General features: G+C 39.5%; 1 protein-coding gene across 2 annotated transcripts; it reads right to left on the reverse strand.

Annotated features, from left to right (window-relative positions):
* Positions 1-5016: 5016 nt before the first annotated feature.
* Positions 5017-75232, reverse strand: SLC44A1 (solute carrier family 44 member 1; the record flags this gene model as incomplete). Of its 2 annotated transcripts, XM_084225249.1 has the most annotated exons (16): positions 75039-75232; positions 59102-59191; positions 56883-57025; positions 49559-49695; positions 35852-35945; positions 30881-31050; positions 29002-29091; positions 26749-26876; positions 25525-25711; positions 23345-23510; positions 18950-19106; positions 18433-18516; positions 17471-17608; positions 15532-15768; positions 13864-13944; positions 5017-11658 (listed from the first exon to the last, which is right to left on the reverse strand). In XM_084225249.1, exons 1-16 carry the CDS (start codon positions 75063-75065, stop codon positions 11635-11637), a joined length of 1953 nt encoding a protein of 650 aa, XP_084081375.1. In that variant the 5' UTR covers positions 75066-75232. The 2 variants fall into 2 exon arrangements, with proteins under 2 accessions (XP_084081375.1, XP_084081374.1); XM_084225248.1 differs by lacking the exon at positions 5017-11658 and having other exon boundaries at positions 13654-13944.
* Positions 75233-144179: the final 68947 nt, after the last annotated feature.

Genomic DNA, 144179 nt, shown 5'->3' on the forward strand with positions numbered 1-144179 from the left:
ACAATGGCTGGCTGATGGGCTCTGCAGCCAGGATACTTTTAATTCCCCCTGGATTTCATTATTGTGACTGCAAAGGAAGGAACAGCATAGCAGATGAAGCTGTCGCTGTTTAGGTTTATAATAATGCCTGTGCCTTGTACTGAGCTGTGCCCTCAGGCTGAAGGAGTTGGCAGGATTCATCTGGAAGAGTGAAAACAAACATTTTGTATTTGTCTAGGTTTTGTGATACAAAAAAATTTTAGCCCTTTGACTCAGGAGCAGCTGCTCTTTCTTTTCCAAAGAGCAGACTACTTCAGTGTGAATTTTTAATAGTTTCCACCTGCACAAGCACATCATAGGCATATCTGGACTTATGTGACAAACTCAGTAACCCATGCCTGATGTGTTACTACTATCACACCAAGGTGCTCTGTGTCCTAGCCTGCAGCACCGCATCATTTCTTACCAGACCTTCTTAACGTTTTTGATACCAGAACAGGCAGCAAGGACAGTTTTTCCCCCTTGCAAAAAGTAAGACACTCAAGGTATGGTCTCTCTAAAAGCTTCTACTGCTGCAAATCCAATGACGCACAGAGAGCAAGGGCTCATTTGTTTTCATATGACTTTTCAAAACACCCACAAGTAATTGCTTAATTCTAGCCAAAGCAACAATTTTTAAAAATTTTTTTTTAAAAAATTTCCAGTAGCTGTTCATTACAGCAGTTGTAATTGGTAAAGGCAAGCACAAATACCCTGCAAAGAAACACTCCACTGCCCTCCCTCCAGTAAGCATGGCACAGATAACGCTCTTGGATCCCCTCTGAGCTTTCCAGCAGCCCACTTCTGAAAAGGGTCTCTGAGTTCTGGCACCTCATTTGCTACTAATTGCCCCTTCCACATTTGCTTTTTCCATTGCCTTTCCCCTACTCACTGCTTTTCTAGCCCGATCCCTCCAGAAAGGTTAGCTGGAAAACATCTGCAGGGTCACAGTGAGGGTGGTACAAGGTACAAACACAAGGCTGCTCCACAGCAGCCTGGACAACAAGCGAGGTTTTGCCATTGCTGGGATTTACCCCAACTGATGTCATGACTCTGGCTTGGCGAATCATCAATCCATTCCCTCCTTCCTCCCACTTCCTTCACTATGTCATGGCTGCAGCCCTTCTGGAGCCCAACCCCAGCTTCTGGCCACATATACAAATGTTTAGCTTATTTCAAACAAGAGTTTGTTTTCCCCCATGGCTCAAAACCTCAATGTGTGCTTTTTACTTGACTTGTTATGTGCTACTCTTAAAGTCCAGATGGTGATTATGGAAAGGTGGGGGGCCCTGGCCCATGAACACAATGAAGTGAACAGGAATTCAGGCTTGTGTATAGCTCTCCTACACTCTTTATTCAAGCCTTGATTCCTTATTATTTCTTTAAGAAGCTTAATAGCTTTTCAAGCTGTTCACCTTCAGGGAAATTCAGACCTGCAATGCTTATCCTGGCTTTTTTGGGGAGGAAATTACATTTTTATAAAGCTGTCAAGCTTCATCTTCATCATAAACAGCATGAACCTCACATGCTCTTCTGGCAGGCTGGTCTCCTGCTGCAATGAAATACAGACCATTCTGAGGTTTTCTTGTCCTTGTGTTGTCCCATAATGCACAGATACAACACCACAGCTTTCAAAACCTAGCCATAATGGTCCTTGCCTGGAGGCAGTAGGGCTTCTGTGCCCATAAGAAGGAAGAACTCTGCAGACCTCCTACCCAACCTTTCAGAACAGGCAACAAACCCATGCTTTGAAATCCCTTTACTTCATTCAGCAATGTTCAATATTAGGTACTAAAGTTAGGTTTGTTTGTTCGTTGTTACTAGGGACAGTGCAATTTTAAGAGATTTGAAAGATAGCCAGCATGCCTTCCAACAAGTGAAGTACCAATACCCACTGAAAGACTGGAGGGGATTTTCTAGCGGAGGATTAAGATTTCAGATATTTTAACTATCAGAAGAGCAAGAGTCTTAGGTGCTCATGTCTGTATCATTTCTCTTGCATAGGATGCATATTCCACCCAATTCATTGCCTCTTGCAGCTGCAGAGGCATTTTTAGACACCAGTTTCACACTTGCCCCTATTTCATTCATCCATCCTCTTGCAGTATCTGAGTACTGACTGATCTTTAATGTACTTGGCCTTCATTGCATCCCCATCTTTGAGGAAAGGGAGGCACAGAGACAGAAAGTGAGATGTCCTAGGTGACAGAGAAGGAGGTCTTTGGTGGATAAGCAGTGCATTGGCCCCAGGCTGGTGTCCAAATCTTTGAGCCAAACCTCTCCTACCTAAGCAAAGATGCGGGGACATGGAAGGTCCTGCAATCAGGAGAAGTGGTCAGACCACTGTGCCCCATCTGGCATTGCCAATGCCTAGCAAATATTTTTTGTCCAAGGTTTGTATTCAGGACTTAATATTTAAAACTATAATACAAGAAAGAGCTATCAGAAAAGCAATTAAAAACAGGAGACATCACTATTTCTGTGACAGTGGCAGACTTTTGTTTTTCCTAGGGCACCGGGTTCAGGTCTGTAATTTCTTCTTCAGAAGACTGCAGTGTGAAATACCTGCTCACCCACTGGTCTCCCACTTGATTATTGTCAGCTGAAGCAGTGAGATACAGCAATTCAATAGCCTCTCTCATTGGCTTTATTTGTAGCTTTGACTGCTCTGGTAAGGGTCTCAGAAAATCTACTCTGGTGCTGGATTTTCTTCCACTTTATTTTTAGCATATTTAAGGTAAACAAGAATAAGCACTAGATTAAGATGATGGCAGTAGCTGTGAGAAAACCAGCCTTTTTAGGTTTTCTGTGTGTGGGAGTGTAAGCTCCATCCATTTCACACATTCATAATTTAACAGGAATAAGAATTCTAAATAATCACTCCCTGGGCACTAGCTAATCTTCATTAAACATCTAAAACTGGGTCAGTGGCCACAGTGGAGGGAAGGAGCCATGCCAGACTCCAGCAGCACAGGCTCTGAGCTCCCTGGCTTGGAGAAGGAGCCCATTTGCTGCACACTAAATGCTGCATCCTCTACACATGGCGGAGAGCTCCTTCAGCAGCTAAGGACATGTGCTGTGTTGCCAGCAAGGAGACTACTCCTTCATCTCCAGTGGGATAGCAGAGCTTTTCATGGAGCAGGGATCTGAGAAGGGATCTGCCTGTGGTGTTCTACAATTGCCAGTGCCAGGGGCTGAGTCCCAAGGGTAAGTGGTCAGAGATACATAACCACCGCATGAAGAATGTCTTGCCACTGTGAACTGCTGTGTGGTAGAAGGAAAAATCCTGCTTCTGCAGCTCCAGTCCTGTCTCCAGGTCCCTACTAGCAGCAGGAGAGCAGAGTTTTCTTCCACAATCCACCACAGTAACCTGAAATTTTCCTTCCAGGTCCCATGTCCCATTCTGTTCTCCCTGCATATGCTTCTCTCCCTAGCCCACCTTTAGGTGGGAAGCTCACCTTTAGTTGCTGGGTTTTTTTTTTTTCTCCTGGAAGTCATGAAACTTGTTTCAAAGCATTGATTTCTGCAGACAGCACTTTAATCCCTCACTGCTAGAGAGGGTAAATAAAGCTAAAGAGCTCCTGTTCTGCAGCTCTGACACAGGCAAAATACAGTGAAAACCAGACAGGGTTTATACAACCTGTATGTTTCGTGTCTCCTGCCCCTAACACCTATACTGATGAAGGACATCTCTGGAGCCTCTTTTGCTCTGTGCAGCTAAACCCATCTAGCCATGCAGCTTCACTGTTAATAAGCCATGAAATAGACACTCTGAGCCAAGGGCACATACCTTCAGTGGAACTGCAGAACACTGACATGCAGCAGAACACTCTGGGTCCACCTCTGCCTGTGTGCAGAGGTCCTGCCTAATGGGCTGTTTGGTTCTTTTCCTCCCGAGGGACGGATGCTGTTGACTGATTAGCTACAACAGCATCAGTCTCCGTTTCAGAAGCAGCAGTAGTTTTCAGATAAAGTAAACCATCTCAGGCAAATACAGTGCTGAAGTGATTTGCAGTAAAGAACAATAGAAGCAGAAGACATGGTTCAGCTTGGCTTACTAGTGCTTTAGTATTAAAAAAAAAAAAAAGTCAGCAAGAAGCAGAAATATGCAGCACTATGGGACAGAGAGGAGAGGAGAAGAAATCTTTGTGACTGTATGTGCCTCTGTTATTGCATCTACTCACCGTCCACCTTTAGACATCCAAACTGTTGGAATAGCTGTGGAGAGTTGGGAGTGTGTACCTGTCCTTGAAGAACAAGATAATGATGCCACAAGAGGTGCTGCGCTAGGATATGCAGCTTGCATGGCTCATAATGCATAGCAAGATCTCCTTCATGCCTCCCTCCCACAGCTGTCCTGGTAAGGCAAAACATCTTATGAGCTAGTATGCTCCAGATAGCCTTATGAACCCTGAGAGTCCTGCTTCCTGGGTATGAGCAAGGACTCTTCTGCATGTGTGAACAGAGTCTCCCCTTTCACAGTGAAGAACTTTCCAACTGCTTCTGTATATGACTGACCTTCAGCACACCCTGCAGCCTATCAGACAGGCTGAGGAATGTGGTGATGGGTGTAACTGTTAGCCTAAAGGAGCAGTTTCCAAGACTCAGGAGAGAAGCTGAGCTGCAGATGTTGAGAGGATCAGTGAGAAGAAAGACTGCAAAAATATCCTGCCTTTCCTCTACCAAACCCCATTAACACACTCATCTCAGAAAACATTACTATCAGAATGCTTTTCTTAGCACCAGGACAGTATGTCCAGTGTTACTGCAGCTACTCAGCTAAAGAGCAGGCACAGAACAAAGTAAAACTTCAGCAAAAATTTGACTTGCTTCTCAGGAACATGAGATTGTATTGTATTGAGTAAGAGCAGGGCTTACACACACCACATGGAAGATATAGAAATTTCTTTCTTACTTAAAAGGAAAACTTTATTTTGATACATTAAAAAATCTATACATTTCTTAGACTAAAATACAGTTTTGCATCAGTATCCTGGCACAATGTCAGTTTACACAGAAAAATCTAAGATTAGATCAGCACTGTTAATTTCTTTTCTCTTCCTGCATTCACAGCTTGCAGTGTAAAATAATTTAAGCTCTCAATACAACAATGAACAGTGTCGCATTTACTTTTCCCATTCTCAAAGGAGGTGGCATTCCACTGGAAAAGGAGCACTTGTTAGTTGATCTTGATTCAATGTAATCACTAAGCCAGTCCAGGGGTTTGATTGCCCTGTTAGAAGTGTGAGTAAAGGAGGATGAAAAATTCATTTCCAGATGAAGCTTTGATGGACTATGACAATGCAAGTACTCTCAAGCCTTTAAAATCTGTTCAGAAGATTTTTCTTTTTCCTTAGAGTAGTTTCTGTAATCAGCAATACAATTCATTACATAGAAATAATTATTTTCTATAGGTATAGTATTCCACCTTCATTTTGCTCTGAAGAGCTTCAGAGTAAAATTAAAGTGGTACACAGGAGATGTTGCTGCGAGATGTCTGAATTGGAATGTGAATTTTCTTAACTACTGTGAAGATCCTGTGGAATATTTTTTATCTGCTCTCCATGGCTCCACCTAACTTCTGGCAGCTGCTTTCTGTCCTACATTAGAAATAAAACCACCTTTCTGTTTTCTCTTCCCTCACTCCCCTGGGAGACATTACGAGATTGTCTGTAGTGCTGTTTTTCAAACATTCTCCCGTTTCAGTCTGAGCAGCAGGGAGGAACCCAACTAATACTAACATGGAGGACACAGGGTATTTGAGAGTTAAAAAACAAGTTTATAGCAGGAACTCCAGTAAGTGTACAACTTCTGCTGGGTTTCACAACTAGTCAGCTTCCTAATTTCACCATACCTTTTTGAAATAAGCTGCCCCTATTCCCACTAACCCAGAGAGGAGAGGTAGTACACTTGAGGAATGGTTTCCACCTATGCTGCCAGCACAACACAGGAATGCTGTTAGGTATCTACTTATAAATCACATACTTAGAGAGGCCATAGCTGTCTTTAACATTACTAAAATTAGGCTAGTTCTGTTAAAGTCAGCTGGTACTTTTACTCTGAATTGTTGGAACTTTGGTTCTAAGGGGAGGTTCTGTAGAGAAGTACCAAACGCTTATAACACCAAAGTCTGCTCATCATATTCAAATATGACCTCAGCGAGACAGGGGAGTAGAATCTGATGGGCATTTGTTGGTTTTCTAATAGTTCCGTTTTAACAGATGTCTGTCAAATGAATGTCAGATAGTTTAGCCCCCAAATAGGTATCTTCAGATCAATTCATGCTACCAGTTCTCCTTAGAAATATTTTCACAATCCTGGTATCTGAGGAGCTTTGGCTTGATTGTATCAGATTGCAAGACTCATCACAGCTCCATCCCAGACCAGAAATTTTGCCTTTTATACATGACCCATATCACAGGAGATGAGGTTCATCTTTTCTCTCATCTCTTTAAATATAAAAGAAAAAAATACCTTGAAAACAGTACTTGCTACAGAACACAAGAAATATAGATTTACTAGTCTCCATAATCTTGTTACATGGCGGAAATAACAGCAGAGATTAAATAGTTGGAAGAGCATTTGAAAATGAAATATTTAGAATAAAGTTTCATCATTCCAACAAAGACGCTGAGGGCAAGAAATGCTTCAAATAAGCCTGATGGGTTTTGTGTTGGGAAACACGAGGGTTTATTTCGTTGTCTTTTTGGTTTTTTTCACAAAGATGAAATAGAACTTCTGTGTTGATAATGTGACACAAGCTGTTCAAGAAACAATGGGCTAGTGATATTTAGATTTAGTAAACAGTATCTAAACAGGCCAAGCCATGACTTAAAAACCAGGAATGCTGTAAGGTACCTACTTATAAATCTTAAGACTGTTTCTTAAAACGACTGTGCCATATTCAATATAGCATGTAATATGCACTCTGAACTAAATGCATACTAGATGGTGATGAGTATATGTCTGCAACATGCATTTTATTCTGACTCTATAACATACATTCATAGAATACATCATAACTACTCAGAGCAAACTACTAAAGTGTATGCCCTGAGGGCACATTAAGTTTATTGTTTCCAACACTGGCTGCTCAATTGCCAGAACACTGATACAGAAAGGGCTCATTTTTGCTTTATATCCCCATTATGTGCTGAAAGAGTAAGAGCTAACATCCCCTGCTCCCTCCAGGAAAGGGAGCACTGTGGAGCAGGCTAATTGCCTGCTGCAAAAAAAGCCCTTTCATAAAGAAGTGACCACCCTGAGAAGATGCTGTACAGAAATGCAGGGAGCAAGTCTTGGATTAATTATTGGGTAGGTGGGCCTGTGTATGGGGTTAGGCCGGACACAGTTAATTTTCTTTTCAGCTACCTGCAAGATGCTATGTTCTAGATCTGCAACAGTGTTACTAAGACAAAGCTTTGCCTGCTATTGAGCAGGGCTTGCACAGGGTCAAGGCCTTTTCTATTTTCCAGTCTACGACCCCCGCAGTCGTTTGGGGTTGGGCAAAAGGATGAGAGGGCACAGAGCCAGGACAGCTAACCTCTGAACAGACTGAAGAAATATTCCACACCACATAATGTAACACTCAGCAATCAGACTGGGGTGGGTGTGGTTCCCAAGCAGTTGCTGCTTGGAGATTGGCTGGGCATTGGTCAGCTGGTAAATGTTTGCCTTGGCTATTCCCCCCCCCCCCCTTATTTGCTTAGTGAACTGCACTTATACCAATGTTTTTGTCCTTTCACTGCTCTCTCCCATCCTGAGCAAGCAACACAGCAGTGTATGTGACAGCCATGGTCAAACCATCACAACATTTAACTGCATTTTCCACTATTAGGTCTCCCTTATAGAATGCACTTTCCAAACGCAAAAAGTCCTTCATTTACTATGCCAATGTAAGGCTACATTTAGAAGCCCATCCTGGTTCAGGCACTGGGAGCTCATGGAAAGCTGAAGATGCAAATCTAAGCTGGCCTATACGTCTAGCTGTGGAGCAGCAGTGAGAGTCTAGAAGTGACTGGCTGCACTTCTAACCACAGTGATGGACTACCACCAGACAAAAAAAGGAAAAAATTCTACCTCAGAACTTTAGCTTAGCACATACTCTCCTTCTCATTCAGTACAGGTAATATCCTGAATCATTGCCTCGGGAAGGTAAAAGGGAATGTGGTAAGATCAAGGGACAAAGGGGAGCTGACACTCTGCCACTTGCCACCCTTTTACTCAAAGAGCAATATGGAAATGAGGCCCAAAAGAACAACAACACAAAACATTCTCTAGGGCCAGAAGAATTAGTTAAGATGACATGGTGCTCTTCAACTTCCAAACAGAAAAAATAATGTGGGAAAAAATGTCATAATTTAAGGATTGGTATGCTTTTTCTGTTTGAAACTCAGCTGGTCAGAGGCTGTGATACAGAAACCAAATGCTGGGAAGCAGTAATTCCAATGACTGTTTCTAAATCCGAATTGTCCAGCCTAAATCTCCAATCTTTTAGCAATACTCAATTCAATGGACTTTCTGAGGAGATGATTTCTCTGTTTTAGCTGTCTCATCTGCTCCTCCTGCATTGTTATTCTCAGTGCAGCAAGCATCACTGTCTACTTAGTCTAGACTGCTTCCCACAAAGCAGACCATGCACTGGCTTTAATAACCAACAGTCAAAAGAAGTACTTAATCCCTCACAGCTGGCAGACCCCAGCACCCCTACTGCCAAAATTTGTGTATGGGATTTACATGCCAAAATGTCCTCCCACTCCACTATCCCCACTAGGAAAGGAAAGCAGCCTAAATTTGTCCTGAAAAGTTATCTTTTCAGAATTGTGTCTTCTGCTTATCTCTGTGCACAAGACAGAGCTGGAAGAGGGCAGCTTGTAGTTTGGTTACAAATGAACTTCAATGGACACTCAAAAGTTTTAAGGGGCCACTGGAAAGCCTGTGTGTGGATGGAATGCCTTTTTGGCAAGACTGAAAAGCTCTGCATGCTGGATATACACTCAAGAATGGTGCACATGTTTTTATTAAGAACTTTGTAATGATATAGCTTTCTCACTTAAACATTACAACTACCCATAGAAAAGTGTAGCCTTTTATCTTTTAAACACCATGTAAATAAACAAATTTGTTTTTAAGACAGGATAAAATGCTATAAAAATGGTGCACAGTCAAGTCATACAAAAATACAAAATTTGTTACCAATTGCAGTCCTAGTTGCAATTACAGAGTACAGTTTCCACTCAAGACATCCAGTGAGTGGAGAACACAAACTTGTGGAACCAGTCATGGCAGAAATTTTTTGTCAAAATGAGCAGAATACAAGGCTTCTTTGATTAAGCACTTCCAATAACCTCCAAAGAAGATGAAAACTAGATTCTCTGGAAGCAACTGGGTACTTGATAAGTCTTTTAGTCTTGAAAACCAGTTTCTAGGATTCATCTGAGCTAGTTTTAAAATTTGTGTTGCTAAACCCCTCTGATCTACACAAATACTGGTGTTGAGTACCACTGCTATCTTAGACACTGGTACTGCAGGAATGTCTCCCCTCCACAAAAGTAAAGCTGCTCCAGTTAGAGGTCAGACTTGCTTCTGGGCAAGTCTGACCTCTAACTTGCACAGAAAGGCCTCACCTGTGCTCCAGTTTGAATCCCTAGGCTGAAGCTCTAGTCCAGTCAGCACTTACACACCTGTGTACGTTACAATTTCCACACTTAGAGAGCCCTCTTGATGCTAGTAGTTACAGATATGGTTCATGTAAATGAGTAAGTGCTTCCAGGGCTGGATAAGTCTCTTTGCCTCCCCAACATGTTTTCTGAATGTATCTTTATTTTTGTGCCATTCAAATAGTTTGGGTTCTGTGATATGAAAAGTGTAAATTGTTTTAACTGGCTTACAGGAAAAAAAAGTAACAAATTTAAGTTATCAAATGACTTCTGGAAGGAAAAGTGAAACGTTTTAATATTGCCAAAAAGATAAGAGCACTAGTTAGCTAAATAATACTACATAATTATTTAAACCTTTAGCAGCAATTTAGAAGTCTAATAGTCTGAAAGGAAGCACAGTTAACTGCTTACTTACTAAACCTTGATTACAAGAGTTGTGCATGTCTTTACACAGACATACCTCTCTACTCCATCATAAAGCTTCTGTAGAAAGGCTCTTACTCTTTCAAAAGATTTTCTGGAATGGACTGATTGAACCATTGAGGCATCATGATTTGTAGAGAGCTTGTATTTAGTGCAATAAGTTTAAAAATTCTGCTCTGAAATATTAACTTTACAATAACAAAAATACTTTTCTTAAAAAAATGTTAACAAAAGGAATATATAGCATAGACAGATCATCAATTCTTAGCAAATACAGTTATGCATTTACCAATTCACTATGCTGAATAATTGAATATTAGCATTCATATCTGGTGAACTTCCAGACTGAAGAGATATTTATGTATATAATAATAATAAAAAAGCATGTTCTCTTATCATTATTTAATAATTTCAGATAACTATCCTGGCAGCTACACTTCCAAAGGAATGTTTCTCTGCCCTTTCTGGCTTTAGCCACCCACTACAGTATGTACAAATATGGATCAAGCAACAGGCAAGGAATGATCCTTTCTACCTCTCAGAACTCTCTCATTAGATGAAATGAAGCATACAGTACTTTTTATGTACAGCAGTATAATTCATTTCTCTTCCCATCCTCAGCATCTTTGTATCTAGTCATGAATTAATCATGAGTATGGCTAAGACTAAGCTTTAACAATCTGTTATTTCACTTGCCTGTATGGAGAATTCATACCCTTCAAAGGAACACTGCTGAAGTGTGAAGGAGGCTACTGAACTCAGGGGGAGGATAGAGGGCAATGGGTATGAGGGGTAAAAGTAGGGTAAGCAGGAAGTTAATTGCATATAAAAATTATCTGTCCCCATTTTGTAGGTTCTGTTTAATAGGAGATGCAAGGGCTCCCACACACCTTAATACCTGAGGAGTTGGTTATTGTGATATCTGATACTGGTAAACAGAACTGTGCCCTGCCAGGGCTGTAAAGTAAAATAACTGCTTACAAACACATTTCAACAGAACTAATTTTTGCTGAAATTACCTCTTGAAAAAATAAATTTGAGACTTTTCTTGATTTTAAGGTTTTCTGTACACATCACTGTCCTGAATTTAATGATAATTTTAAAGAAATTAAACAAGCAAAACTCTCAGCAGATTAGCAGTGTCATGGGAAATCTGTCTCTAAACCCAGTCATTATTTCAGATTATCTTTACAATGATAGTTCCTCCAAATTTTAAAATATCAAGCAGATAAGAATCAACATTTCCATGACCACAACAAATAACTTCAGAAATGGAACAATGATAAAGCTGCTTGTAAAAGCCACCCGTATGAAAAGAGTACATGTTTCACAAAAATAATTATTAAAAAAAGTTTTAAATCCCTGTTCCTTTTCTCTGATTTTGGCTGTTTAAATATATATATATATATATATATATATATATATGTGTGTGTGTGTGTGTGTGTGTGTGTATATATTTATATATATATGTGTATATATATGTATATATATACTGTTTTGGAATGTCAATGGGTTCCAATATGGCTGGCTAGTTTCAAGATGAACTTGCTCCAGAGGCCTAGAAAACAAAGTCATACAGCACAGTCTTAGAGAGATGCCAAAGGACAAGGAGAAATTGAGTCAAAGGGGTCACTGGAAGCCATAAAGTAAAAAGCATGAAAAGGTGGGGTTTTTTGTTGCACCCTGATACAAGAATAGAACTTCCTAAAGTGTTTTCTCATCTCTGCTATTAATATCTATTTTAAATACAAATGCACTTAGGGCATTTCACTTTAAGAAGTAATTGTCATATCTAAGAAATATCTGCATTTCAAGGAAACTGAAGCAAACCAGTAAAGACTCTGTTTGAAAAAAGACACAAAAGTAGTGTTGATCTAATTTTCAGACATGCAATTTTGGGATTACGGGCACTACCATTACACAATAGACTTATGAATGATCCTATTCTAGCTATAATTGAGGCCCTCTACTTTGGGGAAAGGCGTTAGAACTTCAACTACTGCGTCCCATTGTGATCAGGAAGTGAGATCCTAATATTTAATAATCAAATCAACTGGAGCTGAATGCCCAAAAATGGAAAACCACAAGGCCCAAACAGTTACAAACAAGACATTCACATGAGCAGCAGAACTGGGAGTAATTCAGCAGGAGACTTCCACTCTGAGCGTCAAGTGCTCAGCATCTTCTCCAGCCATCCTAAGAGGACTTTCAGTACCAGGCTAGGAGCCCATTAACAAATTTCCTCTAAGAATAAAAACCACCTTTGGTTTGCAAGTACTTGGTTTGCACTTCTACAAGGGGTGGGGGACAATAAAGTTTTTTAACATCCAAGCTTCAGGCAGTCAAGTACAAAAGTGTAAGTAGCAGACAGTGCCAGCTCTGACAACAGTGTAAATGGAAAACCACTTAAGATAAACCAATTCTTTGAAACAGAGTTTAACATAAAATTTTGAACTGAATTTTTTGTGCATATGACTAGAGAGTTTGCACATCCAATTCTCAATAATTTTCATTCATGGCACATTTGCATTTATAGCAATTAGCTCACTCTGAAAATCCCAACATTAGTGTCTGCTTGACCAGCTAGAATTACTCCCAGAAGAAAACAGTAAATGAGCATAGAATTAGTTTTTTTTTAATATGTATAAACACAGCAGCATTTAGGCATAAGCAAATCTAGAAACTGGTATGCCATAATGAAATAGCAAAATACGCAAAGCTACACATCTATCCAGTCTATAGCAGGAACCCATTACAGCTTAGTCAAAAAATGCTCATGCAATATGGCTTCACATACATTGTTGGAAAAAGAAATTTTTCTGTTAGCACACACTTATTTAGATTCCATTTGGTTAAAAAATTATTCCCATGGTACGGAAATGAATAAGACCCCAAACACTCTGAGAAAGTGATGATGGAAAAATATTCTGTTTCACAAAATCATGATGTACAATGACAAATCATACCTTGCCCAGCCTGGCTCTCTGTTATATGCCCTCTGTTCTCCACCTTCCAAACTTATCCTCCTATCTGTTATCTGTACCATGTATAATGTTCTTATTCCAGGTTAATCAGACATGCAATGCCTTCCTAACAGGCACACCAGAAGTAAAACAGGCTGCAGAAGCATAAATGATGCATTGTTCACTGCCTGTGCATCTGACAGTGTGAGATGGAAAGAGCACACAAGAGACAAGCAACATAAGTAGTTGGCAATAAAACAAACAACTGGGAAAAATGTCATTTGAGCAGGTTGAAAGGAATCACTGTATCCAATTCTTTGGCACAAGATAATTTAGTGAGGGTTTTGAATACCTGGTCTTACTTTGTAACAATGGATGCACGCAGTAAGTGTTCTTCATTTTAGGCTTTTGCAGTGAATGTAAGATGAGCAAAAATTTTTCATCTCAGGGCTGAGAAGAGCCCAAAGAATCTCAAAGCCATCTTATTTTTAGACTGTTCAGCAACTGGGGCTGTCTGCATATACCACATGGCATGCACCACTAATCCTAATGAAATGATACTACATTTGTTTCATATGAGACAGTTCCTTTCATCTTACTTTTACAGGAGATGGTCTCAGCTGTGACAAAAACTCTGCCATCCAGGTGATAGGCAAGCTCACAAACAGAAAAAGCAGAACATCTTGAGTGATACAGAGAACAAAAACTTCTCCTGAAGAAGTGCAGTCAGTAAAGACAAAGAGGGAGAAGAAGTAAAAGTGAAACTCTTGGAGGATCGCCACCTCCTCATCTGCACCTACCATTGGTTTTAGCTCTCTGCCCTCAGCTCCACCTCCCCGGCCAGCTTCTTTCATAGATTTCTTACTATTTTCCACAAACTCCTGAAAAACAGTAATCAAATGACAAGTGCTTTCATAGAGCAGACTCCAAACATTAAATCTCAAGACAGAAACTTCAAGATGTAACTACTCAAAATATCTAGCTAATTTGCATCTCCTACTTCTCTTGCTTAGACTGGACCACAAGGTATCAAAAAAGCCTGCCAAATAACCACAAATGTCTCCCTCACTTAATTCTGGAAGCCAGACAGATGTTTGCCTTGTGTGCTCTTACAACTTTCATATTTACCATACAATGCTCTACTTTATGGGGAAAGAAGGTAAAAGGCTGATTTTCAACAAACAATATAAAGTCAAAACCAAACAAAAAACCACCACAACAAGTACCCCAAACAAACCAGAATCTCATTTATTGCCTTGTATCCTGTGCCTAATGTTTGAAGTCCATTAAACAAGGTCTTAGAGATAATTACTTGTAAGATTTGGCTGATTTCCCTAACTGTCCTCAATTCAAGCTCTTACATTTTTCACAAAATCACAATCTCCTTTTCATGCAGATTAGAAAATGTGCTATAAAATTTTAAGCAATATTTTTCTCTAAAAGGCAAGAATTCTGCAGAAAATGTCAGAGGACTTTAGCTCCTGGGGTTTTGTGATACTACTGTTGACTAAAAAAACCCACAATGCTTTTACAATATATCAGTGCTTTCTTCTGAGAAAATTTGCTGCATTTTACTCTTACTCGGTTAAAAAGCAACTAATCAGCAGCTGATTTATTTATTATATACTCTAGATTCCATAGGCATTTACAAAAAATTTAGCACTAAATTATTTGCATGGTTTTACCATCAAAAAAAAAAAAAAAGAAAAAAAAGAAAAAAAAGAAAAAAAAGAAAAAAAATTCTAAGAAGTCATGAGACTCTTCCTCTAGCCTACACAAGGGTACATTTTACAGAGACATATTCTACACCTGCCACTTAAAAACACCATCAAGAAATTTCCTATGCAACAAAAAAGTGAGAGGCTTGACAAGCAGATTTTTTCCATCTTGGTTTCTAGTTATAGTGAACAGAGAATAACGTGGAATAAAAATGGACAAAATGAATAGGCCTTGCAAGAGGCCTTGACAAAGCATGTAGGTTCCAGGATAGAACATAAAGCCTGGTATTTCTATGTGTGACAGAGACAATTCTGGTTGATGCCTATATGAAAACTCCACTGTAACCATTATCTATGCATGAGGTAGAATACTCTGATATTTTTTCTCTCTCATATCCAAAAAGAAGCCCTTCTTGGGAAAGCAAAAAAATCTCAAGTTTTCTTCCCTTGTTTTGTTTCTTTTATTCTGCACTGTGTAATTTACAAGACATGATGTCCAAGAGTATGATTCTGTATGCTCCTCCAATAGCCAGCAAATAGAAGCAAATACCATGGGAAGCAAGCATCATTACTTACTTAATGCTTATCAGATGACACTGTTTCCTGATCAAGCCATGAACAAGATGGCAAGGTAAAAAAAAACAACCAAAAAACCCCCGTATTGAACTCAGCTAGTGCATTCAATCCATTGTCAAAATACCTATTTTATGGAACCAGATCCTTAGACTTTGAGAGTAAGGGAAAACTTACCATGAGAACTTTATCCATGTAGAATTCCCTGCCAGGGCTCCCATCATTGTATTTTGTATCAATGGCAAAACATAAGAAAAGGACATCAACAACCATTTCATAAATAGAAAGGAAGCAGTGAGCAACCAGGAATGCAAAGAGGCAGACAATGATGAGTGGCAGCACCCAGATGGTGTAATCTCGTTGGTAATTCAGCAACATAATGCCGGCCAAGCCTGTGCTGCAGACAATCAGGACCTGAAGAAGAAAATGGTAGACAACTCTAATGGCAGAAGCCTTTTGATATTTTTTGTTTGGTTTGTTTGTGTTAAGGCAGTATGCTTCTTGGTCTGCCAGGGTTAGAACTAGAGATAACAGATAGTAGGTAACAAGATCTTTACCTCCTGGATTCCCCATGTCCCTGAGGATAAATGACATTTAATTCATTTTCAGCAGGTTCAAGTCAATTGTTACACATTCTTCATCACAAAGAGTATTTTTCAGAGAAAATTACATTTATATTTTGCTGTCATCATCCTAGTGTTATCCAATATTCCTGTAAAAAAGAACTTTATCCTGTCTATTATATAAACCTAACAACCAGATGCCATGCATCAACTAACATGCAGTTGGTTTTTTATTTGGGATGGAGGCAGAAGTTAAGTATTAGGAGAATGGTATGTTTTTCATTTTGCTAGTGGAAACAACTTCTAAGCTTGCTTATTATCTATTTCTTCTCCATACAGAGAAAGTAGACTAGAATTCACATGAGACACTTCATGTAACAGAACTACATGATGTGTGAGCCCTTAACAGATATTCCACTGGGTAACCAGTCTGGTTTTGGCAAAACCAAAAAGACTGAATTGGTGGTGCCAATTAACTTTCTGAATATTTCTGAATGTATTATTATGAATAGCAACTAAACACAATCATAAAATAAGTCAGCTTTTACAAAAACATCACATTGAACTGGTAGAAGAGATGCTGATAGTGTAGCATTATTTTACTGATACAGATTTTATGTGCACTGTTCATTTGACCATTTCTGTCACCTGAACATTTTTCTAATAATCTGAGACATCTTTTCAGGGGGTGTTTCCTAACACTATTCAGATTCCTCAGTAAAACTTTGTTATGTAATTTCAGGTTCTCCAAAGCATTTACATCTCCCTTATGTGTTTATTCCTTCTTACATCTTACTCACTTAATTACTGGATTACTCACTTAATTACAAGATTCAGCCCACTTAACTTCTGATTTAACAGAAGTAGAGGAATGCAATAAGGAATACAGATCAGTCCAACCAGTGTCCAGGTACTGAGGCACAGGTGATTTAAGTAATTTGGTATTAATTGTTTCAGTAAATTATGGCACTTCTAAGAATAGAAATAATTCACTGGATTACATTTCCAGACAGTATATCTCCATTAGCTGGAAACCCAAAAGGCTGACTGATCGCAGAAATTATTCTGGTCTCCTTTTAATTCTCAGAGTAGAACTAATTTAGTTGCTTAAACTGGCAGTTCCTCATAGCAGGCTTCTATACCCTTCCAGTCTGATTTTGTCATAAAAGGTGATCACTAATGTGTCAAATTTTCCACATAAATCTAGAGAGTCCATACTAAACAGAATTTAACAGAAAAGCTTCCTTTCCTTACAATTCTATGTCTTAACTACAAAATCAAAAACTTAAGACTTCCTAATCACTTTTCTCTTAAAATGCAAAAAGCATAATAAATGTCAGTTATTCCTCTCTAGTCACTTTTACTAAATTTAAGGGGATCATATGTTTATGCTCCCTGTACTGGATGGTCCCTTCCTAACATGATGCAGTTAAATGCAATAAAGTGCAACCAAGAAACAGGATTTTTAAGGCGTTTTGAATTAGGGTTCAAGCCATTGCTAAAGAAAGATTGCTCCTACATAGGTCTGTAACAGCTGTATGCAGCCGACATACCTTTCCTAGAAACAGCATAAAATCCCCAACTGTGTTTATGGCAGCCACTCGCAAAGCGTTTTCCACTAGGATAACAAAGGCATCCTTTGCTGAGGTGCAGAAATTGGTGCTGTTGATAGCTGTGGCTGTATACGCATTCTGAGAAAAGAAGATTGAAGATTTATTCATAGAATGATCAGGTATTTCAGATGAAGGGTAGGAAAGGTGACAGGAAAGATACAGCTTTGAGTAAGACACATTCATCAAAATTCCCTTGAGAGTTGTTTGAATCAAGCAATATGAACCAGCTGACAGAAGATTATATGAGGTAAAGAACTACTATTCTTCTCTCTTGCTCATAATAACAAGTTTGTTCAAAAAAACTCATTAAATAGAATTTGCAATTCCTCGGCAGGAGGGGGCGAACAATAGCATAGCTACAGAAATTAAATAGTTCCAAAAAAACCAATCTGGAAATATAAAAGAATCTGAGTATCATACAAGTCAACCAAGATAATTTTTAAATACTTAACTAGATTGCATTCAAGGTTACTGAGGACAGTTTGTAGATGACAATGACAACTTGATGTTTTGTATAGTTTTTATACTGTGAGTATCTTAAATATTACACACAGAAAAGCTTAATTCTCTTTTCATAACCAAAATATTTTGAAACTCAGATGTAGTTTGACTGAGTAGACCTAAGAGGGAATATCTCCACTAAACTACTAAACAAATTGTTATAAAGTTGAGAAACCATGTTCACAAAGATGAACATGGGCTATTTTTTAGTTCTTGTTTACATTCCAAAGATAAATGTAGTGATATGCAGTGAAATTTCAGTAATGGAGAAAAGACTGAAGTTCTGTCATTCAAGTTCAGTTCCAAAGTACAATACATTATGTGTCGTCATCAGATTGCACTCTGGGAATATATATACTAGTACAAGCCCTTACATAAAACTTAAATATGGAAAATCTTACCTGATTTAAATATGTCAGGCACTTTTCTAGACACCAAAGGCAGCAAATGCAGGCTTTAAGCATACAGCGAGCACAAGCATTTTCCTACAAAAACACAGAATGTGGGAAAACAGAGATAAAGAGTTTTTATGGAAACAATATTCCCTTGTACTTCAGTAACTGATATTCAGCCTGCTAACTTAAGCAATCTGTATCATGGTCTGTAAAGTCTAAATATTCAGAGAACAATGGTTTGGTTTGGAAGGAACTCTGAACACCATAGGCAGGGACACCTTCCACTAGAACAAGTTGCTCAAAACCTCATTCAGCAAGACCCAGCACACTTCCAGGGATGGGATACCCACAACTTCTTTGGGTAACCTGTTCTAGTGCCTCACCACCACCCTCACAGTGAAGAATTTCTTGTTACCCCAATCTATTCCGAAACAAGACTTCCATCCTCCCACACTGACTAAATAAACAGGTAAACATATCAGGCCTTGAGTTTCGACAAGAAAATGGAATCTATTTCTCTTACCTTTCCTTTGAGTTGTGTGTGAATATACATAAGAATCATTCGTGGTATCTTCACTAGTGTGATAATGAAAGAACCCTTTGCTACTGTTCCTAGGTGGTAACAAACAAGGCGATTAACAGATGCCAGAATAGGAGTAAATGGCAGATTTCTTTTCTCCCTGTTGAAAAGAGGGGAAAAAAAAGCAGTAGAACGATCAGTATTTAAGTCGTATCATCTAGAAGTGCTACAAATTCTCAATAAAATAATGTACAAAAGGAATATATTATCCTCATACTAGCTTTCTCACTCCACCCTGACAATCTCTGTAACTCACAAATTTATCTCTAATGCAGGACTAGGATTAGGAATTGGCATGTCAAACTGTTGGGGACTGCAATGTTATCATTTATGGCTTAAGCATTTTTATGAAGGACTTTTGCCTATTATAGCAAAACTTTATAACAAAAGCTGCATGGAAGATCACCACACCCTGAATGAGCCTCCTGACTGAGGCCCTGGACTGCAAGTTGATGGAGATAAGAGAAAGTGACTCAATTCTGGGCCGGGGGAAAAAAAAAATTCATTCACAGGAGGTTTAGGCCTCACACCTTTGGGGTGGAGACCACAGCCCCAGGGCTATCAGCTGCCAGACTTGCCCAAGCAAGTCACTCACACCAAAGAGTGGGGATGGGAAGGAGAGGTTTTGGGCATGTGAAAAGTCTCTGGTGAGAGGCAGTAAATGCCAATACTCAGCTGGGCAGACCCGCCCAGCTGCAGTCACAGGAAAGCCACATCTACAGGACATTCATGTGAATGACAGCAGATGCAGTGTCATGGCCCATCAAAAGTTCCCCTCACAAGGAGCCCCCAGATCTTGCACTGGAGCACTGCAACATGACATAACAGATCCACAGTTTCAAGGGACAGTTTCAAACTTGCCCTCTAGGCCTTCCTACCTGGCCCAAATGTATATGAATCCATTGGATTCTACACTTTTTGGGGTGCAGGGGACCCTCACCACCAAGAAGACCAGATGGAGGGAAGCCATGAGACCCTTGCAAGGATGGTATGTTTCCACCTAACCCCTGTCCCTCCCCCTGTTCCCCTCCATGCTCTTTTTCTATATCTTTCTTTTCTCTTTCTTTCCCTCTTTTACTATTAAATAAATTATATCAACTTTTTTTTTGGCACCAACATCTAACCTCCTTTGGTTTTAATCAAGTTTTGGAGTATATTTCAAACCTTTCTGTGTTTGATCCATTTTATTCAGAAAGACTAAGTTTTCTTTGCTCTTCTGTATTTAAATTGATTCATTACACATATGAGTAGTGTGGTGGTGCATCCCCTTTGTCCCTTCCCATCTTGGGCTGCATTATGATCTCAGAAATGCTTGTTAGGCCCCTGTCTTGACAAAAAGCACCTGGGCTCAGCTCCTCGAACTTATCAGAAACACAGTCTGCTCTCAGGAACTTTTCCTGTCTATCAAGCGCCTGTTTTTAAAGGAACAGCCTTGTAAACTTATTTTTTGTGCCCAAATATCAACACAGGTAGAATAACATTTCTGTTATTGAACTTTCAAAGAAAGTTACAGACCTGAATTGTGGACAAGATGGAAAATTACTATGACTAAAGCCAATTCTCTTTCAACCCCATAAACTCCTGGACCACAGTGGGCTATGATCAGCACCTCCTTCTGAGTGGGACCTCTCTAAGCCACTGAACAGTCAAATTTGTGATACTCAGAGGACCAAAACCAAATGCTGCTGACAGAGCCTGGGCTGACGCCCCACTTCTCAAGCCTGAACCCTTCGCCTCTTGAGAAGGTGCAGAGGCATCTGACCTGAGCGCCTCACTAAACTTGAGAGGAATTTTTACAGGCTATACCTTGTACCTATGTACCTATGTGTGAGTGTGAATGTGCCACAGCAAATGTACTGTAACATTAGATGGGTAAGTAAATTAGGTCTAAGTAACTGAGTTACTGCTGTGTTCATAGTAAATCCTATAGACTCTTTTGTTAAATTTGTTAAATTACACTATTGGTTAAGTGATACTAAGTTTAAGTGCTGTTTAACTCTTTAGGCCTGAACTGTTGGTAAAGTCTGGGGCTAAGAGTGGCAAGAGGGCCCACTCTTAACCTTGTGATTCAATGAGAGGGTCTCCCTCACTCCTTTTTATCCTTATCCTTTCTCACCCTTAGCTTTTTCCATCCCCAGCTTCCACATAAATCATTTTAGGTTTAGTCTTAGATTAACTGATTTCAGTCCTATTTTTCCTTTTTAAAGTGTGCTTTAACCATCTTCTAAGTAGTAGAGTGAATCTTGTCAATGAACTCTGTCACATTTCAACTTCTATATTAACCAGCTTTTGCCAATACATTGGCCAGGGATTCTCTGAGCAACTGGAAACACTCATGGTGACAAGTAGTCTTATTAGTAGTTGGCTGAATTACCACTACTAAGAACCAGCAATTCCCTTGAAGTTGTGCCAGATGGTGTGCAATTCAAAACCTTCCAAAACAGTAAGAAACTGTGCTAATATTTTTTTTAGTCAGACTACTGATAAACTATTACTAATTGATAAAGTAAACTCTTTGCTCAGATTTTTTGTATTTCTGATTTAGCTGTTATATACTCAAGGTACCAAGGGTTGAGCCTTAAAACAAGTTATTTAATGCACTGCAGCTATAAAATTTTTAATTTATCAGATAAATACTCATGTTCACAGTTTCAAGCTATTATTCTTTTCTATCAAGAAACTAACATATACATCTCTCTCAAAGGATAGCACTAATTAAACATTTAAAGAATGGCTCTTCTTCTTTATTGGAAATAAAAGCATGATAATAAGCATACTAAGAAACATCTGATAACATTCAAAAAACAAAGGCTCTCCCCAGCTTGGGAGAGATGAGAATTTCACTTAGAAAACAAAAGTAGATTCTTGATTCCACGAAACTAGTATCTGCATAATGTAATCCTGAGATGTTAATGATCAAAGTAGGTTTACCCTGTATTTTATTCCAATTAGCTTTTAGGGGGTAGACAAATTTTACTCCCTGTCAGGCACAATCACATAAATTGCTTGAGTCTTATGCCCAGGCAACCCAAACACTTCCTCATTTTAAGGGCAAAGTCTGTAACACAAAACACTTTGAGGCCTGTTATTGCCTGAGTTAAAAGGAATCCATCTGGCTAAAGTGCATGAGCAGTGAACATGTATAAAACATTTCTCCATGGATAACCTCATCTCATTTGATTTGGAAAGCTGTTCATATGCAAAATAATGGGTAAGTGCAAATTAATGCCTTTTCTGGTTTTACAAGTCACTTTTCAAATTATGGTTTTACCTTAAAATGCAAAAAAGAAGATAACAGAGAGAAATTAGTATTTACTAACTTAAAATAAAATCGCAGTTATGGAATTACAGGGTATGGATGAAATAAAAATCATTCACCCTCAGGTGACAGGAAATACATAAACTTACAGATGAAGCATACACATTGCTAAGCAATCTATTTCAGTGCAGAGTTATTCTCTTTCCTCTGCATTTTCCTCATTCTGTACTCAATCTAGTTTAATTATTCACAAGATTACATCCCTGTATCATCTTGTAATAACCTCATAGAGGTATTTGATTGGTATACCGGAGGACTTCATCATTAATAAAATAACAAAACTTCTGACAGCACAATAAATTGATTCCTTGCTTTTGATGTTATTTTAAAGAGCAGAGCAGAAAAGGAGTCAAATGTAGTTCAGGTAACAGCCTCAATTAAAAAGACAAAGCAATTAAACATTTGTGATCTGATTCACGCACTTGAAAAATACCTCCATACATTAGTCAAAAAACTGATACACAATTTAGTTTACAAGTACAGCACTAAAATATGGAGCTTTAAAATTTTACATGAATTTTTATTTTTATATTTTCTTGTCAGGATCTATATGTAAATTATTAATCTAATAAGATCTTAAGTAATCCTGTGAAGGAAAGATTAATGAAGATTAGTGAAGGACTGGAAATAATTTAAAGGGCATTATTTTGCAATTAAAATAATAATCAATTGCTTTCATTATTTTTTAACCTCTACAGATCTTACCAGCATTAATTATTTAGCAAAAAAGATGACCTTCCAGACTCATCCTACTTTGTAAACAATCACCCATACCTGTAGAATGTGCATAGGTTACAAGGCAAATAATACTTCAAGTCTTACATGTCAAGAATACCATCTATAAATGCCAAAACAGATAGTTCAGGACTTTACATTATTTTAAAAGGGTCAAGGCAATTTAACTGTTCCTCGGCTTTCCCAATGGACACAAATATTCTCCCCAGAAACCCTGTTGCTCATTATTTCTGCTAAATCAATGTGTAGGCTACTCATGATAGAGCTATCTAGGTTAGCCTTACCTTGTAAAATAGTATGTTACAACAGCCCCTGCTACTGTCATCTGCTGACAGGCTAGGATAAACTCACTGATCCAGATGAGTCCCACTACATGATACCACCACATGTATTTCAAAGGACCTGCCATCCGAAATTCAACAAATCCTTCCTCGTTTGGGACAGGACTACCTAGAAATGAATGAGGGTAAAAAAAGAAAATGATGCTTATATCAACTTATAAAGAAGGAAGCATATGGTATTAGCAGTTCATGACCAGTTATGAACCAGCAGTTCATAACCAGCAGTTCATAACCAGCAGAAACCCCTCTAGTTTTAAATGCCACATTTAGGAAGATCGTTCTTAAGAAAGATAGAGCTTTTGAGACAACAAGTATAATGGGATTTGAAAAAAATACACTAAAAAAATTCCACAACTAACCACCATCTCATAGCAAAAATTCATACAGTTAAACATAATGGAAGTCTACTTCAGTCATTCCTAATTTGAGTTTGCAGCCTTATCAGTATTTTTCATACAGAATGAATCAGTATCAGCCCCTTACACCTAGACGTCAACATTAACAATCACTTTTGTTTTCCCTATGGTAAGCTTTTGTAGCTTTAAAGTTAGTAACAGACATATGGAGCAGCCTTAGGAATTCTAAATATATGATTTAATATATTCAAAAATTTATTGACTCTTTGTCTAATATGAATAGCAATATCATAGTGACTGACAGCATGTCAGAACACTCCTAAGATAAGCTTAGGAGTGCTCTGACATGATGTGTTCTATTTTGATGTGTTAATGCACAGTGAGATGTTTCATCTTATACAACATTTACATGAACAGCTGATGAGATACAGAAAAACATTGCAAGGAACTTTTTGTGTATATAGCGCTTACCTTGAAAAGCATTGTTTTGACTTAGCACTGACAGCACCTTACCCTCATTCTTAGTTATGTTTTTATACTTATATATAAAATGAATGTTTTCTTGTCAGTAAGTTAACTATTTAAATAATTCTGGTTTTGGTGAACAAGGATTTGGCCTTATTTGCACAAACAGTTTGTTTAACTGATAATAGTGATGATACTGAGTACATATAAGCTAAAAAGATAAAATAGCTTTTCCAAAATCAAGGCAGGCTGAAGGGTTCTGTCACTTAACTACAATATCAGACTACATTCTCCTACAAATTTAGTGCCTGGGCAGTGGTCTGACTCAGAAAATGAAGCACAGGACTGAGACTTTCAGTGGTGACCATTTTCTGCACATACCACAGCATGCAATCAAAACTAAAAATTCTATCAGTAATGAGAACAGGAACATAGGAATTTGACTGCCTCCAACCCTTTGCTAAGAACTCAGGATAAGAAAAAATATTTATCTTGTATTACTGTGAAATAACCTTGTGACTTGAAACACTGCTACTTTTGGGTCAGTAGCAAACAACATGTTTCAAAATTTTAAGACATTTAATAATGACAGTCTCTGTTGCCTACAATGTCTACAAAATAACAGACTCTTTAAAAAGCATCTGCTCTGGTGGTTTTTTTTTGCTGAAGTAACTAAGATTTGGACCCATGGGGTTGATTAATTCCAGAAGCTCTTGTCAGACCCTGAATACAAAAAAAGCTTTCACCTTCTACATACTGAAGAGCCGGTAGGAATTAGTAGTACATTGGCTGCTCTCAGAATACAGTGCACAAGCAGCAGAAAAATCTCCCTATTGATTCTGGAATAATACTGGACACCTAAATTAGAAACAACTGAAAACTAAAATCACAATATTTACATTGTGGGAGGCAGTAAATGTTTGCAATGGCCCTTCCCTTACTGTGTACTCATGTGTGTGAGTACTGCCTGCAATACTTGGTGACTCCAAGTTTATGCTGTCGTTAACTCGTGTATGTAAAATTAGAGGGAATTATTTGAAAAATTGCTATAGCAGTTTTATTATTAGCGTCTCATGGTTTGCAGCAAGCCAACTTGCATCAAATCAAAAAACCAGCCTAACACACAAAGTACCATGCTGGGAACGAAGACTCAAATGCACAATAGCCTGAAGTCAGTGAAGCAGACAGGAATAGAAGCACAACAAGTGGGCTTTTTCCTTTGAGATTCCCACTGGCTTTTTAGTCAACTCTGCTAGAAATCATACAAAAATGAAGCGAAAATTATTTGAAGTGACTGCTTACCTGTAGTACCAAGAAAAAGCAGGACTGTGATCCAGTATGTCCAGAAGAGGATAAGCACAAAGAATGTCCAAAATGGCTGGAAGACTAACAGTGGCAGGTGAATGAAGACCTTGCCAGCCACATGGAACAAGGCAATGGTGAGAGCTACTCTTTTGCGCATAATTAACATGATCAAGAACAAGATAACCTAGAGGGGGAAGTTTCCAAATCACATTAAGAATCAAGATACTCTTTTGCACAGCTAGGATATTCAGACACACTAAATTAACACATACTCTATCTATAAAATCACAAGATCAAAATATAAAACCTCTATCAGCTTCTTCTAGTGATAAATTATTTTCCAAATTATACTTTTGACGAATTCCATTCTCATAATTATGTATTTGGAATCATCATCAGCCTTAAGCTGATGAGACAAGACCAGGTTCTATCCTCAATTATGTTTTACAAAGCAGTGAAATCAGCCAGTTTTAACCTTTAATATTACCTTTAAATTACCTTTAAGAAAGGTAATTTAAAATTTATATCTGACCATGGCATGGTGGTCTTATAGGATGTATGTATATATGTGCATAATAACATAGGGAGTAAGAATCAAGGAGAGGGAATGGAGAGGAACTTTTGGATTAGGATGTGAAGTAACAAGAAGAACAGAAGAGGGAGTCTACAATTCCTGTGAAGTTAATCAAACATTGTCAGTTTCTGGTAGTAAATTCAGTGACTCCGAAATTAACAGCAAGGCCCAAAGAAGATAAATTGGTTCAAATGGTGTTAGTATTTCAGTTCACAATGACTTAAGAACAACTTCTTTCTGAAGCAGGTTAAGGATTTTTAAATACACTGAAATGACTCAGTACCTCTGAACTGAGAATCTAAGAAAAATTTCTTTGGATTGGCAGTCCAGTATCGTACCTATTCTTGGAAGTCCCTGTGGACATTTTACAGTAGATGAAAGTAGCTGCAGGCTTAGAAAGTCTCTCCTGACTCAAAATCAGATAATAGAGAACAGCTCCTAGAAAGTCTCCCCTGACTCCTAATCAGGTGTTAGAGAACAATTCCTAAAAGTTAAAAAAATAACATAATGAAAGAAAATCACTTCAACAGAAATTGTGGCAATAAACTGTTCCAAAATATGTGCAATACAATGCTTTCACCTGAATAAAAACTAGAGACCAACAGGAAGACAAAGCAGAAAATAATACAATCATTAGCAAAGCATACCGTGAAGACTGTAGCTGCAATGGCATAGATCAAGAGAGCCTGAAGATTGTCTTTGGCTATTTGGGTCTCAAGAGCACCAGCAGATATTCGTTGTTTAGCATAGAGCCACCACAGGACTCCTGTACCACCTGTTTTAGTGAGAAAACAAGAAGGATAAATAAATGAATCTTCTGTGTGATATATTTTACCTAGTCATAGAGAAATAAAACAGTTCTTTCCTTTTAAGTCTAGTCTGGTACTGAATACTCAAGAGCACTGATGCTCAACTGAACAGGAACTTGAGAGGAGGGAGAAGTACCTAGTTCTCCTCTGCTGCCCTCTTCTCAAGTGAATATACTCTTTTCAAAGTCTCACCATACTATGACCACTTAAGACACTTGCAGAACCTTGACCCTTGACTCTGTGTTTTAGGGTAAACTGCATTGAAGGACTACTTTGTGGAAAGCCCTAACAGTAAACAGCACAGCTCCCACTAGACAGGTAATAAAAGAACAAAAGGAAGAATAAATAGTTCTGTGGTAGGCTGTATGTATGAATGTATGGGTGTGTACAATAATGCAGGGAGTAAGAATTTAGGAGGGGAAACAGAGACAGACCTTTGGATTAAGATGTGAAATAACAACAAAACAAGGAGTCTACCATTCCTGGGAACACTAATCAAAACAACAAGCCTGATGTTGGAAACAGCACCTTAATGATATGTAGCTAAACTTGCTTCAGACAATGCCTTGGACACTAGAAAAAACATTAGTAAAAGGCACAGGAAGCATATACAATGTGAGGTACTATTGTCTCAGCCCTGCTATGTTAATCCTAGTCTTATGGCCAGAAAAACATTCTCCTATGCTAGCTGCCTTTCCAAGGTAGAACTTTTCTTGAATACAGATCTCCAGCCCTCAGGGAGATAACCTCTCCTCTCTGGTACATTTCTTTTCTCTTTCAATTGTCCTTTGTTCTGCTGGTATTTCTGAATCAAATGCATAAGCTAAGTAGGGAGGTAGGGCCAGATGAGCCTCTGTGGTCCCTTCCAACCTTACCCATTCTGTGATTCTGTGATTGCATGTTTTTGCTGAACATACTCTGTTCAGGTCTAAAATGAAGGATGCTCTTTTGACACCTCCTAAACAAACAGTAAAGACAGAATAAGCAGCATATCTCATAAAAAAACAGGGTTTGATTTAATCCATTATTATAATGGATGAAACTTTTTAGAACATAGTAACAGATGCCAGTAAGATAAGTTATTCAACTATTTCACTCAACATGGCTGCTCAGCTTCTGAAGAGAATATAAATGAAAAATAAATCCATATTTTTCCTTTTCCCTGATCACAGATTGTGAGGCCATTAGTCAGAAAACTAAAGTGATCCTGAGAAAAATAGAGATGGTCTGCTGATTTTTTCCATGCACTTCAGTCTTGAATTGCAAGAATTAAATCACTAGTGATTCCTAATATGTTTATTCCATTTTTTTCTTTCTGTGCAGTCTGCCCAGACATTTTGGATTAGCTACTCAGTAATAAGTGTAGAAAACTTTAGTCTAATGAATTTTAAAGCTAATGTGATAAAATAAGGCTACTTTCACACAAGCTACATCATTTTGGAAGAGACAACCTTTGGTCATTTCCAAGAGAGCATGCCTGGTGGCATTTCACATATGATCTGGGTCATGCAGGTGTTCCTGAGTCATACAGAAATACAGGGATTTAATTAGAATTGCTAGACAACCACCTTTTCTTCCTCTCTTCAAGAACAGGTCTTAAAGAGCTACTCAAAGAACTGAAGGGCTGATGAACATGTCAGAGTTGTAAATATATTCAGCTGCATAAGCAATAGTTCCCTTTGATTTCTTCATGCACCAGCCAAAGTGTGGGAGGTACCACCAGACACACCCAGGCTTAGCTGCCTTGCTGACCTGTTTGGAAGGCAGGTTAAGAAGTAGGCAACATTTAGGGTTGTGCTACAAGTGCTGTGAGCAATCTCCTGCACTGTCACCTATGGGGTCTAGTGAGCTAGGCTGACATGAAGACTGACTGCCAAGCAGGGTGTGCAAATATTCAAGGAGCAATGTACTCTCTGAGAGAGATCTGCAGTTACTAAAGTGGCATTTTGAAAGTGCATCTGGAAAGGGACTCAAAAAAAAAGCTGAAGGGAAATGCATGATCCCAGATGTGTGTGGAATGTAGCTGGGTTAAGGAAATGGAGCACAAGGATTAGAACTGGGCACTCAAAGTGGGAGACAAACAAGACTTACCAAGTGATCCCAGAATTACAAGAATTGTTAAAATCCAGACAAGTACTCTTGAAATGTATCTTATTATAATCATTAAAATCATGGACAACACTGCAAAAGAAGACAAATAAAATAAGCAGACTAATTATTTCAAGTAGATATAGCCTTCCTAATTTTCCCACTGTACTAAGAGAACTGCCTTCCACTAGAATTTTTACAGACAGATTTCTTTTTTGAGGCTTACAAACTCACTGAATAGATACTTAAGAAAATTAGGCACCTCTACAGCTTCTGCTTTGATAATGTTGATTAAAACAAAGATAGCTTAAATACATTTACACAATACATCAAACACAAGACATAATGCATGCATACAGACAGAGATGTACTTAGACAATGACCAAACAGACAGCAAGACATGACAGTAATTCGAGTCTGGTAACATGAGCACAACTCCAGAGGACCAGGGCAGAGTCTGTACTCAGATACACATGTCAAATCACTGCAGTTACTATGATATCTGTGTATTCCGGAATGTCATGCCAGTCGTAAGTAAAAAACTATACAGCAGTTAAGGCTGAGGTGGTGTGTACAAGTACATATTCATATTTTAACATACATACGTTCATGTTCAGCAGTTACATGCAAGCCACTAGAACCTGGCTTTTTGAATCACAGTCTCACTGTTTTAAAACAAGTAATTTCTGTTTAACTATGAAATTATGAAAACGATTTTTAAAATTAATTATATGTAAATTCTGTACTAACTTCTGACTCTAACTGAACAGCAGCACTGCAAAACAGCCACTAGCTTTCAGATTTCAAACAGCTTTCTACCATTATTGCCAAATACTGAAGCTGTCAAGATGTAAAAGTAAACAGCTTTCAAGCTACAGTTGAAAAAAATACACAGTGGTCTTTTGTATGCATGTAGAAGGGGTTAATGGTATCTAGCATCCTCTTATTTTTCCTTTCCTTTTCCCTTCCTTCTCCCCTGCCCTTTTTTTAAACCACAAAGCAAACTGAAAACAAAGGACCCCTATATCTGATACAGCTTTGCAGTGTTTCTTTCTAAATAACACATCACTCATATGCATAGCTAATATCATGATACTTCCATTTTAGGATTTCAGATTTTATACTGTGTGAATAAAATAGACTCACTAGGAAAGCAGTCTATGTCCGTGGGCAACATTCCACCTCAAACAAGACGATTTTGTTAAAACAGCTCTTCAGCGTAACATAAAGCGTCACTTAATAGACTAGAAGCATCTTGCAGCTATAGAAACAATTCAGCACGTTTGTACTGTTGGGAATTTCCAGCTCTTGAGAAAAGGCTGACATTTTCAAAGACCTGAAGCTTTTAATTTTGAAGGAAGAGGAAGGAGGTAACATACAATGCAACAAATGGGCACCTAATTTTCTTGTTTTCAGTCTTAAAGTTCTCATATCTTTGTGCAAGTATGTTAAATGAAACAAATTAAATCCCCTACATCCAACCGGAGTGTGCTACTTTGCATTTCTCAATCTGTCCTTTTTATTTGGAAAGGGTTTATTTGGACTTGAGTTGGTAGAAGATGACTATTACAAATGGGAAAGGGGAAGACTATAAAAAAAATAAGAAAAATGGATGCTGTCTTAACTATATCAAAACTAATGTTGGCTAATTAACAGCCATGCATCCTCCATTTCATAATCAGTGTAAGAGAAACAAAACCAGTATATTACTTATGAATAAGTTACCCAACTCTCAAATAAAATTTTAAAAAAGCATTCTGAATAATTTTCTAAGGGATTGTTGCCATTATACAGGTGTTTTGTTCATATTGTGGTTAGAGTGTGTTAACAACCTCCTAATGGAGTACACTAAGAAATAGCTAATAATGAGAAAAACAATTACCTAGTGATAACAAGCAAAGTCCCATTATAATCTCTTTGCTGGTCATAACTCCACTAATCAGCCTGTGTAAGACACTACTGTCACTGACAAAGGTGATCAGGGCCTCTGCAAACTTGGCATAGCAGGAAATGTTCACAGGAGCACAGCGATGGAAGAATGGAATAGGTGCACTGGTGACACAAGAAAAAAAAATCAGAAAAAAAAATTACTCCTACTTAATATAAATGCCACATCAACACACAAATGAAAGGTGAATGGATGCAATCATTCTACCCTTATAACATCATAACCAGAAACCATGTGTTGAATGCACAAGTGCTGCTGAAATGAGGATGATCATAATGAAAAGTGATGCAGTTCTTACAAAAAACCCTGTGAGGCTGGAATGTACATTCCAATAGGATATTATCACCCTCCCACCCTTAAATGACAAGGTGCAGAAAGTATGTTCCTATTTCCACTTAAATGTCTTTCTTTCAAATGTCAGGTGGTGAACCAGCAGCTGAAACAACGCCTTTCACTTATTTTAGAATGGAATACTGGTCCATATTTGCAGCAAAAGAAATTGCAGAATGACAATATTCTTCTTGAGAGTATATATTTTGTGCCAAAGGACATCAGCATTCGCAACTGCTGCCAAGCAAAATGCATGTATTCATTCCTAGTCTTTCCCCATACTAAGCTTGTTCTTGTACTGAATATTACAATCACAGTGTTTATATTCATTAACTTTGTTAAAACTATGCAAAACATGCCAGGATGCCTCTATTGCTTTGAACCATTTTGGAAAGACCATCACAAAAAGCTAATGAGACTACGCACTAAACTTTGCAGAATGCTCTGAAAAACCTGCTATCAAAAGAAAGATACAAGAGAGCAAAAACTTTCCTTTAAAAGTGGGTAATTTTGTTTTCTAAATGTCTCCCATTTAGTAGCAGTCTGCCTTGGTCATAAACTATGTCAGATCTCAAAGTGGCCTATTACATCATTTGATCAATTCCCAATTACATTTCAGACATGAATTACATGTTCCTTCCTGCAATTGGATCCAATGAAAAAAAAAGTCTCTTCTATTGTTTTACCTGCCCAATCTTCCTTACTTGAAAGATTGTGGTGGGCTATACCAGCAATGAACATAATCTTCTGCAGTTTCCCCATTTCAGCAATGACCTATAAATCAACAATTTTCTGTCCTCAATAACTATTTTTGAAGCAATGTCTTTCTAAAATTCTAACCACCATTTTAAACACGTAGTGAATAAACCAGCTGCCTTAGGTACATATTTCCCATCCATGAAAAGGATGGAAAAAAGATGACATGCTGAAAACCATTAAAGTGTAACTATTCTGTAAAGAAATTGGGAGAAATTATGATCACCTGCCATTTCTAGGAAATTAATTAGTAGATCCTAGGTTTTTGTTTAAAGTCACTGATGATTGTAAATTTTATGGTTCTAGGATTACTGTGCTGAGTAGGTAAATGCATTTGGAGATGCTCATATTGATGGTCTACTTTTGGGTAGAAATGAATACAGCAGTTAAGCACAGAAAAGTAATTGTACATTAGTCACAGCTGTTAAAAAACAAACCCATAATGATGGCTGCTCTACTTAAAAGGCAGCCCATGTATCCTCTTAGCCTCTTAAAACATAACCCATTTTGGAATACGACTGTTCATTATATGCCGTATTACTGAAAAAGACTGACATTTGAGAGGTTTATTTAATTATTAACTGCTACAACTTTATAGAAAGCTTAGAGCATTTGTAAGTTGTCACTACCAGCAACAAATCCCAAATTTTGAGGTGGGAGTAGGCAAAAGAATGTTATTCCTGCATCCAAATACAAAAATATTCACTTTGAAAAGGGACTAATGGGATTAAAATATTCTTCCAAAATACATCCCAATGAAAGAAAACGTGCTTTTTTCATCAGAGTTTATATTAGTCATCTAATATCCCTTAACCTAAAGCAATTTCACTACCTATTTTAAGTTACCTATTTTCATGTGCAGTAATTAATTGCTAAGTTTGTTTTAATTAATTAAACAAAATAGGTTAGTGGTTCCTACCTGCTTTCTTGAGTATATGGGACTCCTGAAAATCAACTTTTGAGGTCTGTTTCTGCTCTAGTGGTTCTGACTGAATGAGTAGGTGAGGTAAAGTGTCCTAATAAAAAACACAATAATAGATCTATTCTCTATGACCTGTGCTAATTTATATGAACTCTTGATTATATCTTGGTATACTACCTACTGAGAAGGAAATATTTCTAAGAATAGCAACATGATGTTTAATCATAAACAAGAACGAATAAAGTTGAAGCTTCTGACGGTCTCAGAAGCTTTTAAAGCATTACTCAAAGGAAGTTAGGAGAGCCGTTTGATTACTCAAGTATTAGATTTCAAAGAATTTTTTCCTCTCACTACTATCCCTGTGTTTGTACAGGGGTAGTACAGCAACCTGTGTGAGGGGACGGGGATTCCAATTGGAATAACACTGCTAGCTGCTCTTTATAACCTCTACAGGGCAGTGCCTCGGCACAGCTCAGCACAACTGGCATACAGATAAATGCTGCAGGGGACTGGACAGGTTTTCCTCCAGGGTCCTCTAAACATGCAGTCATGTCTACAGAGGCTGATCTAGGCGGGGTGTGGACAAACTACACTGCCAGACTGTACTAGTCTGTCAAAGTTGGACATAATACCTTGAAGATGGATGGTAAGAGTCCATTGACAGCCTCTCAGCTGAAGGCTGTGAAGAAGCCTGGTCATCAAACAGAAAACATCAAGGGGCTATCTTCACACCATATGCTACCTCCATCCCATGGAACTAATGGGAATCAGAGGGTTCATAACCCTTGAGAGATTGCACTGGTTTCAGCTGGGGTGGGGTTAATTTCCTTCACAGTGGCTGGTACGGAGCTTGTTTTGAATTTGTGTTGAGCACAGGGTTGATAAGGAAAAGATGTTTTTGTTATTGCTGAGCAGGTCTTACACGGAGCCAAGGCCTTTTCTGCTTTTGCACTGCCATGCTGGCAAGGACTTTGGGGGTGTATGGGAGGCTGGGAGGAGACACGGCCAGGACAGGTGACTCAAACTGACCAAAGGGATATTCCAAACATGGCATCATGTGCAGGATATAAAAAGGGGGAAAGAAAAGGAAGGAGGGCACATTTGAAGTGAAGGTGTTTGTCTTCCCAAATAACTGTTGCATGTGATGGGGCCCTGCTCTCCTGGAGATGGTTGAACATCTGCCTGCCCATGGGAAGTGATGAATTAATTCCTTGTTTTGCTTTGCTACTGTGTGAAGCTTTCTTTCCCTTATTAAACCATCTTTATATCAACCCACAAGATTTTTACCTTTTACCCTTCCAGTTCTCTCCCCAGTCCTGCTGGTGGGGAAGTGAGTGAGTGGCTGTGGGGGTTTGGGTTGCTGGATGAGGTTAAACCATGATACAGATCAAATGTGACTGTTAGGTAAGTTCTTCCTGAATGCCTCAGTCTACAAGATGTTGGGTTTTCATTTGGTTGTCTCAACAGGATTACATTTCTCCTTCAAATTACACTTACTCAAATATTTTAACTATAAAAACCTGAAAGCCAGTTGTTTATAGATACAATGTTGGCCTTTTTTGCCTTAGGGCATTAAGTTCAGACTTTTCAATCTCAAAAATGCTCCAACATATCATATATTTTAGTAATACCATATCAAAAAGGGAAAATACTCCACCTACACAATAGTTTATTTAAAATAACTTGAGGTAGTTTTTATGAGGAATTTACATGACATCATTAGAGCTCTGATACATTATTCTATCCTTCTGTTTTCTGACTAAGCTATACTTATTGAGACAATGACATGAGAACTCACTATGATAAGTCAATATAATACTGGCAAAAATTAGAACTAACAAGCCTTTTCAGTATGCAAGCTGCCATTGAAGTTTTCATTTGTTTTTGTACTATGGCAGTAACAGCTGGCTAGCTGCATGGAATATTAATCTATATTGGGAAAAATTTTAAACAGCTAACATTCCAGATGCCACTAATTGTCCTATAATATTTTAAAAAAAAAAGATTCAGTGGAGAGGCTACCACAAATACAAGAAAGACTTAAAAAATGAGTTTGTAGAACTGACACAAATATAACATTTACAAAAAATATAACAGAAAACTGTGCATAAGAAAAGACTGCAGTCATCACTCACTACTGAGTATATTTGAGAAGCTAAATTTTGACAAAACACAACATGGTTCTTCTTGAGTTAGTGCATTACTGACAGAAGGCTGTGTACAACAGCTAACAGATCACTTCTTTTCTCAGCAATGTTCATCTCCACAGGTCTAGGCAGCACAGCTACAAGAGTTTATGAAGCTATGAACTTTCCAATCCTATTTCACAAACAGGAGTCTAATGCAACACTTAAAAAAATAACCCTCAAAATGACCTGTTAATAAAATATAGCCCTCTTTTTGGTATTGAACTATCCTTATGTTAGTCATTTCCGGACTGAAAGAGTGAAAAATGAAGTAATTTGCATCTATCTGACTGGCTGAGGTAAGGTATAAGAAGCAAACACTGCAGAGAGCTGTGCATAACGTTTCCTCCCAAAGACTAAAAATGTTCCATGATTGTCTTAAATCTGCATTGCTGATGGGCAGCTGGCTATAGACAGGGTGAAAGGCAGTAAAACAGCTGATACTTAGAACAGTGTCAGTCACGTGAGACATGACAATTTGAAGATATCAGCTCAATAGTTTCAGTAACACATACACGGATAATTTGGGTTTTTCTTTGACTATAATTTTCACTACCTTTTAAGAAACAGAATTTTAGAAATGTATACAATAACACACTAAAACATCCATCTGGTAAGAGTGAACATGTGTTGGTATTTTCTAAAGAACTGTCATGATCAAAACAAATCTCTGCTCCCTCCACCCCAAATCAGACAACTTGATCATATTACCTCTCTGGAACAGGATATTTAGGACATAACTTGGCAGCCCTTGGGTCTGTTGTATATTCTGATGGCTGTAGTTCATAGCTACACAGAGTGGATCCTGTGGAAAAGTAAAAGAAATTATTGGCATGGAAAATGAATAAAAAACAAACACTAATATCCTTTGCAAACAGCATTAAAACTGATACAGGTGCTAATTCTGCACCTCCTCATGTCATTATCACAAAGCTTTGCTACAGTTCCTCCTGTAATGTGGTAAATCAAGTCAAACACAGTTGTCAGTAGAATACAATGACGCTCCCCATCTAGCTTTGGGTTTTCCGAAGTTTGAGTATTTGAGTGGAAAAGACTAATTCACAATGTGGTGTAAAGAGGACACAAAATACCGTGAAGCCCCCCTCCCCTACTATTCTACCATGTTTTTCTTGATCACTTCTAATGCATGAACATTGCATAACATGGCATTTATGATAGAAAGAAAATATTCCTGGGTTTGCAGGGTTTTTTTAATGTGTATATTCAAAATACAACTGGTCTATAGATTTCAGGGACAGGAACAAAAAGAAACCCGAACAAAAGAAGTTGGAAAGTTGGCTGAGAAATAAGAGCACTGCATTACATATCCAAAGCTTCTAAAAAGCTGAACCCTCTCCATAAACAAATTGGTATGGCACAGTAAAGATCAAGTGCCTATTTCAAAATTCAAACATAAATTAAGTTTTTCTTTGTACCCGACATTTGCCTAATGGAAGTGCCTTACCTAGGAGAGATTTCTTTCAATTTCTCTATAATGAAGACACTGAACATCTGACCCAATGCTTCTAGGAAATCAGAAACTTCCAAATCAGATTGGAGCCCTGGTATATCAGCAGTTGCCGAGGTAAGGAAGCCTCCAATGATATAAGCTGTCTATCAAAAGAGTAATTTCCTTCCAAGCTTCTTTCCTAATACATTGTTTACTTCCAAGAACAAGGGCTTTTAATATATAGCTTTTAGTGTCCTTTTCCCCTATGCAATACATTAAGGACTTACCTTAATAAGGACTTATCTGAATTTTAATCATCAATATAAATATTCAATTCTTTCCATTATTAAAGTCCCCTTTTCAGGAATAGTTTGTATAATAGAGTTCTGCAAGATGGATCTGGATAATATATATACACTATCGCCCAAAATAAACCAAGAATTTTGACAAACAGCTTTATCTTGGCCTGCATTACACTGAGCAGAACTATTATTTGCAGAATTTGTAGACTATTATTTGCAGAAATTTTATCTATCATTGCTACATTTCTACCTCTATGAAGAGACCTCTTCTATTCACAGACTGAAAAAGCAGAGAGCCTACTTAGCTGCTTCAAATGCTCTCTATCTAATGCAGTCTCTGGAACACTATTTAAGTACCACTTCTACAAAGGAGCTTTTAGGAAGCCAGTCCAAACCACCAAATGCTCTATTGAAGAAAGACAGATCTCCTACAAAGAGAAGATAGGAGGAGAAACATCTGAAATGCATTTTCAATTATACTGTCTATATCAATCCTTATGCCTCTGCTTACTTATGTGGAAAACATGGCATGATATAAACATAATCAGATATCACAAAAAACATTCCTTAGATCTTAGCTGTAAATGAAGTGTCTAAAATGTATCTAAATCTACAGGTTTTTATTAAAAACAGAAAGAAAAAGAGGATTGCAGATATTTACATTTATTTTGCTTTGAATATAGGTCAAAAGAAAAGTTATAAACAGCCAGCTGAGCTGGCTGTGCCCAGGCCAAGAAGGCCAGTGGCATCCTGGCCTGTAGCAGTAATAGTGGGGCCAGCAGGACCAGGGCAGGGATTGCCCCTCTGTACTTGGCACTGGTGAGGCCACGCCTCCTATCCTGTGTCCAGGTCTGGATGCCTCCCTGCAAGAAAGACACTGAGGTGCTGGAGTGTGTTCAGAGAAGGGCAATGGAGCTGGTGAAGGGTCTGGATCACAAGTCCTATGAGGAGTGGCTCAAGCAGCTGGGGTTGTTTAGCCTGGAGAAAAAAGAGGCTCAGGGGTGACCTTATCACTCCCTACAACCCACTGAAAGGAGGCTGTAACTAGGTGGGGGTTGGCCTCTTTTCCCAAGTAACAAAAAATGGGGCAAGAGGAAATGGCATCAAGTTGTGCCAGGGAAAGTTTGGGTATTAATAGTAATTTTTTCACCAAAAGGTTTGTCAAGATTGGAACAGGCTGCCCAGGGAAGTAGTTGAGCCCCCATCCCTGGAGGTACTTAAAAGCTGCGGAGACATGGAGCTTAGGTACATGGTTTAGTGGTGGACTTGATGATCTTAAGAGTGTTTTCCAGCCTTATGACTCTGTGGTTATGATTCTAAGGCAAGAATAAAGAGATCTATAGAAGAAGAGGGATATGTGTTATGTGGACAAGTGTATATAGATTCATGACACAGTGTTTGGGGCCAGCTTGGCCATTCTGCCAAGTGACCAGTGTGAACTACAGTTTAAGTATCTTATGAGAAGGCCCCCACATCTAAACAAGCCTAAGGGACAGGGCTGGTCTGTGGATGCCCAAGCTCCCTTTGATTTCCAGCAGTTCAGGCATGAGAGAAAAAGGGCAGGATTTACTATGGGGAGGAAAGGAAACTCTTTGTACAAATGTGCATCTGAAGACCTGCTTGGATCACAAGTGTAAATGAAGCAAAATCAAATTATGCCAGACCTTGATGTGCATACAGTTCACAAGCCATTCAAGTAAGACCTGTAGGGTAACCCAATAGACTCCTGGCTGTAGAGCAAACTGGAAACACCTTGACAACTTCCTCTGGAAGCCAACAGTACATTCCCTCCTGCCATGCCTGACCGCTCAGGCTGCCACTACCATGTCTTGCCTGGGAACCGCTTTTGGCCTACTCTGGATCTTTTCCCTTTCGATGCCTAACTTACAGCACACTTCTTTAGTCACAGTCAAGCAGAAAAATATTTTCACTGAGCTTGTCAAACAAAGGATATCAACTACCCTGCCTGTAAAGAAACTACCAGTGCCACAGCTTAAATAACGCCCATGAGATTATTTGTCCTTTTGTCCTAAATCATTAGAAACTCTAACTATTCCCATAAATACTTCAAAATCTTCTGACTTCTCTAATACTGTGTAAGAGAGCTTTAGAACTCAAATGTGTGCTTGAATTATGTCACTTTGCTCTTAAAACTCATTTCTTCACAAGAGTCAGTGTGCATCACTGAATAGAAGTTTACATTTTCAAGGGTGAGAGAGAAGAATGAACAGCATTGTCAAACCTTCTACTCTATATTAGTTACTCTGGGTTAGCAGAGACTAGCACAACCAATCTTTTTTTGCTGTTCAAGTTGGTAAGGCTGGAAAGATTTGAGTCATCTTGCTGAGATAATTAGTTCACCAAAGACACTACTTTTTTTCCTAAATTAGTATTACTCAAATGTTTCAAAACCAGTATGAGCAGGATACAGAGAACAAACTAAAAGATAGCTGATATAATACACCTTTTGCTTTCTACAGCAATGCACGTATTTCTTCTGGAGAAACACAGGCAAATGACATCAAGCTATCCTACAGGGATTGGATTTCAGATCCCAACATGTTGTAACATTAAGAAAAATACTTCTAAACTATGTAGAGCATCAGTGTTTGGGCTATTGGTGAACACACAGTAGTGTGCCTGACCTGTGTGCACATGTTGGTTCCACAATTCGGTATTTGGTGGTTTCACACACAAAGTGATGTCATGGAGACATACAACAGTTTCTGTCCCATGGTTTCTTTTCAATGAATAGAATTGCTCCACCCACTAGAATATATTGGAGACATTACTGGAGCAAAGTACCTCAAAAGACAAACTTCCAACCTAGCTGTAGAAACTTCTTTTCTAAATATCCTTTCTGTTTTGCTGAGGCTTGGATTAATAAGGAGCTAAACAGCCATTATCTCTGGCACTCATAGAAAACAGCTATATTTAGCTCAAGTTTATATATAAAGATGCTGTAGAAAGCCAGGATTTTTACTTCAAAGATTCTTTCTAAATGAGAAGGCAAATTATTGAAGATCTTCTGTGCTCAGAAGACACAGTGCACAGAAGACATAACACTCTGCTTTCCACAGCAATACAGTAAATAGGAAGGTCCAAACTAACCAAAGGTGGTTAGGTAAAAATACTTTTAGAAACCAGAGCTCCAGTACAGCTTTCCTTCCTGTATTTGCTTTGCTGTAAACCAACAAACAAACCCCTGCTAGAGCAGCCTTACTATTCAAGAGTTTACAGCTTGAGAAATGGAAACATTCCTCAGTCATCCAATAAGAGGAGCAGTCCACAGAGGATACTAATGACATTTATATTCCCTGATTTATAGTAGTGGAAAGCATACAACAGGTTTTGGATTCCACTCTGGGAGCTCAGCAGTGTCTACCCATCTATCAACACTTATTAACAGCAACTAAAACAAGGACTTCAAGATCTAGAAACACAGACTCATATTCAGAGGCAAGAACTTAAGCAGAAAAATACAAAACTATGCAGAGACAACAGGGATAGCTTCAGTACCAGGAGCAGCACAGTCACCTTAGGAGTACAGGAGTACGTTCTTTTAAGTTACAAAGAGCTCCAAGCAGCTCCACATACCCCTTCTCACATACATGTGGCAAAGCACAGCCTGAGAGACTACAAACCACAGTTTTGATAAAGTAATTTATATGAACTTCCATTCTGAGTCTGATTTTGTGCATGTATTGTGCACTTATGTGGCATGACACGTGACATCTTTAATGATTTCTTTGCCTGTGTCTTTCACACTAGTGATGAGCCTAGATGGTCCCAGTGCCCAGAGCTGGAGGACCGTGGCAGGGAGAACGATAAACTCCCCAAATTTGTGGGGGATCTGCTGCTCCAGCTGGATCCTCATGTATCTATGTAGCTTCATGATGGCATTCATCCAAGAATACTTAAAGAGCTGTCTGATGTCATTGCAAGGCCTCTCTCAATTATTTTTGAACAGTCTTGGGTATCTGGGGAGTTCCCAGCTTACTGAAGCTGGCTAAGATGGTCTCAATGTTCAAAAATGGCAAGAAGGATGACCCTGGAAACTACAGGCCTATCAGTCTGACTTCAGTGCCTGGTAAAATGATGGAGAAGATTATTCTGGGAGTTCTGGAAAACACCTGAATGACACCACAACCATCATCACAGCCAGCACAGCTTCATGAGAAGAAAGTCCTGTGTGTCCAGCATGACTACCTTCTAGGACAGGCTGGTTGGTCATGGGAAGCCAGTTGATGTGATCTTCTCAGATTACAGTAAAGTTTTTGATACAGTGTCTCAGAGGACCCTTCTGCAGAAAATGTCCAGCCCATAGCTGGATAAACACATCATGCGATGGGGGAGCAGCTGGTTCATGGGTCAGGCACAAAGGACTACAGTGAATGGGGTGACATCAGACTGGTACGACCTGTGACTAGTGGGGTTCCACCGGGCTCCATCCTTAGCTTTGTGCTCTTCAACATCTTAATAAACAGCTTGGATGACGCAAGACTCAAAGACCCGAAGTAAGTTTGTTGGTGATAAAAAATTGGAAGGAGCCATTCACTCCCTCAAAGGCAGAAGCCTTGTAGAGAGGAGTTAACAAATGACAGAGCTGGGAAATTACCAACTGTATGAAGTTTAAGAATTCTGCACCTAGGACAGGGAAGCCCTGGATGTATGGACAAACTGGGGAAAAAGACCCTGGAGAATAGTGCTGTGGAAAGGGACCTGGAGGTCACTGTCAAGGGCAAGTTGAACATGAGTCAGCAGTGCCCTGGCAGCCAGGAGGGCAAACTGTGTCCAGGGGTGCATCAGGCACAGCATCACCAGCCGGGCAAGAGAGGGGATTGTCCTGCTCTGCTCTGCACTGGGGCAGCATCACTGTGAGCGCTGGGGGCAGTTTTGGGTGCCACAATATAAAAAAGATACTAAGCACTGGAAGAGTGGCCAAAGGAAGGCAATTTGAGATGATGAAGGGACTTGAGGAGCAGCTGTGTGAGAAGTGGCTGAGGTCATTTGGTCAGTTCAGCCTGAAGGAGACTGAGGAGATTTCGACAGTTTGCAACTTCCTTATGAGAAGAAAAGGAGGGACAGGGACTGGTCTCTTCTCTGCAGTGACCAGTCACAAGACCTGAGGGAATGTCCTGAAGTTGTGTCAGAGGAGGTTTAGGTTAGGTTCACCCATAGGGTGGTTGGGCACTGGAACAGGCTCCCCAGGGAAGCAGTCACAGCCCCAGCCTGACAGAGTTCAAGTAGTGTTCAGACAATAATGTCATGTACATGGGTATGATTCTTGGGGTATCCTGTGCAGGGGCAGAAGGTGGACTTTGTGGGTTTCCCCAACTCTGCATATTCTATAGTGATTGATAACTGACTTCTAAAAAGCCATATCATGAAACAGAGCTTATAGTTAAAAAACTTTATCTCTTATTTCATTGTCTCCTTTACAAGTAACATTCTATTAGTTCATTAAGTTCTCTGACACAGGAATAAAACTCACAGACGCAGAAATGTGGAGAAATGTTAGCAGCAAGGAGACTGTTAAAATCACAACTCCTCACCTCTGGACTTTCAGCCCAGTTCTAATCTTGAGTTCCGGGTGTTTTATGACTGAGTTCACCAATCAAAACTTAGTTAACATTGTGAATACGTGACTCACAGATGATTATGCTTGACCAACCAATCCATGCAATAAGGGCTAGAGTATGATATTGATACTGACAGAGGTGAAGTTCAGGAAGGACAAGGCTCCCAGACTCTCACAAGGATAAAATTCTTAACACTTTTCCACATTTCTCACCCCAGAACTTGCCTGAAATCTATCTGTCAAACTCTATCAGGTCTAAACTGCTAATCTGAAACATACTACCCATTCAAAGCTTCATGCAATTAGACAACTTGGTACACTACCAATAATTGGATATTACCTTAGCATATTATGGACAGCATAGAAAAGTGGCAGCTTAAAATACTCTCTCATGTATCTGGCTGCCGCAAATTCCAAAGCCAAAAACCCAGAACCAGTGGGATGCCAAATACTACTTCCACAGAAGGTGGTATTTACTATCCTTTGCTGAGTTCTGTCAGTAAGGGAACAATGCTGCACCACCCCAGAAAAAAGTATGCTTATGGCAAATAATTATATGATCCTCTCTTCATGGACTCCTGTCAAATGGAAAAAGGTTTGGATCACCATGAAACAAACCACATCATGTTGACCAGACTTTCTTTATTCTTTGACTGTTAGTCCTGACAATAGCAATTTTAACCAATAGACAACTATAGGAAGTAATTCTACTCAGAACACAAGCACTCAGCACAGAAGTTTAGGATTGTATAAATTTCCTATTTACCTATTTTAGAATAAAAACATTCCAAGAGCAAAACACATTTGATGCTTCATTTAGGAATGAAATCACACTTAGTTATGCATGTATTAGCATCAGAGCTGAAAATGACTGCGAAAACTAAAACTCCACTTCTTAGCCAGAGATTTTAATGGGGTCTAAAGTATCAGATAAAATGGAAGCACCAGAGGATTGCACAAACATACCTAAACATTGCTGCTATGCCTTTTGCAAATTGAGCAGGAATAGAGACAGAAGACCAAATAAGGATAGAGCTGAACCTTGACATCGAAATCTGATTTCTGTGCCCTAGCAAAATAGTGATGCCTTGAGATAAGCAAAAAGACAAGGACAGACCACTTTGTAGTCAGGACTTCTCAGATTAATATGACAGAATTGTTCTCAGGAAAGAAAAGCTCCATTCTCTTCATCTACCCACCGCTGCCTTCCAGAAGCACAGTGTGTTTTAAAGGAAGAAAAGTAAAGTTTATATGTATCTTTAGCTCTAGTTGTTGCAGAGAGACATACCACCACTTCTTTAAAACAATGAGCATCAAAGGGCAGGAGAAATTACAGGTGCCTTTACAAATAAATATGGGACTGAAGTGAAAGTAAGCATTCTCCAATGCCTGCAAGAATATTCTAAGAAATATCTATCACAAAACCCCATTAGTTAGATCTTCAAAAGTCTCTAGAATTGAAGACCACAAAGAGAAATACTGTGATAGATATTAAAACATGCTGTTGCAAATAAGATTATGGAAAAAAGAAAATCCTAGATTCAGAATTTATCTATCTATATATATATGTATTTTGAGTTGTAATTAAAAAAAATAAGACAATACTCTTCACTTTCTCCTATTCTTATTAACAGTACAGAGTTGAAAAACATTAATTTACATATTCCTCCACTCCTATTTCTTCTAGTGCTAAATAAAACCAGCTACTCTGGAATCAAATTAAGAATCCATCTAATCAAGTAGCAGATGTTTCTCCTACCATACCTTTAGCTCTGCACAACTTAAAACTTAAGGATATTCTTCAGTGCTAACTAAATACCCAAATTTGTATTTTCTATTCTAAGAAAATTATTCTAAGAGTTTATATCTTTTTTGTTTTTAAAATATCTTCATGGCAAATAACTCTAACTTGTGTGCAGAAAAATCTGTCTCTTTGATGCTTAATGATTTCATTTTGATCTCTAGTTTCACAATACTCAGGTTATGAGATGAAGGAACAATAATTTTTCAAAATTCTTTACGATATTCCTGCTTTTAATGACTCACTCTTCCTGACAGTTTTCTCTTTTACAGACAGAGGAAATCAATGGTCCTTTTATAATGATAATCCTTGTTTCTCTTCTCAGTATGTGTATACACATATACATATATATATACACACACATGCACACATATATACACAATAGGTGAATACATGCTGAGAATATACATATGTATGTTTGTGTACAAGTTTAAAAAAAAATGTAAAGAAAGGACTAGAACACAGCCTTTATGATGCCAACATAGCAGGAGTTCACAAAGAATGCAGTCCCTCTTCACAATTCATAAACATTACACTTTCAGACAATGCTGTGCCTCCAACTTAATCCACTTGGGATCCTTGGTAATTTCACAATCTCTTCCCCAAGTATCAATAACCACTTTCAATTAAAACACTTCATGCATAATAATAGGTTCCCACCCCTTCATTCTGGGGGCATTCCTTTTGATTTGACATTTTATTCCACTGTAATTGATAGCAGCACGTTTTTCCATATAATTCTAAATTTCAGTAGTCACAACAGATGTAACTACATTCAGTAGTCACAAAAAGATTTATAACCTCATTGTTTCTTCCCCTTTCCAAATGGTTTATTAATGTAATCAATAACACAACACAGCATTATTGGAGGACTCCACATACTGTCACTTTCTGTTGAGGAAACAACTTCATTCTAACTAGGGGTTACATTTCCAATACAACACAAACCTGATGGACAGTTCAGGTAACAAGATAGAGTAGCAGTAGATAACTCTGTATCTTAAAACTGCTCATAATGTACTTTTATTCTAGTCAATTAAAAAATGACACTCAAAAGTAACATACCCAGGTTTCCAGAGACCTGTGTGTTCAGAACTGCTTTAAGCATAAGGTATCTGTAACTAACACAGTATATCGTACTTCGGGAAAATCATGAGAAAGGATTAAGTTTTAAACAGCATACTTTCACTGAAAACAAAGGCAGGGAGAACAAGAGCGGACAAAAAATGTCAGAAGCTCACAGAGACCCACGTAACAGCTATTTCTAAACCAAGTGCCAACAGGAACACATGAATATGTCATTATCTTCAGACAAAAGAAAAATCCTTTTTGTTTCCCCTGTGGTTCCTTTCTAATAGCTCAGAGATATCACCTGCTCTGATTTAGCAGACTGATTTGCTTTATTGATCTCTTTCAGGTCAGTCTCTATAGCAAACTTAATGAAGCATTCCCTCTGGCTCTGTGTGCACACAGACCACTAGCCTGGCCGAGCTACAGAATTCTGACAACAGAGATGTGTGCCACAATGCTGCAAAATCAAAATTTCATTTTAGGTTCCTAAATATGCATCCAGTTATTTAAACAACAAATAGAGATAGTAGTTCCCACACTGAGTAGACACTATAGTTATCACTGAATTAAACGCAACAGAAATTATAGCCACCTGTCCAGTGTTTCTCTTTAATAATGACACTTCATTATTTATTTGGCACAGTCATACATTAATTATGTCTTCAAGGATATTTCTAATTGCTTTAGCAAGTCCTTGAAAACATCACTGCAGTATTTCACGGACATCAAGCTTTGAAGCATCAATTTGGTTTCTGGGAAAGATATCTTTCAGTCACATTACTCAAAATACATAATTTTTTAAGGGCAAAGATCAACAAAAACATTGAACCACAAGTATTCAGCGCCTGAGGTGTTCTACTGGGTGAGAAAATCCTGGGGAGAGGAACAGCAGTCAGTTCACAACATATAACACTCTCAGTTGTGCCCAACTGTTAGCTCTACAAACTCAAGTACTAGCATAGCTTGTTTGAGAACAGCATTGCAACATTTCTCAGGTAACACTGCACCTTCCTGTGTCACTTTCAGGAGTTGCTCCAGAATATTTCTGCATTTTACAACCTGTATCTCTGTACAAGTCAAAGATCTGAGTGGTCAAGTGCCCAGCTTTTTCTTTCCCTTTTTCCTCCTCTTGTAAAAGGTCCCAGCTGTTTCCAGTTTTCTGGGTGTCAATTATTGTGAAGAGATTAAAGGTACATGCTTTCTTGTTTTCTTAAAATCAGTTTGGCTTTGCAAGGGATGGGCTTCTTCTCTTTCTTGATGGGAAGGTACTGTAAATGCAGGACCTGACTGTGAGAGAACAAGTGAGGTAGCGGTGAGAGTGAAGTTATTGCACTGAAATGGTGCTGTGTTATTCACAATATCAGCTCCTTTTCCCAAATTACAGCAGAAGAGCAAGGGCATCATTACTGATTCAGAAAGCTAAAAGGCTGCCTTATCATGAAACGGTCTTCTTGCTTCAAGCAAGCATTTTCCCTGCCCTAAATGCTTATTTATAATCTCACTTGCAGAACTGCACAACAAACATGAGCTCTGCCATACGTGTTCTGAATCTTTGGGATTGGTAGTTCTATCCTTTTGTGTTGAGGCAATCAAGTGCATGCCTCACTTTAGTAAAAATACTATAAATGCTAAGCTAGCTGCAAATTCATATGCGATATTGATAAAATCACGAGTCAATAGAAAGATGTTTTAGTATGTTTTACATGTTACAGCTCTTGATAAAGCTGTTCAGATTAAAAAACACATTTGTTTGAACTTACCCTCTTGATGGGCAACTGAGGCACAATAGATTTCTTTGGGTTGAGGAGGGGTTCTTAAGCCGTAATTCCTTTAAGAATTTCAAGGTGCATGGACAAGTAAGATGATTTCAGGGATGGCATTTGAGCCAGGTGAAAATGGCCAATTCTACAAAAGCACATGCCACAACCTACACAATCTGTCATCAGACAATTGCTATTTTCAGGAGGCAGGGAGAGTTAAAACTTTCAGAAAGGCTCAACAGAGCAAAATTAAGAACCGACTGCATTCTTTACCTATACATTTAAAACATTATGAGGTGGGGTTTTTTTTCAAATGTTAGAGGTTGTGAGCCTGAGAAAATTCAGTACCAATTATCACAAAACCAAACAAATTTGCCTTCCTTCTTCAGAACTTAACAGCAGAACTCTATTTTCTAACTACACATCATCACAACACAGAAATTGAAATTAAGAGCTCTTTGCAGTCATGTTCAAGGTCCTCAGATTTCATTGTTACTATTACTATTTTTACAGTGGAGTCAATAGTCACTTAAAACGGACTGCCAAGCCTAATCCTAATATTAATTAATTTAAATCCACTATCATAGTTACAAAGTGGATCTCAGAAAAATTATTCTGCTTATTGAGCATTACAGTTTTAGTACTAATTCACTGTTCTTGCTCTTCTAAAAGGCTGAATCAGACTTGAACTTTATTACTGTATAAATGCAATAGTTAAAATAATCAACAGTTAGGGTATTCAATTGCGACAAAACATCATTTTTTGTTATTTCCATAGGTTGGTGAAAATTTAAGCAGAAATATAACCATGAGGATAACAATATTTCCCTGAATAGTGCAATTTCAGTCATGCACAGACTTCCTCTATAAAATGAAAGCTCAGTTTAGTCAAATACCTGTCTTTGACAAGCCAAATATATAATGAAAATTGGGAATTGAACTCATTAGTGATTTTGTTCTGCTCCAGAACCAGTTTTCATACTTTTGACCAAACTCCTGGAAACTGAAAAAATTGCCTGTCACATTAATTTTTTAAAAATTATCTTTAGGTTTTAAAATCTAAAGTCCTAAGGAAAATAGAATTAGAACAAAGACTCATGAGGACAAGACGCAGCATAGCATGTTTCAGGAGGAGTGGTTTTTGTTGTACTTTAAAAGATAGTTATACTGAATATATGTCAGGCACAATTAACAAGAGATTTGACTTATAGAAAAAATGTTGGTCATAAAGAAAGGCACATCTGAATTCCATTGCTTCAAGAGGTACTTAAACTCCACCGCAAATGGCCTTCACTTCATACTAACAAAGAACTGGTCTGTATTAGTTAAGAAAAACACAGCATGCTCAGAGAAGGAGTAAAGAATGCAAGTGTAGATATATCGGCTATTTTCACTTGTAATTAACAACAGTCTACAGATCACATGAAGAAGCTGTTTGTGCAGCCCTGCAAAAGGTGTGATGCCTTACAGTAGTTCAGCTTCCTGATTCAGCTGTCAGACACCCAGGCATTCAGGTACAGTGCAGTGGGAGACCAAGGGCACTAACAGTGCCCCAGGGCCATTTCAACTCACTCTGCTTTCAAACAAAAGTACTGTGCTACTACAGAAATAAACATTTCCGTTTCTTTTATGAAAAGTAATCAGTTCCACTGCTTTGAACTGGGTCATCCAGACTGTCTCATTTTTAGTAAAGTACCTTGCAAAGAACTATTACTGCATCATTTTAAAAGATAACTTCAGGACTGCTCCCACACATTAGGAAAATGTTCCCACTTGAATAGCTAAAAACTGCTAAAATTTCCTCAAATTAATTTTATGTCTTTATTTTGTAAGTGTAAAGGTTGATTACTTCTCATCCATTTTATTCCACTGACTGCTAAATAGGAACTGAGCTAGTAATGTCAGTATTACTACCGCAGAGAAAAAGTACAGCTCTTAAGGAAGACAAGGTATTATATTCCCTTTGTTAATGCAGTTTCCATTACACTTCTTTTTCAAAGAAAAGCAGAAGAAAATGAAACAAAAACAAACCAAAAAACAAAAGCACTGTAGCACTGAATAAAAGCAGGAACATTTTCACAAACACAGCCATACTCTGTGCCACAAGTGCCATTAAACAGCAGCACAGCTCTCACTAACCCCCTGTATATGTGAACATTTAAACAGCACTGCTGTTAAGCAGCAATGTCAGAATATTTCTGTAGAAGCTGAAAACATATACAGTCAGAAATTGCCTCAAATGGTTGTTACACTTTGTACTCCTATTTTAAAAACAAGCTTTCCAAACTGCCCACGACGCTATCATAAGATACAGTAATGTTTTAGCTTAATGAAAAGAGCACATTCTTTCCATTCATATTTCTTAATACGTTTCATTTTTAGCTCAGCTAATGCATGAGTCTTTTTTCAGATCCTGTGAAAATATAACAAAAAAACCTCTATTTTTTTCATACCATTAGTTTCTGCAAATTTCTGTATATCAGCCAGAGTTTTCAGTTCTTTCCTTGGGCAAGCTGATACACACAAGGCAATAGACTTAATCTTCTGATGTACTAGATCAATGTTGCATGGATCCAAGAAGAATACATACCTATGGAAGGAAAAAAGGTAAATTACTTCTATTTTAATTAACAGTTACACTAAACAAAATTTCAAACGATGGGATTCAGTCAAGACTGAGTGATTCAGTCTACCCAGAAATCTAGGAAATTTGATATTCTTGTAACTGTGTGGAATAAAAGAATTTATGTACTCAACATATGCACACCAAATGTATTGGTATTTATATACCTCTGGATCACACAAAATGGATGTTTAACTCTACCTGCTTCAAGTCAATTCAAATGATGCTACTCATAAAAACAGCAGTAGTCCTACCATGCCTCTTCACAGATATGAGTCCAAACATTCATAACCCTTTACTTCAATCTTAAACTTGACTTAGAGAATACCAATTTTTTTCCAAAAAGACCCAACAAACCAAATAAAGTCACTCTTATTCTGCAAAAAGAAAAGGTCCATGGATATATTAATGAATACATATAATACCAGTAATTAGGAACAGCTTTTTAGTAAAGATTGATTTTCCATGTCATGACTGAATTGATTACATTGGTATTACTTAGAAATAAACTGTCTTCAGATATTTTAAGTAGAATTTTCTAATGTTTAAGTGCAGTATTTTAAAGATATTATACTTGCTAACTTTTTACGATGAATGTAATTTAAAAATCCAATGCATGAAGTATGTGTTATAGATTCTTAACTAATATCTTCTGGCTATATATGTTTTATGACAAACATTAACCCTACAGAATTTCCACTGAGGGTATAATAGAGATGCTTTTCACTTTGAAAGTTGAACAATTGTTAAATCCCTACAATTCTGGTGACGTACTATGCATTAAAATATTCTCTTCATACCACCTAACATCATATGAAAACACCTGAAATCTGCCATATAAAATGCCATTTCTATTTTTGTAGTCCTCATGATAGGAACTCCTTCTGTAGCCAGTAAAAATCCCTTTTGCTCCTAGAAAGCATTTAGGTCCTCCCTGAACACCTTCAGTCTATAATTGCTGTCTACTGTTCTATTACTCAGTGCCAGTGTACAAGAATGATTACTATATAGCACAATGTTCCTTAGAAGTCCATCAAAACTCATGTCGTCTATATCAACTCTAACATGGTAACAGATTACTTGCATTCTTAAAGCATGCCTTTTTTTGTTAACATCTAGGTGCAATCACCCATCCATATTTCCTTTTTACTTATTACACACTACATATCTTGGGATTTTAAAGACAGACCACTGAAGTCTGAGAAACAAGTGTAAACATAAAAATTCTGTCATGCAAACACAGTAAAAGTAACCACATGCAAGCAATAAGACACAGTTTTCCTTTAATTTCAAAGAAAATACTCTTGAGTTGATACCAGGACATACAATAGCTGTTTTAATTGACGTTACTCAAGTTGTTATCCCATACAATAAGGGTACATGGCAGGAGAGTGTCTACTTCTTTGAGGATATTTGGTCAAAGGAGTTACAAAGCAGAACCTACAGTCAAACAACTGATATGGCAAGGGAGGCCAGGATGGGAACAAATCTGGTCAGTCTCTAATTGGTAGGACATGTGGATTATGAAAATGCTGATTTTTCAGTAAGACTAACTGGCTAAGGACTTTGCCAAATTGAGAAAAAGAAAAGGAGGGAGACAGAAAACTTATCCACCTCATGTTAGTAAAAACAATAATCATAAAGAAACTCAGTCAACGACAGTAACTGATGGGCTATCAAGAAACTGCAGACAGGGACTTCGCGATTGATAGGGATGCAAATTCACAAGTACAAAATGTAGGAAGGGTCAGTGAGACTCTGCTAGCAGCAGAGGGAACATGCACAGGACAGGGTAGCAGACAGGGGTGTAAAAGGGAACAGTTACATGGAAGTTGATACTGGTCAGTACATTACCTAACCTCAGCACTTGACCACTGCAGTCTACCTTGTCCTATTACTAAAGCTTTTAACTTTCTCTCTGCATAATTCTAGTCTCTCTCCCATGTGCATGCATGCTGCAAGTGCTAAGGGATTAAGTGACAGCTACTGGGGGACTGACATGGTTGCAAGGGATTTGGTGCCAGCAGCTGGAATCAGACCAGGTGTTTGGGTGCCACAGGATTGTGGTTTTAGCTACAGAAACGAGTGGGACTTCAGGGCCAGTGGCAGGGAGGGGCCTTGGCAATGAGCTGCTGGGGTGGGAACAACGTGTGCATATAAAAAAAGCAGCTACAGAGGTGATAGACTCAGCATAAGTGGTCACTGCCCTTGTGGTGCTGGCTGTTGATGGGGTTGGGCACCTGTACCTTCTCCAGAATAATTTATGCAAATTATAGAAGCACAGAAAATCCTGAGTTGGAAGGGACCCACAAGGATCACTGAATCCAGCTTCTGGTATAATTCACTAGCTGTATGAGACGGCAAGTAGGGAGCTCTAGGTGAGAAGTGTTGTGTGGGCAGAGGGTCCGTGGTGTTATTTGGGGGAAACTGTGGGTCTGAGCTGCTTGTGGAATGAGTGTGTGAGTGTTAGGTTCAGCACCAAATTGGATCAGCTGCTGAGAAGGGGGAACTCATAAGGTGGATAAGATGCTCTGTAGTACTTGAAGAATCTGCAAAGGTGTGTGAGATTGTGAACCTGCAAAGTGCCACATGGGTGCCTAGTAAACTTCTGCACTAGTGACCTTCTGCCACTGTCAGCCTCCTTCTTCCGTCACTGTGAGGAGGAGGGGACATGGTTGGCTGTGCTTGTGAGTACCACTGTTGAAGGCAGCACCTAGTCACTGCCAGTCTGCATAACCAGCTATATCAATGTCCCATATGTTGCTGTCCATCCACATCCCTCAGCCTCCCATCCTAGGCAGAGACCCTGGACTCTGGGAGCTGTAGAACTGGACTCCAGTTTCTGGACAAGAGGGTCCTCTGAATTTCCCCAAGGAAACCAAATCAGGAATGTCACTATTAGCAAGCTAGATTTCAATTCAAGGGTCAAGCTAGATTTCAATTCAAGGGTCAAGCTATCATTTTAATTGCCAGAATACTTTGTAAAATAAATGCTACAATTCTAACTCAAACTTGGAAGTTTAGAAATACAATGCAATTACATTATCCTATACAGTTTTGACAGAAGTGCGGGCATAGCCTTAAACAGCACATGTAATTCAAACACTGCATTGTATAGTGCAAAGAAAAGAGCTGCACAGAAAACTCCAGGCTATCAAATCTGTGGCCTTGGAAGATACAAGTAAGATAAGTAAGATTAGTTTTACTTCATCACAGCTAAAACAAGAACCAAATTTTGAGAAACTAGCATTACAGAAGAAGCATTAATTTTTTTTGTTTATAAAGCTTGTGTGTAGATTTAATGCAGAAAATTTCATACTGTGTCACCAGAGGATAGGTTTTGTTTCTCTCTAGAAGAATGTCATTACATGCTTTGTGCTGCAATTTCAGTTATTTACAATCAGCAATAGACTAGTTTCCTAATAAGGAAATAACATATTAGCAATACAAAGACAGACGTAAAAAAAGTAATCATATTGTTAGAGATGCTTCCACACTGCAAATGAAAATATGTTTGCTATTTGAAAATCAATAGACTTACAACATATGCACATTTATGCATCTTTATGAAGTATCAGCCCTATAGAGAAGGACTTGGAGGTACCGGTGCATGAAAAATTGGACATGACCTGGCAATGTACACCTGCAGCCCAGAAAGCCAACTGTATCCAGGGCTTCATAAAAAGAAGCACGACTAACAAGGCAAGTTTTACTCTGCCTCTCAGGGGGATCCCCCAGCTACACCCAGCTCTGGGAGAAGAAAGTACAGGAAAGACATGAACAGTGCAGAGGAGACCCATGAAAATGATGAGACAGTTGGGACATACAAAGATGTGCTAAGAGAGCTGGGGCTGCTCATCTGGGAGAAGGCTGTGGATACACCTTTTGGCATCTTTCTAGTACTTACAGGGGGCTTCTGTAAAAGACGAAGTGACTTTTCACACAAGCAAATAGTGAAAGGACAAGGGCAAGTGGCTTTAATGTAAAACAAGGTAGAATTAGAATGATAGAATCATTTTTGCTGAAAAAGATTTCACATCATCTACTTTAACAGCAAATGCACGGCCAAGTCCACCACTAAATGACGTCCCTGAACACCAAACCTGCGCATCTTCTAAATACCTCCAGGAATGGTGACTTTACCACTTCCTCAGGCTTGATAACCTTTTTGGCAAAAAAAAAAAAATTGTCATAATGTCCCATCTAAACCTACCCTTGCACAGTGTGAGAACATTTCCTCTCATCCTGTCACTTGTTACCTGGGAGGGGAGACTGATTTCTCCATCCTTTCAGGCAGCTGTAGAGCAGTAAGGTGAAACTGAGAGCTAGTAATCTGAACATTATTAACACTTAGACAAAGCTAGCATCTTAAATATTATATAAAAATTAACAACTAGAGTGTACAGCCCAGGGGTCATGTTACAGCAGCTGTAATGATCATACTGCAACACGGTCAGTACATTATCTAACCTCAGCACTTGACCATTGAACCAAGAACCAAGCAAAATCCCTAAAAAAACCAGCCTAAGAGGGTATGAAGATGACCACATGGCAGCCACTTGGTAACACAACAGCAAACAAATGAAAAGCAAGACCACTCCAGGCTCTAACAGCGTTCATATTAATAATTCTCCAGGTATTTCTTTGTTCAGGCTCTCTTTTTTCAGGGCACATAGATTGAACTACAAGATATCATAATTGATCTGTGCCAGCTAATAAGAGTCCAGTGTCTAAAATTTCTTCATCAGTAGGGCATATACAGTTTCACTCAATCAAATTCTCTGTGTACATGCTGCAAACCATCCTGAAAACCTGGATTTTCCCGTTACTTAAAGTTCAAGCATTTCCTGGGGTCTAAGGCACGTGCTCGGGCAGAATGCTACCCTAACTATTCTCCAAAGCATCATATGCACATCTCCTAGTACTTGAGTAGACAGCACAAACTGAATTCTGTCCAAATAACATACTGGTGACCAAAAACCAGACTGAGCTAGCATTTCAGAGACTTGTGTTTGACTGCTGTGATTATCATTTATTTGCAAATAAAAGGTCATTTTTTAACCCTTTATAACTACCAGAACTTGTAAAGCAAGGAGCTTACTTGAAGCAAATAGGTTTAATTAGAATTCACGGCCAGATCTAGAGTATTGTCTTATGTTTGACTGTAGGAAACAGACTATTAAAGTTTGTTGTGGTTACTTTATAAAAATAAAAGGATGCCTGATCCATTCTTTGTTCACAAGACAGGCTGTAAAATCCTCCCTCCCAATACTTCATCTCACCAGTTTCAGGATATCTGATGTACATAGAGCAAATCACATCCCTGTGAGAACTCTGCTCTTTACTCTTACCACTCACATTTCCATATCCACATAGACCATATCAATTTCACTTCCACATGACAGTGCCTATGGGTTGCTGTCATGTACAAGTAAGAAAATGATACTTTTACAGATGATTTAGCTTTTCAGCCCTTGGACTAGGAAATGAAAATGGAATTACCCTGCAAGCAAAATGAAATGAGAATAACTTCATGTTTCCAGAGCCCCATTTGTGGAGCTTTAAAGTCTTTTCTTTCTCTACACAAACTGAAATGTACAGGCAGGAAGAAGAGTTTATTTTTACCATCTGTCTGCAAAGTGCTCCTATAAAAATAACATTAAATACTCCCATGAACTCCACCTCAGACACTGTAGGAACTCCATCTGCTAGAGATAGATGCAAAGCAGATAGCTTTTTTAATTTGCTTGGCAATTTTTCAGAAGAAAGCATGAGGTGTGAGGGAAGGAAGGATCACTCAGTTATATAAGAACCAATTGTTTCCAAAACAGGATACCTTGGACTATACCAGGCACTTCATGTGAACAGTTAAGAATAATGTGCCATAGAGGGTTTTCTCTTAACCAAATAGAGAGGATTATAACTCCTATGTGTGTATCTATTCATTTGCTTAGATCATGCCTCAAGCCACAACATCCTTGTTGGAAAAGCATAATTCTTTTGAACCTCATTAAGACATCTTGACAAACAACAGGCTCTGTCAATTAGCTGTGTTTAAAACAGTCTCTCTTTTTATCTGCTGTCTTTTGAGCTTGCATTTACAAGGGGAATTTACTTAGTGGTAGATGTTTCCCCACATGATGGTCTGACTTATGTCACATGTAGAAGACTATCACAATATTAATTATAACATTTCAACAAGATGTCTGAATTTCTCTACCTTCACATGAACACAGACACCATTTCCTTCTAAGGGTAAGCTTAAAATTATTCTTTTAAAATTTGCATTTTTTCTCAAAACACCAGAAACACAATTTTATACTATATACACATGGGTTTAGAAAGTGCTAAAATGTTTCTGTAAAAAATAGTGAAATTTTCCTGCATAAACTTTAAGCCTTTCAACCTTCTTGAAAGATCAGATTAGAATAAGAAATTTATTTTTCTGACAAAAGATATCAGTAAAAAGTTCCAGACATTTTATTTATCTCAAATCTTTCTGGAAACCACCAATTACCTATCTACATTAAATCTTAAATGAGATACTTAGACGTCTTTAGAATAGCAACTCAAAATAAGCAGATCTCAGGAAAGCACGCTTCCAAAACAACTTATGAAAATTATCAATTTTCTGTTCGTCTGAAAGTGTGAAGCAAAAGGCTATCATACTCAAAAATCAATAACTTTTTACCTCCTTGAAGTAAAAGCCCTTTTCTTTTGATAATTTAATATCACTGTACTAAGCTAAACAGCTTGTTCCCTTAAGTCTCCCAAGTTGTACACAAGGACTCTGAGTTTGCCTGACTAACAACACAGACCTCAAAAGACATTCACAGGTATTCAACCTGTCAGTGCAGAGTTCTTGCCACTGCTCCAGTACTACTACTGCAGTGTGATGTCTTCCTGGACAACAGATAGGAAGTACCACAACTTTGAGTATGAGTTTTAACATACTTTTAACATCAAAGCCGTGCACACCTCTAAAGTTTTGTGCATTTTCTCCACAAGTCACATACCTATGTTATGCCTACAGTTTAAATTTTTAAGTCTTATTCCAATGTGCCAGATGTATCTCATCTACCCTTACACCTAGTGGCAGAAGTTGAGCATACAACATCAAAAGCAAACATTGATAAATTGTATCACATACTTACTTCTTGTGTGTGAGGTCCAGACCACTGTTGACTATTCCCTCCACCTTTACATTTTTCTGTCCACAAATATTTCCATAACTGTCATATCCCGAAAGCAGTCTTGCAGCTGCTCCTGTAGCTATTGAAAAGCCACAGATAAAACCCTGGAAGAATACAAAAACAGTAGTCTGTTTGATAGATGGGAAAAGTCAGTTTTATTAATTTATTTCTAAGCAGAGGCTGTCTAAAAATTCTTTCAGACTGAAAAGGGAAAGACAAAGACTATCCGAGAGAACTGTTGTGCAATAATAAAACTGAATGCAAGCTAAAAGGGGATTCAGACATCTAATACTGGATATTATACAAGCAGAGTGAAGACTCCTGTATGTGGTTTATTTAAAAGTCATCCTGTCAGCAAGCAGACATGAAGCAGAACAGAGAAGTCAGCCAGTGCACAAGGGCAGGCAGTGAAGGAGAGCTACAAGCAGAGATGGAGTTGTGAGAGACTGCTAAGCATCTTAGACAATTCCACACAATCCAGATTTTCTTGCTTTTAGATTTTTTTTTCTTTCCTTTAAATTCAGTACTTTCAAAGATGAGCTAGAATGAAGAGGCCTATCTAACACAAGTTTCCTTTACGGAAATCCTCTTAAAGCAAGTGACCAGGTCAAGGTCACTATGGTTTCAAACGCTGGTTTTAAATGCAGGAAAGAAACAGATGCAAAGCAAGATGGTTCAGACTATCCAAATAATGTGGAAAATACCCTAAGTAGGCAGGTCTTGCTGCAAACTTTCAGAGATATTTCACAAGCAAAACCAAGATTAAGGCAACAATTGTGCAAACAAGAGACTAGCCCAAAAGCTTCATTAGCAAACAACTGACAGGGAGAAATAAACCATCAGCTCACTCCACTACCACCAAGGAACTGATTTTACATGTGAGATAGGCTAAGATTTGAGAAGTGGAAGCGGAATAAACAGCTGAGACAAGAGCATGGAGCAACAGATGGCAGTGGCAGGATCCGATGAAATGATGACAACAGGTAATGACGTTGGCATAAAACAGTGAAAATGTGGGTGGTTCACCCGGCAAGTGAAGTCTAGAATGGTAACTATGTAACCCACTTAGTGGATGATTGCTCCGTATATTACAATACTTAGACAGGAAAATTTGGGATGCTCATGTACAGAAAACTAATTTATAATTGGGGGAACAGGTAAGTTTAACTGAATAATCAGGGAACATGAACAAAACCAGAAAAAAAAAAACAAATCCAAAAAAGAGCTACTTGTTTCAGGAAGCGCTGTGGTCTTTGCAATTTTAAGATATTAACAGTACATTGACAACATAACTGATATGATTTTTAATAATCATTATAATTTTTACATTTGAAGCCCAGCCATTGAAAAACACCCTGGGAAAAGTAGAAGAAAATTTTCAGTGGAATTATTCCTAATACCAAAGACCAAGGGCGAGCAGAGAAGAAAGCTGAGAGAATATTAAGTCCCAAACCCCCCTAAGGACACCTGCTTGCAACATAGCAGTACAAGACTGCAATAGACATTCTCTGTTTAAGAAGAGTAGCAAACAGATCCATGAAACAAAACAAGATGGAAAGAAGCATACTTCTGCATTAATCTGCAGGTTTTGTGGGTTTGGTCTTTAAATAAAGAGTGTAGAGTGTTGTGAGGATGACTTGAAAAAGGTGATGGTTTCATCACAGAGTACAGAACTGTTAAGACTTTGAAAGAGAGATCTTATCATTATTAATATGGTTTTTAACAATAGCTGCTTCTACTAAGTATACAATAAAAATAAATAAATTAACAAATAAAAAAACCTCCATTAACTCTTTGACAGTCAAAATGTTTGTTTCTCACAAAAAAGTTCACTGTGATTCACAGAATTGCTTACCAGACACCCAGCTATCATTTCTGGGACATGGAAAAGGAACATGAGTCAAGTGATAACTCACATTGCTGAAAAATCACTTACAACTGAGACTGCAGTTTCAGGGGAAGAGAAGCTGGAGCAAAAATTGGCACCAACAATAAATTATGGATCCCTACCAAAGGCCTTTGATATGTACATACTATCCATTTCTATTCTACAGTTGATGGTTCCCATACAAACAGATCTTGATCTTGGCCACTGATTAAGTTACTGACAGGTTTTAAAATTCCTTTCATAAGAATGCAAACTCTTATAACACTTTAAAAATCCTCTGAGTTTTACTCACCATTCCTATGCAGAAGAGGATGAATAAGAGCAGCCATGGTACATCTGTGCAGCTGTGGTCTTCCAGAGGCTTCCATTCTCGCTTGGAACTCTTGTGTGAGAAGAGAGAGATGAAGTTAACAACATTTTGTCTGTTCATAATAGAAAAAGGCAGAAAATTATTCTACAGGTAGTTTACCTACAGCAGGAGCCATCTTTAAATGCCAAGACAGTTGACGAAGCTTGGTTAAAAGGCTTAAAGAATAAGGCTCAAGTACAATTCCAAAAGAAGTGCCTCCACAGCAGCTAGATAGCCAAATAGTTATTTACCCAGAAAATAGTTAATTTATCTAGAAATTTACAAATATTTATCCACAAAACAGGTTACTTTCACTTGTCTTTTTATTACCAGAAAACAGAAATCAATGGCATGAAATTGAAATTATCTCCTATTGCAGTCTTCCATACTACCTTTCAGTAATCTGATTTCCAGGAAGGATTCAACTTTTCAAATACTATTGCAGGCTGAACAAGAACTATGCATGTAGAAAGGAGGCAATAAATAGCTGTTTAAGGAACAGTTTTCTACCTGCCATAAGGCAGCTGAGCTTAACACTTCCGTGAAAAAATCTGTATTGCTATGGTGCTAGAAAGGAAAGTTGTTAAAGGTTGGAATACTCAATGATGGAGGTAGTTGTAAGCTATTCAGATAGTTTGCTGCTCATGAGGTATAAACTCTCAAGTATGTATACACTGCTAAGATAGAGTCTTATTAACAGTCATTTAGGCAAAAAGGTTTCAGGAAAAGAATAAGCACTAGCTGTAATACAAAACTAACCAGCAAATCAGAATTTTTCATAACAAAAATACTGATTACAGCTACTTTTAAAAATACACAGTTACACAGACAAGCTTCCACAGCAGGCTTCCAAGCACAGAATCTTTAGATATATCGACTAAGACCCAAAACCTGCAAACACCGTTTTAATCCTTGAGGAAAAAAAAGAGATTGATATAAAGAGGCTACATATACAATTGTCCTCTGCAGAGACAGAGCAAAGGGCATAAACGGTTCAAATTATGAATTTACTTTTTTCTCTTAAAACTGAAGCATGGAAGCCTGTGAGCCTACTGGGGAGAGCACAACAGCAATTCCCTGGAGAGATGCACCTTAGGCTCTGGGCATTCCTCACAGCTCAAGGTGAGGAAAGAAGTTTCTTCATGGCATTCTGCAGCACTATGTTATTTTGTCCCAGTTCTACCCTCCCCATTGGCCCATTGGCCCTCCCTACCCCTTTTACGCTTATATGTTCATGTTCTAATTCTCCCTTCCCTGACTTCCCACTGGTTTAAGTCTCTGCCTACCTACCCTGGCATTCCCTGTTGGTCCCTTCCCTGTGTACCACTCCTGAGCCCTCAGTTCATTGGATCTGTAATGCTGTCCTCTGCCCCCTCTATCCCTGTGTTTGTATCCCAGGCCCTCCTTTGTTCCCCGTCTTTGGCCCCAGGACACCTTCAATGTGGCTTGAAATAAAGCACGTGTGGCGTCCATGCCTGGACTCTCCCATGTCTTCACTGTTGAGTTACTTCGTGTGTGTGTCTGTGTGTGCTGGTGCTCCTGTGGCTCCTACCTGTTGGCAGAAGGCACTCTCGGGGAAGGTTGTGTCCATGATCACCACGGACCGCAACACTGAATAATCTTCAAGAGTTTGCTGACAACGTAGCAAATGTCAGTACTGAATTAAATGGATGAAATGTCAACAGCTTTGATCTCCACTATGTATTCTGTGCACTTCTAATTTAAAAAAAAAAGCAATAGCATGTAACTTACATGATATTAGCAAGGTGAATTTTTGCTATTCATGACTATGGCTGTTTAAAATTCACAAGCACAAAACAGCCTTTTACCATTAGAAAGCTAAAAACTGGGTAAACAAATGAAATCTGGCATGCATCACACTTCAAAAAAATGCAGTTTTCTAAGTAGTCCGACTTTACATTAGGGAATTCCTAACTAATTTTGCAATCTTTTATTAAGGAAGTTCCACTTACAGATGTGATGAATATAGTTTCACAGATGTGATAAATACTGCTTTAAATCAAACTGCAAATTCACTCAAGGTGCTGACCAGTAAAACTTTAAGATTTTACTCAATAATCAGTAGTGACAGGAGCTCAAAGGTCACATGCAGTCTACAACACACATTCAATCTTCTGATCCTAGCAGTTCACACATCTAACTAACACAATCTTTGAACTTAACATTTACAACAAGATTGTGACATTTATGCTGTTATAATTAGCATAATCATAATTGCATAAAATATGTAAGGCTTCATGCTTCCTATTCCTAAGTTCACTCCAAGAACTCTAGATTCTTTAGAAATTTACTTTTATTTTCAAACAGCAGAGGTAAATTTCAGCTACAGCTGCTGTCTTAAGAGCAAATTGCCCTTGGCAAAAGAGAGAGCAGCAAAATGCACTGCAGAGTGTGCTTTGATTGTTTTGTTGGTTTGGTTTTTTTTTATCCTCTCTCTACCATCTGCATACAAAATCTTTTAATAGGATTTTTAAAGGCCTCTAGAATAGCTCTGGCAAGGATTTCGGCTGTCTGACTAGTCACAGTTACCATAAGTAATCCATTTTACTTACTAAGTGGACTGCAATTTACAGTCAGAAAGTTACACAGATAAATTAATTTTCTGCCTATGGTTCTTACTCTGCTGAAAAAAAAAAAAACCTTCAAAAAAAAAAAGGCATTACCAAAACAAAATTTAAAAAAACACACACACACAAAAAAAAAAAACCACCAAAAAAACCCCACAGAAAAAAACCACCACTGAAAGACCCCCCCCCCAAAAAAAAAAACCCAAAAAAACCCCAAAACAAAACAAACAAACAAAAAACCCCAAACAAACAACAAAAAACAACCAAAAAAAACCACCAAGAAAAACCCAGGACAGTATTCTAAACAAAAAGTATCCTAGGAGGAACTCAATAGGTACTAAGCTAAAATTTAACTGCCTAGCATGGTAACAAGGTAGGAAACTGTATGTTTAAAACACCTCTGTTCTGTAGCCGTCCAATCTTTCTTGTCCTCAGATGTCACAAAAACCCAAGCTAGCTACCACTATCTGTCTACTATTTTCCTCCCAGTTGTTTCCTTGTATTCTGGATTCCCAATTAATCCTGTTCCATAGCTCCACAGTCCTTTATCCTTGTCTTTGATGTTGGTGTCTGTGTCTCTCCAGCAATTGCTCCCTGTCTACTCTACATCCTTAGGCATTTATTCAGACTGATTTTCATGCTTTGGCAACATAAATTGCTAATCTATGGTCAATGTAAGGTCTAACAAATGTTGTTTGTTCTGGAATCTGTAAACTATGCTTTGTAGCCATTATGACTGAAACGCCATAACATTTTAGAAGACATGCTTCACCTGAAATCCTAATTCAGCACTTATACTCATTTTAGCTTTTCTTCTAGATAGATTAGGAGCCTGCAATATTTGCTTATGCAAGAAAGCTAGAGAAAATAAAAATTGGAAAAATTTTTGATTCATTTCAACTTTTCCCTTAAAACAGAGCTTTCATCATTTACACCATGCCCTCTAAGGATATTCTAGCCATTAACAAAGCATGTACGGTCATGAAAGCACAGATAATCTGGAGCACTATCAGTAAGAAGTGGAAGGCTGGCAATCAGTCTTTCTCTCCAAGACAAACTTCCAGGTTGGGAACATTTCCTGCTCATAACAGCTTTTCTGTGCTGATTTTATGAGTTATTTACTCAAGAATGCAAATAAGTGTGTTCAGAAGTTTACATCTGTCCATTTTGCACAAAACTCAAAACCGAATCAAAATCCTCAGGTGCTGCAATTTTACAATCCTGTTCTAGTACTACATACCTAGAAAATCGGATGTCTACACTTAAGACTTCTCTTGCAGAAGAGGAAGTGGGAAGAATTTCAGGACATTAACTACTGGTTTTTCCTAGCTGAATTCAGAGCTACATATTCTCAAGACTAAAAGACTTGCATGCAAATACAAAATAATAAGAGGTTATTTTCTTGGTATTCATTGCATCCAATCACTCCAAAACAAAAACAGAAATCCTTCTTTCAGATTTCTTTCTTGCTGCCACTTACAAAATACACCTTTCCAGCACCAAAGAATAGGTCTCCTCTGCATACTGCAATATACTTATGTACAGAAATTGCCAGAACCAGCATAGCCAAAACCACTTCCACTGTTAACTGTAATAGCAGTACTGGATGCTGCCATACAAGCACTCATGTGCCCTAACCAGAGAGAAACCCATATAAGAGCATAAAATGATGAAAAAACACAGCAGAGACTACAGATGCAGGAAGCGACAGAGAATTTCTTTTGAACACATGTCTCATGCAATATAAAATTTCAGAGTGATGAGACTAAAGTGAGAAGCCTATCAGAGAACATCTGCAGTACTACATACGGAGATAATCGAGCTGTTGGTAAGTAGCAAAGATGTGAATAAGATAAGGATAAAGATGGAATCTGCTATCAACTGATGATGTTGCCACATCATGATGGTACAGGAAGCAGAAAGAAAAAGTCTTGTGGTGGTCAGATGACACATTTCAAGAAGAAGAAAATTCAGGCACTAGTGAGGCAGGTGGGCTGAATTAAGGACAACACAGCAAATAACTGGCATGAGTTAGGATTGCTGGATGAAAAGGAGTTGCAAGTCAGAGTCTAGAGGTTAGACTCTAAGCTACACTTTAGCTAGTGTGTATAAGTTAGCAGTTGGAGAGTATAGGGCTATTTCAACTTGTATATGAACACTAAGGTTGTAAGAATAAAGTTACAACTTCATTCATATAAGTTAAGTATACCGATGTTAAGATAATTTGTTACAAATCCCTATCCCAGGAACCATATTAATCTAACTGCATCTTATTTAAATTCTGTTGTTTCATCACCTTGATGTAACATCCTGACTCAGAATACATACCACTGCAATTCAATACAGAAGAGTAAATGGAAAACTGCTATTTGTTTATTTAAATTAGAATTCAGAAATTATCGTGTAGCTAACAATTTGCATAGAAGACAAATAGCCACACTGTGCACACAGCATTAATAAATGGCCTTTACAGGCAAAAAAGGATTCTCATCCCAATTGTCATTTTTTGTGGAAACTGCCGAAGTCCTGCAACATGCACCCTCCCTAGAAGGCAGACTGGTTCTGATAAAGTACCAGCAATTCAACTGATCATATAATAGCATTTAGTTTATTTTGGTAGCATTGTGAGTATAGAATACATACATTTTACACCTATGATGCAAGTTCAACCCTTCAAAATTGGAGGGTCCATTTGCAATACTGGTGCATACCACCAAATGACATATAAGGGCATGGCTCCTTGGGAAATGGGCAAGCCAGATTAAAAAGGTGATGACCAAGAAGTCATCCAGTTCAGAAGCTGTCCTGCAAGTTTAACCCTGAACCTTCAAATGCTATTGAAACATACTCACACAGAAGAAAAAGAGTTCTTGAAGCATTTATCAGTGTTTCCTAACGGCCATTTAAGGAGATGGTATTTTACCCATTTTACATCTTTACAAGCTAAAGAACAATACCAATCACATGTTGACCTTTACTGTGAAGCATTCTGCCTACAAATAAGATGAGCCATAATTTACTAGTTTACCCAAACTGCTTCCATTGTAAGAGGTCAAACAGATATGCCATTTTTCTGTCCAAGACATGGTAGACTATGCATCTGTTTAAAAGAAGAACTAGCAGCAGCTGCATATTATCCTCATGAAACTTCTTACACCTCTGAACAGACCTCAATCCTAGAGCCTAAAGAAAAAGAGACCATGAGTCCTGACCCCAAGCATACACTCAAATCCCCAAAAGTACACTTCTGAGAACAAAAATAAAACTCAAGTAAACTAGTTCTCTTTATAAAACTTTCATGTGGTAAATCTACTGTTTAAGTGTGCAGAACAAAGTCTTGAAGAATGAAGCCTATTTTCAGTTCATGACATTACCCACCATGTTACATTTTTATAGAAAACCCTTAGCTTACTTCACCAGGAAGTCTAAGAACACTGTACACAGCTGACTTAGTTAAAATGTTCACCATTCCCTACAGACTTACGGTGGATGACCTATAAGGTGTTCAGACAAAGCACTAATAGCACTCTATCATGAGTTCAGACAATCCCTCGGGTTCACAATAAAACTTGTTTATTGTACAGCATATTATGGAGTAGTAAAGGTACACCTCCATTACTACTAGAATGGAACACACACCAGCAACTGCAAACTTTTGTTCTACTAAACTATACCAGCTCCCTGGAAGAATGATCCACATTGTATCAATTAGAATATCTCCATAAACACACTAAAAAAATTATTACTGTAGACTTGGTCTGGATCTACCTCTGGGGAAGAGGATTATTGCTCCAACTTCAAAAGCTTGCTAACCTTTGCATTCTCATTGGAGGCAGAATCTTGAGTTGCCAGAGACTTAGAAAACCAAAGCAGTGTCTCCTACTTAAAGGGACAAAAAGAGCTTGTCACTGTAACACTATTGCAGCATGTTTGTGGAATTTCTGCTTCAATCTCATTACAATCCAGTATATTTTTCAATTTACTGCAAAGCAGACACTAGTCACACTTCGGACCTAGAGCCATATTTTATTATATTGTATTTTTATTGTATTTTACATACAGGCACCCACATCCTTATTTTCCTAACAACTTCACAATTCACCATCTGTTCTCCAATGCGCTGTCCACTGAAAAGATGCACCTGCCTAAGTTCTAAGTATGAAACTTAAAAATAATAGTAGGAGAAGTTTTCTGATGGTCTAATACTGCTTTATCCACCAAAAGGTAATGAATTTATCCTTTGATTCTCATCAGATATTAAGAATACCATGAATTCAATATGTCCACATCTTCTATTTTGCTAATAGCACCAACAGCATTTATAAGTTTTTAACATAAGGTAAACAAAATTGAGATCACATAAGGTATCACTTATAGTATTACTAATGGTGTAATATAAGGATGCTTACCCTGAAAAGTCATACATGGGGACTTCACTCTTGAATGTAGCATATGCTGTGTTGTAGATCATCTTCCATTCACCTTTAGTCAATTCATACTAAACATTGCTTCAAAATTCCTTGATTACATACCTCCACCTCAATCAACAACTTAAATATTTATCTTGAAACATAACACAGATAATTAAATAAAGCTGACATGATCAGCACACCTGCTGCAGTTTTGAAGTTTAGAGACCAGGCCATCTGCAGACAAAACCTTGTTTTTAAGCCTCAAAAGTATTTAGCTGTGATTTCTTTTCTTCATTATACATTAAGAATACATTTCAAAAAATCAATAAATAAGGATATTTTACAAATATCATAATAATATTGTTCGGGGACTTAAAATATCCATTTCAATGAAATTTTGGTGCTTCCATGGTTCTAAATCATTAATAAAAAATCAGTAATGTAAACAGAATCAAAACAGTAACAATAATAAAAAACCACCCCAAAAAAACCTACAACCCCACACCCCAAAACCACAAAACCAAAAAATCAAAACATTTCTTCACTTCTGAAGACATTTTGCACTTACCAAGTTACTGCACTATATTTGAATTTTCTTCTTGCTTATCAACCTGTTTCACAGAATTTCAATTTTTTTTTACTTCTACAGACTGCAAACCCTAAATTACAAATTATTTTCTAACTCACGACTAGTAAAACATGCAATTAAAAACATACTTTACTTTCAAATGTTAGCTTTATTGCAGGACATTGAGATGCACCAAAAAAACCCACCAGGAATCCCAGGGCAGAACTCTCCAGTTACTGGTCTCCACACAAGATGTGGAGGAGATTCCATGAAAAACACTGCCCCAGTTCTTTGCACTGCCTTCACGTAAATCACAGCTCATTAGGAGCTCACGGCCCGCACACCACTGCTGTGAGAACTAACAGTGTTGCTTGCCACTTACAGGGACATAGCAGTTTTGATACACATCCCTTCAAAATGCATCCTATATTCAAATGTGTCTGCCAAGTGAAATTCAAAGCTACTTAAACACAAACTCCTGACTTACAAGTTCAAACTTCTGGCATAACAAGAAAGAAAAACACTCAGGATTATACCATGAGAGGGCAGTGCTTGAGGACACTGAAAGTATATTAGATTAACAGGAACTAATACTAAGAAAGCTCTATCTGATTTATGTAAGGAAAAGTGGGAGGAGAATGGAAAAGGAAATATGTCAAGCCCTTAGCTCATTGCATAAGGCTATTTCTTTATAACTAGGCAATAATTTTGCAGTTTTTCACTGCAAACTATGGGAAGTATGACAAAGCATTTGCAGGGCATGGTTACCGTGACCTTGAACAAAGTACTTAAAAGGGTTTCCTGTTTTGTTTCTGTAGATATGCATACAACATTCAGAAATCTCTTCCTCAGTCAAATAATATATCTGGAGAGCGGCAAGAGTGGTTTTCATCTAAAACAAAACCAAACCAAAACAAGCCAGTGCTCACTTCTGCTGTAGACAGCTGCTTTAACTACATTAATTAAGAGCAGACACAATATATATTATCAGATACAAGTCACCATGTTCTGCTCATCATGCGCTCCACCATAGTCTAGCAACACTGCTGATAAAAATAGCAGCTGCTAAAACCTAGTAAAAATGTAGTATGGCATCAGCTTTCTAATATACCAGCAATCATCTTCTGTTCTTATAATGCATTGCTTACTGGCTGTTGAAAAATTAAAGCAGAGAAAACTAAATTTTTGGACTGTAAAGCTGAACTTCAAAATGAAGTTGACGCTTCTCTCTTCCTAAATATACATACAGATGCTCTTGAGGCTGTTGTCATACTATTATAAATTTCTACTCTACATTAGAAAATTGCTTACCCAGAAGATTTAAAAGAACAGAACAAAAAAAACCCAAAAAACAAAAACAAACAAACAAAAAAACCCACACAAAAAAACATAGGGAAAAAAAAAAGGGACCTAACAAAAGCAGGCCAACGAATACAATGACATTTATTTACTGCATAAGTCTGGGAAATGTCAAAGTAGTAGAATGACCTAAAGGAACCTCATTAAAACCTTAACCATCAACACAAACTCTTTCTCTAAAAATTATAATCAGGCTTTCAGTACAGTTTCAGAAAACAAAGGTAAAAATTAGTAATCAGTTTAGTCAAAACGTAGAAGAACCCTGACAACATTGCATAACCATTTTGTAGAAGCATGAAATTTACACAATTTGCTAAAGACTGCTTCAGAGGGGGAAAGATACAAAATATCAAAGACACATTTTCTGTTAAATTGGTTTGCAAGTTCTACTTTTCACAAAAGAAATCACAGAGCTAAGTTCATAAGAACAAAAATTATAGTGAGCCCAAATACAGAAAAGGCATGCACTTACTGCCAAAGCTTGCCTTCAGAGTAAGCAGCAAAAAGACAGTTGACAAGTTCACTACTTAACAAACACTCTAATTTCTTCATAATGACAAATAAAAGCCATGAGTTGGGTAATACTTAACCTACCTTCACAATTATTAGCCTAAAATTCTGATGGCTGACAGCAGTCTCGATACCAAAGAGATTACAATAACGAGTTTTGAATTTAGTACTCGTTATTAACTAGATAATCAGTCTTCTCCAAAACTGTTCTCACGTCATCAAAAAATTTTTTTTTAAATTTTGCAAATTTTTAAGTTTTGCGATGTCCCATGCTTGTTCCCAGTACAAACTATCACTTCCTGAAGCTCTTAAAATGTCAATGTTTGAATTACCTGACAAAGTAAAGGAAATAACTCACTAACTATAAATTTTAAGAAGTGATACAACTGAAGGGTAGTCTGGACCTCAGATCAGCTAGTCCTCAGTAGGAAAAACTCAATGAATTTTTAGAGTACTCACAAGTATCTATATAGTTGAAATATTTCTGCATTAAGATCAAAAGGAATTATTTGCACTGGTTGTGCAGTTGCTTGTGACAGCATTCATAAAAGGACATCTCATGCTTCACAGGAAAGTAACAGAGCTTACAGACCAGAACTACAGAAACAATTCCATGAGATGCCTTATCATTAGCATGTTCTTGGATCCTGCTTGTACACTTCATCCTTCTTACCATATCTGCTAACCAGAAGCTAGAACAGAAGCCTCATCTACTGTCAATAAATTGAAAGGTAAATCAAGCATTTTATCTCCTGGAAGCAGAATTCATAATTCATTCTGTTTCCCTTAATCAACACCATTATTTGTCTGGTCTTCTTCCATAATGGTACCCATGCCCAGAATGAAACAGGCATGTTTTGATGCCCCTTAAACTCATTTGACGTGAGAACCTCTGACAACTGAAGATATATGGCTGATGTACAATTAGTAATCTCTATTGCCCATAATGGTTGGAAAAGATATTCCATCAGAACTATTCAATTTTGCAAAAAAAATTGGAACTCCAGATTTATTAAATGTTGCTTTGATAGCAGATGCTCAAGGGAAAGGTAAGGGATGATCTGTCTTCATCTCGTCTTATAATGGGACGTTTTTCAAAAACCAAGGTCACCACTAAAACCACCAAGAATAACATGCGCTTTGTTTTTCCCAGTCACGCCTCCAGTTTCCAGCAATATTTCAAGTTTCTCTCACACATACAGTAGATTAAGTAACTAACGTAAAAAGCTCTAAGTTAATTTTAAACACACATGGTATTTTTTAATTGCAACACAAATACTAAGACTTCAATAAATTGCCTTGTTTCTTATAACATGTTGCCAAAGCAAACAACTTATAACTACTATCAGCTACTACCATTGCAGAACAGCAGGAAGGGAGAAGAGATTTTGCATGACAACTGTTCCACGAGACCACAGTTTAAGGTCTCATTCCCTTTCACTACCTATGAATTTCCCACACCTCATTCCCTCTCACTACCTATGAATTTCTGTCCCCTCAGATATAACACGGCAAACTTTACAGAACTGTGCTATAAATTACATCAGTGGAGCAATTTGAGTTATACTGTAAAATAAGTTTTCTTACTTAAAAAGAAACAAAAAAAAAAACTGTATGGATTAGTTCAAACAGATTTACAGCACAGCCTAACAGCTGTGGCAACACAAGAGCGATGAACTCCAATAGTTGCTTCCTTAAAATCCAGTTTTAAAATGGATTGATGCTGTGACATAGAAGAAAATATCATTGGAAAAGGAGAAGAATGAAAAGCCAGGGAAGAGAATACCAGCACTCAACTCCATTTTTCTTCTTCAGTAAAACTAAAGATTTGAAAGAAATGCAATTATTTTAACGACTCAGAACTTCTGCGCTATTTGCTAAAAGGATCCCTACATTTAGGTAGAGAAGATCATTTCCAAAACAGCACAAACATACAAAAAAAAAAAACCCCAAAAACTCAAACTAGAGTTACCTCCATCAAAAGTTAAGAGGAAACTAAAGCTTTGTTGCACAGCAGATCCATGACAAAAGAGATGCATCCAGACAGAAGCACCGCCTTGTGAAAACACCCATCTCATGATGGCCATAAAGATATGGCCAAGAGAGGATGGTGGGCTGAAGGTCCTGACAAGTAACAGCAACACCAGACAGGAGATAGAAATCCCACCTCAGTATTTGTCCCTTCCTTTACAGGTCTTCATCCCATGTAGGATAGCACACTTTGGCTAAACAACAATTCAAAGAAATCTTAGGAAGATCTGTTCATGATGCCTAACAACAGATAAACAAGACTGCTTTAAGACAACTGCTAAGACGAAGCTGGCATTGCACAAGCTTTTCTCTACAGGCTCAAAGATCAAGATGGTGATAGTAAAGAGACAGCAAGCACAAATAAATGACAGCTTAGTGATCCTAAATAAGTACAGGATTGCACAAGCCCCTAAGGAAAAAGAGATGACAACACCCTGGCAACACCAAGGAGAAACAACAGGTAACACAGAAAAGGAACAAGAAGTAAACAAGAATTCTAGTTGGGAGGATAAAGAAATAGCGGAGATCATAGAAGATGCTACACCAGGGAAAGTGAAAGAACATTGTGCAACCACAGAATACCAAAATGAAAACAAGAAACTGGAAAAGAAGTACTCCAGTTCTAATCACTTCAGCAGGCAAAACAGCAGTGGAGCAACAGAAAGAATTAGCTCAACTGGAAGAAAGTCTGGTATGGCTGCATTAAGTTTAATTTAATATGCCTCTTAACAGATAAAGCTGATAAATTTGGTAAAATAAGAAGTTAACAATGGGGGGGGAAAGGCTGAAAGTATAACCACAGGCAGAAGTGGTGGCAAATAAACAATAATCAGAGAGTAGAAGGCAGTCCCCGGAAGGGACCGCTCACTTAGGAGTTGAATTCAATGATACTTGTGGGTTCCTTCCAACTCAGCAAATTCTGTGGCACTACAGACATCCCAGGGAGAATAAGGCATTACTATTGAAAGCAACAGGGACCAAGGAGGGTAACAAAGATGTGGAACCCTTGCACCTTGGGCACAAGAAGCCTGTAGAGATATTAACTGAAGACAATTTCAGTGTAACACAGAATCTAAACTGGAATTAATTTAATATGAAGAGGAAAGAATATGTGACAACAAACATACATTTCACTGTTCAGGAATTTGGAAAAGAAGGGAAACAGACTAGAGTGCTGTTATTTTTAAGGATGGAGAATAGCAACTCAGAATAAAATTAGGAAGGGAATAAGAATGGCAGCAGGATGTTAAAACCTGAATTTTGAAATTAAACCAGAAAAACTGAATGAATGGGGCTTTGGGTAGTTAAAAAGGCAGAAAAAGCAGAAAACAAACATTAGAATACATCTTTATAAGTAGCAATCAATAACGCTGAGTATAAAGGTAAACATGTCAATTCTAATCAGCTTTTCTCTGGAAGCCTTTAGATTCTGCTGGGGAAGAGGCATAGAAAAAGGCCTAAGATAGAGGCCTTTAGACAGCCTGCAAAGCAAAGGAACTGGGAAACATATCTAGTGGGAAAAATGGATAATAGAGTATGAAATAAAAGCTATGAATAAAACTACAAAGAAATCTATCCAGTTCAACAATCAGTCACAAGTAGATGCATTATCAGAAGCGAGAGGAGAAGGTGCGAGTCATGAGAAAGGGACTTAGAGATGCAGTAATAAGATAACATGGTTGGCAGAATCAAAACAGAAGTAATGATTTCTGTCAGAAACATAAACAGGGATTAGCAGATGAAGATCAAATAGGCTAGAGCACTGAAAAATAAACTTAATAAGAAATCTACTTGAAAAACAAAGTAATAAGGAATGAGGGTGCTCGCGATGAGAGATTATGTCAAAGATCAATATGAAACTACAAAGGGAGAAGCAAAAAGTAGGTGAGGAAAGGGGAAGGAATGTCTGATGGACCCCTGCCCAGGAAAAATGTAAGAGGAGGAAATGCAAAGACCATAGTAGATGAGGAACACTTTTTTTTCACGATAAAAGGGATGATAGGACAGACAATAGGACCTAATGTAGCACTGTATGGTATACAGCAAAGTTTCTGTAATCCAGACAAAACTGCTGATAAAATACTCAGCAACTAGCCTTTGATTTGGATTTCCTGAGGAGACACATCTTTGCTTACGGTTAGGAAATTAAATAAACTGCCATTCTTTATACTTCAGTCATATGAATATGGGGTACAAAGCTCAATTGTTTTACTGTATCTTGCTATACATAAGGAAGGCAAATGAAAAGTTTAGTACAATACTATTAACATCATACAACCTAGCAACAGAACACAAATTTCACTAAAGCCAAAATCAGTCAGCTGAAACCCATATACAGGCTAGATATGCAAACCAATTCATCTCCTAACATCACCCACAAATAAGCCTGCATTTTCCTTTAAGAAAAGAACTGCGAACTGCAATTCAAATTCATACAGAAGAGCTAGAAAGAGCCTAGAAAACACTCAAAAAAAAGCAATTTGGATAGGAATCACAGAAAACAAGGCTGGAAAAGACTTGAAAACATTACTTCAAAACATCAACTTCACTCTCAGTGCTCCAAGTCTGTATCAGCTTTCCTTATGCCACTCCTGACAGATGTTTAACTAACATGTTTTGGTGTTTTTTTTTTTTTTAGCAAACCTCAAACAATACAGACTTCACTATATCCTCTGGCAGTCTACTGCAGTGACTGAACAATTTCAAAATCTGCCCCTAAAATTTAGCATATATCTCACACTCTTTGTTCATGCACCATAAAGCTGATTGCCTTCCTCTTTGCAGCATATTTTCTATACTGAAAGGATGTTTCCTATTGCAACTGAACAGCTCTCCGCAGTGTTCTGCATTGCAAGGACAGAGCTCTTAAATTAAAATAAAAGTCTGCCTGAACGGATGAGCTACAAAAACTCATCTCTATGATGAGTCATCTGGGACAGCAGAAACGGACTTTCCCACATAAGTAGTCTGCTGGAAGCTGGATTCAGCCACTGCAAGTGATACAGCCAAAGGAAACTAACATTTACAAGCGAGCAAAGCACAGCCACGGCATCAGTCGTGATCGTTTGTACTACAGCCTTCAGAAAAGAGCCACGCAAAAAAAACAGCATAGCTCTGGCCGTGTTGTTCAAAGGCAAAGTTAAAATGGGAAGCAGAGCCGCAAACTGGAGCATTGGGTGGAGCTCCCGATTGTGTCTTGCCTGGAAGCACCACTCTGGGGAAAAAAAAGGAGTCAGTACGGGCAAAACAGAGCGAAGGGGGAGGGGGAAGAAAGAAAAACCGACCTCGGAAACAAGAGATGTGCATGGGACCAATCACACGCAGGGAAATGGATGTAGGGAGGCACCTGAACCCTTGGCAATAGAGTGAGGAAGGACGCTGGGACTAGGACTGTCTCTCTTTCCAGAGGCAGTGGACTTGAGGGATGCCCTGGGCCTGATGAGTTTTCTCCCACTGAATAGCTTCTCTGTCGGGTGGGGTAGTAGGAACCTCAAAGAACAACACGCCGCAGGGAAGGGCAGGGTATGCAGAGCTATCTAGGGAGACGTACTGAGGCCGGGGGGATCACAGGACAGCGGTGCAAGGCACTACGAGGGCGGCAGGTGGGAACTGGGAGGTCTGCAGCTGCAGCCATGGCAGGGAAGTGGAGCAGGGTATGCCACAGATTGCAAGCCCAAAGAAGGGCTGGGGAAGAAGGGGCAATGTGAAAGTGATCCACAGGAGAAGCAGTACACAGAAGAGTACACAGAGGGTGGAAGTGCGTAGCACGGTAAGGAGCAAGGCTATGGGCGGGGGGGGAGGGGGTGGGGGGGATGTGAACACGGGGGTGCACATCCATGAGCAGGAATAGCACAGCTACAGAGGGAGCAAAAAGGTGCACAGTTCATGTGCATGAAGGCTTTGGGCGAGTGGATGTAAGGGGGCGGTATCCAGTCACGAAACAGCAAGGCTAAGGGAGAGGAAAGCAAGGTGGTCGCAGTCACGGGAGGGCAGAGCTGTTGGTGGAGGAGCGTGAAGTGGGAAGGGAAAGCAGTGGGTTCCCAGCCATGACCGAGTGTGGTTACAGACTGGGACGCAGGAGAGTGCGCAGCCACGGGAGAACAGCGCTACAGGTGTAGCACTGCCAGGAAAGCGAGGCTCCGTGGTGGGAGGCAGCAAAGGGGTGTTCAGTATGAGGCAAGCTGTGCTGACAGGGGCACAAGGGGATGCACGGCCGCCTGAGAGCGCGGCTGTGGGGGGCACAAGCGGCTGCGCAGCCACAGGACAGCGACATGGGCAGACCCGGGGCCGGAGGGGAAGGGGCGTGGGGGCGCACAGCCGCGGGGCGGGCAGCGGGGCCGGGGCCGGGTGTGGCAAGGCCCTGCAGCAGAGGCGGAGGGGTCGGACAAGGGAGGGGGACACGGGCCACTCACCTGCGCGGCAGAGCTGCAGCAGCCCATGGCGTCCGCTGGTCTCTGCCCCTTGGGTGCCCGCTAGGCATCAACTCTCCGCGACTCCCCCGCCCCGGGCGGCGGCGCGACGCAGCGCGGGGCGTACGCAGAGCGGCACGGAGGAAGCGGCGGAGACCGCGGGGCCCGGTCAGACGAGCGCGGCTGCACCGCCGCGGCGCCCCCTCATCCTCCTCCCGCAATCGACGCTCGGGGGAGGGCGGGGCCTGGAGGGGGCGGGCCTAGGAGGGGTAGTGGCCAGTGCACTGCGGCGCGGGGGGTACCTGCCCAGCCGGGGCCCTGCCCCGCCCCCCTCTCCGCGCCGCGGCCGCTTCCGGTATGGCAATGGCGACAGGGGTGCCGCTCCGCAGAAGCTGGCTGAGCTCAAAGCTCATCCTTCGCTCACCGCTCGCCCCACGGGAAGGTGCGCTCTGCGGTGGGGACAGCTGCGTGTGGAAACCAAGTTCTGCTCAACGGCGCTTCCCAAGAGTCTGAGAGCCCGCCCGCTGAGAGGAAGAAAAGACCTGATCGTATGGCCTGGTAGTACATACTCATTTGCAGGCAAGAATTTGTAGTAGAATCAAGCACCATTTCTTCACTTCCTTTAACGCTTCCAGGGATAGTGACTCAATCACTTTCTTGGGCAGCCTGTTCCAATGCCTCACCAGCCTTATGTTGGAAGAATGTTTTGTAGTATCTGATCCAAACCTCCCTGGATGCAGCCTGAGGCCAGCTCTTCCTACCTGGGAGGAGAGGCCAACCCCCGCCTGGCTACAGCCTCCTGTCAGGCAGTTGTAGAGAGTGAGGTCACCTCTGAGCCTCATTTTCTCCAGGCTAAACAACCCCAGCTTCCTCAGCCGCTCCTCATAGGACTTGTGCTCCAGACCCTTCACCAGCTCCATTGTCCTTCTCTGGACACACTCCAGCATCTCAGTATCCTGCAGGGCCTGGAGCTGGACACGGAACTTGAGGTGTAGCCTCACCACTGCCAAGTAGAAGGATCCATGCTCATGTTGGCCCTACCATTGCTGATACAGGCCAGAATGGCATTGGCCTTCATGTCCACCTGGGCATGCTGCTGTATCATGTTCAGGCTCTATTCATGTTCAGCATCCCTGGGCCCTCTTCCACCATGCAGCTTTCATCCACTTTTACCCCAGCCTGTAGTGCTGCCTGGGATTATTGTGATACAAGGGCAGGACCTGGCACCTTGTTGAACCTCTTACCACTGGCCTTGGCCCACCAATCCAGCATGTCCAGATCCTTCTGCAGAACCAGCCTACCCTCAGCCTGTCAACATTCCCACACAATTTGGTGTCATCTGCAGAGTGACTAAAGGGGCACTTTATCCCCTCATCCAGGTATATTGGTAAATATATTACATAGTACTGACCCCAGGGGGAACACCACTAGTGACCTGTTGCCAACTGAATGTGGCACCATTCACCACCACTCTTTGGGCTCAGCCTTCCAGACAAATTTTTATCCAGCAAACACACACATCCAAGCCATGAGCAGCCAGGTTCCTTAGGAGAATACTATGGGAGACAGAGTCAAATGCTTTGCTCTGGTCCAGATAGACAACACCCACAGCCTTTCCCTCATGCACTAAGTGGATCACTTTGCCATAGAAGGAGATCATGTTGCTCAATGAGGTTTTGACTTTCCTAACCCCATGCTGGCTGGGCCGGATTGCCTGATTGTCCTGCACATTCTGTGATCAAGAATGTCCAAAACTCATGATCTGTTCCACAACCTTCCTGGGCACTGAGGTCATGCTGACATGACCTGTAGTTTCCCAGATCCTCCATCTTGTCCTTCTTGTAGTTGGCAAACCTCAGTCCCTTTTAAGGAATGTTTACTGGTCCAGCAGTTGTGTTTGAGCACAACCTAAACATACGAAGCAATACTCTGTATAAGTTTGGGGTTTTTTGCTGAATCTTAACTCAGTATAAGAGTTATCTACTATTCTATCAATATAGTAGAATATCCATGATTAGAAATAGTGTTGCAATGACTTAAATATAAAATGATCCTTTGACAGGCAGAATGAGGCAAAAGAGACCTTGTGACTAGAAAAGGAATTTTCTTAGGCTTCCAAAAAAACTCAAACATGCGGGTGAGTTGTGAATCACACTGGGGTTTTTTTACCTCTTGTCAGTTTAATGGCAAGTAGAATCATGGAATCATTTTGGTTGGAAAAGACCTCTAAGATCATTGAGTCCAACCATAACCTGGCACTGCCAAGTTCACTGCTAAACCATGTCCCTTAATGCCACATCTTCATATCCTTTAAATACCTCCAAGGCTGGTGGCTCATCAGTAACATCACAATTTTCTGATTTTGTAGTATCTGGTTAAAATAGTGTTTTACCTTTTGCAAGTATATTGCTATTATTTTCATTGTTCCACCTCATTCTATCCAGATATTTATCTGGTGTTCAAAGATGTGGCCATGAAAGAAATGTTTTGCATGAACACTCTATAGCATGAATGATTATTTTGTGACTGACACAATAATTGCTAACAAGAAATTTGTGGCCAATTCTTGTGTAACTTTGGAGCCATCAGAATCCCTGTTCCTCCATTTTGCCTTTTATAAAATTGACTTTTGTCTCAGTGTTTCTCTTTTCTGTTTGCTTGGGTATCAGAAGGATTAGTCAGTCTCTTAAACAGACAAAATTATTATTTTTTTTAATAGTCTACTCATTTAGGGCTTTTGCTTCAATAGTTTCATTTAGGACCTCAAAATGTTGTCATGGAAATTAAAGTCTTCCTCCTGCTTTTTTGCATGTAGACTAAACATATTCAGCATGATTATCAGAAAAGAATAATGCACTAAAAACACAGTGTCTGCCCCCCAAAATTGTCTTAAAAAAACCCCCACATTCTAGCCAATAATGAAAAGCTTTGTGCAGCTGCAGAGAGGCAATAGTAACTTTGCAGTGATTAAAAAATGCCAGTCCTTCATTGGCTAGGGGAGCCTTTATGAAAAAGCTTGTAAAGACATACCAGCTGTAGCATAGTTGACTGGGGTTTAGTGCAGATATATGACAACTGTAGAAATTATTTGAACAGATACAAGTGTTAGAAATAATCTCAGAATCTCTGCCTCTGGACTAAGGAGATTAATTATGGTTTTGGTAGGGATGCAGTAATAACAGCAGCAGTTACCTGACTCTCACTAGTTTTACTGTACTTTGTAAGTAGTGTGACTGGTCAGTCACACAGAGGAGAGGAAAAGTTAAAAGATTCTGGCTTATTCATAATTATATGATCTTTTATATTTATTTAGCTTAGCATTTCTTGAAGGAACTGAATTGAGGCTTGCTGAATCTTAGTTCAGTAATACAGAAGTTGAACTTAAAGCATATCTCTAATGCATTTTTTGAATTGTGCTTTTTGGATAACTTACTGAATCTGAATATAATAGGCTCTAAGGCATGGTTACATCACAAGCTGCTAAAGTGCAAATCTGACTGCCCCAAATTACTGTTAATAAGAATCTACCTATTTTTCCATAACAGATTTGAATCTGCCCTTCTGCTCTGGCCAAGAGCTTTACCTGTATTTTCATTTCATTGCTAGACTCAAAATGACAGCTAAGAGTTTTTTAAGTACCATCTAATGCTGAGAGAGACAACAACAGAGAGAAGGCCCTGGAATCACAAAAATGCCATTAGTACTTGAGAAAATTGTAGGTTGTGTCGAAACTGCTTCTATTCTAAGAAGAAAGCATTAATTATATGGTAATATTTACCTTTTCATTTCTCACCAGGTGCAGGATCTTGGCCTTACTCAGCCATATTTAAAAACCTAAGGATTTTACAAAGTACAATATAATCTATATCTTTTGTTCCATGTTAATGAGAGAAATGCCTTTAAAATAGTATTAGAAAAAATTCTATCCTTTTTGATATGTTTTTAAGTGTGAATTTTGGGAGGGAATTTTTGAGCAGGCTCAGTTCTGAAAGAAGCGCTCAACCAAGAGGTAGGCAAAACTTGGCCTTGCCATTAATGAAATGGGAAGCAATGCATCTTGCAGACTAAAGACTGAATATTGCACCAGCAAGATGTTGTTGCAGTCTATGTGTTTCTGTCCTTCTTCTAATTGACAAACTCTGCTTATCATTCTGCTGACTTCTTCCACCTACCAATAAACCTGCCTCTATATGTGCTTGGCAACCACTCTGAATTTTTAAAAATCCCATCCAGTGTGCTGAGCCTCCATATTCCTGAGGTTGTTTTTATTTGATTTTGGCCTTTTTGGTTGTTTTGGTTTTATGTTTTTTTAAATTTATTTAAATACAGAACCACACATGTTCTCTCCGTAATGTACCCAGTGAATGGATTCAGTTCTCATACACATGTATCGATGCAGGATTAGGGGTGATTCTGCTGATTTCAGCAGAATACTAATGGAAGCGCATCATGAGAAGGTATTGCAGCAAACACATGGCAAATAGGCTGTCAGCCTGTCTCTTTGAGAAGACTTATTCAGACCCCTATGGTCCTACATATCTCAGAACTCACATGAAACTGATCATATTTCTGAAAAGTTAAACCATGCCATTGTACATTTTTAAGTGCTGTGGAACTACAGCATAGAGGCTTGTGTCAGATCACACAGGACACCAGTAACAAAACAGGGAACTGAAGCTGTATGTTATAAACTCCAGCTTCTATACTGAAAATCCTGCAGTTGTGAATTTTTGTCAGTCAAAATAAAAACATTCAAGGCATTCTTCTTTGAAGGATTCTTGCAGTCTTTTTGATTGCTGACTAAGAAAAGATAAACAGTGCTCAGTAAGTCTGAGCTCTCACCAGTTAAGGCTAGGATATTCTTCTTGCTGCATGTCTGACCACAGAAGAAGAGGTCAATTCAGTAAACTCTGAAAAAGTCAGAAAACCTATTGTGATTCTTCTTTTTACTAGAGCCCCATAAATGGTCTGTTTCAATTTAAAACTGGAGACTCCAAGGAGAGAGAAAGATCACTGGACTTTTTGAATGAATCAGGAAGGTGACAGTTTATTTCTCCAGTCCTGAAACAAAATTTTGGTCCATTATACTCTTAGAGATGTAACTTTCTGGTTAGAGGATAGAGAGGTGTACAGTGGAGATCCTGTATGTAGGAGGCTATCAAACATATTCAGGACTCATTAGAGGATTATCATTTTAGTGTGTTAGGAAAATGGCTTTTTAAACCATTTAGTTTAAGTACTGCTTTGTATCTGTGGTAGTACATTCATGCCATAATGAAAGTAAAATTGATATTCTTTTTATTTTAAAGCATGGAGGTTTTGCCCTATTTAATATCTGTTGGGCTTTATTCTGATGTCAGATCCCCTGTGCATGAAGAACTGTATGAATAGACCATTTCCTGCAAGCAAGACACCTGTCACACATTTACATCATGACCAGCCTTAGCCAGAATCATTCTAGCAATTTGCAGCTGAAATGTTCCATATCCAATATCCAAGCCCCCAAAATATCCAAACATCCAAATCCAAAAATTCTCTAAAAATGTTCTTTAAAATACCTATGATGGTACTGTTGTGTGCGTGTGGAGGTGTGGATCAGGTGTGCAATGATTGCATGGCAATAATCAAAACTGCAGAATTTATTTCAGCCTTTTGAGAAGGTTTTGTGTTACCCAAAGGAGACATACAAAGCCAAATACAATCCTTCCTGTAGAGACTGTACCATCATAATACATGATGACCTATTACAATCTCCTGTCATTTCACTCCAGAAGAGTTATGGCTCCCATAGTGAGTATGTAAGACTACAGATGGAGGACTGCCTGCAACAAATCTCTTACAAGGCTGCTGCTGTAAATCTCTTGGAGAAGAGTCATTGCCTAGAAAAAACTATGCTAAGGGGACTGCCATTTGTTTTTTCAGGGAAGGTGGGAAGAGGGGCTATAGAAGGAGGTACTGTTCCATTCTACACTCTTTAATGTTATGTTAGGAATCACTCATCAAGGAAGATTCAGCTGCTTCTGGGAGAAGGAGAGAAGAAAGGCAACATGGCTATATTCAAAGTGTAATACTTTGGCTTTCTGCATATTATTTTAGATGAGAGAGGAGTAGAAATCCCTCTCCAGAGGCTGAAATTTTTATCTTAGTTATAGTAATTGCCAGCTAATGATTGCTAGATTGGCACAGGTCTGGACTATTGGTTGTGCTGAATATTTGCAGTGGGCTCAGAAATTGCATTCAACTCAGGTGCAGGCTTAAGACCAAAGAGTCTACCATGGACAAAAGAGGCTTTACCATGGACAAAAACACTCATTCATATACTCAGTGTAGGTGAGTAGACACTGATAGAACTCAAAATACTGTTGCATATCCTGTGTGTGAGTCCTTGAAAGTAGTCTTTTGAGACTTTCAGGCTCAGTTAAACCAGAAAGGTAGATAGAGCTATGGGAGTGTCAGGGAGTCTGCATAATTCAGCTCTGTACTGCAGCTGGCAGTATATATACAGCCAATACAGCTGGCAGTGACAGATAACAAAAGAAGGTAATAGGGCCTTCATGTTGAATTTCACTGGATTTTTTTCCTTCTAAGGTGGCTTGTAAAGGTCCCCACCTCAATGCTTGATTGTTCTTTCAGTCACTCATATTTACCTTTAAAATTAGGGTAATAAAAACTGGAAAAGCAGTTTCTTTTAATACAATGGCCCCACCACTTCAGTTACAAAAAGAAGTATGCATATGTGTATAAATAGGCATTGCGATCTATTTGAAATAGACAATCGCAGTTTGCATGTTTCCTCCATATACAAACATGTTTATCTTTAACTTCATAACAAGTACTTTGCTTAGTGAAAGCCTGTAAGTGATGAAAAGAATGTTTGAAAAATGGTGTTATGTTAATTTTTCTGGCTTACAGAAAATATGGGGACTTTCAGAACTTCTACATATTCATCAGGTCCTGTTAATATTGAGTTTCTTCTGTAAAAAAAAAGGGCATTTCTTATTTAAGAAAGTAACTGCAGGAGCTTATGTGACCTTGTGGGCCTAGTTGGAAGGTTTCCATCCTTGTTGGTCCTGGAGACCAGTATGGTACTGTGAATGATGTATTTTCTCCAGTGAATATAGGTTTCATCTGCTCAGCAGTATCAGCTGTCAGGCTGCCCATATCCTTTGAACCAGGCATGCATTAGCTGATACAGTTGATACTACTAGCTCTGGCGTTTTAGGCCACAAAAAAATTGGATGGGGGAAAAATCCTTGCCCATCTGCAGTAACCACTGCAGTATAAACACCAAAGAAAAAACATTGGCTGACAATATTCTTGAGAAGACCAAGTTCTAATAACTTCTTTGAGCATTTTTTCTTGACAGCACTTTACCTTTGATTAGCAGGTCTTTGATTATCTAGAGGCTATGACTCACCTGGAGAGGTACAGTTGCTTCTAATTGTTCATTCAAACTCAGAAGGTATTTTATAGGAACACAATCAGCCAATGTTATTTTTAGGTTTATTTAGTTTCATTTTGGCTACATCTCTTTCCTTTGACAAAATATCCCCCTAAATTCTGTAATAAGTTGTTTGGTAATATGTGGGATTTGTCTGCAGGAATTCTATTTCCCTGCCTTTCCCAAAAATATTTATTCAACAGTATTCCAGAATGTTCTTGTTGCTCTTTGCTTCTACCTGATACCATTCTAGCTCCAGCCTCTTGTCACCTGCACCAGTTTTTTCTGTTATTAATGCTTTTGTTGACAGTTGGTGTAAGTTCCTAAGTGGGACAATACTTCCAAAAAAAAAGCAGCAACAGTCTGCTTGTAGGTGTTAGTCTGACAAGCCAAACATGTTGTTGTTTCACTTGAACATATATCACTCTTGAGCAGGTGACACTGAGAACTAGCTCTTTTGCTGTGGCTTCTTCACAGTTGTGGTAGACAAACAGAAGTGTTTAACTTCTGCTGCGGGACTAATGAGCATGGAATTCATGACAGAATTGAGACATTGTGGTGAAGGGACACAGGCAACAAGCTCAGGAGGTGAGGAATGTGGAAAGAGAGCTAATTACTTACTGAAGAGGATTTTGTCATTTTTCCTGTCACTGTCCTTGTTATCTCACTGACCAGGTTCTAGAAACCTGACTAAGTCAGTTAGCTAGACATAGACCACAGAATTCCTGACAGACACTGGGTGCAAAAGAGCAGTTTTATCAATTTTCATGGCACTGGAAAACTTCTGGGGCAGGATGCAGTGTCTAGTACTGACACTTTTGTAGCTATTTCTGCTGGAAGGGATTGTGGAAGAGTGAGAAGCATGTCACTTTGAAATGCAGAAGATTTCATGAGACAGTTTTTAAGCTGAAAGACAGAAAAATTTAAATGATGGAAACTCATTTTTTAGCAGTGCTGTGGGAACATTGTACATTTTAGAGAGGTGTAATCTGTCCACCAAGTCTGTTGACATGGGTGCTTGCAATAGCTCATTACCAGAAACCCTCTTATTTTAGAGGTAGATGAGGAAACCTCTCCCTTCTTGAGTCAGATCCTTGGTAGGTAGGGTCCAGCACACATCCACCTTCTGGAAGTTTAGTTGTCTGAGTTAAGTTTAGCTGTCTGAGCCCAAGGTCAGCTACTTCCCTAGTAAGCGCTATTGTAGAGAAGGCCAGAGGTGAGGGCCTGCCCCTTGTCTCCCTTGGGAGATGCTCTGTCCAACCTGATCATTGTTTCTGTCCCTGATCCTGACTAAGACTTGTCTTTTTGCATCTCAGCTCCTTGGTGGTGAAGTCCTCACTCACAGGAACCATAATAAGGCTCCTGGCTACAAGCCCACCTCCCTTACTGCTTCCTAATGTGCTGTGCATTTGAGACAGCTGGAGGGTATGGCCAGTCTGTGCTTGCAAAACAGGAACAGCAAATGAAGGAAACAGTGAAAGGCAGGAAGATTTATGAGTAGATAGAGAAAACACAGGTTATCAGAAAATTTACATTAGAAATTGTACTTTGCATAACAAAACCTCAACAGTAATAAACAGTGCCATACCACAAAGACAGATTTCAGTAGCTGTTGTTCTGCAGTAGGAAAAGAAAATATTTCATTTTTTTTCTTCTAAAAAGATAAACCCCCATTTTTTTTAGTTAATCATCTAATTACTGAGATAATGCAAATTCTGTTGGAAGTAGTGCACTGCTGTTCACTTGTTTTTCAAATTAATGCCTCACTCCTGGAACAGCTAGTTCTGTTTGGATTAATGACTCTGGTATAGATCAGATATTGTCCTTCAGACATCAAAACTAATTTCTGGGAGATTTAGGGAAGATTTCTGCATTGCTAAGAAGTTTCAGTTTCAAAGACCTTGCATTTTTCAATGAGGAACTGCTTAGTCAAAATATTTCTTAAAACAACAAGAGAACTCAATTGCAATAAAAGTGATGATAAACTAGTATCTTCAGGTGGATTGAGAGACCTGTCCTTTTTTCAGGTGTTATCCCATCACATTTGCCAAACAGCTCAACCTCAGAGACTTTCCAGAAATATATGTCTTCCTGCTGTAAAGTTGTATTTCATCAGAGACATCAGAGACAATTCCACAAAAGTTTTCTTTCATCAGAGACAATTCCACAAAATCTCCAAAGGACACATTCTGCTGCTTAGCACTGGTGGCAGGGTAATGAGTGGATCTACCTTTATCAGGGAAGAATTAGGGGAGCTGGCTGCATTTCATCCTTCTTTAGAGCAAGTCTTCCGCGGTACTGGATTTTCCTGTGAAATTTCTTGGAGAAATAGATAATCTCCATCTCAGCTAGTGAGCTTGCACAAGGAACCATGTCTTGTTTATAGTGCAGATCCATTCTGTCATGAGGAGGGTTTGATCTATAAGTCATGATGGAAGCCATTAAGCAAGTTTCAAAAAGTATGTAACACATTGGTAAAGATAAGGCAGATGAGCTACGCTCACTGTAAGTAGAAAAGATACTGGCTTCTGCTGTTCTTGTGTTTTTCTTTCTTGTATCTCACCAAATATCTCTTGCAGCATTTATTCCTCCCTGTGAGTTTCTAGATGGGCATGAACTATCAATCATTAGCACTATTTCATTAGGGTTATGGTTGTTTTTTACTGTTACCATGTCTGTATCTGTCTGTTCTAGTGTGCCTCCTCTGAAGTAGAAAAGTTGTACCTGTTGTATTGCACTAAATAGTTTATTTAGTTGTTGTTTTGCACTGGGTAATGGGAAATTTTACTGAGTATATTAGGTCATGTGGATGGTTTTTCCCCCTCCCCCATCACATGGTCTCTCCCTCACACACCCCCCTGTTATACACACCTGGTGGTCTGTCCCATGGGTACCTATTACCACCTCCATCCCCTTGGGTATAAAACTCCACTGCAAGGGTGCCACGCCCTCTTTTCTACCTGGGTGGTCGCCGTCACCAGAAGTGTCCTGTCCCAAGCCAATAACCAGGATACTCGTCCCCACGAGGAGAAGAGTGCTTCTGGTCTTTTACTTTTGTCTATGCAATTCTGTGTGGGCTAGAGTCTGAGCTAGCCGGATTTGGACTCATATAAAGCCCAGAAACCCAGGAATTACTGCATGTACCCACTCTTGAGTTGTGGCCTAGTGACTCAGAGCATGTGAGGGACCGCAAATGTTTTAACTGTGGTACTGATATGTCAAGCCATCAAATTGTCAAGTTAATTGTCTGTGTCAGGGCCGAAGGGTTTTCAAGTCATTAGAAAAAGGAGGATGAAGATGGCAAGCCTGGATTCTGTTGCAGTCTGTCTTTGCTAATGATAGTGGAGCCCATGGAAAATGTTAAAGATAGAATCTGAAAATGTTAAGCTTTGTGTTTTCCCAGATCAACTGCACCTGCGTAAGCAGTATGATAAATGATACGATTGTTAGATGTGGTGATTGTTTAGTAATTAAATATAATTATTATATAACTATAAGAAGAATCATGAGAAACTATGTTGGAAATTTAAGGGGGGCTATGCTTAGCTGAAATCTATGTATACAATAGAACAATATAAGTTTTAATATTAACATGAAAGTTATATAACGATAGAATATAAAAACATGTTTATCTCGACTGTATGGTCAGAGTCAGATTTGGGTTTGTACCCCTGACACCCAGAGCTCTTCAATAAAAGCACCTGCATATAATCCTTCTTGTGATTATGTGTTCCTGAATGCTAACATTTTGACGACCCAGATGGGACCCTGTGGGTGCTGCTGAGCAAGTTTGCGACTCGATCACGCTCCAGCCGACACTGAGGGATTCTCAAGGAGCCCATCGGCCGCGACCGCCTCCACCACTCACGACGTCTCCAGGAGAAAGGTAAGGTGCTTTTACTTTGGTTTGGTTGCCTGCCAATAAGACGCAGCGAAAGCTACACTTGGTTGGACTAAGGAATTCCTGGTGGTATTGCCTAGGCGCCGTTCCATAAGACATCGTGAAAGCATTGCAGGTTTGGCATTTGTGGTGTATTTTTGGATGGAGAAGCTCAAAGGGATTTTGGGCAGCAATGCCTCTATTCCGCAAACTTCTCCTTTGGGGTGCTTATTAGCACATTGGAAACAGGGTAATTTTGGGGAAGAATTACGTAAAGCTAAGTTGATTGATTATTGTAATACATGGTGGCCAGAATATGTCTTGGAGAATGGCGAAAAGTACAGGACTTGTACATGTCTTGGAGAATGCAAAGTACAGGACTTGGCAATATAACACCATTTCGTGGTTAATGTCATTTTGTAAGCAAGAAGGAAAATGGGATGAGGTTCCATATGTTGATTTGTTTTTCTATTTACGGGGAAAGCCAGAATGGCAGGATGAATGTGGATTAATGGTGGTTAAAACATCTGCAAGTGATAAGTGTGGGGTTTGTGAGAAACATTGCCTAGAACACTTGGCGTTGAAAGAAAGCCTGAGTAGGGAAAATTATACAGATACTGATTTACAGGTAGCTCCAATAAGATCAAGAAAACCTAACCCTATCCCACCTGCTTCATCTGTCCCTGTCCCACTGCCTGTTCCCACCTCACCTGATCCTGAATCTGTCTCATCTAGTGCGCCTTTCTCTCTTTATCCTTCTCTCCCATCGTCACCTGATCCCTCTTCCTTGGAAGATGAGCAAAACCTAACTGTGATAGAAAGGAAGGGGAGGGATGCAAGTGAAAAAGATAGTAATGGTGTTGAATCAGTGACACCAGTATCTCACAGAACTCGAAGTCAGTCAAAGCTTGCCTCAGTCATGGGTAGAAAAGATCTGGGCAGACAAAAGCGAACTGTGATCACTCCCTTGCGACAAGGTGTAGGAGTGGAAGGGCCAGTGTTTGTAAAAGTGCCTTTTTCTCCTGCAGATTTAGTTATTTGGAAACAATCAGCTGGAACTTAAAGAGAAAATCCTGATAAAGTGGCAGAGGTAGTCATGGTAGAGGACCAGTTACGCAAGGGTTAAGCCTAAATCAATGTGCATATTGCAAGCGGAAGGGGCACTGGAAGCGACATTGTCCAGACTTGTTTCGCCAGGGCAATCAGTTCCAGCAGGCTACCAAGGAGATGGTTTTTGGGGAGTATACCAGCTGACTAGACATAGAACCGGGAAAACAGGTTCAAGAGCCTGTTATAAATATACAGTTAGGGCATAAGGAGGTCAAATTTCTAATAGATACGGGAGCTACTTACTCTGTATTAAATTATTTGCAAGGACAAATTGGGGACAAGGAAACAACAATAGTTGGGGCTACAGGGAAAGAGGAAAAACGGCCATTCTTGCAACCCCTAGATTTATCTTTTGGAAACAAGGTTTTATCACATGAGTTTTTATAGGTACCTGAGTATCCAATTCCACTTTTAGGGAGAGATTTGCTAGCGAAACTTGATGCAGTAATAACCTTTGAAAATGGAGAGCTTATAATGAAAATACCTGAATCAAAGACGAGACAGATTTTAATGATCAAAGAAAAACCTGTTCCCTCTATCCCTAGGGAGGTAGAACATCCGTGATTCCCTCTGTATGGGAGACAGATATACCAGGGAAATCTAAATTGGCACAACCAGTGCATGTAGAGTTAAAAGAAGGGGCGAGGGCTTCCTCTGAAAATAAAGTGAGAAGATTTTGGGCAGAGACAAGTCAAACAGTATCCCATAAAACCAGAAGCACGGCAAGGAATAGTAAAGATTATTGAGAAATTCTTGAAATAGTGAATTTTAGAAGAATGTGAATCAGAATTTAATACACCAATATTTCCAGTAAAGAAACCAAATGATGAATATAGATTAGTGCAGGATTTGAGAGCAATAAATAAAATATCAAAGGACATTTATCCAGGGGTAACAAATCCCTACACATTGCTGATATCTGTAAAAGAGATATATAAATGATTTACTGTGATTAATCTAAAAGATGCCTTTTTCTGCATCCCCCTTGACAAAGAAAGTTTGCCTTTGAGTGGGAAAAGCCAGGGAATAGAAGGAAGACCCAGCTCACCTGGACATAACTCCCACAAGGCTACAAGAACAGTCCGACCCTATTCGGAAAGCAACTGGCAAAGGAGCTGGAGATTTGGACCGAAAATGGGCAAGTACCAAGAGACCAATATCTGTTGTTGAAGTATGTTGATGATATACTAATAGCTACAGAAGAAAAAGCAACCTGTATAAAGGTAACCATTGAGATTTTAAATTCACTGGGAATGGGAGGTTATAAAGTATCTAGAGGAAAGGTGCAAATTGCCCAACGGACTGTGATCTACCTGGGATGTGAAATTTCACAAGGGCAACGAAAACTAGGTACTAACTGTATCCAAGCTATTTGTGCTATTCCAGAGCCCCAGAATGTACATGAGCTGCGAGTCTTCCTCGGGATGGCAGGATGGTGTCGCCTGTGGATCATGGACTATGGACTGATTGCTAAACCCCTGTATGAAGCTCAGAAGATGCAGCCATTCACCTGGGGCAAGCCGCAGAAAGAAACCTTCTAAAAATTAAAGGAAGCACTGACAACTGCTCCAGCATTAGGGTTACCTGATCTGTCTAAAGATTTTCAGCTGTTTGTACATGAGAGGCTGCGCCTAGCACTAGGAGTCCTGACCCAACGTCTGGGAAGTTGGGAAAGGCCAGTGGGCTACTTTTCCAAACAACTTGACAACATAAGTGCTGGATGGCCTCCATGTCTGTGGGGAGTCGCAGCCACTGTGATGCTGATACAAGAAGCCAGGAAGCTTACTATGGGAAGGCACATAGATCTCTATGTACCACACATAGTAACCACTGTCTTAGAACAGAAGGGGGGCCATTGGCTATCCCCAAGCAGGATGATGAAATTCCAGGTAGTCCTGACTGAGCAGGATGATGTCACATTAAAAACAACTAACCTTTAGAATCCAGCTTTGTTCCTAGGTACCACAACTGAAGAAGGCCCATTAGAGCACGACTGTGTAGAAGTCATAGAGTACACCTATTCAGCAAGAGAAGACCTGAAAGACGTCCCACTAGAACAGCCAGAGTGGGAGCTATTTACAGATGGGAGCAGCTTTGTGGAAAACGGAACCAGATACGCTGGATATGTGGTAACAACAGTCAATACAGCAGTGGAGGCAAAGGCATTACCGCCAAATACATCTGCCCAGAAGGCAGAACTGGTTGCTTTAACCAGGGCACTAGAATTAAGTGAAGTAAAAAAGGTAAATATCTGGACTGACTCAAAATATGCTTTTGGAGTGGTGCATGTACATGGAGTACTGTGGAAAGAAAGAGGATTATTATCTTCTCGAGGTACGCACATTAAACATCAGGATGCAGTCCTGCAATTGATAAAAGCAGTACAAAAACCTGAACAAGTGGCAATTATACACTGTAAAGCACACCAATCAGGAAACTCCAAAATCTGTGAGGGAAATCAAAAGGCAGACTGGGCAGCCCAACAGGTTGCTCGAGAGGTGCAAACAACAATGGCATTGATACCTTTAAAGCTTAATGTATCCCAATTCAATTTGCCTCTGAAACCAAAATATTCAGTAGAAGATGAGAGACTGGCATGTTTGCTAAATGCACAAAAGAATTCAGAGGGATGGTATGTGACTGCACAAGGACAAATAGTGGTACCTCCCCTGATAATGAGAGAAGTTCTACAAATGAAACGTAACGAATGTCATTGGGGTACAGAGGCATTGGTAAAATTGCTAAAGCAGAATTTAATTTCAGTACGGATGTTAACAATGGCAAAATCAGTAATGTCAAAATGTGATATCTGCTTGAAAAACAACCCAGTGGCTAGGTGACAGGCACAGCTAGGAAGAATTCGGATAGGAACAGAGCCAGGAGACTATTGGCAGGTAGATTTTGTAGAATTGCCAAGAACTCGAGGATACAAATACCTGCTAGTGGGGGTTGACACATTCTCTAGGTGGCCAGAAGCCCTTCCCTGTCGTACAAACCAAGCAAAGGAAACAGTTAAGTGGTTACTACAGGAGATTATTCCCAGATTCGGGGTACCCCTCGGGGTATCATCAGATAGGGGGCCCCATTTCATAGCTACAGTAGTAAGAGAGGTAAGTAGATTGCTGGGGATAACTTGGGACCTCCACACACCGTGGAGACCCCAGTCAAGTGGACAGGTAGAGAGGATGAATCAGACATTAAAAAGGCAAATCAGTAAAATATGCCAAGAAGCCAAATTGCAGTGGCCCCAGGCTTTGCCAATAGCACTGTTGAGGATTTGGATAAAGCCTAGGAGCGGGATGTCAGTCAGTCCTTATGAGATATTGTATGGAAAACCATATGAATCTCCTGAGCCTAACCCTAATGTACACATCACAGGAAAGCAGGAAGTGTATAATTATGTTCTGTCTCCTGAGCCTAAACCTAATGTCCGTGTCACAGAAAAGCAGGAAGTGTATAATTATGTTCTATCTCTTGGGAAAACTTTAGCTCGGCTCCGGAGCATCCTCGTGTGGAATAGACTACTGACTCTCGAGAACCCAGTTCATAACATACATCCAGGAGACGAGGTGTACATTGAAAACTAGAAGAAGAACCACTGAAAGAAAAGTGGAGTGGACCCCATCAGGTACTAATGACCACCTTTACAGCAGTCAAAGTAGCCGGCGTGGACCCCTGGATTCACTATACCCGAGTGAAGAAAGTCCATCCTGGATCACAGACTGTAAACTGTGGAACCAACAAGGCTGCAGATAAGACTGTTTAATTGCTTTAAGAATGCTATCAGTAATTGTGCTAAAGTTATGGTCATTAATGTCTTTGGGATGTGGAATGCAAAATGATCAACTAACTACTCTTCATTCTAGAATGAAGAGAGAGGTACAAGCAGAAACACAGGTGATAAAACTTTCTAATACAGTTCATGCTGAGAATGTAATGATTGGATTAGTCAAAGACTTTGCCAAAATGCAAAACAACAGTAGAATAACTGCCTGTCTGCCAATACCAAAGGCAGCAGGAGACCCAGTAAATTGGGGAATCATAACATCAAAACTACCCAAAATACACAAGAACAAAACAATTGCATGTAAACAGGTACCTGAGGTGAGCAAGTAATCAAGGTAACTTGGGAGAAAATAGGACTGTATTTTAAGTGATGGCATACTAGGGACCCCTATATAGGGGAGAATCAGGAGGCATCACACAATGGCAATGCTATTTACCACACTATAAAAGGTGGAAAATGGAAAATGTTACAGAAACCACTCTGGTGTGGAAGTGTGAGGCCAAGGATCAGAAAGATCAGATAGAGCCTTGGGACAGTGTGTGGTCTGTGAGTATTCTTCAAAGATTCCAATATATGGCAAACAGCCCTTGGTGTATTAAGTGGGAAGGCTTCAAGAATGAAACAGACCCAGCAGTAACGTACACTGCCACCAGTAGCAGAACAAGGGCAGACAAAGTAAGTTGGTGAGCATGTAATAAAACTTATGACTGCACTTCTGATGATGCAGAGATAAAACAGATACCACCCCTGGCAACAACCCTACAAATTGGTTGTGCTTGCAGAGGGATCAAACATAAACAGGCAAAAAGAATTATAAAGTAGTTGTAGGATGTACCAGGAGTACAATCCAAAGTCCAGGACAATTTGTATGGGCAACAAGCAATGGTACCTGGACAACACATCTGCCTGTAGATGGGAAAGTAAAGGAAATTACTTTGGGCCTCCCAACCTTATGTCCAATTTGGAAAAAGTCCCCATTTAATGGAAAACATGAACTTCTGCAGATAAGAGTAAGACGAGAAGTTCTAGACAATGAAAATCCAGATGGCACTTGGCAAGAACCCTCTAGTGGAATGAAAATTGGGGGGGCCCTGGAGTCTTTGCTTGGTCCTATAGCAAACTATCAGAGTAGAGAGATGCTGTACAAACTTACAGGTCAGGTAGATAGACTGGCAAGAGTCAGCCGGGAAGGATTTAAAGAATTAAACATACAGTTACAAGCCACCACAAAAATGACTTAAAAAAATCGATGAGCCTTAGATTTGTTACTCCTGAAAGAGCATGGAGTATGTGGATTTTTAAAGGGATTGGTTCATGAAATCTATGTATACAATAGACTAATGTTTTAACCCATATGATTCTGCTCTGAAATCACATTTCTAAACACCACACAATTGGCCATTTCCCTTTGTAACAGCAGGCAACCTTTACCCTAAATGCTTTGTCTTCTAGAACCTGTGCACAAGATACAGGATGTCATGGTTTAAGCCTGGTGCAATGCCAGTGCCCCCATGAAAATGCTTCCTCCCTGGTGTCTCCTAGGAGATGTCATCAGAAATAGAGCAAAGCAGGCTCCAGCTTAAGAATAAAAAAAGGAAAAACTTTATTAACCTACAACTATACATAAAGAGAAACACACACGATTTGGAATTAAAACCTTACATGTCTCATCCCTCCTCATCCCCTCGCCAAATTTCCCATACATCCACCCTTCAAATCATCAACTCTCGATCTGTCACCACCCTTTAGAAAATCAATTCTCAAATCATCAAGGAGAAAGGAGTCTCTCTTGCACCATAGGCTTCCCCTGGAAACACAGCTGAAACCTCTTGTGTTTCCATGTCACAGGTGGCACCACCCAGAGATCATCTGCCATCGTGACCTCTTCCTTCCACGCCCAGTGCTCTCACCACTGTGCATGGACCAGAGCTGCTTCTAGGGTTTTCCTTTTCAAGAATGCTTTGCCCAGTTCCAAAAAAAGTATAGTCTCTCACTTTTGGGACACATGTCCCCTGCAAATTTCACCCCCTGGGGCTGAGGGGTCTCAAGAACAGAGATCCTCTTCTTCTTCCTGGAGGGCACCACCACCACCCTCCTCACCTGTCATCTCTGTTCACGTATTCCTTCACATCACATCACTGCACTTTTTTGGCTCTGAGTCACTGCCTCCCCCTAAATGCAGTCTCTGTGTCACAGGAGAAATGGTTCTGTCCATGGCTATACAAGAAAAGTCCAGCCAAAGGCCACTCCATCAGCTCCTCCCACCTAGCATTCTTCTCAACTCGGCTGGCATTTTTCACTTGCACGGACTTTCATCTCACTTGCCCATTTCCTGCTATTCCATCTCTATTTCTCTCCTCATTCAGATCCAGGAAGATCAGCATTTGTAAGATTCTCATTATCCAAAAAAAGGGTTAAAAGTCTCAGGCTTGGCCTGTGCAGAACTCCCATGCTGCCCTGCTGGGCACCTTCTCACCACCGCCCCCCCCCTTCTCCTCTGCTAGCCGTGCTATCAAATCTCAAGGTGGCACAGGCACAGACTCCAGCTCGCTCTCTCTCTCTCTCTCTCTCTCTCTCTCATATCTTTGGGGGAGGGGGATCTGTCCAATGGCTCTCAGGGTTCCTCCACCTTCCATCCTGCAGGGCCTTCTCCTCCCTTCTCTGTCCAAGGCCCAGCCTACCTCACTAAGGCCTCGTGGCTTCCCCTCCCCCACCCAGCTTGGAGCCGGGCAGGGGAGGTTTGAGCTCTTTCACAGAACCAAGAGGGTTTCCCCCCGGGAATTCTCAGCTTTTAACCCCCTGTGTTCTCAGAGGCGTATCCATGTCCTCAGTGGCCACACCAGGTGCCAATATGCAAATCTGAGCACCTATTGGTTTGACCACAGCATCCCAAAAAAACCTACTTCCTCTCTTCCTCTGAAAATAAAGTGAGAAGATTTTGGGCAGAGACAAGTACATACATTTTCACTGGATGGTGATTTTCACTGATTCAGATTATGTCCTTTATGTGTATGGCTCAGTTCAGAGCCATCTGACATTTTAGGAAATTGCAAAATCTCTTTAAATCACTATGTGGCTGACACACTAAAGATGGAGAGTGCTGATTGTTCTCCAGTAAGCCAAAGGACTGTGGAAGAACATCAGTGACTGCTGTCTTTCCCTCTTCCCATACCATACTTCTATGCAGCCAATAGCTAAATCTGCTCATTGAGCTCTCTGAAGATGAAATTCAGAGGCAGCAGCAATTCCAGCGTGATGAATGAACTGGGTTTGTATATACTGGCTTGATCATCCTTCTCATGCGCTGCTGTGCTGCACACACTCATCCTCTTTTATGCTCTGAGCATGCAGGCAGAATGCTTGGGTGAGCCACAGGTGCCAGTGGAGTTAAGGCAGTGCCCACCCACAGGCAGCTGTGTGAGCCAGGCCTTTCTCCGCCTGTTCATAAACTGCAGGTTCATTTTCATCGTCAGTAGGTGGCAGAATTTGCGTTGTCAAATCATGCAGGTTTGGTTTTCGGTTTTGTTGGGCTTTTTTTTGCTGTCGTTTGTTTTTTTGGTTTTGGGGGGTTTTTTAATGCTTGCAAACTTTTTAAGCTCTGGTCCTGTAAATCAGTATCTAAGTCCTGATAGGGGGAGCTGTGTGAAGGAACAAGCAGGACACCCTCTCAGGGATATGACGCTCTGCAGCTGGTGGATCACTCGCACTTCTACTGTATTCAAGACATGAGCAAATTTGACACATTCTCCTGTTAGTACAGCCTTTCAGGGCTTCGATTTACCAGTCTTAAAGGAGGTTCAAGTGTGATTCCAGGGGGGGTTTGTATTTGCTGGATAATATTTGCTCTTTTTACCAATAGGAATCAGCCTCTGAGACATGTATTTTAGGGGTTTTGGTTAACACTAGTAGAAATCAAAGCTCAGACTACATCATAAGGGATCATAAGGGATATATTTTTTGAGCTAAGCCAAAACATTTGGAAAATTCAGGTTTGGTTAATTTTTTAAACTGTAACCTCTATCTGTCCATGTGCTTTATGTTGGATTGAATCTTTTGGTCACAAAAAGAGAGAATATTTGAATAATGTTTCTTATTCCAAGCACCCTTCTGATAAATGAAGAATGTCCAGGGAATATGTTAACAAGAACATGATTTTACAGAGAAAATTTAAACTTAGAAATCTGCAGAATATTGTTATAAATGATCAAATCTGCAGCCAAATTAAAAAAAAAAAAAAGATTTATTTGATCGATAACAAAATATAATTTTAAAAAACCCACCACAGCCAAGACAGTGTCAATTCCGGAATTTGGCGCTGGGTGAACCTTGATCCGACTGACAGAGTGCCAGCGTTTCCCCGTTTCCCCGGTGGTTCACCCCAACTGTCTCATACAGCCAGCTTATATCCCGTATATTCCGACTGGGGCCGGAATGACAGAATGTCCTGTGTGTCCTTTCACATGTAGAGCTGGATCATATAGATACAAAGTCAGTCCAGCTGTCCCAATGACTTTCTGAGCTCCTCCAGAATAGCCTTCTTTCACATGTATCACTGGGTCCATACGGATGCAACAGCCAGTCCCAGTGTCTGTATGAGTGTCTGAATTTCCTTCTTTCACATGTAATCGAGTGGTGCCAGTATTCAAGATCACAGATGCAATCTGCTCCGGTGTCCGTGAGAGGCTTAAGCATTTCTGGGAAGTCGATGTTCATGGTCCGGGAAGACTTCATTCTTAAACTAACGGACTTGATATTATCTTTATCGTTGTCCGGGAACTAATTGAATAGAAATAGGACTCTGCTCCCAGGCAGGGTGGTCAAGGACATGAGTTGGATTTTTACAATATTTCATACACACATATATATACAAATAGCATGAATTAACTCTATATATATAACAATATGAAGCAGCTCCAGATCAAATCAGTTTCTAGTCTGATAAATTAATGTTCAGGTTGCTGTATCGTCTGTGCTTGACCATTGCACAGATTGGTCAGAAGAAGGAGCAAGTGGTGAGAGCAAGATCTCTGGAATAAGACTGCGGTTTCTTGTCTTGGTAGATCTGGAAACACTGAAATGTCTGAAGGTCAAGGTAAATAACTTCTCTGTGCCAGGGCTTTCATGCAGCACAGAGAGAAACACACTCCTGCCACTTTCTTTAATCCTGTAATTGGAATATTTTGTTGTCCTACATTCTTTGGAGATAGAGTCTTGCATAATTTTCCAATCAGAATGAAACAAGAAGGAGCACAATTCACCCATTCACTGGAGTTTCTGCTTGTCCACAAGGAAGTGCAACATTCCAATACATGGATCTATATAATATTCCAGTATATGGATCTATGAAGGAATGTCTGTTTCCCCTTGCAATTTTTTTTCCAAATATGCAGATGTTATAAATTATTGAATCTGCAGCCAAATTTTTCAAAAAAATTTAACAAATATTTATTAGATCAACAACAAAATATAATTTTAAAAATCTGCCACAGCCAAGACAGCGTCAATTCCGGAATTTGGCACTTGGGTGAACCTGGATCTGACTGAGAGTGTCAGCATCTCCCCGGTGGTTCACCCCGACTGTCTCGTACAGTCTGCTTATATCCCCAATATTTTCCCTGAGGCCTGAATAACACAGGATGTCCCTTGTGTTTCTTCATACGTAGAATTAGAACATAGGGATGCAGAAGTCAGTCACGGTGTTTCCACAACCATCTAGGTTCTTCCTGGATGTTCTTTTCCACATGAACAACTGAGTCCATACGGATGCAAAAGGCAAGCCTCGATGTCTGTATAGCTTTCTTTCACATGTACTCAGGTGGTGCTGGTGCTTCGGGATGACTGATGTAATCTGTTCCTGGCATCGTTCTCCTGAATGGCTTAATCATCTCAAGGAAGAAACCATTCATGGCCCAGGAAGGCTTCATTCTTAAGCTAAAGACTTGATATTATCTTTAGAGTGGTCCGGGAACTGATTGAAGGGAAATAGGACTATGCTCCCAGCCAGAGTGGTCAAGGGCATGTGGTGGATTCATGTAATATTTTATACATACACATATTTACTTATAGCATGAATTAACCATACATCTATAGCACAGACATCACATTAATAGCAGTATTTGAGGAGAGCTTGCTGGTATAAAAACTCCTTTCAAGTGTTCACAGAGGTGAGTGAGATTTCAAGACTTTGAAACAAATTCTTTAGATTCTGGAAGGCAAATCAACTGCAACAGAAAGTTATGGAATTACCTAGCACCAGTTTTAATTTTTATTACACAGTCTTCATAATCTTCTGCTCCATGTTCCCAGATCTTAGTGTCTTCAGACCTGAAACCTGATTCTAACTCAGTGTCTTGAGCACACAGAAAATTATTTTGCATGCGCAACTCAATGCTCTTAAGAACATTGAAGGCCCTGAAGGAAAATTATTTGCTGTAGTGATTAAAGTGATTTTGTATTTGCTTTCTGCTTCCTTTGAGTCTTCATACTCAAATGTGTTGTTACCATTCTTCTCTGAGTTTTTTCTAATTTGTCATAGCAATAAGAAAGAAGATTTTTTGTCTATAAAAGTATATTACTAAGGTATTTAATGCCTTAATTGCTGCAGTTTTTAATAGTAAGATCACTTATTCTTGGGGTAGTGCTCACTGAGTCACTTTCAATCATTTAGCAGTTCTGGCTAACCTGGGAGGTCCCAAGGTGACTGGAGGCTACCTGGTGTCATGCTCATCTACCAGAAGGGCAGGAAGGACTATCCAGGCCTGTAAACCTCATCTCAGTGCCAGGGATGATTCTGGAACAGTGACAGCACTCATTATGAGATGGCAATCAACTTCTGTGCCGTCATGTGACATGTACTGAACAAGCGGGTGATTAGGCCCACCTAGCAGAGGTTTAAGAAAGTTAGGTCCTGCTTAACCAACCTGATCATCTTCTGCAACAGGGTAACTGACTTTGTGGAGAAGGGAGTGTGGATGTTTTTTAGTTGGCATTAGTAAAGCCTTTGACACTGTCTGAATTCTCCTGGAGAAGCTGTCTGCTCATGGCTTGGACAGGTGCACTGTTTTCTGGGTTGAAAACTGACTGGATGGCCAAGCCATGGTGGTGAATGGAGGTAAATCCAGTTGGTAGCCAGTCACAGGTGACAAGGAGTATGATGAGAAGAGATCACATCAAGTTGCACCCAGGGATGTTTAGATCTGATATTAGGAATATTTTGTTGACAGAAATTGTTGCGAAGCATTGGAACAGACTACCCAGGGCAGTAGTTGTGTCTTCATCCCTGGAGATATTAAAAAGTACATTTCAAAGGAGGTCCTTAGAGATATGGTTTAGTAGTGGACTTAGCAATGTTAGGTTTATAGTTAGACTTCATGACCTTAAGCACTTCATGATCATGCACTTAATTTTTCAAGTTAAATGCTTCTAACATTCATGGAACTGTCAACTTTGATATATATAAACAAAATTCACATGAATACTTGACATTGTCCCTCCCCCAAATTCAAAACGTGTAGCAAAAGATGAAATCCAAACTCTAGTCACATCAGACACCAGCTTTCCTTGGCTTCAATGGACTGATGCTGGTATTGCGTCATTACAGTCAGGCTTCCACTTGTTGGAAGGAAGGAAGGAAGGAAGTGGTGGAAGTAAGTGGCGGAAGGAAGGAAGTAAGTGGCAGAAGGAAGTAAGTGGCGGAAGGAAGTAAGTGGCGGAAGGAAGGAAGGAAGGAAGGAAGGAAGTGGCGGAAGGAAGGAAGTGGCGGAAGGAAGTGGTGGAAGGAAGTGGCGGAAGGAAGGAAGGAAGTGGCGGAAGGAAGGAAGGAAGTGGCGGAAGGAAGTGGCGGAAGGAAGTGGCGGAAGGAAGGAAGTGGCGGAAGGAAGTGGCGGAAGGAAGTGGCGGAAGGAAGTGGCGGAAGGAAGTGGCGGAAGGAAGTGGCGGAAGGAAGGAAGTGGCGGAAGGAAGTGGCGGAAGGAAGTGGCGGAAGGAAGTGGCGGAAGGAAGGAAGGAAGTGGCGGAAGGAAGGGGCGGAAGGAAGGGGCGGAAGGAAGGGGCGGAAGGGGCGGAAGGGGCGGAAGGGGCGGAAGGGGCGGAAAGAAGGAAGGAAGGAAGGAAGGAAGGGGCGGAAGGAAGGGGCGGAAGGAAGGGGCGGAAGGAAGGGGCGGAAGGGGCGGAAGGGGCGGAAGGGGCGGAAGGAAGGGGCGGAAGGGGCGGAAGGGGCGGAAGGAAGGGGCGGAAGGAAGGGGCGGAAGGAAGGGGCGGAAGGAAGGAAGGAAGGGGCGGAAGGAAGGGGCGGAAGGAAGGGGCGGAAGGAAGGGGCGGAAGGAAGGAAGGGGCGGAAGGAAGGAAGGGGCGGAAGGAAGGGGCGGAAGGAAGGGGCGGAAGGAAGGAAGGAAGGGGCGGAAGGAAGGAAGGAAGGGGCGGAAGGAAGGAAGGAAGGAAGGGGCGGAAGGAAGGAAGGAAGGAAGGAAGGAAGGGGCGGAAGGAAGGGGCGGAAGGAAGGAAGGAAGGGGCGGAAGGAAGGAAGGGGCGGAAGGAAGGAAGGGGCGGAAGGGGCGGAAGGGGCGGAAGGGGCGGAAGGAAGGAAGGAAGGAAGGAAGGAAGGAAGGAAGGAAGGAAGGAAGGAAGGAAGGAAGGAAGGAAGGAAGGAAGGAAGGAAGGAAGGAAGGAAGGAAGGAAGGAAGGAAGGAAGGAAGGAAGGAAGGAAGGAAGGAAGGAAGGAAGGAATCTTACTATTGTATAGTAAGTTTGCTTTTCTGTCCATTAAGATAGGGAAGACTCTTCTTCCTGTTTTTAGGAATCAGGAACATCATCTTCCTCTACATCTGAAATGGGAAAACGTTTTATTTTTGGCTGCGACATACATGGAAGCTGCTGGAGAGAATTTGAGTGTAATAGTGGAGGAGGTCAGTCGTTCAGTTTGTGCTGCCTAGGGGAATAAGTGCCTTTTATAAACATTATTGTTTAATATGAGAAAATACTTGGAGACTCATTTCAGTATTCAAATTTTATTATGCTTTTTTCTCATTAAGATGGATTGGTACCTTACAGCATTGTGATCAGTATATATACAATGGTTGTAAAATTATTATTTACCCTCATTTGGAATTTGTAGTAGCATGGCCATCTTGCCATTTTATATATTCAAAGACCTGCTTTGCCACGCAACTGCAGTAATAGTGTGTTCCAGATTGCAAGGCAAGATGTATTCTATTGCCATCTGTTTGGCAGTTGTCTGGTGTCAAGTGGGCAATTCTCCTTATGTCTCTTCCTGATTGATCATAATCAACAGGGGGACATCTGCTGATAAGGGGCTATTGAATGTTACCACATGACTGATAAGAACTATAGCATCCCATTGTGAGATGCTCCGCCCAGAGGGAGGAGCCAAGCGGTGCCATGCAGATATAACCTGGAAGATTCTGACAGACCAGCCAGCTTTTACTCCACTGGACTCCACAGAAGAACAGCAGCTGCTTCTACTTCCACGGGTCTGCAGAGGAAGAATACACCCCTTTCCTACAGAACTCCCCTGCTCCAACAGAACCATGCCTGACACTCCAGGAGGACTGTAGCCCCTTTTTTCCAACTGAACTGCTACTAACACCCTGACCAACAGGGTGTCAGGTTGTGTTCTGACTCTGTCAATGTTGTTCTAGTGTATTGCATTGTTGTATCTTATAATTTTATTGTTCTCCTTTCCTATTAAAGAACTGTTATTTTCTGCTCCCATGCTTTTTGCCTGAGAGCCCCTTATTCATAGCAATTTGGAAGGGTGGGGAGGGTTTGCATTCTCCATTTCAGGGGAGGCTCCTGTCTCCTTTAGCAGGCAACTGTCTTTCCAAACCAAGACACAGTGTATCTAATTTAGTATAAAAGAGGAAACTCACAGCCCTGGGACTCTTTTTTTTTTTTTTTTTTTTTACTGTTTAGCCTTAGAAGTCAGACCTGTTCTGTGTTTGAAGAAGACAGCAGCTATTTCTTTATGCATACAAAATTCTTCTCTGAAATAGGCAGAAAGTATTTTTAGTATCCATCATTTGGATGTCAGCAAAAATATTGCTAACTACTGTATTAAAAATAGCTTTTCATGGCAAAGTTTTATTATCCAAATATTATGTCTGTTCTTGCAGGACAGGAGGTTTTCAGCTTAGACTAGAGTGACACACAACTTTGTTTGTTTGATTGATGGGTTTTTAAGACCATGTTTCAGAACTTTTGATGACTTCTCAGAGGTGGTTGTTGTCAAAAATCATTGCCCACAACTTTTTGGGATTTTTGCTCTCCACCAGTTGTGATTTTATCTTTACTTTCAGTAAGTAATGAAATAACTATAGTAGAACCTGTCTTAGTAGGACAACTCAGTCTCAGACCTTGATGGATGGAAGGCTGTGACCTAGCAAAGCACTTTACACAGGTAGTTAATTTCAGCCATGTGCTTGAATGCATGGCTGAATGATGATTAATCTCAAGCACATGTGAAGTGTTAACTCTGCTTGGAGCACTATAAACCTGGTGCTTCAAGGAACCACCCAAAGGCCTGGTGTCTCACTTCAGGCTTCTGAGCCCAGTGGTAGTTTTTTGGAACATTCTTCCAAATAGATAATCTCAGAATACATAAATAGTGTTGATATCTTTTGGGATAAAAAAGATTACTCAAGCTTCTCTTCTCTGAGGAGGGAATTTGTCTTTGAAAGTTCCTTACTGCAGTACCAATGAACTCTTTGTCAGAACTGCTGCTTCCTGCTAGTTACCTTTATTTTATCTGAAAATAATGACAAGACTTGCAGAGCAGTTCAGTACATGTGGGTTTACTGCTCTGCAACTAATCAGTAACCATGCATATTGGTGTAGCTCTCACACATGGGACTGATGGCTCTGTCCTCTGTTCAGTCAGCAAAATGGCATTGCCTTTCCTCTCTTTCCTGTGTTTTGCAATGATTTGCAAGTCAGCACATAGAAAGCCTTTGCATGTGTTTAGTTAAGTGAGCAGTACTTGATGGGCAAGCTCTCATGAGGTTAGTAATGAAGAGAATCTTCTCCTGTCCAAGCACTCTTCTTATCTGTAGTGGTGGCATTACTGAGCTACAGGATAAAGCATGTAAACTGATTACAGAGTGCTAAAGAAGGGAGACTTGCATGCAAGGCATTAAAGCAGCACTCCATACCCCTGTATGAATACACTGAAGTGTGCAAGTGGGTCAAGAAGTGAGTATTTTAAACCCATGACAGATCTGCCCTTTTTCAAAGATGGACCACAGCATTTCTCTCCTCCCTGCCCTATTCTGTAAGAACAGAAGAAGGGACATACTTGGTCAGACCCTAGGTTTATGTTTTCAACATAAGCGAAAACACAGTGTTTAGGGAGAAGTTTAGAAACAAGCAAGGATGTACTGGCATCTTTAAATTCTCCCCCAGATTCAACTAAGAACTTCATGTGGCCATTGGGATTTTTCTCCTACAGATCTTTAACCACTCTGTGTTTTCTCCATGGCCTAAGTTATTTCTGTTGCTAGACCGAGTCAGCTTACAGTTTTTGTTTCATCCTCCCAGAGAGGAGAAAAAGATTAAGTTGTGATGATCTGTGGTTCAAGGAAAGACGGGAGACTACTGCTCTTGGGACTGAACACACACACACACCCCACATACAGTCCTTCAAACTGCTATGCAGTCCCGTAGGTGCTGAAAAAGGATTTTCTAGAGCAAATACCTTTGTTTTGAAAGTAAAAGTACTTACCCCAGTTGGAAAAAAATAAAACACCTCAAAACTTAAGGTGGACAAATAGAACCAACATTTTTAAATGTTGTTTAATAATATGTTAAGCAAATTAATTGTTCACTATTTGAAACTGGAAATACTGAGTATTTGTGAAGGCTTCCCCTTATATGACAAATGTTGTAAAAGAAGTTCCTTAGAATATAATAAAGAGCAACTTCTTTGCTTTGAAACTTGCAACCCATTTCCTTTAGCAAGCTCTCTTTCTATCTCAAAGCATAATTTGGTGCAGAAGTTGTCCCATTTGAAAGCAAATGTGTACACATTCAAAAAACCTGAATAATATTCAGGCAATAAGGGCTGGTGAAATGTAAAAGAAAGGTCGTATTTCAAAGGCAAATCAATCTTTCAAGGATAAGTTTGCTAAATTCTTCTTCCATTTATACAGACATACTCCTGAATTATTTTATGATAACAGATGAGATCCTACCCATAAAAAATTGCCTGAATTACTGCCAACAGACAACCGAGTGATAAAGAAATATGTTCTTAATTCACAACAAACTCTCCTTGGTTTTGCTTTTGAACTGGGGACAAAGCCACTCTGGAAATAAGGTATCTCCACCGATGTCAGGAGATATTTGTGTAGAGAACTTGCAGATATTTTTTGGACCAAATTCTCCTGCTTCACAATACATATAATATTTACCTCTTCCAGAAATGGTCAGACGTATTGAGGACAGACTGCGTGAAAAAGGGGAATCCAAAGATACCTAGACTTTTCGTTATTTCCTTCTGCAGGAGATGCTCTGGGCAGGTTGTGCTCCTCTCAGGGTGTCACTGCTTCTATGCAGAGTAGAAATGCACACTTGTGGTGCTCCTGTTAGACTATGGCTGCAGGTCACCGAGGTCACTGAGACAGAGGCTTGGGGGAATTCCTCTCCTGCCTTTTTTCAATTGTCCACCAATAGTGCAGGCCTTTTCTGGTGAATTCAGCAAATGCAGCTCCTGTGCCAGAGAGCACTTGGTGATAGCTCCCAGCTCTGAAGTACTATTGGAAGGATTCCAAAAGAGGGAAAGGGTTCCCCATCTTCTTGATTAAATACTGGCTGCAAGCTGAAGAGTCTTGCAGCTTCTCAGAGGCCTACCTACAACCTGTCAGAATGTAATATGTCTTTCTCATCATTAAGGAATTTATCCAGCACAGCACTGCATTTAGTTTCTTATTTGGGGGATTTGTTTTGTGGATCAGAATGCAGAGATCATTTGCATAGAATCATACAACTAAAACTGCCTAAGATGACCAATTGTAATAAATTCAATTGTGCTTTTTCTCAGTTTATTGGATGAAGTTATTTCAAGCAAGCTGTGTCAGAGGTTTTATCATCAGTGGAAGCTGAGGACTGGGTATATGATTCTTTTTTCAGCCAACTTTCTGGCTCTTCATGTAGTGCTGTTCAGACTGAAGATGATCTGTTACCAGATTTTTTGTCTTCCAATAAGTCTGATTCTAACCGCAAACAATCCACAGAGAAGATAATACTGCATAGTGGCTGTGAAGACTGGGACTTGAGAAATGTTTTTTTCTCTCTTCATTATTTATTCCTCAATTTTGACTGCTAACTCTGCATCAAAGAAAATGTTTTTACATAATGCTTGACACTGAAGGTGTCAGACAAGGTCTCCAGAGGCAGTTATAGCAGTAAGATATATATATCAATGATTTTGATGTTGAGATTTTTTTGCATACGTTAATCTCTTATCTCTACTGATTAAATTTGAGAGCTAAGATTAAACTCTGTAGGTCAAGTTTGACTTTGTTATTATTACACTAATTTCAAAGAGTCATCAATCTGTTTGACTCATTCAAAAGGTTACCGTGTAGAATTAGGAAAGATTTTCACATTTAACTGTTTTCCTTCCGAATACATGTGTGTTATTTCAGTTAACAGTAAATGTTTTGTCTTTCTCTAAACAATCTTCATTGAGAGCTTTGCTCAATATTTTTGTCTGTTTGATTCAGATGGAGAAGCACTATTTTTTGGTGTCATTATTAGCATTAATGTTACTGTTTTTGTCATCATCATCATCATCATCATCATCAAATAGTCCAGCCTTTTTTCCTCTGTTTTCACAGCTACATGTGTCCAAACTCATCTGTACAGTGTGGACAAATCTTAGCAGCTCTCCTGCCTGTCACTGAAATATTACTTTCATAATATTCACCTGAAATTAAATCTGTGTCATTCCAGAAAGATTTGCTCCATAGCAAACAATGTCTTTAGCTGGATAAATGCATTTCAGATCAAATCAATGGCTTCTTTAAGAGTGGCTTGATATACAGTTTTCATTGTTCTCTGATAAACTAAGAAGCCAACAAAATACTGAGGAGAAGCCATTTCACAATAGGCAAGGGAAAGCTCCATTGAGTGAGAACAAAATAGCTATGTCTCTGCTAATTGTCATGATAGCTATTCTGTGACCAAATCTGTAATTTCTTGGAAGATGGTATTTTTAGAGCTAGTCTATCGTAGCTACCTGTCAGCATATAATAACAATGTAGAATGATCTATTACCCACAAGACTGAAACTGATAAGGATTTAGTGATATTATTGTATACATTGAATACCTTCATCTTTTGCAAAATTCTTTGCAGGCTCTGGATAAGCAAGATCCCAAAAGTGTCAACAGTGTTTTTCTATTTGTATAACTCTGATGAAGAATGAAGCAGAATATTGGGTGCCAGATGACAGTGCCACTCAGGACCTTAACAGACCAGTACATGAGCTGCAACCTTGTTGGCAGGCCTTTGTAATCTCAATAGCACAAGTCACCGCTCTTTCAGCTTTGAAGGAGCAGGAAACCTCAAATAACATCGAAGCTGTAGGGATCCAGTGCCGAGCATCATAATATTTACTTTCCCCATCTAGAATGAGTTCATTCATTAGTGCCATGAAAATAATGGTAGACTCAATCTAACTATGTGTCCTGGTTTGGAAAGACAGGTGCCTGTTAAAGGAGACAGGAGCTTCCCCTGAAATGGAGAATGCAAACCCTCCCCACCCTTCCAAATTGCTATGAATTTTAAATAAGGGGCTCTCAGGCAAAAATATGGGATCAGGAAATAGCAGTTCTTTAATAGGGAAAGGGAAAATAAAGATAAAAGGATTAAAAAAAAAAAAAACCAATGCAATACACTAGAACAACACTGTCAGAGTCAGAACTCAACCTGACACCCTGTTGGTCAGGGTGTTGGTAGCAGTCCAGTTGGAAAAGGGGCTGCAGTCCTCCTGGAGTATCAGGAGTGGTTCTGTTGGAGCAAGGGAGTCCTATAGAAAAGGGGTGTATTCTTCCTCCGCAGACCCGTGGAAGTAGAAGCAGCTGCTGCTCCTCTGTGGAGTCCAGTGGAGTTAAAAGCTGGCTGGTCTGTCAGAATCTTCCAGGTTATATCTGCATGGCACTGCTTGGCTCCTCCCTCTGAGCGGAGCATCTCACAATGGGATGCTATAGTTCTTATCAGTCATGTGGTGACATTCAATAGCCCCTTATCAGCAGATGTCCCCCTGTTGATTATGATCAATCAGGAAGAGATATAAGGAGAATTGCCCACTTGACACCAGACAACTGCCAAACAGATGGCAATAGAATACATCTTGCCTTGCAATCTGGAACACTATGCTGTAGATGCCTTAGTCAAAGGCCTTGATGAAGAGGAGAATGCAATGAAGACCTGAATGTAACGGCCTAATTTTAACTTTATTGTGTCTGGGTGTTTTGGCTTATTGTTCTCTTCCCTTGTTCACTTTGCTGGCATTTAGACAGACTGAACATTCCCTTAATAGTAAGTGAAGCATGTCTTGTTCACTGCACAGTTTCAAAAACAATGAGAGAGGAAGGCCAGCAAAGTATTCATAACCTTGGACTGAAAAATCTGACATGAAATTGGCAGTGGAGAGCTCAAGAAGGAAATGAACACGAAAATATATAGAGAAAGTACTGCACAGCAAAAAAAAGAGCTGTGAACTATTCACAGAGAGGTAAGAGAGACATTTTCCTTGCCTTGGGATTGCAGTATAAAACTAAAGGCAGGCTTGCTTTGTGGTCTATAATTCTGGCATTTCATCTGCAACAGGGAGTTAGCAAATTAAAAAATTGCTTATGCCCCTTATTATACTTAAGTCAAGGGATGGAATATGAGGAACAAGCTAGGTTTGACTGGCTAACATCAGATGTGTGCAGTAGAGAAAATGTGAATTGCTTCAGAGCTCTGGATCAGCTTTATAAATTCAGACAGCAGAAAGAGAAGAACCACAAAAAGAAAAGTGATTTTTCCTTGAGTCATGACTGACTGCTTTGCTCTTCTTGTTCATAAATCTCTTCATAGATTAATGTGGCATAACATAGCTGAAGACCTCCTGTGTTCTGCCCGGTGCCTTCATGAAAGTGAAGAAACCAGAGTAAGTTTTACATTAAATAGTAGGTATCTAGGAACAGAATGCAGCTACTAGTGTCTTAGTAGTTTAGAGTGGATTAGAACATCCATCTAGGCATTTCATTTTTAAATTATCTACCTCCAGTTGCTTTCCCAAAGTGACATATGCTTGTCTGATCAATTACTTGATGGAGATAATTACTGGCGGAATAGCACAAGAGAATATGTTCATCCTTGGGATGGCTGTGTTCCTATTTTCCATCTATTCATATTTGTTTCTACTCAGTCTTTGAGTCTACCAAGTATGTCATTATGAATTCAGTATGAATGTCCATGAAGAAAATAATGGATAAAGAAAAGGATGTTAAGGGATGTTAAAAACCTTAAACCTGAAAAAGAATGAATCTTATTTTAACTTATGATGCCCAAACACATACATTTTCATGTATTAGCACTGCACTTTAACATCTTCAAAAACCTGAAAATGACAGTTACACATTAATTTATGCCCAGTCCTGGCTGTAGACATAAAACTCTACTTCATAACTAACTCTGATGAACGCATGAACACTTGCAAGCTTCTGCCAGTGGCAATTTTGTGCACCTGTCCTCTGAGTCAACATGCTCCTGCAGGAAATGGCTTCTCTTCTGCAGTATTTTGAGGTGGAATCCATTAGCTGAATTGTTAGCTACTCTGAATCCCACTTATGGTAGCAGTATTTGGGGAAAAAAGGTTTGGCTTTGCAGCTATAGACTGGAAAGCAGTCAAAGCAGAAGGTCATTCTCAGAAGGCTCCTATGCAAATTAATTAGGCAATGTATCTTTTTAGTGAAACTTGCCAGTTTATTATGCAAAAGTGTGTCTGCCACTGAATGCCTTACAGTGTGTCCAGTATTTTTTGCCAATCCCAGTCATGGCAGTGTGAGTGCTCACCTGAATTTTGCATCCTCCCTCCCATGTTCATGTCTGTAGGTTTCTGCCAAGCTGACTTGCCAGTCAAATCAGTCAAATGTTACTTTGTGCATAATATTTATTAGTGTTTTTCTCTTTTTCCGCTTTATTAGAAATGAATGGGAACTTCTTTTCTTCTTATTCAAAATCTTGGGATTACATTATATATTCAGCTAGAACAAATAATGTAGTACGTTAAGTACTCTGAAATTGTGGAAGAATTAGCCTTTGAGAAACACACTCACAGAGTAGACATTAACCCTGTGTTCAGGACTGGAGTACCTAATTAAGGTCATAAGAGATGCAACAACTGTCATCTCTTGCTATAGCAAACATACAAGTTGGTCTAGCAGAGAATAAGCAATGGGAACTGTCTCTTCTTTGAAGAATAGAAAAGCATTGGGTCATTACATCTCACTGCTTTTGTTCAGGTCATTAGTCCGAGATATAACAGAACAAGTTTATTCTCAGGTTGGAGACTCAGTTGACAATCTTGTCCCATTCTTCTCTTTTCTCATAGGACCATAATATTTCCTAATAGTACCATGTTAAGGGTTTCTACTAAGTTCCCAAAGTCAAAACAATATATGTTAACATGACAGCAAAAGAAAATCTTTTCAGACTATATTTGTAAAACAAAGCATCTTGGACCTACTTTCAATTTTATTTTTAAAAAAGGGCAAGTCCTGATTATGGGAACTCTCCATAAAATAAATTCTTAAACTACAGTGAAGAATGCCATTGAAAGCCAGCAGTTTATCTGTTCAGGGGTCTTCTTGCACTAGACAAGATTTATCTGACAAGATTCACATGTGTAATGCTGGCTGGTACAGCATGACATCATAGTTCTAGAAGTTCTTGCCTTAACAGGAGCAGTTAAAGGCCCAAAGCAAAGATCAAAGCCGCTGAAGATCTCATTTACTCTTCTCCTTGTTTTCAACATATTGTTACAATTACAGTTTCATTAGATCAAAGAATTTCACAGAAGAGTGTTTTGTACTTCATCTATGTACAGAAAACAACTATATAGTGTTACTTGAAAGTTGGGCTACAATTCACAGGTATGATTTTTCTTTTCTTCTCATTGTACTGATGCGGATTCCTTTCCTAGTCATTCTCCTGTTTATCTGGATGCTGACCTTGATTATATGGGGCAAATCTAGTCAAGCTCCCTGGCAAAAGAGTAAGCACTTTGGGCTTCAGTAGCACCGGTTTTTGATTTATAATTTTGATTTTGCTGTCTTTGCCTGTTTTATATTCCACTCATTTTTTTTGTGAAAGAATAAAGCAACATCAGTAAGGATGGTATGTGTGATAAGTGCGCAATCTCTCATAATAGAAGATCAAACCCCTCATTTTATTTTGACCTGAAGCCAGGGAAAAGAGTAGAGCCATGAGTTGCTCTGTTCTTAGCCATCTGTGTTGCATGAACAGACAGTCTGTTGTGTATAAAACCAGCTGTGACTGTTTTAAGGGGCATCTGTTCTGTACTGAGGCATAACAGTTGACAATATTTAGATTTGGCAATCAAGGGTAGCAGATCAGTCTAGCTCAGTCTAGGTCTGGTCAGGATGGGTGTGGCCTCTAGCTAATCACCATCCTTTGAGTAAGGAAACAAGAAAACCTGTACAACTGTCAGCCTTTCAAAAGGGGAGAGCATCTTGGAGGAGCACCCCACTATAGTTAGGAAGAGGAAGGATTCAGTTAGTTTAGTATCAACCTCATTGTGTGATTGTCAAATCATTTGTTTCTTGATATTTGATAGATAAACTGAGCTCAGTTTTAGGCCACTGCTTTACTGAAAGAGGCAAACTGCATGGTGCCTGTATAATACAGGCCTAGAAGGAAGATGGTGAATGGTGAATTATTCAAAGTGCTTCCTTATGAAGTCTGCCTTGGACTTCCTCAAGATGAGCCATCTGCTCTTTCAAGTCCACTAGACTTTCAGAGATCTGGATCATAGATTTAGCTACACAGGATGCAGCACTGGTGGGAGGAGGCCGCTGTCAGCATATGAACCTTACCAACCCTTTCATAATCTGCTACTGTAACTGCAATGTACTAAATATCTACTTTTGTCTTTTAGACTGCTTGCTTGGTGGTTTTTTTTTTTTAATTTGTTTTAAAAGGACTCCAGCAGCTACTGTTGGTGAAAATGTATTGAGTGGTGTAATCCCTTCTGAATGAAAGGGAGCTGCTAAAAAATGTAAATAGCTGCTGGTTAATGACATGATGGCTTCTATGAGAGATTCTATGAGGAATTTCCTCTCTCTTTCAACAGTTTGTAATACATAGCCAGTGTCCACACTGCATGACTGTTTAAATCATGTGCTTACTCAGAAAGGGTAGGTGAGTAGTATCTTAGGTTTTTTACACAGCTGGCCTCAGTAGAACTACTAATCCGGTAATTCAAGAGTCCCAGTTTTGTCTGGTTTCATTTCCATTGTGTAGATATGTCTTCTGCATGCCTACACAGCAGAGCATAGGAAGAACCATAAACTCATTCTCTAGCATATCCCAGGTCTGTTGTTTCTCCTTAAGATTTTCAGAAAATAAAAGCCTCACTGGAATTTGGGTGAAGCTATTTTCTCTCTGTGCTTACGGCTTTGGACATCTAACCCCATACTGATTCTGCATTGTGACAACAAAACAGAAACTGCTTGAGATGAGCCATGACACAAAACAGTATTACTGGTTATTCCAAATTATTCACACAGTGTTTGTAATACAGTAATTGTTATAAATGAATTGGCTCCACAGCCAAATTAAAAGAATTTTGACAAAGATTTATTAATTACAAATTGAGAAAAAAATCTGCCACAGCCAAGACACTGTCAGCTCCAGAAATTGGCGCTGGGTGACCTCGGATCAGACTGACAGAGTGCCAGTGTTTCCCCGGAGGTTCACCCCATCACTTCATGCAGCCTTCCTATATACTTGATATTCTCCCCGAGGCCTGCATAACACAGGATGTCTCTTGTGTTTGTTCATTTGCAGAGTTTGCACATAGGAATGCAAAGATTTACTCCCGGTGCTTCTACAGTCCTTTTGGTCCTTCCTGGATGTTCTTTTCACATGGATGGCCAAGTTCCTCCAAAAGTAAAAGGCGTGCTTCGATGTCTGTATAGCTGTCTTTCACATGTATTCGGGTGCTGCCGGTGTTTCGGGAAGCCCCATGTAATCAGCTCCTGGCATCGCCCTCGTGAATGGCCGGGAGAATCAGCGTTCATGGCCCGGGAGGCTCCTTTCATAAGCTAAAGACTTGATGTTATCTTTAGCATGTTCTGGGAACTGCTTGAATAGAAATGAGATTCTGCTCCTGGCCAGAGTTGGTCAAAGGCATGTGGTAGTTCAATGTAATATTTTATACATACATATATTCACTAACAGCATGAATTAATCACTCATATATAACAGTAATTCTTGCAGATCTTAATAAATGTTCTGTTGTGTTTAGCATTGTAGAGACTAGTAATAAAAACTGATTTCTATCTCAAAGATCCTGCAATGGACAGGCAGGAATTGGTACTTCCCATTACAATGTCATAGAAAGCTTTGGTGATTTCCCATAAAAACAGAGGAAACTAGTGTAAAAGTCTGGAACTGAAACCTTTCCATGTGTGGGAACACCCAAATCCTAGTCAGACGCTGAATACCAAAGAGCACTGCTCCCATTCTCTGAGGCTCAGCTTCTGATACACAAGGACTGCAATAAATAAAACAGCTGAGGTAGTGTTCATCTCTATTGATCCTGTGCTGTGACCTGACATGATTGGGGGCTGTTGGATGCATAGACATTAAAATTCACCATGTCCAGAAAACAGAAAAGTGAAAAAATAAGGTTGAAGAAAATGAGGTTGCTTGATTTGTACATGTACTCATTACAGTCCCCTTAGAAACAGATATTGCAAGATAAGTTGGAAATATGTAGGTCATTCAAAATGGGTTCTTCCCTAGTATGGAGAAGGTTGTTGGCTTTTTTTCCTGCATTTAGGAGATAAGGCAAAGATTGACAGAGTGGGAGTAGAAGGGACAGGTGATGAAAGAGAATGAAAGTGACTATAGTAACAAAGCCTTTGAATTATCAACAGATGAGAAAACCTTGAACAAATTCAAGGCTAAAATATATGAGGATGTTTGTGTATGATAAGGCAAAAACTATAACACTATGCAATTAAAGTTGAACATTAATTCTGCAGGCTGGCCTGCTCATTTGTTTTGGAAAGCAGGATGCACAGAAGGTATCCCAGATCAAGCCTGCTGCTTAAGCAGTTAGTCTTCTGTAATACTGCGAGATTCATCTGTGACAAAATGAACTCACTTCTTTTCATGGGTCCAGTCCACAATACTGACAATACTTCTAAGAGAACTAGACCTAAATTTTCCTTTGGATACCAAAAGCTAACCAGTATTAATACTAGCTAAAAAATGAGCCAGAAAGAATCAGAGCATCATAATTTTCTACACCTATCTTAACAATGTATGGTCAACCAACCAGATATAATAGAACCATTGAGCATTTACAAAATCAGACTTACAATCAAACAGTCAAAACCCAATAATTGAGTATGTTTCTAATTTGCATTTCCTAGCACTGTGCCATTTCAGCTTTCAGCAGACTACTAGCAGCTCTAGCAGTACCACTGTGCTGCATCCTGGTCCTTTCCAAGCACATTAGTTCACTGAAGACCTGGCTCACTAGTTCTTCTACTTGTACCTTGTATTGTCCTTCACACCTGGGTGAACATGGCATTAAAGGCATTCCAGTTTCAGAGCATATCAAGCTGACTTGTCATCTCTTTATGCATTTGAGAATTGCTAGCAAAAGTAGAAGGCAAAGCAGAATAAAAAATTCTTAGCAGAATTTTTTGTGGCAATTTTGTTTCAATTCAACAAACCCGGAAACATTTAACCAATCCTTCTGGGAGAAAGACATTAAATGTTTGGGGGGGATAGGTAACGGAAGAACCTTTCATTTAATTTTATGACTCACAGAGGATGGAAACAAAGACAGGGAAACAGTGAGGAATTGTCATCTAAGCAGCCAAATATCAGGTTAGGAGATCTAAAGTCCTTACAGAACCAAATCTGGTAAGGGACATCAGAGGGCTAGAAGAAAATCTTCTATAGGTATGTTGGTGATAGAAGGAAAACTGTGAAAAATATGAGCTTCCTCTGGAAGGAGACAAGAGACCTGAGATATGGAAAAGGCTGAAATATTCAACAACTTTTTTTGCCTTGGTCTTCATGGGCAAGTACTCCAGCCAGACTACCCAAGTTGTAGAAAGCAAAGGCAGGGACTGTAAGAATGAAGAACCACCTGCTGTAAGAAAAAAGTCAGGTTTGAGACCATGTCAGGAAAAGTGCACAAGTCCAGTGAACCTGATGAGTTGCCGCTGTGAGTACTAAGGGAATGGGTGGATGAAGATCTCACTTGAGAAGCTGGACAGCCTGGTGAAGGTTCCACTGACTGGAAAAGGGGAAACATGACCCCATTTTTAAAAAGGGGAAAAATTGAACACCCAGGGAACACCCAGGGTGGTCAATCTCACCTCTGTGCCTTGCAAGATTATGGAGCAGATCCTGCTGGAAACTATGCTGAGGCACATGGAAAACAGAGAACTGATTTGTGACAATCAGCACGGCTTCACAAAGGATAAATTGTGCCTGACAAATTTAGTGGCCTTCTATGATGGTGTTACAGAGGTGGTGGATGACTGACATTATTCTAGCTGAAACTGTGCAAAGTATTTAACATTGTCCTACACAACACCCCTACTCTTTAAACTGAAGAGACGCAGATTTGACAGATGGACCAATCAATGGATAAGGAATTGGCTGAATAGTCACACCTAAAGAGCTGTGGTCAGAAATCAGTGAACAGAGACCAGTGATGAGTGGTGTCTCTTAGGAGTCAATATTGGGGCTGATACTCTAGAATATCTTTGTTGCTGACATGGACAGTGGATTGAGGGCACCTTCACCAAGTTCACTAGTGACAGCAGGCTGTGTAGGGCAGTCAAGCTGAAAGGAAGGGATGCCATCCTGAGGGACCCAGACAGGCCTGAGAGATGGGTCTATTTAAACCTCATGAAGTTCAACAAGGCCAAGTGCAAGGTTCTGCATCTGGGTCAGGGCAATCCCAAGCCTAAATACAGATTGGCAGAGATTGAGAGCAGCACAGGAGGGAAGGACTTGTGAATATTGTAGAAGAAGGTCAACATGAGGTGGCAATGGTGCTTGCAGCCCAGAAAATTCTGGGCTGCATCCAAAGCAGCACGACCAGAAGGTTAAGGAAGTGATTCACTCTGCTTGACTACTGCATCAAGTTCTGGGGCCAGCAGAGTGACAGAGGAGGCCACTAAGATGGTTGGAGGGCTGAAGTGCCTCTCCTATGAAGGCAGGCTGAGGGAGTTGGGGCTGTTCAGCCTGGAAAAATCTCCAGGGAGACTTTAGAGCAGCCTTTCATACCTAAATTGGTCTACAAGACAGAGAGGGACAGGGACTTTTTACAAGGGCATGTTATGGAGAGGGACTTTTTACAAGGGCATGTTATCAGAAGATAAGGGGGAATGGATTTAAACTGCAAGATGGTAAGTTTGAATTGGATATGAGGAAGTAATCCCCTAATGTGAGGGTGGTGAAGCGCTGGAACAAGTGTCCAGAGAAGCTGTGTATGCCTCATCCCTGGAAGTGTTCAGGTTGGATGGGGCTCAAAGAAACCTGGTCTAATGGAAGGTGTCCCCATGGCAGGGGGGGTTGGAAGTGGATGATCTCTAAGGTCCCTTTCAATGCAAACCATTTTGTGAGTCTATCGTTCTATGACTCTAAATACTGTTTGATGTGTTATGCCATGCCATGCTGCAACATGTAATGCCAGACAACAGAGATAAAACAGATCACTTCAACCTAGTCAGATTTGTGTAATTCCAGAAGGGATTTTTTTCAGGTTTTTTTTTAAAGAAAATAACTTATACTTTTTCTATTTGGGAAGAAAAAATTTTAAAATACCAGAAGTTGCCATACATGGCACAGCATTTCTGCATTTTGAGTGCTTTTAATTGTGTGGTGTGATACTGCACTAAATAGTTATTTTGTTGTTTGCACTGGGTGTTTGTAATTTGCACTGCTCACATGATTTGTATCCTATCACCACAAGGTCTCCCCTTTTACCCCCGGCAAGTGTCAGCGTTGGTGGTCTCTCCCTGGGTTACCCTCCCCTCACCCCTCCTCTCTTGTATCCCGTCGGCTCTGGTCCTCTTCCTCCACCCTCCATTCCCCCAGGTATAAAAGTCCCGTTCTTTGCCCTGCCCCATCGCCCCACGCTGCCCCACAAGAAGGGGAGGCCTGCTTTTGCACCTGGCTTCATTTTCACCTGGGCCTCTTTTCCGTCTGGGGGGTTGCCTGGGTCTGGTGTCTCCTATCAAGTAAACTGAGGACATCTGTCCCCACATGGAGAAGAGTGCTTCTCATCTTTTGCCTTTTGTCCATGTAAGATCATGTGGGCTGGGGTCCACAGCTCACTGGATTGGACCTGAACAGACTGTCTTACTTATTAAACAGTCTGTGTAGAATCTTACAGCGTAGAATCTTGTATGCTGAGACTTAGGCTTAGGATATCACAAATGCTACTAGATGGGTGCCAGCAAAAAAGCCCAAAACATTTTGACTTCTGTGTTGTATGATTCTTTCCCCTTTTCTGTGGATATACCAATTTTGGTATTTTCTTTTCTCTCTCTGTATCATATTTCCTTACTAATTCTTTCTTGTACTGGCATAAACGTCTTACATAGATCAGAGATCTGGATTGGGTCATAGTTGAGGAAAAAAGGTATGAAAATCACATATACATACACATATTTCAAGAGATCATGAACATATGCTAAATTATAAAATTTATCTGGTTTATCTTTCTTCATTTTCTAAATTATCTCAGGTTTCTAGAGAGCATAAATCTTGATCGAGGCCATCTAAGCCACAGTCATCTTTGCACATAAAGCAGAAGAAATCTAATAACAAATAAAATCTAAATAACTGTACCAAGATAGCACTTTGTGGCTAAGTGTTAATAGTTTTGCCAGTACTCCTTGTTCTGTAAGACATGGGTTAGGTCTTATACTGCAAAAGGAGTGGTAAAGCTAGAAGTTTGCTGAGAACTCTTAGTTACTATTGTTACTAGTGGCTGTCCTAGCAGCATAGGGGGCACATGTGGGTCCCAGTACCGCTGTGGTTAGATTCATTCAAATAGAGGACAAGGTGATCTTCACTACTGTAAGACCTTTCTGGATGTCTGTCAAAATTGAAATTACTGTCCCTTTTATAGAAACTTGCACCAATCCTTTGTAGTTATTGTTGTCATACAGGTTTACAGCTTTTGAAAGTTTTCCTCCTGTATTTGTAGATACAGCAAGATGTCATAGCCTCCAAAAGTGGTTGAAGACAGTCTTTTGCTAAGTTGCAGCTCCTCTCTTTGCAGCTCCAGCTGTTACCTGGAAGCTTGCTGAGCAGCTCTTTTGCTGGGAGCTGCAGCTTCCTCATGTGCTCACAGTCTTCACACACAATAAGACAGAAATTTTAATTGCCAAAAGCAGAAATTATTAAATTTTTCCTCTGTCACCATGCAGGTAAATCAGCATTGTACTAGTACAGATTTCTGGCTGTTGCTGTGTGGGTTGTTGCTGTGGTCTCAGGCAAGAGGCATGGCTTGGTTATTGAAAATTAAAACTGGGTGTCTGAAGGTGTGCTGCCTGAGCCTGGGACATGTAGTTCTGAGACTCTTGAAAAGACATGTTTCCGTTTCATGCTGGAATATTTGGATACTCTTAGACAGTCAAGTCTTCCATACACAACAACAAGTGCTGAAATGTTACTAGTGGCTGTCCTAGCAACACTCTTCTCCCAATGATATTGGCATGCTTCAGATCCAGTGCAATTGTACTTGTGGTCTGAACTTTAGATTGCCTTCAAGCTCAGATTTAGTGGATGTTCACTCAACTAAGTCCTTAGCTTGACTCCCAGCAGCTGCATAGCTCTTCTGCAGGCTTTGCTTGGTGGTACTTGGCATTAACCCTGCCCACGTCCCTCTTTCCCTCACCCCTTGGCAGGTTGTGTTTGAAACTTGCTGCTGTGATTTGTAGCCAAGCAAAGAAAGTCTCCCATGCACTATTACGCCTCCCAGCCCTTCAGTGAGCTTTCTTGTGTCAAGCCCTATAATGGGGCTGGTGTCTAATGACCTCTGCTCAAGATCCCAACAAAGTTATATGGTGACAGTTAGGTGTGGAAGATACACAAGGTTCATGTGGCTCAGAGAGAGAGGGCAATCTGTAGAGTAGTGCCAAAGAGATGATTTGAAATGCTGACAGCCTTTTTTTCTTGGTTCTGTTCTGAAACAAGCCATCCTTTCTGACTGGAGGAAGAATACCAGGTCTGAGTTAGGCCTGGGAGCTTTTAGCTTTTGCTTAATTGTGCAGGAAAGTACAAAAGCAGATTGTGGCTTTAGGTCATAGGTACTACAAGTTTTCTTAATACTCCTAAAACCCAGTTTAAAAAATATTTTAAGAATGCCACAAGTCTTGAATTAACAACCATGCAGAAAATGCCTCCCTGCAGAAAGTTTTAAATATGTCTTCATCTACTTTCAGAGAAAGGTTTTTTTGCAGATATCAAATCCGCATGTAACTACATAAGTGGTAGACTACTATGCTGGAGGATCGTGTGTTTTTTAAAAATTTTTTCTAGTGTATCAAGTTATTTAACAAAAACACTTTAGAAAGAGAGATTAGTGATGCCAGAAATGATGGCCAAATGGGAAGAGAACTGTACGGGGTCAGCCTGCAAGCTCCATTCACATAATTGTTTCATAGGCAGTGGGGTCAGTGATCCCTGAAGCTGATTAGATGGGGTACAGCTTGCATATAGACAAAATCAGCGAATAAAAGTAAAGTTGGATTTAGTAAAGAAAAATTGACACTGATTTATTTTACTCCACCAGTAACATCCAAAGCTATAAATTCTCTGCTTCTTTGCATACCACACACTAGGAAAACAAGATGAAAAATCTTGAATTGTAGGTAAGTCTTGATAAAGAATCTGGCAACAGGAGGAGCAAAATAAGCATCTTTTGTGGCCTGAAATATTGGGGGTTTTTCTGATAATAAATTGTGTGGAAGCCATGCTAGGCCTGAAAGTTGGTCAAGGGCACAATAATCTCACAGGCCAAATGCAGACCAGAGGAAAAGAGGTATGTCAAGGTTGCCTGGCTGCAGTTTTTCATTATCAGGCCCACATAGCTACATCTGCAGGAACAAAATTCCTTCTGTGTTGGTGCTCCTTTGCTGTATCAGGCCCCTTCACGGTGGAATTCACAGGTGTGTTAAATCTATACAAGCCTTAGTACTTGTACGTCAGAGTTCATGTAGATAGAAGGCTGAACTGTGTTGCTCTGTGTTCCCTCCAATATCTGTAAACTGCTTCTGTCTGACCTGAATCTTGAAAGGAGACTCTGTTAATTCTGTAAAAATTCCTGCAGGGGTGGGATGGCAGGGGTGGCGGAGGAAGTGGAGAAAACTGGTCTATTTGTTTTCCGCCTTGTTGGTGATAAGGGGCATTTCTTTTTCTTATTTGTGTTTAAGCATGTGTGTTTATTCTTTCATAAAAGTAACCATTTCCTACAATTTAGATTTCTATTTGCCACATAATAGGACAAGGATTAAGAAAAAGAAAGGTTAAAAAGGTGTCATGGAGTCATCTATATCTCTCCTTGCCAATTCCTCTTTTTAATCATCAGTAGTGAAAATGTATATAGTGGTCCAAGCACAGAAGAATTAACAGGAGCTTAGCCTCCTACTTTGGAGCCTAACTTCAGTTGGTTATAGTATTTAATTTGAAATATGTGCAAATCTGTGCTGGTTCATTGAAGTATGGTCTTTTGAGAGATCTTGTTAAGCCCTTGTTGTCATAAATATTTTATGAGTGTCAGCACCAAGCACCAGCTATACTAAAAATGTGGGGTTTTTCTGTTCCTTTCTATTCCTTACAGTCAGTAAGGAACACAGTGACTACTGTTAATGACAACTGAGAAAAGAGCAGGGTGGCTAAAGTATATTATCTGTATCTCTGTCATGACTTCATTAGTTTAGCATCAACTTGGCTTTTGCCTTTTAATTCTTTACATAAACTGATACATTTCTTGCATTTCTCACCAGATTAGTTTCACATATATCTTGAGGCCCTATAACTGTTTTATATTTTTTAGTTTTGGGGAGACAAAGTTTATAAGACATGGCACAGGTTTGTCACAGTGACACTCTAATACTTTTCTCTAAATATTTTCTCAAAATATTTTTATTTTCTTCCAGTGCTGGTTTCTTCAGAAAGACCTCCAACATTTCACATCCCAAATCAAATCACAATGTGTTATGAACAAAAAAAAGATTATCCATTTTTTGGACTGCAAAGTTCACAGCTAGGGCCAAGTGACTGCCAAGTGGGAGTCCTGGCTGTTTGTGGTTTGTAATTTCATGTTGTGGTGTTCTGTTGACAGTATGCTTTTGATTGCCGGTTCTCGGTGGCTGCTGGGCTGCCCGGGAGTGGTGAGGCGCGGTCCCGCCGGGGCCGGGGATGATGCGGGAGCAGTGGAGCACCCCCTCCCCAGCGCGAGTCCTGGCGGGGCCGGGGGAGCCCCCACGGGTGGTGTCCGCGGGGACCGGCCCGTCCGGGAGCAGCGGGCCGCGCCCCCCCCGCCCGTGGGGCACGGGTCCCAACTGAGCCGGGGAGGGGGCACCCCGGGGGTACCACGGCGGGGAAGAGACCAGCCCCGAATCCCTTTCCTGCAGGGACAGCTGCTGGGCATAGCCGGCTGTTTCCCGAGTACTGGCACCCCGACAGATTGATATGCTAATGCAGTTGTTAGCACTGTATTGTATTGGTATCACTCTGCCTGGGACAGGTAAATGACTGTTTTTCGGTGGGACGGAGGGCAATGTCAAGAGACATGTAAATGAATCCCAAACCCAGAGTGCAACAGGGTGAAAACCCCCAAACTCATCTAATAAACCCCCAAAAGCAATGAGCCAAATCAAAATTAGGAGATTAGAGCGGGGTCGAGATGTCAAGAACAGAGTTCCGAGCCTGCAGAGATGCCGGAAGCCTCGGTCGCCCCTCACCCTAGCTGCAGAATACCACAGCACGAGTGAGGACCCATGGACTGGCCGACTGGAAGAGGTGGGTATACCCTAGTACTCTGGTGAGGACGGGGCCCCCAGCTCTGCCCCTTAGGCCACAAAGCTGCTGCACTTTCCTCCTCCTCTGAATCACCCTGGGAATAGCGACGGCGGGGCTGCAGACCTGCTGGGTGCCACTATCCTGAGCTGATCACTTTTCATTAAGGCATCAAAAGGAGAAAGATCTCCTGCCCATTTCTTACGTAATGGAACTGGAATACTTCAGATAAAGGCAGAACTATAATGCTTCTAAACATTATAATATAATATTATGAATGTTATAATTTGTTATAAATGATCAGTGAGAAAGCCAAATTAATAATAACAGCGAAAGATTTTTTTTTCACGACTGAAAATTTGGTCCTTGTTAGCCACAGCCAAAGAGACAGCGTTGAGCCTGGGATCGGCTCTGGGTGAACCTCGATCCAACCTCTATCTCACCCAATCCCCCTCTGTTCACGAATGCCATCTCTGGCGGGGATGTTTTATACAGTTTATACTGCCTGAGGCAGAGGTGCCCCGATTTCTTTTGTCACCCCACATATGCATGAAGTTTCTTTTCACTGTATAGGGCTGGACAATTGCTGTTTCTTGGGAGGTGGAGGCGCTGATCATGTCAGGGGAAGTCCTGTATTCAGATTTATGTTCTTGATGTCTTTGGTTATCTTGATTGACAATACTTATCAAGCGCTGACCATCCTTGGGTGTTCCTGAGTGGTTCCGGGAGAAGCCCATTTCTGCACTAGCCATGTCCTTTTACTTGTTAACGAGGCATTCTTTTCCTGCTGCCACAGGAAAGTTTCGCAACTTGTATGTGGTAATCTGTCTCTGGGCTGTCCATGGTCTGAGGCTTGTTGGATTAGTGTTGCATGTTTTAACTTATTTTACAATTTTTATTTTATACATTTTACACACAAGCATGAATTACTTCACATCACGCATTACCAGCTGAAATCTAAAGTGACTTAGAAGCAAAGCCAACAAAAAAAGATTGCTTCCTTTTTTTACAGAGTTGAAGTTTTTCTGAACCTGGATTCTGCTTGAAAGAGAACTATTTTGGAAGTCTGAGCTGAAACAGTATGATGCAATGGAATTACTTTCTTTCTATTTCATATTTGTAAACAAAGGTGTATTGTTTTAATGCATTGACTAATGCATCCCAAGAGGAGGAACCAGAAACCTGAAACCTGCAGTGGATATAATCCCTTAGACCCAGTGGAAAGAAAATCCAGTTTGGTTTAGCCAAATCATACAGAATTAAATTGCATGCCTTGATTGTGTGTATATTAGCTGAGATATTACTAAGAATCCTGGGTCTCATTTGGTGCACAGCAGATTAATTGGATGTTGAACTAATGAATGAGGAAAAGCTGCACCAGGGGCAGTAGCACAACAGTAAATGTACTCCTCCTTTTTTCATTTGCTATGCAGAGAATGTCTGAATAGGTATTATTGTGTTGAAGACTGGCTTTCAATTGTATCTCTTTGGAATGAAGTGGCAGAGATAAGAGCTGGGGTAACGAGCCTCTGCACTCCACACTTTGCCATCCTATTGTTCTGCCAGTAAATCTAAGCATTTGCCTATCAGGTTTGTTTTGTCAGCTTTGCCAGGCATTATGTCAGAGTTACATCAGTGAATAATCTACCTAACAGCCTCGTTAAAGATCAATACTATGTGAATCATCTTGCGTCATGCGTCTATTTCGCCCTTGTGCCTTACCTGCCCTGGCATGGCGTATTGCATCTAGTTTGAGGGGCCAGTCTGAATTTGTTTTATCTGCGAAAATCTTTACTTGGTTTGATTTAGGAATTACTCAAGCTTTGCCATGATTAAGCTAGACACTCAATCAAGTGTGTGTTTTAACTTGGAAGCATGTGAGTGATCCTGTTGAAGTGAGAGTTTCACTTGTACTTAAATACCTGCTTGGACAGGGATTGTAATTAAAGATCTAGAATGATATCATGCAATGACTTCTGACTTCCTGACTGATACTAGAATTGCATCAGATTGCAAATTCAGCTGGACTTGTAATGCAATTATGCACTGCCACTTCCCTAGCAGAGGTCTTATTTTAAACCTGAATGTGATCCTTCCACTTCTTCCTTCCATTCTATACATAAATAAGAGGTGTTTAATGTAGCACTCATTCAATCTCACTGAAGTGCCACAAGTAAACTGCCTGTGCACCTTTTAGCATACTTCAGATTTCTTGACAGATCTGCTCATTCTTGTAATGAATTCTCCACCTTTGACTTGTGCCAAAGAAGGAAAAATTATTAAAGATTATTTGCTCAAACAGAAGGAATGCATCAATAGGAGTTTGAGCTATGCTGTGAGGATTTTGGATTTGCCGCAGTATCTAAATGAATGCCTAATGTAAATAAAACTTAATATTCAGGATTCACCCTGCCATTTTGCAGTAGCAAAAGCACATCATTAAAAAAAATTCTGACATGTCAGTGAGCACTGACATGTCAGTGCTGTGCAGTGCAGCATAGTATCGACATAACAAGCAGCTTCTGGCTGGTGTATAATGTGTAGCACATGGAAGATGATACATAGAATGAGACAAGGAATAGTTCCTTAGGGGATAGGATACTTCAAGCCTAATCCTGATGTGGTGTAAGAGGCATATACCTCCACTGAAAGAACTGGAGCTCATCTGATTTACATCAGTTTGGGTGCCAGCTTTCTCATTAGTGAATGGAGATTATGTTTTCTCTGTTGTACCTTTTTCTCTCCACCTTGATAAATTTACTGGCAGTATTAAGATTTCTTCACTGCTAGCCATCTGCTCCTAAGGATCGTCTTTCCAATTAGACCGGTGCTCTACCATTCTGCTCCCCAGTCTTCTGTCCTGAAACTTGACAAGCCTTTAACTGGAAATGTATTTTGACAGTGTTTTCCAGGTGATGGTCCTCAACAACTTGTCAGGGGACTATAGAAAATCACTAATTGTTCAGCAAGTTTAAATTTCCTGTAGAGGGATCTGTACTTTCTATGAGAAAATAGAGAGACTGCAGATAGATAAGTGTTTAATGCCAGAGTCCTAGTGATTGATGTTTGCAGCTTGAACGAGATGGCAGAAATACATGGCAGGAGCATGGGAAACAAGCATAATCCAACACAGGAGAGGTCCAGATTGGTGTAATGAGAAACTGTGCCACCATGAGCACAGCCAGCCAGTGGAGCAAACTACTCAGAGAAGCTGTCATCCCCATCCTTGAGAATTTCAGAATGTAACTGGACAACACACTGAGCACCCTGATCTGATCCCATGGAGATCCTGTATGAGAAGAAGGTTAGACTAGAGATCTCCTGTGGACCCTTCTAATCCGTATTATCCCATGATTCCATGACCTTCACTGGGATTCCTTTTGTTATATATATTAGAGTTAATTCATGCTATATATATATATGTGTGTGAGATAAAATATTGTAAAATCCAACTCATGTCTTTGACCATCCTGGCTGGTCTATTTCTATTCAATTAGTTCCCAGACAACATTAAGATAATATCAAGTCCATTAGCTTAAGAATGAAGTCTTGGGCTATAAGCGTCGTCAACTTCCCAAGAATGTCTGAAGCCTTTCACGAGGACCTGCACCTGGAGCAGATTGCATCTACCATCTCAAATCCGTATGGTCCAAGTTCTACACGTGAAAGAAGGCTATTCTGGAGGAGCTCAGACAGCCATTTAGACACCTGGACTGGCTTTTCATCTATATGGTCCCAGTTCTACATGTGAAGGGACACAAAAGGACATTCTGTCATTTCTGGCCCAGGCAGAATGCATAGGATATAAACTGGCTGTATGAGACAGTCAGGATGAACCACCAGGGAGATGCTGACACTCTGTCAGTCAGATCCAGGTTCACCCAGTGCCAAATTCTGGAATTGACCCTGTCTTGGCTGTGGTGGGTTTTTCAAAATTATATTTTGTTATTGATCTAATAAATCCTTGTTAAATTTTGTTACAATTTGGCTGCAGATTTGATAATTTATAACACTTTCATGCTGATTTTAACATTTTTATGATATTTCTGTGTTCAAAAACACAGTGAAGTAAATAGATGTATAGACAGATATATACACATATTTTATTAATTTCTGTTAACAAGAGCACACTAGTACAGGCCTTTCAGCTCCTTGCTCTTGGCTCTGACCTCAACAGTAGATCTTGCTGAACCACTTCTTATTTTAATTTTATTAATATTATGTTGCCTAACTGCTGGAGGCATTGGAGCTGAATCTGAGTTCCGCTGTTGGTGCCTGTTGCCTCTTATAGTGCTTAGTTTGCGTATTTGACCACCTGCCAAAAAATTGATACTATTTAAAGTAAATTTTATTTTACTAACTTAAAAAATTTAAAAACACTAATGGAAATCATTGATTCGACATGTCCTAACACCCCCAGAAGTTGCAGTAATGACCAGCAAGCAAGTACTAGATTAGTAGGTACAATTTTCAGTAGATGTTCTTTCTTAAACAAAACTCCTATATTGCTTGTACATGCATCTACAATTATTGCTTAGCTGATGTGTTTACAACCAATGCAGTGTTTGCAAAATCACAATTAAATGCAGAACATATGCTCTTGTTGTGTATGTGCCTTTCTGAGAAGGCACTTATCAATGGGTGTTTTTGTCCCAGTCATGAGGTTATTCTAGTGCAATGGAAGACAGCCAAATAAACAACTGTTTGCAAAATTGTGGCTCTAGGCAGTGCCAGCCCACAAGAGAATTTTTGAACCTGTCTGTATAGTCCTGACGAGTGAGCAGTGGCAGGGAGTAGGGTTACCAGAGTTCACCAAAGGCCTGCAGAAAGCATGGATTACTCAATTCTCACAGAGCTTTGGCTGCCAAATGAACGGGAGCACATTGTAGGATAAATAGCTGTTATCTGCATTTAAGGAATGCCTTCCAAGTGAGATGGAAGTTGCTCTGCTGTACAGGATTATCTGGCTGTTCCTCCTGTCATTGGAAACAGCCATCCTCCAGTTGTTATAAAACATGGGCTGTCAACATAGGGGCACAGAATGGTTCCATAAAGTCACAGGGACCATTTCTATGGTTTTATAGAAGAAGGCAGAGGTCTTACCCAAAACATTTATTCACTTAGGTCACATAGCATTTGGGTTCAGAGACATAGGAGTTGTTTGAAAGAAATTTAGGATTTCTGATTCTAACCAAATGAAATTTGCAAGGTTATACACAAAATTTCTTTTGCTTTCTACTCTGAAATTTTCTTGCTGTCTATGACTAGAATAATCACAGATTGAGATTCTGACATGGTTTTTCTCCTTTTCTTGACCCTATCCTAATACAAACTATACATGATGGGTGTTCCTGAGAATAAAAAACACTAAATTGAACTTGATGGGAAGAAACAGGTTACCAAAGTTGATGACAAATATTTGACTTTTGGCTCAGATATTCAGTTAGTCTGTATTTGAATAGCTTCTTGGGTCCTGCATGTTTTCATTACTAATTTTTGTGGAGGTGGAGCATGATCAATGGTAGCAGAGCAGATAATGATGAAACTATGGCATCCACAAAAGCATCAACATGACTCACCCACATATCTTTATCTGTTGTTATTATAAATGTTTGTTGCTTTAAACATATCTTCCTCAGCCCTTACATTTGTTCTCCATGTTGCCCTATCCTATAGCAGTTTTTTCAAAACTTTTTTTGATAAGACAATTGGAGAAAATTAGAATTTAGATGTTGTCTTGAGTTTAAATTGCCAGTTGAATGAAAAATCTCACAGATGAGGGTTTTGCTAACTCCTGGCAGTCTTGACTGCGTTCAGCGAATGCCTCTTTTTGACTTAGTCTGGGGCAGGTAACATACTTTCCCACTTTTCTGTACTTAGTAACCAAAACACAGAAGACTTTACCACTTCCTCTTTTACTGGGTCAACACATGTCCTTCCATAGGACACATTCTGCAACCCAGCAAGCTCTGTTGCTTTCCATCAAGCAAAGGAGAATACTTCTTTATTCAGCCATTTCCACTTCCTTATGCTTCCCATGTGTAACCCACTGTGAAAAGCCTGGTAAAACTCCTGCTGCATACTATTGTTATCGATAAAGAAAGCCCTCTGCATAAGTACCTATTACTTCAGCATAACATTTATGCTGCTGTTGACTTAAAAGGCAGATTAACTCTAGAGTCACTTGGACTACTTTTCCTACTCATTTGTTCTAGTGTTTTTGGTTGACTGTGTTCTGAACAGGACATTTGACTCAAGAACTCCTGAGGTGCCTTCCGACCTGAATTCTTTTGTGATAAAGAGGTGTCAGTGAAAGAGGTCATCACATTTCAACAGCTAATCTTCCTTTTATGCTTCCACTGTGTAGTGGTATATAATCATTAACGTAAGTAAAACAGTGTAATGGCAAGCATGGAAATCAGAGTGCTTTGTCCTGAATGATAGTGTCATGGGTTGGTTGGTTGTTATTTTTTTAATGTGAAGTATTCTGTGTTTTCAATGACACTGTGTCTACTGTGGAAAACCATTTCTTGTGGAAGTGTTTAGGGCTTCCTGACAATTCCAACTATGATACCATTTGAGCTTTAGATGATTGACAGGCTGTTGACACTGCTTTTGAAGCTTTGCGTTTGCCAAGGGAGAATATTTCTCAGTGTAACTGGGAGCTGAAGCACATTTTTTCTCATGACACAGCTAGTTGTTATTTTTAGGCACTAAATCATTCATTTGGAGTTTTATTCCTCCTTAATTATGGGCAATAAGGACACAACTAACATTTTTAAAAGGGCAAGATCACAAGTCTAATCAAGAGTGTTGGTGAGGCTTTCACATGAGATCACTATTCCTCTACAAGTGCTGTAACTTATTGTTTCTGCCAGAAGGGGAAACCTAGGATGAATTTAATGCAAATGACTAGCCAAAAAGTCAAGAAAACCCTTTTCTCAAAACTATCCTCCTTTTGGTAAAACTTATTTAAGATTAAGGTAATGCAAGTACCGAACCAAACTCTTGTCAACAAGTTATCACCAGCACTTGCTAGGAATAAAAGTTCTCTTCAGCCTCAAGCTACTCCATGAACACAGCATATAAATCCCAGGAAGGATTTTAAGGTGCAATCTGATGACTCCAAAATACTGACTACAGCATTTTACCAAAAGCAGCTAAATAAAGGGGTCAAATAAGGAAATCAATATAAATTATGCATCTGAACTGCTGCATTACAGTAAGCATAACTTATCCTGGTAAGTTGTATGGTCTCCTACAAGTTTCCTCTCTAGTTTTTTCCGTAGTTCAGGCCATCACTGATGACAAATGAAGTTTGGCAGCTCTTAGATGGCAGTTTATAGCTCAATGGTTTTCACTTTTTCAGAGAATAGAGAACATGGTTTATTGAGTACCTGTATGAAGCTGTTTAGGACTATAGAATTTCTCCACTTTATGGATTTTTTAATACTACTTAGATGTGCATAGGACAAGTTCTATTTTTATACCTCTTATATCTCCAGTGGAAATTTAAAAACTAAAAGAGATTGTGACCAAAAAGAGACCAAAAGAGATTGCAAAAGAGGTTGTTCTCATGATCCTCCATGGCAGCAGTTTGGCTCCAGTTATTATGAGGTATTTTCAGTTTGCCAGTGTCACCATGTCTGCACAGAATCCTCAAACAGATTGAGCCCTCAATCCCTGCTCAGTCTGAATACAAAAATACAGAAGTTTGCTTTCTGACAAAGCTCTCTCCCTTTCATCCAGCTTCCTTGTGATTGTATCCTGCCTGACATGTTACTGTCTTGGGGAAAGCTCACCCACAAACTCCCACAAAAGTGGGAGCCAGCAAAGGTACATCTCCTTGGCATTTAAGTTTCAAGATGCAAAAGCAGGATAAATATAGGCAGACAGCACAACTCTCTTACAGAAAAGGAGCTGAATCTACACTTAATGGAGTCAGGAATTTGCTCAATATTACTTGTGGTTTGCAATCTCCCTATTCATTTACTTCAGGTTTAACAAGAGACAGGCACATTTGTTTGTTGATGCTGCAGTTTCGACTTCTGAGGTAGTAATTCTGAAGGTCTGGAAGCACCACTCAAGCCCTTATCCTTGATCTTCAATACTTCTACCTTGTGTACCTGTCCCATTACTCTAAGTAATGCTCCACACCTCCAGTGTAGCAGGCTGGCCCGTCACAAGCCATTTTCAACTTAGCAGAGTCAGCATCTGCACAACAAAAAAATCTGTACCCTTCTCCCCTTCCTCGCTGTAGATGTATAAATACTAAGTCAGTCTGCTTTTTTGAGAAAGCTGTGTGAACATACAGGCAGATGGTACTATTCTGCTTGCCATCTAGACTACTCTGCAGCCTTTATATGTAGCGACTTAGATCACAAATGAATCAGCTCATCTATAGAGATCCATCCCAGTAGAAATAAGCAGACGAGTAGCCAGTGGTTTAGTATTAGCTGGATTTTGTTAGGAAATTAGACTTAAACTGCTCAAAGTTTAAGTAACAGTTGCGTTGCCCCACACATTTTTTTTAACCTCATATCATGCTGTTGAGCTGTAGGATGGCACAAACATCAGAGAAATAGATGAAATAGAAATAAAGCAAATGTTTGTTAAATCAAAAATCCCAACTACTTTTTCTCTTTAATTGTCCCATATAGTCAGAAAACGGACTATTTCTATTTATCCACAGCACTCTAGTCTAGTCAGGGGAAATATTTGACTCACAGGGAGACTATCCTCCAAAAAGATTGAGCTGGTGGTACTTTCATCTTCTCTGTGTTGTATCAGATCTTTGGACCATTGTAGAGATGCAGGCAAGCAGTGTTCCTCTTTTCTGGCTGCCTCTGATGATCTGCATGGACATAGGGAATACAATATCAGTGAAAAGCCCATGCAAAGGATGGACAATTCTGACATGGTAATCTATAGGAATTGGGTTTCTTTTGAGACACAGAGGGTTTAAAACATATTTTCTACATTTGTTTTAACCTCCATTTATATATTTACATATATATACTATATACTTATTTATATCTTTATTATATATTTGTATAAAATATATAAATATACATTATATAACTATATATATTTATATAAATATATCACTATAAAATATGCTAAATGTATATTTATTCATAAATATATTTATATTTATATATTTATTATATATTTATATATAATACTGCACTAGGAAGATATTTAATTTAAAATCTACCTTACTAAATATGTGTGATTTCAGAGATGCTCTTTCTTTCTCTCCATTTTGGGATTCAAATAGGGAAAAGAAAGTCAAAACCAGAACAGACATCTCCTGAGTATACCTACTAAAATGGAAATGAAATTCAAGTAATAATAATGTGGAAAGTGAAAGATATTGTTGGGCTTTGCATTTGTAAGGTAAGTGCTAACAAATCAGAGAATCCATAGCAAGAGTGTGTGTTGATTACCTGGATGAAAAAAATACATTCCAGATCATGATCTATATATTTTTGAAAACTTCTGGAAATAATTGAGATCCTGCACAGTTCTGGCAGGAAACTAAAGATCAGTGGTACCATGAGAAATTCTGTTAGATGGAGAAGGAAATGGAAATGGAACTAGCAAGGCTGAATATTATTTTCTCCTGAACTACTTTTTGACAATTCGTCAGTGACTCAAGAGTCATGCTATGTTTTTCAGATAACATTTTATCTTAGACCTTTCCTTTCTAAGACTCCATGCAAGGGGCACATGTTGGAGACTTTGCTATGTTCATCTAAGTCTTGAACACTAAAAGATGCTCGTAGGTGTACTTAGGAAGCAAAAGATTCAAAAGTGCTGAAATCCAGAGCATTCCAGTAACTAATTATTTTAATTCTTGTGACTAAAAGTTGATGAATGATGGGCTATTTGCTAATGCTTGTTTATGTTGAATTGAGCCAATTTTCCGAATATATGTAAAATGTGGTGCTGACCCCTTTAGATCCTATTTCTTGAATCAAAGTAATTAGTTCCAGAAGCAGCATAACTCATAAATCCTAATTTCTTGAGATTTACATCTTATAGTGGCTTGATTTTTTTGTTATATCAAAGCTATTTTGTCAACTCATTGCTTTCTAGACACCAGTAAAGAGACTACAGAGTGTTTTTCTGATTAGTTAAGTATTAATAGTAAGTAAGCTCTGACTAGAGCTCTCCTGCAGATAGGCAAGCAGCAGAATCTCCATCCCACATGCATCTTTTGCTTTTTCATTAGAGAGAATGCTGATATCTGAGAGTCACTCTGCCAGCCTTTCTCTTGTTTTCCTAAAACATGAAGCAAATCTTCATGATTTCTTTCTCTGTCAAATTTGACTGTAATTGGACTATGGGTTCAGAAGTTTTTAATGAAAACACACACTTCTGCAGCAGAAGACTGTTAAAACTCTGCTTCCCATAGGACACCATCAGGAATACATAGACAGACATATAGGGGCAAAAGGGTTTTCTGCTCTAAGGTGATAAATACTTGGCATTTGGGCACACTTTCAGCTTCAGCCCAGGATTTCACTGTCTTTCTAAGACTCCATATCTTTACTTAGATCGGTCCTTGTAAATTCAGCAGTGTGCTTTGGACTTAAGTGCTGTTAAAAAACACCTATCCTGTGCCTGCCACTTTGCACATCTGCCTGCAGTGTCTTTGGTCAGAACTCTGCTCCTGCTTCCAAGAAGGAAAACTCTTGTAATTTTTTGGTATCTGTGGGTATATAAAATAACTTTAAGCAGAACAGGTACGCCCGACTCAGTCTGCAAGCAACCTCCTCATGAAGTTGTCATTGTGCTTACGCAGCAGGTGTGCTATCAGAGATATTGAGCAAGAATACAGGGGCAGGGAAGGACATCTTGACAGTATTTGGTTGTAATGAGATTCCAGATATATTTTAAGTGGATGATGTCTTTATAGCCCACATGTGAATGAATATTTACACCCTCAAAATGATTATATCCTTCATTCATTTCTTCGTTCAGGTGAAATAGATGATGTAGCTGGGTGAAAACCTATGCTGAGAGAAGAGCTACTGGCCTCTTTTACAGGTAGTTGCCAGGAACTCCTCATCAGTATTTGTACAACTCCCCATTCCTGTCTCCTGCTCCTCATAAACGTGGATAATAATGGATACAGCACTTATCTTATTGAATTCCTATGGAGAGCAATTAAAACTTGCAAGATGTAAATGTTTAACATTGTTTATAGTCCACTTGGAAACAGGAAATACCAGAAATTACATAAGCTCTCTAGATATTAATAACTCCATGTAAGCATCTGTTTCTCTTCTTAATTGTTTGGCAGTGCCTTCCACAGAGGTACTTATCAGAGCATAAGGCTCTGATTCTGAGTGGTAATCAATAGGGACTGCCAGATTATAAATGACACTATAATCTGAAACGTTGGTGTTGTATATCCATAGCCAGGGCTGTAGTTCTTCATCTCGCTGGCATTTTTCTCATAGTATGGGAATAGGGAGGAGGAATCTTTTTCTGGACATTGTGTTTGTTATTTCCTTATTTTATCCTCTATGGAAAAAAAATAATCCAGAACAAGTACATATTTTCTATCAAAGGAGAACATCAAAAAGCAGCAGCAAAATGAGTATTTTGCTGTAGTTCTTACAACAAAGGAAAGGATATGCTGGTGTTTGTCTGATGAGGGAACATTGTCACAGGGAGAGGCATTAAAAAAGTGATACAAAAACTGTAGGAATTGGTGAATGTTTGCCAGGACTGGATAAAGTTTACCTGGGTGTTCTTACTGAGCCAAGGAATAAAATAGCTATCCTGGTAACAAAAATTATGCTCTTTATGGTTCAGAAGATCTGCTTGGCTGGACAGTCACCCATGTTATATTGTTCCCTGAGAAAAACTGTGTGAAAGAAATACTCTGAAGCAAATCATTAAAGGTAGAATTACATAACATTGTGATGTGAACACATAATAGGGGCTGAAATAGTCCTGCCTTTTTAAATCCTACTTCTGAAATTAAATTCTTAGGTAAACTAGTGGAGTAGATTCTTGGCTGCTAGGTTCCCAACCAGTGTAAAAGAGCAGAGTCCCCTGGCTTCTATAGTGTGAGGCTAAGCTACATAGGCTAGCGGATGAAACAAACCATTCATGATAAAGAAGTAAAGTTTTCTAAATATTTCTAAATTTTTAATTGCCTTGTTAGAAGCTATTAAGTAAGTTTGAAATTCGCAGGCAGAGGAAGCCTGAGAAAGATTTGACAATGGTTACTAGTTAGAAAATAAAAGTCACTTTCTCATTCAAGCAGCAAAACCCGCTGAAAACACAGATTTAAGGTAACCAGTACTAGGGGAGACCAGGAGAGTTCTAGGAGACGATATGATATGATATGATATGATATGATATGATATGATGATATGATGATATGATGATATGATTGATATGTATGATATTGCTTCCCCTTCCTACTGTTGACTACATACTCCTGCAATTTTCTCTTGTGCTGACATAAGCAGTGACACAGGCTTTATGAACTGACTTGGCTCATTATAAAGAGAGAAGGCTACTCCAGCCACAAATCCCAAATACTCATGGAGCAGACAAGCTCTGACTAAGGCTAGAAGGAAAGTGACCACAAGCAACAGTAAAGGTAACCTATACATTACCACTGGTGTTAAAGAGAAATGGCATGGTTCTCAGAAGAAAGCTTCTGTGAAGACATCTTTTGTTGGTGCAAGGTGAGAGAGGAGTGATGTGGGGAATTTTCTTCAAGAGTCACATCCGCAGATACTAATTACTTCACAAAATACCTGGCTGAGATCTACCAACTTGTAACACACAGTTAAGCTGTGCATGAGTACTAGAAATGCCAATGGCCTCCAACCTTCTCGTTTGCTTTGAAAGAATCTGTATTTCCCTGTTGGTTTGTATGTCCAAACTGCTTCAGGACAGCAGTCTGTTATGTATTTATGGCTTGTAGTATTAGCAATAATCAGAATACGGCCACAGACCATCCCAAACAGACGGTAGCCCTATTTAGCCACTGTGAGCAGGAACCATCACAGGTGCACAGTTCTGACCACACAAACCCCAACTCTCATGCACAAATGGGGAAAGTCACGCTTGTATTTTAAACAAAGCTTTCACAACATATATGTCCTGCAAGTGAACACACAGCCCTTGACTCTGGTTTTTGAATGTAACAATGGCAAGTGGATGCTTATGTGCAAAGAGAGGCTGACCCAGACCTGCTTATTGAACAGCAGGCAGGCAAGAAACAAATACCACTCTTGGTCATTTTATTTGTGAGACGAGAATTTTGCAAAAGCTGAAACAGTTACAGACAGTGCTGTCATTCTCCGAATAAAACATCGGTTCAACTCTCACAGGTTGAAAGCTCCATCCTTTCCTAGGTACTGAAAGATTGGCCCAGTAGCCAACAGGGATGTAGTGCTATCTGCTTCTATTGTGGCTCATGCCCCGAGTCATACTGTGTACAGCAAAATAATTAACCAACAAGAGAGATGCCTTTTTTCAGGATCACAAGCCCCTTCATTATAATAAATATGTTGTTCAAAATCTCAGTTCTCTCACCTTAAGTTTTTCCTGAGAATAGTAGGCACCTAACTTTTTGTCTTTTCTTGGAAAATTAAGAGTTCATAACTTTACCAAAGCTAAGAAGATGGAATGGACTCTATGACCAATTAGAAATTATTTTAATTTTTAAATTAATTTTAAAAAGCCCTGCCGTGATATCCTAACAATTTGATTTTCCCTCCCTTTCTTAGCTTTAGCACTCTGTGTTCTGATATATATATAACAATGAGTAAAATTCTAGTGCCCAGGACCTGAAGCTGAAAAAATTAACAAAAGCAGCCTGATTTCCAGATGTATGTATGTTTCCAAAGGAGGCTAGTGACAGTGACAGCTGTAATCATCAGCTCTGGAAACCTGTCCTACATACAGAGTCTTAAGAAAGGACTTCATCTTTTTCGTGTAATTATGCCTTGATAATTAAACACACAAATCAGATAGGTTTATGCAACCTTCAGTGTCTTTAAATACAGTTTTTGGGCCACTAATTCCTCTCTGCCAATAAAGCACTGTCCAGATTTGCTAAATTAGAAACATGTTCACTGGTTAAAATGTCTTACACTTAAAAATTATAATAATAGTTAAAAAAAACCAAAAAACAACCAAACCCAAGCATTCAAAGACATTTAAAAGTTTTGAAAATTTGGTCAGTCATCTCATAAGAGATGTGCAAGAAAGAGGTCAAAAGCATGGCAGCTGGTCTTGCTCACCCTTTGCTTCTGCATTTTGTAAATTCAATGTGAGTGGTATCAGCCACATCCTGGATTAAACTAGGAGTACAGGAGATAAACTAATCTTTTCTTCCAACATTTGCATAGCTCAAGGACAGGTGATCTATCTGCCATTGCAGATAGTATTTCCCCTGTCAAAAGACAGACTTTTGAAAGTTTGAAACTGAATTACTGATCTGATAAGTATTTGTCTCTTTAAGTGTTTTGGCCTTTTGTTAGAAGATTCATAGTAAGGAAACGCATTCAACATCCGAGATGATCAAGGCAGTGTTGATATCAAAGTGTAGCGATAATTTCCTCCCAATTTAGCTGAGATGATGACAGTTGTCTTATGTTGGAACAAGGCTGGGGGAGAGAAAGTGTTCACAGCAAAGAGCTGTAGACACAGATCAGCAGTTTTCAGCAACCCACAGGACAATACTCTTTCAGTTTCTTTCATGTGTTACTCAAAACATAGGTCACACGGTAGCATTGTGTTGTGAGTTGTTTTGAAAATGAGAACAACCTGGCAAGGCCAAGCTTTAAAACATTATCAGCAAAATGGGCGATACCTTTATTTGTAAAGGTGTGTCCAGCACCAGGTCCAGTTTTACATGGGATTATAGCAGTGTAAGCCCTTATCTCTTTTTTTTGAACTAAAGTGTCATGAAAAGCTAAAAAATTCACTAAAGCACAGTACTGGGTAAATAAAAAAGCTTATGAAAAATGAGGGAATACCAAACCTTCAGGAACCAAGAGCCATGACCTGAGAAGAATAAGAAGACACTGGAAATCAAACTACAAAGCCAAAGATGGGAATTTTGTGTTAGCCTTAGTCACTAAATAATGTAATATCCACAATGTGATTGTCTCTTACTCACTTAAGCCTCTTCCTTTCAGAGCACAAGCAGTAAAATAAGTGTGCAGTGTACCTTTCAGCAGGGATGAAGAATGAAAGGTCAATGACTATGGTTTCAGTTGTTATGTATATGAGAAATGCCAATGTTTCACTGTTCAAAGCATATAAAAGAGAAGGTGTGCCAGCTTTGTCGATTTACCACCCAGCATTCCTCTCTGCACAGAGATGAATAAATATTTTGACTCTGTGTGTGGATCAGCTTCTAGTGCACCATGTGAAAGAACCCATATTTGGGACAACAGTATGAAGATTTGCTAGTGCAGTGTGTGCACATGTCACATAATGGTCACACTACATCACCCCTAAGTGCTGACAGCAATTTGTTTAAATGTCATTAGATGAATTAATGGAAATAGTCCATTGTGGACTATTAAACACAAAGGTGAGGATACAGGTAATTATTAAACCTCAAACCACTGAAAGACAGTATTACATCAACAAAAAAAAATGCCCTGGTTTTGTATTTTTGTCCTAAACCCATGTTTTGGCTAGTCTGAGACAAAATATTGAATTAATGTACATTGTCCAATATATCTCATATTTGTAGCTATATCTAGAAGTTAGTATATGACACAGTTGCATTGTTGTTGATATCTTACATCTTTTGTAGTAGTACAGTTTTCATTATGGTTTCTGTAGACAATTTCTTTGAATGCATAGTGCTCTTCTGGCACATTTCTTGTACTTCTTGTACCAGAAAACCTGCTCGTAGGGAGGATCTAATCCATTTTCTCTTTGTATCAAAGTACTATAATGTCTAGTAATTTTTACTGATTGTACTTTGAAAGAGAGAGAAGTTCAGGTTTCTCCTTTAGCATTTGCCTCTGTGATGTTATATTTGTACTGTGTTGGGGATATTTGTGGCCAGGTAACATTCTGAACTGGAGCTCTCACCTAGTACTGGCAAAATTAGTTATGGTGATCAAGTAGAAAGTGGAAAAGAGTTCTAAATCTGGGTTGAGTTTGAGGAAATGCTTTGGCTAGAAAAACAACAGCAAATGTTGCAACTTGTACTTTGCATTTCAGCATGAATTTGCTAACTTACCAACATGTCTTTTGGTTCGAATTGAACCAGTGTGATTATTTCCTCAGTTTTTGGTGTGATCATTAAATAAAAAGTTTACTACTTGCTTTCCCTGACTTAGAAGAGAGACATCTAGTTTCTATCTCTACCAGTACTTTCAGTGTGACCTTGAACACTTCCTTCCATGGTCAAGCCTCTTCTTATGAAATGAAGGCAATGTTTGCAGTCTCTTTTATAAAACACTTTGAGGTGTGGATGAAGAACACTGTAGGAGATCTAGATTACATGCAGTCATCAAAGGGAGAATAGGATTCTTGTGAGTGTCAGTCAGTTTTCACTCATACTTTTTTTGGAAGATATTTACAGCTCCTTTGATAGAGAAAGCTTTAGAGACCTGTGAACCAAATAGAATAGAAAATCCCAGAAACTAAAAACACTGGTAAACTGCACATCATTAGCTACGATCTTACTGGTTATATCTCTGCTGGTATTGTTAATCACTACTTCATTAATCATCCTTTAGAAAAGTAAAGCTAAATCACAGAGGGATTGCAATTTTTTTTTTCCTTTGATGCTTGGATGGAAATTGATCTGATATAGACTGAATAATGTGTTCCCCATTTCCCAAGGAATGACCCTGTACCTCAGAGCAGGGTCTGTCTCTCTAGACTGACTCTTTCATTCAGGCCTACTTCACACACCCTACTGCAGGCCAACACATGAACTCGAGTCCTGGAAGGCTGCCATAAATAAACCTTCCTTGCACTCTGCAAATAAGTTATCAGAGAGCTGATACGGACTTTTTAATACAGTTCAGGTCTTTATTTCAAACCAGACCTGACAACTTCTTTAATCTTCATGTAAATATGTTTTTTTTTAACATTTTCTATAACTCCAAGGTCAGCTTACTCTCCTTAATGTTTCAGGTGTAGTCCATAAAACCCCACAAAAAACCCACTTTCTTTCATAGGAGCCATATGTTAGTAGGAATTATTACTGCAGTGTGTGCTTTCAATAGTACAGGCCTAAGCAGATTTCAAATTTAGCCATCAAGCCAGTGAGGATCTTCTGGTTTTAGGGCATTACCTTAAAACCTTATTTTCTCTTTATTTTTTTTTCCTGTAATCTTATGGAGACCTGACATCTCCGAGTTTTAGGTCACTGGATTCTGAAAGCTTATCTCAGGGAAGTACCACTGTATGCTTGCCCTCATTTTACATTTAGCCTTGGGTCTGCTGCTGCCCTCCAGACACTGAGTGAGATGGAGCTCTGATCTTACTGATGCAACCATCTTTATGTGCTTCTGTTAACACACAGACTTGGAGGTTTTCAAAGTTCTGATGTGAACTGACTGGCACGGTGGCAAACTTTTATTTATTTGTCACTGGAATAAACTGTATTCTGACCAGACCAATACACTGGGTCATTCCACACTAAAGCTAAAACTACCAGAACCCAGAGACTACAGACATCAAAATGTCAATAGCAGCAGCTGCAGTTTCAACTCAGTATGTACCACCACAATAAGTGCAGAAATACGATATCAAAAGAAAGCTACTATTAAGAAATGAGCTTTGAGTCTTACTGCTTCCACTTTGCTTCAGCAAACAAGCCCCAGAGTAAAATGATAGACCAAGTTCCCTTTTTTCCTGCATAGGATTGGGGTAAAACCTGATACTGTTTTATCCAGTTCAAGTTCTGAGACTTGCATTTTCTCTTCAAACAGATTCTACAGCACAACACATAGCTCAGTGTTCCACTGACTTTATTACAAAAGCATTTGAGGTTACTGGTAAAGTTCAGTACTAAGATAAGCTTGATGAAATGTTGAGTCAGTTGATAACAGGAAGAGTTATTGGCTGTACCTCCTTGCTAGCTGCATCCAGTTCCTGGCCTTCAGTTCAAGTGATGTGGAGTTAAGCCCACAGTTTCTGAGGATTCTAGACCAATGGGTTATATCCACACTCCACTGGTACAGTGCCCTGCGGGCATAAGTCAGATACTGCTTCCTATGGCAGCCAGGGTTTTTCCAGCCTGGCAGTGTAGGATTTTTTACGAGCCACTGAAATGGTATGTTGCATGCCTTAGGCAGCATAAGTGCATGTACAGCTGTTTTGAACATGCAAAACCTTCTTGATATGACTAAAAGAGTACATATGGCAGATCTGATGCTCTCTTATCCAGACTGGCTTTTGTAAAGAAAGCTACCTGCAAAATTACACTTGTGTCTTATATTAGAGGGAATTAGTTTTCAATCATGGGGAATAAAACCCCTGAAATAAAAACCAAACAACTATCAAAAAAAACCACTCTGCATAAGAACAAAACAAAACAAATCTAAACCCCAAAGGATTACATAAATTAACATTTATTTAATAGAGATATCAAGGAATCAGGAAAAGGAACTGGCTAGGGAACTGAGCAATTCAGCCTAGATCAGTGCCAGCAGAGAGTCATCTGAGATACCTTTCTGTAAAGAGGAAATAAGGGAACAGTTACTAGATGAATAGACTTTTACAGGGGATGATTTGTAAATACAAAAATATTGCAGTTATTCACATTAATATAAGCTGAAAGCAGACGGTACCTAGCCTCCTGGCTACATGAGACACATAACAGCCTTCATGTGGCGGAGAAACAGAAGGAATACAGGACCAAACAGATGATCAATGAGGCAGAGTTTTTCAGGGATGTTCACAGGCAGATGATAATACTGATCGCCAGCAGCTGATTAGGCCACTATATGTGGAGTTGGTATGGGTTAACCTATGGACCTCAAAGCTATTCAAAACTCACTGAAACACTTCTTGGCTCATTTCATGCATTGTGTGTGGGCCTGGATACACAGCAGTCTCCACCTGTGCAATGTATTACTATCTGTTTTGCAAGAACTGCACTTAGAATGCACAGTCTGTTCAAGGACTTAGGTAGGCCACCCCTTGCTTAAAGACTTTGCGGGTAGAGGGGGCCCAAGTTCTTTACTTCTAATCAAGTAATCACAGTAGAATCAACTCACCTTTTAAAAGGGCATGTATGGAAATGATTAAAAGTACAGGCTTTACCAAAATTACACTCTCAAGACAGACTTATCCCTGTGAATAGTTTGAGACAGGGTAAAAACTTGGATTTAAAGAGTAAGAAGAGCCAATGATAGTATGTCTTCAGAGGGAAGATTATTATTTATGTTTTTTATTCAGTAACCACCATTATCTCCTGGATGACTTGCAGAATGATTTATTTTTGACATGTAGATATAAAGTGAATATTCAGTGACTGATCTTACTATTCTCAGTCAAATGAATAAACAGGGTGATTAAAAATAATTAGATTTTTTCTGTTATTATATAATTGTCTTTTAATAAAGCTGGTCAAACAACGTAATGTTGAAAATACAGAATTAAAACAAAAAACAATCTCTCCCAATATATCAGCTTCTGTACTGTATTTTGTTATTAAAAATCTCCAGGATTTTTTTTTTTAGATAATTTCTTTATTCTCTCCTCATAATGTTATTTTTATAAAACTGAGAGTTTACTATATTTTACAATTTTATTCAATACTACTTTTCAGTTTAGAGTTATAAAAGCAGACTGAATATGCTGTACTTCGAAAACTGAAGAAGAGGAATAGTTGATAGGCAGTATTAAATGCAAAAGGTAAAGCAGTGTTTGCATTGATCTATGTCAAACAGAAAACAGGTGCTAAAATTTTAGCATATGTTCAGACTAAATGTTTGCTTTTCAGAGACAGATCAAAATCTCCTTAGATTGTAAGAGTAAAAGTCATTATAGGAATAAGAATAAAAGTCATTATAGGAATAATAATGACTAACAGGTAAACGATAAGGCTTAAAAGGAAAAAATTGTAACATATTTTCCTCATATGATTCCATTTTATGATTCAAAAGAACCACTTCCAGTTTAGAACTTCATATAATATGTAATGCCATGCATAATAAGTCATGTAGGAATATTAAAAATAAATCACCTTTATGGAAGATGCTGAATTTTGTGATGGTTGTGATATTTTTTATTTTCTCTTTTTCCTAAAGAAACTGTAAAAATCTCATCAATTTATACTGTTGCTTCAGAAATTCTGCAGAGCAGTGTGACAAAATGCTCATGTGCTGGGTGTTCATACAGTTAAAGTTTGGGGTTGAGTATAGCATGAAACTGGGTCAAGAGAGCTTTAGGTAGTATATTAGGAAAAGGTTATCCTCCAGAGGTGGTTAGGCACTGGAGTGGGCTCCTCAGGGAAGTTGTCTCAGCTCCAAGTCTGACAGAGTTCAAGAAGCATTTGGACTACATTGTCAGGCACATGGTGTGACCCTTGGGGTGTTCTGTGCAGGACCAGGAGTTGGTCCCCTCCAACACAGGAGTCTGTGAATTTATATGCCAATCCCCCTTCATCTGCATGGAATCCTGCACTAAAATTACTGTAGAATTTTTTTAGATTTATGGTGTCAGTATGGATTTCTAGTAATTTCGTTGTCATAGTTCATAAATATTATGCTGAATTTTTTTTTTCTGGGTTTCACTATTGGTAGCAATATGAGATAGTTGTTCTGGGCAAAGCAAGAGATAACTTTACCCACAGTGATGCCATATAGAGCAGTAACAGGCTGGCCTGATATACCAGAAGAGGCCTTGACAAGGGGGTACACCAGATACAGTGGGGGGGTATGGGTATGGAATAAGAGCTGAGGCATAGGCTGGTTCTGAAGGTCCAAGCCCACCAATGATAAATTAAAGAAACAGGGACCTGGAGATGGGCAAAGCTTTTTGCATGACTAGAAAAGTGGAAAAATTATAAGTATTTAATGCACATAAAACAAATAAAGCATAGCAAATTCCAATTTAATATGAAGTTGTTGACCAGTGAGCAAAGAATGAGGTGTGAAAGTATTGTATAAAACATGAGGGAGGGGAAGAAAAAAAAAGGAAAGAGATTAGGAAAGTGAAATTAAAATCAACATGGCAAAGGAATTTGAATGCTGATGATTTATTCCCTCTGTTCTCCTCCAGCTAAGTGGAAGCCAGCCACTTTAGGACCCAAAGGAGCAATAAAGAGCAAGTGTAACACCAGGGAAAAGGATGGAAAGTAAGAAAAGTTTGTTCAACATTTTAAACTTTATTATGGAGTATTATTATGGAGAATTTTCTCATTATTGTATTCTTATCTTTCTTTTTCATAGCAATAGACATGGATTGATAATAATTTTTAATTAGCCTATTAAGATTTCATTTATACTATTGATAAATCCTTATCTTTATGTATAAGGTGCATTTACTTTTTTCATGTAAGATTTTGAGTGTGGCATGGTTTAGGCATGGCACCTTAACAGAATTTCACACACTGTGTCTGCAATTACCTCTTGGTAACCTCAACTTTGTGGCAAGGAATAGCTCTGTTGAGACTTCCTGTGTACTCCTAGGACTCCAGAAGAAACTCCTTAGATCCAAGAAGAAGATCTTTAATCTGTTGTTGGTTGACAAATGCAACTTTAAGTTGCTTGCTTTGACAACAAAGGAGGTAATTTTGCAAATGCTCAATATTACCGCAATGACCTCTCAAATGACTCTTCCTGGTTTCCACTATAGCTTTTTCTCCTATAAAGTATTATGAAGGAAGACTTCCTGAAACACATAAGGTACAAATTACAGAATCACAGAATTGTTAGATTGGAAGAGATCTTTGAGATCATCAAGTCCCACCCATGCCCTAACACCTCAACTAAACCATGGCACCAACTGCCACACCCAGTCTTTTTTTTAAACACATCCAGAGATGGTGACTCCACCACCTCCCTGGGTAGACCATTCCAGTTCTTTATCACTCTTTCAGTAAAAAGCTTTTTCCCAACATCCAACCTAAATTTCCCTTGGTGCAGCTTGAGACTGCGTCCTCTCATTCTGTCAGTTGCTGCCTGGAGAAAGAGACCAACCCCCACCTGACTACAGCCATATTTCAGGAAGTTGTAGAGAGTGATAAGGTACCTCTTATCACTCTCTACACTATACTTCTCTTTGGTACTGGCTCTGTCTCTCAGAGTTTCCTCCGTTCTCCATTTAGCTGCCAGTAAATTCTGAATTCTCTTTTCCAGGTCCTATGCTTGTGCATGCATTTTTGAAGCTCTGTGCAGGGATTTAGTATTTTGATTTTCATTAATCAGTTTTGTGGCTAAAACACTAAATGAGGAATAGCCCCCAAAATGAAAATGTCTTCATCCTAAGCATTCTGGTTATTAATTTTTCATAAGATGTTATACACAACTAGAAAAAGACTGAGTACCATTGTTTCTTTTATTATTTAGGGTTACTAGTAATACAGAGAGGTTTTTAATTCTTGTCTATCTTAATGGCATCTGTTTCTGTGGAACATCTAGATGAAGTTAGTCTCTCTAGTATTTTGACACTGTATATGTCTGACACTGATCAAAAACAATAATAAAACTGTTCCTACAGAACTTGTAAATAAATGTCAGTATGATTACATATATTCTCTGCATATAGGCCCACTAAAGATGGCCTGTATAGAGAAGCCTATTAAATAAAACTGTCATTATTCTATACACCTGTCTGCTGTATAGAATAATAAGACAGGCCAGTCCTGTTAGACAAGATGGGTTGGATAGCAAACACATGTGTGAAGAAAGATAAGGCACTGAAGTGATATCCACAGAACCTTTGGCATCTTGAGACCTGCGGTTTTGTGCTCTATATTTTGACTTACCTGAGAGAGCCCCCACTTTCCTAAATCTTTTCTCCTGAAACACCAGAAGTGAATGAATAAGGAGAACTACAGAAATGTACCTTCATGGTCCTAATTTTTGACACATTAACAGCTTTTTTTGCAACACTTCCAGAAACAGTCTCACAGATTTTCAAAGTGTAAGTACTTGCAAAATCTAATATTTATTTCTCACAACAGAAAATGAAAAGCTGGATGATACAAGCAGTCTAAACTGTTCTCATAGAATATTAGTAGGCCTGCTTACTCCTGATAGACAAGGATGAACTTACTTCAATGCCCTATAGGTGTATAAAATCAGGAATATGTTGTAATATCTGTTATAATGAGCAGAAATCTATGCTAGCCAAAATCAGGCTTTCAAGTCGTTTAAGATCTGAGACACATGTTCTTGTTGCTTAAATGCAGAAGTTCTCCGATAGAACATGTGACTCCAACAAATATGCAAATATAAATTATTTGTCTAGGGCATTCATGCCACCTGCTCACTCACCCTCACACCCCTCAATACTGCCCCCAAGTATTTTGGAGACTGAATAAAACTTTGAAAGATGATAATTACCTCTGAGGATTAAGGACAGAAAATGTGCAGAAGCTGAGCTCACTAGCCTATTATTTTTCACTGTTGGACTGCC

Source organism: Fringilla coelebs (genome assembly GCF_963513975.1).
Source record: "Fringilla coelebs genome assembly, chromosome: Z".
Classification (NCBI taxonomy): domain Eukaryota; kingdom Metazoa; phylum Chordata; class Aves; order Passeriformes; family Fringillidae; genus Fringilla; species Fringilla coelebs.